The sequence below is a fragment of the Mustela putorius genome, unplaced genomic scaffold (genome assembly GCF_011764305.1).
Source record: "Mustela putorius furo isolate JIRA1106 unplaced genomic scaffold, ASM1176430v1.1 tig00003909_pilon_pilon_pilon, whole genome shotgun sequence".
Classification (NCBI taxonomy): Eukaryota; Metazoa; Chordata; class Mammalia; order Carnivora; family Mustelidae; genus Mustela; species Mustela putorius.
Genome location: NW_025422057.1, coordinates 13,955,956 through 14,100,134, shown reverse-complemented (window position 1 = coordinate 14,100,134; position 144,179 = coordinate 13,955,956). Strand labels below are relative to the sequence as shown.

General features: G+C 38.5%; 2 protein-coding genes and 2 pseudogenes across 2 annotated transcripts in view; 3 read left to right on the top strand and 1 right to left on the bottom strand.

Annotated features, from left to right (window-relative positions):
• The window catches only part of CCDC172 (coiled-coil domain containing 172), a 54,972-nt gene extending 9,610 nt beyond the window's left edge, over positions 1-45,362 (top strand). Inside the window, exons 4-9 of the mRNA XM_004751863.2 lie at positions 15,223-15,339; positions 16,506-16,671; positions 27,196-27,297; positions 27,644-27,746; positions 42,834-42,921; positions 43,760-45,362. Coding sequence (XP_004751920.1) covers positions 15,223-15,339; positions 16,506-16,671; positions 27,196-27,297; positions 27,644-27,746; positions 42,834-42,921; positions 43,760-43,795 — 612 coding nt within the window. The 3' untranslated portion in view covers positions 43,796-45,362. The remainder of the gene's footprint in view (positions 1-15,222; positions 15,340-16,505; positions 16,672-27,195; positions 27,298-27,643; positions 27,747-42,833; positions 42,922-43,759) is intronic.
• On the top strand, positions 27,019-27,123 carry LOC123388781 (annotated as a pseudogene).
• Positions 45,363-68,265: 22,903 nt separating the features above from the next.
• Positions 68,266-68,795, bottom strand: LOC106005687 (annotated as a pseudogene).
• A 20,572-nt stretch (positions 68,796-89,367) lies between these two features.
• On the top strand, positions 89,368-124,772 carry PNLIPRP3 (pancreatic lipase related protein 3). Its single transcript, XM_004751862.2, has 12 exons — positions 89,368-89,582; positions 99,685-99,839; positions 104,587-104,706; positions 105,385-105,516; positions 107,541-107,649; positions 111,102-111,221; positions 111,305-111,427; positions 114,631-114,749; positions 117,660-117,792; positions 119,877-119,988; positions 122,458-122,625; positions 123,113-124,772. Exons 1-12 carry the CDS (start codon positions 89,534-89,536, stop codon positions 123,174-123,176), a joined length of 1,404 nt encoding a protein of 467 aa, XP_004751919.1. The 5' UTR covers positions 89,368-89,533; the 3' UTR covers positions 123,177-124,772.
• Positions 124,773-144,179: the final 19,407 nt, after the last annotated feature.

The window sequence follows — 144,179 nt, the reverse complement described above, 5'->3', positions numbered from 1 at the left end:
GTTGGCCATTTGGCATATCTAGTCGTAGGATGAGCTGTTTGATTAATGGTTGTGTCCATGGTTCCAATTCTTTTATTGGGGGGCACTAGTCTCTGAGTAGTGATCGCTCTTCATACTGATAGAACTGAAATGATTACATTTCTAATTGAAGTGAAAAATATTACATGTAGCATTTATTGAACTCCTTTTTCTCAACTTTGTTTTCATGATCTTAAGAAAATTCGAAGAATATTTCATGGTAATAGCAGTTTAGAGCAAACTCCATAACAGTATGCCAGATAGCGTTTCTATTTGGAAGTTCCTATAAAATAAATCACAAAAGTTGCACACTTCCTGGCTTGGGTCCACAAAGTGGAAAATCTACTGCACTGTTTCTAATTGTATAAAATCTCCACCAGTGTGCCTATTTCTTTCTTCTCTTGTGTTTTCTTTCTTCTCGTTTCTCTTTTCTTTTCTCCTTCCTTTCCTTTTCCCTTCAAAGAGCTACTCTAAGTAAATTGTTTAGCCTGAAATGTTAGAAGTGTTCTCAACAGGAAAAAAACAAAAAACAAAAAACAATAAAACAACTTCCTTTCCAGGAACTGACAGAAGGGTTCTCTAAATAAAGAACAGTAGTAAGTTAGTGGCTCAGTGTGCAGAAGGCATGAGAGTACATTTAGTTTGCTAACCTCCTAAAACTACACAGCACAAAAGATTGCCCTTTCAAAAGTTGGCCTTTTTGCGTTTTGTGATTTCTTAGAAAATCAATTAACTGTGTTCCTCATTTCTAAATATCTCCAATCACACATTGGGTAATTATTCATTCAACAAACATTCATTAAGCAACTTCTGCATCACACCATGAATAACTGGAAATAAATTACATAATGATTCTCTACCTGAATTTGAGAGTTGGCATCAAACAGCTTCCATGTATAAACTTAACTGTAAACTCAAAATTCTTGATGTTCTCCTTTCTAAAAAAAAAGTTTGTAATAACTTTTGATGTTTTCTGTGTGGTTCTGTAAAGAAAACCTCTTCATATCTGTCACGAGTTATTGAAGCATAAAAATAGATGAGGGCACAAGATGTCCTTAGAGAACAGCACTGGGCATTTTTGTGGTGGTAGTCTGTTTTTCTAAGGGTGTTTGCCTTTGCAATGGGTTCTTTTATTCTGGAATCTGTAAACCATTCTTTGACTTCAGGGATTTTGCACTGCTGTCTCCTCTGCCTGCAATGCTTCTTCCCACAGCTAGGGGTGTCTTGTGACTACTCGCTTCTTTTAGGTCTCTTTCAGCAGGGTGGCCAACCATTCCACTTTGGAATGTGAGACTTTACGTCAAGACATGCAAATTTTGATAGCTCTTTACCTGAGGTTACAGTTGCCACTTGAGAGCTATGGTTTTTAAAGGAAACTCCCCCTTTTTTTTAAAAAAAAAAAGCATTTTTCTTTTTTTTAGATTTTTATTTATTATTTATTTGACAGGCAGAGATCACAAGTAGGCAGAGAGAGAGAGAGAGAGAGAGTGGTGGAAGCAGGCTCCCTGCTGAGCAGAGAGCCCAATGTGGGGCTCGATCCCAGGACCCTGGGATCATGACCTGAGCCGAAGGCAAAGGCTTTAACCCACTGAGCCACCCAGGCGCCCCAAGAGCTATGGTTTTTAAAGTGTACCTGCAACCTAGGCATCCCCAAGACTCCCTCAGGAGGTCTGTGAGGTCAAACTATTTTCTTAATGATGGGAAGGCATTATTTGCCATTTTCACCGCGATTGCGCACACATTGATGGTAAGTAAAGGCGATGATGGGTAAAACCGCTGGTGCTTAGCACAAATCAAGGCAGTGGCACCCAACTGCTCTAGTAGTCCTTGTCTTCTTCACTGCTGTAAGCTCACAGTAAAGAACAGAACCCACCAGTTTCACTACACACCTTGATTGCTTTGAAGTTGACCATTGGGTCTGTGAGTTTTTAATACCGTGTGTGATGAAATGGAAGTTCACATAAAGTACCTATATTCCAAAGTACAATGACTGTCTCAAGGGAGAGTACTTACATGTTTGAGTTACAAAATGAACTAACCTTATTTTTCTTTGTCCTCCCCTGGAACACCATTTTTACTTGAATAACTGACAGGCTATAGTTATTTGAACTTGAGTACTTGGCAAAATTTTCTCAAAAATGAAGTGACCCTGACATTTTGAGGCAAACAACTGATAGTAGTAGTAGTAGTATCTTGCCAATGATAATATTCAACCTTTCAAACAAAAGTCTGAATTTTCGAAGACTCTTATCTGTCACTATAAACTTGACAGTATTTTTCCCAATACTTAAAGATTTTTCTGATGGGTTTGTTAATGATATTAATAAATGTTATTTTTTAGTATCATATAATTAAATGTATTAACATTTGGAGGATCGGAATAATAGTTCAGTGAAGCAGTATTTCCCAAATGACCAGCACATGTCACAAAACCATACATGGATAAAATATCCTCTGAAAGCACAGGATAGACCAACAGGTTTTATTGTAATGGAAGGTGGAAAGTTCTCTAAAATGATTCCACACTGCAACTAACCTTTAAGGAACTTTCACTGGTTTAGTTCAGGTACAGTATCAAGCATACCCACTATCATTTGAAAAGGGTATTAAAATACATTGTGTGAGGCCAGATTTCCTGCATGTACTTCAACCAAAAAATGTATTGCAAAAGATTGAATAAAGAAGTAGATGTGAGAATTCAGTTGTCTTCTATTAAGGCAGACATTAAAAAGATTTGCAAAGAAATGTAAACCCATCTCTTCTTACTATTTTTTTTGGGGGGGGAATACTATTTTTTCTTAGGTATATATTTTTAAACATGCAATAAATTTACTGTTACATTAGTTCTTCATGAATTAATGAATTAAATTAATTTATTAAATTAATTAATGAATTAAATGTTTCTTAAAATTTCTGTTTTAATATCTGATACAGAAAATAATAATAGGTCTAGCTTATGAAAACAATCTAACAAAAATGTCTTCAGTAATTTTTTAAGACTATAAAGTCCTTAACACAGAAAGGTCATGAGACCAAAAAGTTTGGTAATGACTGCTGGAGAGGACCCTCTCTGACCTCCAGTATATCAAATGGTATCACCCAGTCCCATCTCTCCTTGTTCACAATCCTTTATTTTGTAACACTTACTGCCTCATGACATATTTTATATCGATCTGTTTATTACTTGTCTCCCCCCCAAAGGAATGTAAGCTCCACAAGGAATACAAATGTATCCAGTTTGTTCGCTACTGTTATTCCCAGTTCTAGAACAGTGTCCATGTGCTGGCTTCAATTGTAGAGGGTGTTAAATAAATATTACTGAGTGAATAAATTAAAACTTTTCTCATAGGATTCTGTTTTCTCTTCTCTTCTGTGAATTCTCCTTGTTTTAGCTGGTGGCTTTCTTATGTAATGGTGTATATTCTTATGAGCTTCAGATTTTTCTGTTGTGAACTTATCTTTAGCAGGGCTTATGTTTCCTAGGGTACCACATATTCCCTTGATAAAAAAGACATCCCTATGGAACAGTATCACCCTGGCTGCGAGGGGTGTACAAATATCACTTGTTCAGAACCAGTTTTTATGTTAATTTCTGAGCTTAGGATTTCTGCAGTACATGAGTGAGAGATACATAAATCTCATATCCATGAACCATTCAAGCTTGGGGTTGGAGCTTCTTGGAGATGACACCTTCCACTCATGGCTCAATGGTGGCAGCTCATTTATATGCTGCTTCTCTAAACCAATGAATGGAGTTTTGTTATTCCACTTGCACAGCTGGCATAGACATTGCTCAATTCCTGACTATCCAGTGAGCCCAGTTCCAGCTCCCTCTGGTCTTGACTTTTGGTCTTATGTAGGCATTTAAAACTCTAGCCCCTAACACCTGTACCCAATCTCAAGGATACCCCTTGGACTTAAATTCTAGCACACTATTTTTAACCTGAGTCACCTCTTTGTGTTTGGCATGACAATTTCCCATTCTTGCTTTCAATTTGACTATGTAAATGATATCTTATTTTAAATGTAGTTCTATTTTATATAGCATTCCTCTATATTTGAGCAGAAAGTGGGTCCTTCCCACATTTGCTTAGACTGCCATATTAACCAGAATTCTTAACTTTAATTTCTTAACTTTAAAATTTTTTAATGCTTCAACTTCCTCATTCTTGGATTTTTATTTCTTTTTCGTCTTCTGGTCAGTCTGTATAACTGTTCAAGTAATTTTTCAGGGACTATTATGCATGATGAATTTTCTAAGTCATTAAGATCTTAAATTTCTCTCTATTGTTTTCACACTTGAATGAAAATTTGTCTGTATACAGAATTCCTGGCTCATGCCTATTTATAGAAAATTACGTAGATCTAACACTACTGATTTTCTAAAAGTTTTTATTTAAATTCCAGTTAGTTAACATACAGTGTAATACTAGTTTCAGGAGTACAGTTTAGTGATTTGGTACTTCCATACAACATCCAGGGATTGTCACAAGAAGTGGCATTACTGATTTTTGAAATTTATTAATGCAGAAGAAAAATACTGAAATCAGCCTTTTTTTGGTTTTATTTATTTGAGATAAGAGTGTGCATGTACACGTGCTGGCAAGAGCAGGGGTGGGGTGGGAGGGTAGAAGAGGCAGATGGAGAGGGAGAAGCCGACTCCCTGCTGAGCAGGGAGCCAGATTTGGTACTTAATCCCAAGATCCTGAGATCATGACCTGACCCAAAGGCAGATGCTTAACGGACTGAGCCACCTAGGTGCACCTCAGGCTGCTTTATTAAAATCCTTTTCAGGTAAACTGTTTCCATTTTTTCTTCCCTGGTTGATTGTGCAGATTTTTTATTCTTATAATTCCAAATCTATTCACAGATGTACCTGTTAGTTTTTTCTAGACTATGGGTGTCCCCCATTTTAACCTCAACTATTACTTTTTAACCTCAACTATTTTAACCCAATTGTAACCTCCCATTTTAACCTCAACTCTCATTTTAACCTCAACTATTACTTGTGATTTCTTTTTTGTGTTCCCCTATTCCTTATAAGATTAGATCTTTGTTCTCTGAACCTGTGATCTTCTCAGCAGCCTTAGAGAACTCTTTATACTTTACATTACTGATTCTATCTTTTGCAGTGTTAGTTCTGTTATTTAATACTCTAAACTTAGAAGTTCTGTTGGGCTTTCTTTTTTAATATTTCTTTCATTTCCTGTCTTCCTTATTATCTCAGCTTTTTATTTTATTTTATTTTATATTACTCTCTTATGTCCTTACTTGCTCTTTTACTCTTGTTTTTTTGGGGGACATAACTTTGCCTTGTCTTGGTATTGACATAATTGATTAACAAAATTTATCTTTTTGTACCATGTAACAGTAATATCTTACAGAGACTTATAGTACTTTTTTTTTGATAAGCTTTTGGATAATTTTATTTTATTTTTTAATCTTTCATTACAGCATTTGGGGGGGGGGGTTCCTGCTGTTTCTATGTGAGAACTGTCCAGACTTACAGCTTGCCAACAGGTACAATATACACATTTCTTTGTCCCATTCTTGTTTGCTCCAGTTCTTAAAGAATGAACTGTCTTCCTAAAGCTAAAGCTGCTGGTTAACAAGTTGATGTGAATATGTGTCTCCCTTCCCCCATCCCCCCACCATTTCTTGTAGTGTACTTGACTGAGGTCGGATCTTTTCATGCTCATGTGCCAAGTTTTCTTATTATGAGGAGGAAAATGTCTGTTTTAAAGAATCTGTGACATTTTATAGTTCTTCCATTAAAAGCAGTACATGAAAAATCACTGCCTGCAGCATTCCATTGTTTTATATCCTGACAGAATAGGAAGATGTAGTGATAGGTAAGATAAGGTACTACCTCCTGCGTTGTCAAATAACACAGAAGTCACCTTATTTCAAAGTATCTCCCCAGTGAGTCTTTCAGATTAAGAAGTATCAGTACAAATGTTCTTGGCCTATCAGTATTTGTGCATTACTGCTCTTTCCCTAATCATATTAGTATCTAGCTGTATCAGCAGTGCTTTGGAAATGGGAGTTTTATTTGAGGAGAAGGGAAAGAGTAATTTTGGAGTATGGGGGTTATTTTGAGAAGGTTAGATTTGGGTTGGCTATGGATTTTGTAACACTAGACGGGTTCAAAAAAGGTGAATGAAAGAGGTCAAAAGCATACTGGCTACTTGCAGCTGTGCCTGTGATCTTGATGTTGCTGAGAAGAGTATCTCATACAGCCTTTGGTATTTATGTGGTTTTATGAATTGTTATTGCCTGAATTAATAGCTCAAGATAAGTTGAAAGGTTGCCTACCTCAGCTTCTTTGATTCAGTCTACTTTCATGACTTTAAACATAGTCCAGTTTTTCCTGGTTAAAATTATAATTAATTTCTCCCAAGAGAAGACAGAAAAGAGGAAGGAATGGGAGATATGTGATTGCCACTGTAGAAAAAATGGATTAAATGGTCTCTAAAGTGGTCTTTTTTTCTTTATTATGAGCTCCTCTTTGTCTCCATCTTTATTAGGAGCACTTGCTTATGTTGCTACTGGAAGAGTGGCTTATATTCTCAGGAAATATGAGGACCTCCTATCATTTTTGATGAACATGCAGCAGACATTTTTGTTTTCTGAATTGGACTAGTTTAATTGTTTTAATTCTTCATAAAAGTAGTATGTATTTATTGCAAATTATTCCAAAAATATAAATAGGTCAAACACAGAGTGAAGGCTATTCATAGTTCCACTCTATAGTTAATATTTTCATAGATCTTCTTTCAGAATTATTTATAAGTGCATGTATTTTTTTTCTGAAATGATTTGCTTTTTTTCCATTTACTGTATCCCACGTATCTCAGTAAATATATGTCTAAATAAGCAGTTTTTAATGAATGCATAGTATTCCACTCAATGGCTATATCATATTTGAGGTAACTGCTTTCATACTGATAAATACTATTATTAATAATAAATTACTATTATTACTATCACTGTGATGACAATCTTGCACATGCATCTAGGTGCACTTGTTTTTTTTAGGATCAAGTCCTATAAATCAAATTGCTCTATCAATAGTTATATACTGTTAAGGCTTTTGAGAATCTCCAAACTGTCATCCAAAAAAGTTGTTCCAGTTTATTTTCCCACATTTTCACTACTGGTATAATTGAAATTGTCAGTTGTTTTGGCAAATATAAGAAAACGTGGCATCTTTTTATAGTTTTAATTTGAACTTTTTGTTTACTTATATATTTTTTCATTGATTGCTAATGTTTACTATGTGTTTTGCTTATTCAAATCCTTTCCTTGTCTTTTTCTTATTGACATCTAACTTTTTATAAGTTACAGATATTGCCCTTTCTTTGTCATCCGTTGCAAATTTTATTATTTGTAGCTTGGCTTTTTATGACATATTTTATCTACTCAAAGTTTAGAATGTTTGTGTTGCTAGAATTTTTAATCTTTTAAAAGATTAAATTAAAAGATTAAATCTGAAATCCATCCCAGGCTTGGGAAAGCCTACCCCACTCCAAGATTTTTAAACAGTGTGTTTTTCCAGTACTTTTCCAGTTTTTTTTTCTTTAATAAATAAAAATGACTCTTTCTCCATTTTTCCCTGGGTAAATATCACATGATCTCCACTGACTAAAAGCACCATCTTTATGATACCGTAATGCATATATATTTGTTTTTAGATAGCCTATACCCTTCTATTAATCTGTTTGTTTCAGTGCCAGTAACATATTTACTTAATTACATTTGCTTCTAAGTATCTTTGTTTCTCTGGAAAGATAGTTTCTTTTTTAGAAGTTTCCTGATTCTTTTCAGGTTTTTTGTTTTTCTAGATAAAATTGAAATCATTTTGTCAAAATCTAACAAAATTATGGGGTTTTAATTAAGACTCTACTACAGTTATGTGATAATTCAGGAAGAATTGGTGTATTTCCATCTTTGCATCCAAGGACAAAGCCTATCATTTTATTTATTTGGATCTTTTATGTTCTTGAGTAGAGGGTTTTTTTTTTTTTCCATATAGGTCTCATATTTTTAAAGCTTATTTGTGTTTTCTTTATGTGGTTACTGTTATGAATGAAATCTTGTCCATGCTTTTTTCCTATTTATTGTTGGTAACTAGAAAAGATACTTTGTTTTTTATATTTATTTGTTACTAACTTTTTTACTGGATTCTTTTTTATTTCTAACAGTTTTCAATAGATTTATTTAGATTTATTGGGTATGTAACAGTAACATTTACCTAAACAAATGAAAGAGAGCTGTGTACCAGCTTTTTGATAATTGTATCTCTTATTCCCTTTTCTTGCCATATTGCATTAATGAGAACTTCCAGAACAAACTTAAATAGCAGTAGTCTTATCTGGCATCTTAATAACCACCAATAGAAAGATGAAAGATGAGCTAAGACTTGACTGAGGTAAAGAAATGAACCAGAAGGAATCTGGGAAAGAAGATTTTCAGGCAGAGAACAGTCAGTACAAAGGTCGTAATGAGGGAGTGCACCTGGTAAATCTGGGGAATGACAAGAAGGCCAGTGTGGCTGGAGAAAGTGAATGAAGAGGAGAGTAGTAGACGATAAGGTTGGACAGTAAATAAAGGAGCGCAGATCATGAAAAGTCTTATGAGCCATGTAAGGATTAATATTTCCTGATATTGAAACTTCCTACATTAGGATTCCTGTGTCATAGTGAGTTTTCCTTTAAGTACTGCATCTGGGTTTTATATACAACTGATAAATTGTTGAACACTACATTTGAGACTAATGATATATGTTGGCTAATTGAATTTAAATTTTTAAAAATAGATTTATAAAAAATAGATATTTTTCTTTTATAAAACCTTCATATCTGTTATTGATACAATATTCACTGATGTACCTCTAGCATTTAAAATGTCTTTTATTATAGTCAAAACACATTCTTCCCCCCAATTACTATGAGCTTACAAATGTGAAATCTACATAACTCTCTTAGGCAAAGTTGCCTTACACTGTGGGGTAGATCATTTGATCAGTAAAATGTCAGTTCCTAAAGTCTGAGAATATTTTAAACAACAGCAGCCACACAAAGAGTAGCTTTGTACTTTGCTTACTTGGACCTAAACATTAATTTAGAATTCTCAGTCATTTTCAGTTTTCGAGTTCTTCTGGTAGAAAAATACCTAAAGGCACCCAGGCAGCAAGAGTAGTGAAGAGTCACAAATCATGGCTATGCTGAAAGCTGACCTAGTTGACCAGATAAGTCAGCTTACTGGGAAAACTATAAGCTCTGTTGAAAAATCAAATATCCCAAGAGGAATAAAACAGGGAAAGAAAAAAGCCTTTATTGCTGAGGGAAGCAGAATTAACCTGAGTGTTGGCACTGCTATAAATTAAAATTCTCCAAAACAGCAATATTTTCTGACAAAGCTTGGCTATTTGATTCTAGAATATAACTTTAAGGCTGCATGCAAATATTTCTCTTCATTTGTAGTCAGAGGAAGAAGAGAGATGAGAAAGAGAAATTTGTATTACTGCTACTAGGAACCTTCTACCTTTTCTTCTTGTTGTTATAACCCCTTGACATTCCTGGGTAACTTAGGATACAGTGTTAGTAGTCTCTGAGGTGCTGATTTATGAAAGATGTCCAAGCTACCATGGATAGAAGATAGTGCCTCAACTCAAACTTTTCCCTGATTGGGAAAGATATGTACAAAAATATTTTGGAAAGTGGTTCAAGATGGTAGAACAGGCATATCTGAACTCATCTCCCACATACACACCAAATCTACAGCTACGTAAGGAAAAATTCCCTCTGAAAAAGACCTGAAAACTAGCTGAAAAGTTTCTCCGCAACAAAGGATAATAGATGGGGCCACACTGAGACGGGTGGGAGAGGCAGAAACGTGGTCTCACCAGAACCCTCTTCTACCTTGGCACACCAACCCGTTATCAGGAGGGAGATCACAAATATGGAGCTTATGCCTGAGAAGCACATCAGCATCAGGCTTACTAGCACTCGGGACTTAGATGGGAGAAATGAACCCTCAAAACATCTGGCTTTGAAAATCAGTGGTACTTATTACATCCGGGAGATCCAAAGGGTGTAGGAAATGAAGGTTCTGCTCTTAAAGGGCTCATGTATAGAATCATTTGCCCCAGAACTAGTGCAAAAGCAGCAGTTTGAAAAGCACCTAGACTATACATATGTGAAGGAGAAATTTATTTCCTAATCGTAAAGCATCTGTCAGAGGGACAGGGACCTACTGGGACTCTGTAAAGATGGAGGCACAGGTGGGCGCCATTTTCCTGCTCTTCCTCCACCTCATGCCATCTTGCTGATTTGCTAGCACCATTTTGCCCTCTCCCTTTATCCTGCTACTGCTGGCACCTGCACACAGTCACAGCACTCTCCAGCTGCCTTGCTAATGCCAGTGGATGTGCCCCACCCCTGCATTCTCCCACTGCCTTATTAAAGCTGGTGGACATGCACACACACACACACACACACAAAATAAAAATGGGTAGAGGATCTGCATAAATATTTTCCCAAAGACGACGTACAGATGGCTAACAGGCACATGGAAATGTATTCAACATTACTAATCATCAGGGAAATGCAAATCAGTACCACAATGAGATATCACCTCATATCTGTTAAGATCGTTTTTAATCAAAAAGACAATAACAAGTGTTGGCAAGGATGTGGTGAAAAGGGAACCCTCTTGCACTGTTGGTATGACTGTAAATGGTGCAACTACTATGGAAAATGGTATGGAGGTTCCTCAAAAAATTAAAAACAGAACTACTGTATGATCTAGCAATTCCACTTCTGGGTATTTACCCAAAGAAAACGGGAACACTAATTTGAAATGATATGTATACCCCTATGTTCACTGTAGCACTGTTTATGATAGTCAAGATATGGAAACAACCTAAGTATCCATCAATGGATGAATGGATAAAGAAGATGTAGCTAAATATATAATGGAATACCACTCAGCCATAAAAAAAAGAATGAAATCTTGCTATTTGCAACAACATTAATGGAATTGAGGGTATTATGCTAAGTGAAATAAATCAGATAGAGAAAGACAAATACCATATAATTTCACTTATTTGTGGAATCTGAAGAAACAAAACATACTAACAACAAAGGAAAACCAAACTAATAGATACAGAGAATAGATTGGTTAGTTACCAGTGGGGAGGAATTTGGTGGCGGCGGGGGGCAAAATAGGTGAAGAGGGTTGAAGGGTACAATCTTCCAGTTATAAATTAAGTAAGTGCTTAGGTCATAATACATGGTCATAATGCATGGTGACCATAGTCAGTGATACTGAAAGTTGCCAAGAGAATAAATCTTAAAAAAGTTGTCCTCAAAAGAAAAAAAAAAGATTTTTTACCTTTCGACACAAATGGTAACTATACTTGCTGTAGTGATCATTTGACAATGTATATAAATATCAAATCATTTTGTTGTACACTCAAAACTACTATAATGCTGTAAATCAATTATACCTTAGTTAAAATTATTTTTAAGTCTGTTTTACATTTCTTCTAGTACCTTTCCAATTCTCATCTGCACCCATCATTTTTACAATAAAAGAGATGTTTCTGATGATAATTTATTCTGTGAAATGACCTTGTCTTGTGTTCATAGCAATATGTTCCGGATTATATCTGGAACTGTTTACCTAGATTTTACATATCAGTAGGTCTGGTTTTCAAACACAAGAGTGTGAAAAATAGTTTAAGGAGTTGGTCATGATAACAGAAAGAACAAAAGGGATAATGAGAAACACATTCTGCAAATAGGTGGCCATGAAAAGCTATTTCCGTTTTTAAGAGTAACAGCTTACACTTGGCAGAGAGGAACTGGGAAGATCCACAAGTCTTTGTCCTTTCAGTTTCATTAAAATATGAAAGAACTCTATTAATAATAGACCCACGTGGCTTCTGGAACCTTAACTTATTGTTGTCTTCACCATGTGAATCATCATATTGTGGGCATCTGCTGTTACTGACTTGAGCTTTCCCTAACTCCTGCCTCTTTTTCTATTACGCTTTTTCCTTTACTTGCCAATTCCATTTTGTATTAAATGTTTTCATCACAGATGCTAAGTGAATTTAAAAATTAGTGTTACTATAAATATTCTGTACTTATTGACTCTGGAACTTTTAGGTTGATTTAAAGAGGAAAATGTGGAATTAAAAGATAAAGACAGAATATAAGATGGAAAGTGGGAATGATGAGGAGAAGCAGACCAATAATAATAAAAACAACAACAACAAAGAAGCTGAAAAGATCTCAAAATGATAATTCCCATAGAAGTTTGGGGGAAGAGGAAATGTATAGATATGCTTTTCTTATAAAGCTTTTGAATAGTTCTCTACTTTTCATTTGGGGTATATAGGTTTCATTTTTCAGATTATGGTAAAATATTCCAATTAAATGACAACTTGTCTAATAGCTCTCTTTAATATTTATTTTCTTTTTTAGGAAAGAGGACAGTGGTAGTTTTAGGTCTTAGTTGGTGATAGCTGGAATGGTACACCTTAATTTTTTATTTCTTACCATAAGGCTTTTATGAACCTGAATAATAAATTTGGTTATGACTTACTTAAAAATTTCTTAGCCTGATAAGTACTATTTTCTTCATTTTGGGGTTTCGACAAAGGTCTTTCACAACCGATCAGTGACGGAAACAATTAGAATTCCAGAATTTTGATTCATACATGACATACCTTATTGGATTAAACCAGAATTTTTCCAGCCCAATATCTGGTCTCAAAGCAATTTTGCAGGCATTCATGGTTACTGTCCAAAATAGCAGCTCTGAGAGTTAGGTATATACTACAAGCAACCTTCTCTCATTAAGTTCTGGTGGTTTTACTGTTTCTCAAACTTATACTTTCATCTGCTTTTATCAGAGACTAAAGTCCATCTTAGTTGCAGAAGTGTCTCTATTACTTTGAAAGAGTTCTAGTCCCAATTTAGGAGAAAGGAAATCAGAAGAGCTGGGTTTTAGTTGTGGGTTTGCCCATAATTAATTATATTACCTATGTTAAGAAATTTCACATTTTTGAAACTCATTTTATTCTCATATAATAAGTAAATAGTAAATAGCTCTGAAGTATTTTCTTATTCTAAAAGAATGTGATAGAATTCATGATCCTCCTTTTGTTTGCTGCTTCCATCTTCTATATGATTTTGTAAGGGCCTATTTAGCCAGAGCAGCCCCACCCGGGTTGAACTGCCATTTTGTTGTAAAAGTTAAACTGACTCTGCTCACGCCCCATCCCCAGCCCCAGGAACTTACTTAAAAACAAGTCCTGGAAACCAGCCCCAGGTAACAAAGCCCAAATCCAAGGGTGGGTCAGGCCAGGTGAAGATATCCAATCAGTGGGGGGGCGGGGGGGGCGCATACTGTCTCCTTACTTACCAAGGAGTGTGGGCCCTGCCTTTTGGGTGCCAATTCTGACCAAGGTGATAGGTTGGTTCAAATGTCTACTAGGGTAAATTGTAATTCAGTTGGTCACCTAGCATGACTGTGCAGCTTTCTCTGTGTGTTAAAACTTCATTGGCCACCTTTGCATGGTCAGGCCCAACCACATGGCCTTTGCTCTATAAAAGCTAGTCTGTGAAACAGAGAGGGGTCGCCCTCTCTGTAAAAGCCCCAAACGTTGGGTTTGATTCTTGATGCTTGGTGCGAAATAAAGCTTTGCTTGACCTTCGCTTTGTATCAGTCTTGCTCCTTTAATCACAGACCCATTATTGGGGGACCCCAACCATTTCATAGATCTGGCCATATGTTTCCTAATTTCTGTCTTCTTAGATAGTAAAATAACTAACTGCCACATTCTTCCTTCCGCCAACTTTAAAGGTATTTTCCGAGTTTCTTTGGTCATGAAAATTGCATTTCTTTCATCGTTCTCTATTGATGTCTTTCTTAAGATAGAATTGATGAGAACACAACAAGTATTGAAGGTGTGCGCAGATGTGCCAGGATATTATATATATGCAAGACCATATTTTCTGTTTTATTTCCATTACTTTTTTTTCTGTTACTTTTTAATGCCAGTATTTCCTGGACTTTTTAGCCATATCATTTCAAAATATCTTTCAGGCCAACCTTTTGCCTCTGGACTAGACTATTCTTAAGCTCTTCACTATTCAGTATCTTCTGGGACAGAGATTTCACACCCTGTCTCTCACCTTCAGGAAGTTCTGGTGGCTAACATAAATCTTGCTTTCTGCAATTTAAATTGAATTTATTTCCTGTTTCTTTTCACTGTGGAGATGGGAACAGCCCCAAACTAAAAGTGATGCTTTCTTATGAGGGCCAGTGCTGAATATAGAGAAAAGATTATTCCCAGTCTGGCATCAATTTTAGCTTTTATATATTAAAGCTTCCTGACTTTCATTTCAATATTCATGGTCTCAGGAGATGCTATTCTTTATAGCCCAAATGAAATAATAGTTACATATCCAATATTAATGTTTATTATGTCTTTTGCTAACTAGAACCCAAATGAGGTACTAAAATAAAAAATGAGTTCTCAAAAGCATGGAGGACTTTAGCAGATTTGTGTTTTTCTTGGTATAACTATAGTCGTGGGACTGGGTTTTTGCCTATGGTTTATAGATTTTATCTCATTTTATTAGTCTTACTGTATACATGTTTAATTCATCCATATCTTCCTCATAAGTGATGAGAATAGAAACTTGTTCTTTAACGTGGGCTGTCTTGAAGCAGAGTTTAATATGTGTAGTCAAAAAGCTTTTGATATCTAGGCTATTATAAAACTTGCAATGATAGAACCATTATAAAATAATATATGGTGGTATATATAAAATAAGATTTTGTGGTTTTTTTTTTAAGACTATTTATTTATTTATTTGACAGACAGAGATCACAGGTAGGCAGAGAGGCAGGCAGAGAGAGGAGGAAGCAGGCTCCCCGCTGGGCAGAGAGCCCGATGCCGGTTCAATCCCAGGACCCTGAGATCACAACCTGAGCAGAAGGCAGAGGCTTTAACCCACTGAGCCACCCAGGTGCCCCTAAAATAAGATGTTTAATGTAAATTTTATTTTGCATTTAAGATTAATACAGAAAATACCTTATAATATGCAGATTATTCTGTTAGCTAAGGCATCCTAAAATGTTTAACAATTATTTCATTCTGATTTCTGTTTTTTCACTTTAAAGGTTCAGCAGTTTTTGGAAAAAGCCTTCCTCTTACAGCTTTGGAAAATTCATGAAAGTGCCTTAGAAAGACAGTGTAGTGAAATTACAAACCAGAGGAATATGCTTCTTCAAACCTTTGTAAGTCTCCAGCTCCTTAGAAATATGTTTTTCCACTAACTGTATTGAAAAGTATTTAAATATACTTAGGTGTACTTTTAGAAAATTATACGTATGCATATTGGCAGATAGTCCTGTTCAGATATGGAAAAGTATTAAATGCTACTGAAAACTAGTTGGTAGAGTAATATAGTTTGAAAGAATTCTATTAGCAGATATGCAATATAGAAATTATTTGCAATTGTAATAAGCACAGAAAAACCCAGTGAAACTGACTTGAATTGCTCAAGCTTTCAGACCTTGGTTTTAATGCTTTTGAAAGGCAGAGAGGTTCACATTTTAGGCATATTTATGGATCTTGGTGAAGAGATAGATTTTCTTTATTTTTTTTTAATCTTAACTCAGAACCAGCAGACTCAGTTTTAAATGACAGAGCCAGTTTAAGAATGTGACTTACAATTAATTGACAGTTCAAAGAAAATACATTTAAAAATACTAAGAATATTTATTTGAAGTCAGAACCAACAAAGTTTGAGCTTATGCATAACATGGCTAGTTCCCCAATGTAGTTCACAATTGGTTGACATTTCTTAGAAAAAATAGAAAAATACAGTAATATTTAGATTCTGTCATGGCGCAGAGTTTTTGGAAATTCTTATTTCCTCTTCATGTTGATGTTTCATAAAACATAAACTACTTTGTAGAACTGAATTGGAAGTAAATATATAATTTTACTTTTTTTGTCTCTATCTTAAAAGGTTTCCTTGGATTTCCTTATTTGTTGTTTTTCTATAGCAGTAATTCCTTTGAGTGTAGATTTTCATTTTCCCGTTTGGACATTTGATTATTTTACCTAATTTCATATTGCAGTGACAAAATGGCACCTATGCTGCTAAGTTTAATACATAAACACAGATATAATGACAAGTTATAGGATTTCTATCTCAGTAATACTCCCAAAACATTAAGGATAAAACATTCATGTGGAAATTATTGGTTATTAATATGCAATAGCTTCACTTTTTTATTAATATTGCTTGAGGAATAAAGCATTTTTCTGATAACACCAGGAAGTATGATCTTATATTTTTGTTGTTAGTAATTCCAAATGATTGCATTTTAAATCACTATAGAAAAATAGTATTACAATTAACATCTATAGTTGATCTTTTGTTTCTGTTTTTTAGGGGGCTACAAAGAAAAAAGTGACCGAGGAAGAAGAAAAATTTATTAAGGAAATTGCAGACTTCAATAATGAGTATGAAGTAACAAAGAAAAGAAAGCTTTTCATGAAAGAAAATGTCAAGATTGAAATATCTGCCTTAGAAAACCAGGCAAACATTTTGAAGAGGGGTATGAGTATATAGTGCCACCTCTTTTATCTGCCATTAATGAAAATAACTTATTTTGAGCCAGTGAATTTTCCAGAAATTAACTTTTTCATAAGTAAATTGATTATTGCATAGCTATTCTTTTATCTTTATCTTATTTATCCTAATGGAAATGTATCTTACATTGTGAGTGGTCTCAAGTTCTTTAGAATTAGATGTGACATGAGCTTTTAGTCATTCACTCAATAAGCAATTATCTATTACTCTCTGTTATGTGATGGGCATTGTTGTGCGTTATGGTGATATAAAACTAAAATGTGGAAGAATCAAATATGAAGCAGATATTTATAGTACAATGTTATAGAAGCTATAATAGGGACAGGACTGATATGATGATCTTCATTTTACCATCAGTACAATTTAAATTAGGAAACAAGGTTACACAGTGGCATGGGGAGAATTTCATTTCAGAAACCCTAGCATGTAGGTTATTGCAATCTGTGATAAGATCCTGAACTAAAGACATTGCCACAGAGAAGAGAGGGTAAATTAAAGAGATATATAAGCATAATGATAGGACTTTATCACTGATTGAGGTGAACAAAAATAGACAGGGATGAATTATAGTTTTTATATATCAGAGATTGGGTAGAATAGGGTACCAGGAGGAAGAACAGAGGTAGAGAAGCATGTTGGAACTGTAGCCTATTCTGGACAAAATGACTGAGTTTTATTTCAGGTCTTTTTAGTTAGAGATGTATATGGAATATACCAGGGAAGATTCCCAGGTGGCAGGGGAAAATTTGGTTTTGAAGCTGGTAAGAAAGATTAGAGCTAGACCATTAGGTTTGGGACTGAATCCAGAGGAGTTGGTGACATTATTCAGAGAAAATATATAGAGGGAACATAGATAAGGAGTGAAGACTGAAGCCAGAAACTGGGAAAGGATTATATTTATGGAAAGAAAGAAAAAGAATGGGACAGAGTAGTCAAAGAAGGCAAGAGGAGACCCAGCAGAGAGTAATATTTTATTTTATTTTATTTTTTTAATCTTTTTTTTTTTTTAAGATTTTATTTATTTATTTGACAGAGAGAGATCACAGCAGGCAGAGAGGCAGGCAGAGAGAGGGGAAGGGAAGGAAGCAGGCCCCTGCTGAATAGAGAGCCCGACGTGGGACTCGATCCCAGGACCCTGAGATCATGACCTGAGCCGAAGGCAGCGGCTTAACCCACTGAGCCACCCAGGCACCCGAGAGTAATATTTTAGAAGCCAAAAGCAAGATATGTATTTCTCAAATTAGTGGAAAACAAAATAGGATATTAATTTGACAATCAGAAGATGTCAAGTGCAGTAGCATAAAGTAGAGCAGTAGAAAAAGACTGGTGGTAATAGATTGGAGTCAATGGGAGTTGAGGAAATAGAAAATGAAAATATAAATGATATTAAGTACAAAATTAGTTTTTAATGGAAGCCTCTCTAAAATATGTTGTTACTTTGACGCCTTTAGTAAATGGAGAATAATAAACACATTTAACTCTTTTTTTTTTTTAAAGATTTTATTTATTTATTTGACAGAGATCACAAGTAGGCAGAGAGGCAAGCAGAGAGAGAGAGAAGAGGAAGCAGGCTCCCTGCCGAGCGGAGAGCCCGATGTGGGACTCGATCCCAGGACCCTGGGATCATGACCTGAGCTGAAGGCAGAGGCTTTAACCCACTGAGACACCCAGGCGCCCCCACATTTAACTCTTTTACTGACTTGGAGCTCTCAGTATGAATAATGTATTGATTTGCTTTACATATGACAACTACTATTTTAAGTAATATTCGTCAAGCTTATACTATAAAGCAACCGCCATCCTGAAGACTATAAATGCTAATATCATGTTGATTTCATTTAAATCTTAATTTTACCATTTGATAGCTGTGTGATTTGGGGCAAGATGCCAAACTTCTCTTTGGTTCGGTTTCCCCATTTGTAAAGATGGGGGTTAGTAGTCATGACCTTAACAAAGGTTGTTGTGAGAATGCAATGAAATAATACTGAAACACATAGGATGCTGCCTGCCTTATAATTAAACCCGCAAAAAAATGTGAGGATTATACTTTTTAATCTGATTTTATAGATGAAGGAAATAAAGTTCTGAGAGAGAAATTATTTTGGGTAGAGAGTGTAGGACAGAGGCACACATCTGGAAAGCTTTAAAAAATATTAAATGTTTGAGTCTCATTCAAGACCTATTGAATCAGAATCTGTGGGAGAGGATAGGGAACATAACATTTTTTAAATCCGTGAGGTGATATTGATGTGTATTTTCAATAACAAGTCAGAATACAAAAGTCTATAGATGCATACTTTAAAACTAACTTTCTGCAAAAAGTCATGGGTATCACCATTTCTTTCGAACATATATTAGAAATTTTAGCCAAATCAATCAGGCAACAAAAAGAAATAAAACACGTCTACATTGGAAAGGAAAAAGTAGTCTTTGTGCCCAAATTATAATGCTCTTACATATAAAACACCTAAGGATACCACAAAAAAACAAAAAACTGCTGGAACTAATAAATAAATACAGCAAAGTTGCAGTATACAAAATCAACACACAAAAATAAGTTGCATTTCTGTGTATGAGCAATAAGTGACCTAAAAAGGAACAAAAATTTAAATTCCATTTATAATAGTGTCAAAAAGAATAAAATACTTAAAAATAAATTTAACCGAGGTGGTAAAAGACTTGTACATGGAAAACTATATAAAACATTGCTTAAAGAAATTAAAGAAGACCCAAATAAGTGGAAAGACTTCTCCTGTTCATGGATTGGAAAACTTAGTGTTGTTAAGATGACATTATTACCCAAAATGATGTATAGATTCAAAGTAATCTCTATCAAAATCCCAACAGTGTTTTTTTTTTAAGATTTTATTTATTTATTTGACAGAGATCACAAGCAGGCAGAGAGGCAGGCAGAGAGAGAGGAGGAAGCAGGCTCCCTGCTGAGCAGAGAGCCCGATGTGGGCCTCAATCCCAGGACCCTGGGATCATGACCTGAGCCGAAGGCAGAGGCTTCAACCTACCGAGCCACCCAGGTGCCCCCAACAGTGTTTTTTTCATGAATTGAAAAACCATCCTAAAATTCATATAAAATCCCAAAGGATCCCAAAGAGCCAAAACTATCCTGGAAAAAAAGAACAAAGTTGGAAGACTCATATTTCTGATTCCAAAACTTACTAAAATGCCACAGTAATCAAAACTGTGTGGTACTAGAATAAGGATAGACATATAGAAAATCAGGATATAATAGAGAGCTCAAATATAAACTCTCATGTATGTGGTCAAATGATTTTTTATAACAGTGCCAACACTATTCAATGGGAAAGGATAGTCTTTTGAAAAAATGGATCTGGGAAAACTGGATACCACCCTTACCTTACACAATATACAAAAATTAGCTAAAAATGGATAAAAGTCTTAAACTTAAGAAGTAAAACAAGAAAGCTCTTAGAAGAAATCATATAGGAAACACTTCGCACTTCATCATATTGGATTTAGAGATGATTTCTTGAATATCAAAAAAACAGGCAACAAAAGAAAAAATAGATAAATTGTATTTCATTAAGATTAAGATCTTTTGTATGTCAGAGGACACTATCAAGAGAGTAAAAGCGGAACTCTCAAAGAATGAGTTGTGTTTTTTTATGGAAGAAAATATTTGCAAATCATTTCTTTGATAAGGGATTAATATCCAGGATATTTTTTAAGTAGTTTCTGCACCCAGTTTAGGGCTTGAACTCACAACCCCAAACTCAAGAGTCATATGCTCTACTGATTCAGCCAGCCAAATGCTTCTAATGGCCAGAATATAGAAGAACTATAATTCAAAATCAAGAAAATAAGCAACTCAATTTAAAAAATGGGCAAAGGATTTGAATAAACATTTCTCCAAAGATATGGCCAATAACACACAAAAAGCTGCTGTACATCACTAGCCTTTAGAGAAATGGAAATCAAAACCACAAAGACACCCTACTTCATACCCATTAGAGTGGCTATTATGAAAAAAATCCAAAGTTTACACAGAATGATACTCACAATGTTTAGGATGCAATCCAAAATTACTTGACCTCTGAAGAATCAGTGAAATGTGACCTAGTATCAAAAGAAAACCCTAAGATGCCAAACCCACAGTGATCTAGATACTGGAATTATGAAATACTTTATAGCATTTATTATTGAGCTATGCTCAGTGAGTTAAGGAAGTTGCACTTGTCATATATGATAGGTAACTCGGTGGAGAAATAGAAAATGTGAAAAAAAATTAGAACTGAAAAATACATGATCTTAAATAAGAATGTCACTGAATAAGTTTAATAACAGAATGGAACTCATAGAAGAGCCAGTGAACATGAAGATAGATCAATAGAAATTGTCCAATCTGAAAAAGAGGGGAAAAAATTAAAACAAAATAAAATGAAACCAAAAAATTAGAAATTTAGGGACATGTAGGACAATTTTAAAAGGTCTAATATTCAAGTAATTGAAGTCTCTGAAGGAAAGGAAAGAGAATTGGCAGAAAATATATTTGAAGAGATCACAGCAGGAAATTTCCTAAATTTTCTAAAAGACATTAATTTGCAGTTTCAAGAAGTTCAGCAAATCCAAATATGATAAATTCAAAGAAATCCATGCCTAGCCATTTAATAATAGTCAAACTGTTAACAAGTCAAAGAGAAAGAAAAAATCTTGAAAACAGGGAACAATAACTCTAATGCTAAAGGAAGGCTTCCAAGTAGAAGCAAAAATAATACCAGAGAGAAACTTGGATCATGTTTAATGAATTAAAATAAACAGAAATGGCAAATATTTGGACAATTAAAATATCAGTTTTTTTCTCTTAACTTGAAAAGATACATATGATTGTTTAAAGCAAATAATATATTGTCTTATTGAATTTATAATGTATGCAGAGGCAGTTTGTATACATGCATACCATATGCATCTATGACAGCTATCTCATAAAGGACTGGAAAAGAGAACTGGTAAAGGGATCTATACAGCCCTACATAACTCCCAGAAAACCAGGAATAGAAGGAAACTTCCTCAACCAGTTAAAGAACCTTTTTGAAAAGCCTACAACTAATATTACACTTAATGATGAAATAGCAAATACCAATATCATTTGAAATGGTGACATATTAAATACTTTCCCCACAAAGATTGACAATAAGGCAAGAATGTCCATTCTTATCACTTCCATTCAATATGGCTGTGGATGTCCTAGCCATTTTAACTATTTCAATGAGACAAAGTTGTCTCTATTTATAGATTGCGATTGTTTACATAGAAAATTATAAGGAATTTATAAAATAATTACTAAAATTAATAAGTCAATATGGTAAGGTTACAGGATATAAGGTATATATTTAAAAATCAGTTGAGGGGCACCTGGATGGTCTAGATGTTAAGTGTCAGATTCTTGATTTGGGATCAGGTCATGATCTCAGGTCTGCCCAGCATGGAGCTTGCTTAAGATTCTCTCTTTCCCTCTCCCTATTTCTCTCCCTCCACCACTCTCTCTTTCTCTAAAGAAAAAAAAAATCAGTTGAATTCTTATATTCTAACAGCAAACAATAGAAAATGGAATAAAAATACCATTTAAACAGCATCTAAAAACAAAATAGAAACAAATTTAACAAGAGACATGAGGGACTTCTATACTATAAACTACAGAGCATTGCTGAGAGCAGTTAAGGAAGACCTAAGTAGATAGATTTATCATGTTCATGGATTAGAAAATTCAATTTTGTTAATAGGTCCATTCTCTTCTAATTGATCATAGGTTCAACAGAATTTTGGTAAAAATCCCATTAAGTTTTAGTAAGCCTTGACAAGCTAATTCTAATATTTATATAAAAATGTAAATCACTTAGAACAGCCAAAATTTTTTAAAAGAACAAAATTTGAGGATTTATACTCCCTGACTTCAAGTTTTGCTAAAAAGCTATAGTAATCAAGATAATGTGTCACTGCCTTAAAAATAGGCATATTGGTACCACGGGAAGGAAAGAGAAATAGCCTTATGCAGATAGGGTCAATTGATTGTTAACAAAAGTAGCAAGGCAGTTCAGTGGGGGAAAGGAAAATCTTTTCAGTAAATGGTGCTGGAACAATTGGACATCCATTGCAAAACAATGATTCTTAAATTTTACTTCATACCATATTAAACATTAACTCAGAACGAACCATACATCTAAACATAAAAGCTAACATCATGAAACTCCTAGAAGAATTCTTAGATGGGACACAGAAACATGAAAAAAAAAATACACTGGATTTCAAATAAATTTAAAAAAATACTATTAAGAAAAAGACAAACCAAAGACTTGAAGAAAATACTTGCAATACATATATCTGCTTGTGTACTGTTACCTAGAATATAATGAACTCTTACAACTTAATAATAAGAAGGCAACAAAACTGATTCTAAAAGGGGAAAAGGATTGAACTTCACAAAAGGGCATATACTGATGACCAATGAACAGATGAAAAGATACTCAGTATCTTTAGCTATCAGGAAAATACAAATTAAAACCACAGTGTATATCACTGTACCTACATTTAGTTAAAATTCGAAAGGCTGGTCATATCAAGTGTTGGCAAGTATGGGAAGCATCTGAAATTCATATGGTACTGATGAGAATGCAAAATAAATGGTACAACCACTTTGGAAATTGTTTTTCAGTTTCTTATCAAGTCTATCTATGAAAGACCCCCAGCAAATATCATCCTCAATGGGAAAAAGCTTGTGTCCTTCCCGTTGAGATGAGGAACACGACAAGTATGCCCACTCTCACCATTCTTGTTCAACATAGTATTAGAAGTCCTAGCAACAGCAATCAGACAACAAAGGAAAATAAAAGGTATCCAAATTGGTAATGAAGAAGTCAAACTCTCTCTCTTGGCAGATGACATGATTCTTTATATGGAAAACCCAAAAGACTCCACCCCCAAACTACTAGAACTCATATAGCAATTCAGCAACGTGGCAGGATACAAAGTCAATGTACAGAAATCAGTGGCTTTCTTATACACTAACAATGAAAATACAGAAAGGGAAATTAGAGAATCGATTCCATTTATTATAGCACCAAGAACCATAAGATACCTGGGAATAAACCTAACCAAAGAGGTAAAGGATCTGTACTCAAGGAACTACAGAACACTCATGAAAGAAATTGAAGAAGACACAAAAAGATGGAAGACCATTCCATGCTCTTGGATTGGAAGAATAAACATTGTTAAAATGTCTATACTGCCTAGAGCAATCTATACTTTTAATGCTATTTCGATCAAAATTCCACTGGTATTCTTCAAAGAGCTGGAGCAAATAATCCTAAAATTTGTATGGAATCAGAAGAGACCCCGAATCACTAAGGAAATGTCGAAAAACAAAAATAAAACTGAGGGCATCACGTTACCTGATTTCAAGCTTTACTACAAAGCTGTGATCACCAAGACAGCATGGTACTGGCATAAAAACAGACACATAGACCAGTGGAACAGAGTAGAGAGCCCAGATATGGACCCTCAACTCTATGGTCAAATAATCTTCGACAAAACAGGAAAAAATATACAGTGGAAAAAAGACAGTCTCTTCAATAAATGGTGCTGGGAAAACTGGGCAGCTATATGTAGAAGAATGAAACTCGACCATTCTCTTACATCGTACACAAAGATAAACTCAAAATGGATAAAAGTTTCTTAAACCATTAAACAAACATTTGCCATATGACCCAGCCATTCTACAACTAGATACACCAGAGAAGTGAAACTTAGCTCCACACTAAGTTTTTAGTAAATTTATTCACTGTAGCCAAAAACTGAACATAACTCAAATGTCCATTAAGAGGTAAATGGATAAACAAAATTTCTGTACCCATGCCATGGAATACTCAGAGATAAGAACAGATCTGCTCACAGACAACACAGATGCGTCTCAAAAGGATATGGTGACGGAAGGAAGCTGGGCACAGAAGAATACATACTAAATACAAGGCAAACTGTGTGGGACAACAAGCTGATCAGTGGTTGCCAGTGTCAGAATGAATAAATTGCAAAAGGGCAGAGGAAGCTTTTGGGATTGATAGAAACACAGTTTCTTGATTGTGGTGGTGTTTTCACGAGTGTATGTGAGAGCCAAAACTCTCAGAATTGTATGCTGTTAGGTGGATATACTTTATGTTAATTATTCCTCCAAAAATTGATAAAGAAAAAAGTCCTTGATACCACAAATACTGTGGGAGCCCTCTCTTTTGTGTCCTTCCTCCAGAAGTATGGGTTTATTTTAATAGATTTGCTTCCATAGTACCTGGTACTGTTGGTCTTTGTACTTGAACAAAACGCATCCGTCTCTATGTATATTTTAACATTTTTATATGAAACTTTAAACTCTGTAATAGCAGGACTTTGTTTAATGCTCTGTCTCTAATAGTATGAAAGAGATAATTATGAATTGATAACTGTTTCAAAAGAAGTATAAAATGAGGTGTGAATGTATAGTAAGGAAAGTTACCCTGGACCAGGAGTGAAGGAAGATCTACCGGAGCAAGTAACTTTCAGACTGAGGTCTGAAGGGTGATAGGAATTAGCCAAATGGCAGATCTGAGTCAATATCAGAAAGTTGGATATGTAAGTCAAGAGCTCCGAGGGAGATTTGAGCTGAAACTGGTATATGCAAACAATGAATCATGGGATGCTAGAGCAAAAAACTAATGATGTTCTGTATGGTGACTAAGATAACATAACATAAAAATTAATTAATAATTAATTCAGGAGTCATCCAGGAAAAATGTATTGAAAGTAAGTAATAGAAAACTGAGGAACACCAGGATATTCAAAGCAAGAAGAAGAAAAAGGCCAGTGATGAGTGTGTAAGGTAGGCAGGACACATTACTGTGTGAAATGGGAGATCACCTCAGGGAGAGAGAGTGTGTGAGGGAGCGATCAGCCCATGTTAAATGTTGCCAAATTGTCAACCATGAAGACCAAGAAGCAGCCATGGAAGGTCCCTTGTAATCTTTAGGGAAAGCAACAGATGGGGGTAGGAAGAGAGGAAGGGTAGAGGCCAAGTTGTAATGGGTTGAGCAGTGAGAACAGAGGAGATGGTGATCGTAAGCGCCCACAAGCCCTTGAAGCAAAGTTTCTCTGGATGAGAGAGTCCAGTAAACAGGGGCTTATGAGGTCAGGGGAGGGCTTCTAGTGGGTTATGTGTTGTCCATTTTTCATTTCTGTTGTTTGAGACAGGAGGTATTTGAACATATTAAATGATGATGGATCAGAGCCCATGGAGAAGTAGAGTTGAAAATTCAAGAGAGAAGTAAAGTTCCCAGAGAAGATAGGAAATGGTGCACAGGTGGAGGGATTGGTGGCGATTTCAGAAGAAAACAAAATAAAAGCAAAATCAGTAAACAACCTACATGACCATCAATAAGGGCCTCTAATTATCTGAGTATATATCTCCTTATACTTTTGTCACTAAATTTGTCTCGTAGAATCTACTAATGGAACCGCTAGGTCAGAGAAAAATATTAAGAGACTTAATGTCAAATCAGATTCCTTAAATCACCAAATTAATTAATTTTCCCACCAACTGTTTAGGAGAATGCCTGTTTTCTTGTATTATTATCCTATACCATTACCAATGTTGGCATTATCACTGACTTTAATCTTTGCCAATCTGACAAGCAAAAATATTATTTTTATTGTTGCTTTAATTCACATTTCTTTGATTTTGCATGATGTTGAATTTACCTCTCTGAATTTATTAGTCACTTAAATTTCTTTTTATTTTCCTGTGAACAATCTGTTCATACTCTTTGTTCATCTTTCTACATTTTTATTCTTACTGATTTATATGAGCTCTTTGTAAATTAAGGAAGTTAGCTAGTTGTGTGGTGTCATGTGTTTAAATTTTGTGTCCTAATTTATTGTTTACCTTTTGAAAAATTAGGAGATGAATCTTAAAGGATGAATTAGGAGTTTATTGTGGGGAGAAAAAGAGGAAAGCTATTCTAGGTAGAAGAAGCAATATTAGCAGTATTGTAGAAGTGTGTAGCCATATAGTGAGTACTATGCAATGTCATTTTAAATATGCTTTACTTATGAAGGATAGCGTTTTCTTATTATCTCATTGGGAAGCTTGTTTTACTTAGTGATGTTACATTGTTTTGAATTTTCTCCAGGTAGTCTAACCCTCAATTAACTAATTCTTTTGTACCTCATTGTTGCTTAATTAATTCTGGTCAGTTCATTAGAAACAGTTTCTAGACGGCCAAAGAAAGCTTGTTGGGGCTTGAAATTGACCATATGAATCATTTCTCAGCCTTTTGACTAAGATCAAATACAGTATCTGTTCTTATCAGTTTAAAAATTGACCATATACTACTTAAATTTTTAGTACACACACACACACGTTAATACTTGTTGACATATTCAACGCAAAGCTAAGTGGCTAAAATATGGCTTTTATTTGTCTATTTGTTTCTAGAAATAAAATCGATGGACCATGATAGTGGCCAGTTATGTGAACTTCAAAAACAAAAGAGTGAATTAGTACAAGAATTACTTACTGTGCAGAGAAAACTTAAAGGTATTATCTTTATGAGCTAGTTTATTTTGCTGATGAATATAGTTACATATGCATAACGGGTCATATTATTCTTTCCAAGTATACTCACCTATTGAGATACAGTGTTATTGGTATAAAGATGAAACAGGTAAAACGTTAAAAAAAAGTATTAGATCTGATATTTTTAATGTCATAAATTTTGTCAAGATCTTTTTTTATGCCTGTAATTGCTATATTAAAATAGAAAATTAAGAATCATGAGTGCATACGTTTTATATAAAGCACTAAAAATTAAGAGTATTGTTCTTAAGAATGAACTCTTCTGTTTATTTTTTTAAAGATTGTAAGCGTTTTCTTAATTGTTTAGTTTTTGAAGATAAAAAGATTGAAGCCATTTGTACTACCAAATACCTAGAGGCAGAAAAAGCAAAGATCAATGAAAAGCCTCAAAATGATGCTGAGTGCTTAAGGTAAGAATTCCCTATTATATTTTGATATAAAATCTGGTAACTTTTCAAGTTGTCAAAGAGATTTCAGCATAAAGCTAAATGTAGGCTTTTTTTTTTTTAAGTTCCAGATAAAGATATTAATTCCTTTTATGTGTATTGTGAAATATGCTAATGAGAAAAGGCTTCACTGGCTAAAAAGTGGTACATGTAAGTTTCACAGTGTATCGGGTTGATAATACTGAAATCAATTTTTTCTTTTACCTCATGGACTTAGTGTTACTCACATCCCAGCAGATTAAAACAAAGTTATTAGTTCCAAAACCTCCTTTCTATTATTCCTAACTTTTTTTTTTGAAGATTGATTGATTGATTAAAGAGAACAAGAGAGCACACAGAAGGAAAGGGAGAGGGAGAAGCAGACTGCCTGCAGACCAGTGAGCCTGATGTGGGGCTGGATCTCAGGACCCTGGAATCATGACCTGAGCCAAAGGCAGACACTTAACTGACTGAGCCACCCAGGCACCCCTTACTTTTTTTTTTTTAAATGATTGAAATTATTTTTTATCGTTTTAAATTTGAGGGGGAAAAATCACAACCTACTATTTTACTTGAAATTTATTACTATTTGTTTTATGGTGAAAGAATGAAATATATTTTCTGTATGGAATATTGAGCTACTTTTTATGTATTTGGATAATGAAAGAATGGCTGGTGTTTGAAACAGCAGAGTCATACACACAAGGAGAAAACCTTCAGTTTGTTAATTTTACTATTGTTTATTAATAATTCAATGTTATATTTGCCAGCCTAATTTCAAAGAAGTTCATTTACGTTCTGGGCTAAATATAAGGAAAGAAACCTCATTACTGAATCTATGAGAAGCAAATGAAGCCTTCTTTTACATAAATCATATAGAAATATGTCCACTAGAGCTGAACAAATGCTTCATATTAGCTGTGTATTGCCTTAGGCCATAATTTTAGTAGATTGTGAGAAAATATTTGCAATTTAATTTTATGTTAAGTTTTATAAGCATGAAATATCAATCTCTTGGGTGATATGTGTGATGCAGAATGAGTTTCTGTAATGACAATCTGCTCATTGATTTTTTTACATTTTCAAAAATGATAGGGCCCACTGGTGACATGATAGTTAGTATTATAAGGGCTTCTGACATGAACTCCAGTTTTGTGGGTTTATCAATCATAAAAATTTGCCCTGGGTTAAAATTAAACACACAGAGTCTGTTAGAGAGTGTTTTTTCCTTCACAGATGGTGACAGAAGAAATTTGAATAAAAAGAAGCATTAGTCTTTATGCATTGTCCATTTTTTGCATTTTAGCACTTATCAAATGAAATGGCAATATTCACCAGTTCCCACTTTAAATTACTTAATACGTGTAGTTCAGTTTGCTTACTGGTATGTTCCATAATAGTAATTTCAAGTATAAAGAACAAGTCAAAGTGTTGAATATAAAGATTTTAGGAAATAAGGCCATAAACCTTATAATTAGTGCAAAAACAAGAAGCTAATAATGGTGAGACATTTATTCAATATCATGAAGGCCAAAATTAAGTTGGTTTTATCCCTAAATTTTGGAATATTCTTTTCCATCTGTGTGTTCAAATGCATACTGAATTCTGTTGCCTTTTTCTTAAATTTTCAGGTTTAATTACTATTGGTATAGATGCCATTTTTATAACAGGGTTTCTCAAATTTGGCAGTGTTAACATTTGGGGCCGGGTTACTCTTGGTTGCAAGAGGACAGCCCTATGTAATTTAAGATGTTTAGCAGCATTTCTGGCCTCGACCCACTGGATGCCAGCAGCATCTCCCACCCTCAGCTCTGACAACCAAAACTGTCTCCAGACATTGACAAATGTCCCCTGGACAGAGGGGGGTGGGAAAAATTGTCCCCAGCTGAGAACCAGTTTTATTTTAAGGTTATTATAGTTGTACTTCTACTTTTATTAAACTTTAACCAGTTAAGAAAGCAATTATAAAATTAATATTAGCTTATGTATATGCATTTATTGTTTCTACTTTTAGTAATTAGAAAATTTTACACATCTTTTATACTGTCTATATCATTAGAATTCTTTCATAATGATTATTTTTTAAATTAATCTGCCATGTTCAGATTATTTGTTGGACTCTGTCTTGATGCCATCCTTTAGTATAAAGAACTAGTACTCTTATTCACAGTGGTTTCATGGTCTCTCCTTTAGGTAACCATTTCCCGTTTATAAATACCAAGATGCTTATTTATTTAAAAGATTCTATTCTGAAGAGTGTGGGATCATTAATTAAATATGTTAAGGCAGCTAACTTGTAGAATATTGCTATGATTAACACAAGTCGAAGGTTGGGTTAAATTCATAAGAAGCTCCTAGAAGACTGTATAACTATGACTGATCTAGTTCTTTCATATAGTTCAGAGAGGATAGAAGAGATAAACCTTGGTTCTAGAGAGGCAGTAAGCATGGAGGTTAAGATTACAATCCCGTTAAAATCCCAGCTCTGCTATTTACTAGGTTAGTAACCTTGGACAAACAATTTAACTTGTCTGTCCTCAGTCTCCACATCTATAAAATGAGGTTCATTATAGCACCTACCTCACAAGATTATAGTAAAAATTAAATGACTTAAAAACCCTTAGAACAGTGCTTAGAACATAGTAAATGCTCTAAAATTAGATACAATTATAATGATATAATTACTTATAATTACATTTTTATTTCATATTATCCATGAGGATTTTATTACTTTCAAGCTTTTTTCTCATTTTTTTTCTCTCAATTTCTCCCCATTGAGAATGATACTCACTGTGGGCTTTTTGTCAATAGCTTTTATGATATTGAGGTGTGTTCCCTTTATCCGTACACTGTGAAGAGTTTTAATCAAGAATTGGGATGTGTACTTTGTCAAATGCTTTTTTTGCATTAATTAGGAGGATCACGTGGTTCTTGTCCTTTCTTTTATTAATGTAGCATATCACATCGAGTGATTTGCTGATGTTGAACCACCCTTGCAGCCCTGGAATAAATCCTACTTGGACATGGTGAATAATTCTTTTAATGTACCGTTTTTCCTATTAGCTAGTATCCTGGTGAGAATTTTTGCATTCATGTTCATCAGGGATATTGATCTGAAATTCTCCTTTTTGGTGGGATCTTTGTCTGGTTTTGGGTTCAAGGTAATGCTAACCTCGTAGAAAGAGTTTGGAACTTTTCCTTCTTTTTTTTTTTTGAAACAACCTCAGAAGAATATGTATTAATTGTTCTTTAAATGTTTGATAGAATTCCTCTGGGAAGCCATCTGGCCATGGACTCTTGGTTATTGGGAGATTTTTTATTGCTGCTTCAATTTCCTTGCTGGTTATGGGTCTGCTCAGGTTTACTATTTCTTCCTGTTTCAGTTTTGATAATTTCTATGTCTCTAGGAATGCATCCATTTCTTCCAGATTGACCCATTTGTTGGCCTATAGTTATGCATAATATGTTTTTAAAATTGTTTGTATTTCTTCAATGTTTGTTGTGATCTCTCCTCTTTCATTCATAATTTTGTTTATCTGGTTCCTTTCTCTTTTCTTTTTGATAAGTCTGTTCAGGGGTTTAATGATCTTATTAATTCTTTCAAAGAATGAGCTCTTAGTTTCACTGATCTCTTCTACTGTTCTTTTGGTTTCTATTTCATTGACTTCTGCTCTTTTTTTTTTTTTTTAAAGATTTTATTTATTTATTTGACAGACAGAGATCACAGGTAGGCAGAGAGGCAGGCAGAGAGAGAGAGAGAGAGAGAGGGAAGCAGGCTTCCTGCGGAGCAGAGAGCCCGATGCGGGGCTCGATCCCAGGACCCTGAGATCATGACCTGAGCCGAAGGCAGCAGCCCAAACCACTGAGCCACCCAGGCACCCCGACTTCTGCTCTTTTTATTAATTCTCTTCTCATGCTGGATTTAGGCTTTATTTGGTATTCTTTTTCTAGCTCCTTTAGGTATAAAGTTAGGTTGTATATTTGAGACCTTTCTTGTTTCTTGAAAAAGTCTTTTATTACTATATACTTCCCTCTTAGGAGTGCCTTTGCTACATCCCAAAGGTTTTGAACAGTTGTGTTTTTATTTTCCTTTGTTTCCATGAATTATTTTAATTCTTCTTTAATTTCCTGGTTGACCATTTATTCTTAGTAGGATTCTCTTTAACCTCCATGTATTTGACATCTTTCCAAATTTCCTTTGTGATTGAGTTCAAATTTGAAAGCATTGCAGTCTGAAAATGTGTAGGGAATGATCCCAAACTTTTTGTGGTTTTTTTTTTGATCCCAAACTTTTGATACCAGTTGAGACCTGATTTGTGATCAGTATGTGATCTAATCTAGAGAATGTTCCATGTACCCTTGAGAAGAGTGTGTATTCTGTTGCCTTAGGATGGAATGTTCTGAATATATCTGTGAAGTCCTTGTAGTCCGGTGTGTCATTCAAAGACCTTGTTTCCTTGTTGATCTTCTGCTTAGATGATCTGTTCATTGCAGTGAGTGGGATGTTAAAGTCCCCTAATATTATTGTATTATTATCAATGTATTTGTTTAATTTTGTTATTAATTGGTTTATATAATTGGCTACTCCCATGTTAGGGACATAAATATTTACAGTGCGTAGATCTTCTTGTTGGATTATGATATAATACCTTTATTTATGATACAGTATCCTTTCTCATCTCTTATTTCAGTCTTTGGTTTGAAATCTAATTTCATCTTTCTTTTAATGTCCATGAGCATGATAAATTGTTTTCTACCCCCATCACTTCAGTCTGGAAGTGTCTTTGGGTCTAAAAGGAGTCTCTTGCAGACAGCATATCAATGGGTCTTGCTTTTTTATCCAGCCTCATACCCTGAGTCTTTTGATTGGGGCATTTAGCCCATTTACATTCAGAGTAACTGTTGAAAGAAAGAAACTTAGTGACATTGTATTACCTCTAAATTCACTGGTTCTATATATTGTCTCTGTTCCTTTCTGGTCTATGTTACTTTTGGGCTCTCTCTTTGCTTAAAGGATTCTCTTTAATATTACAGGGGTGATTTAATGATCACAAATTCTTTGTTTCTGTTTGTCCTGGAAGCTTTATATCTCTCCTTCTATTTTGAATGACAGCCTTGCTGGATAAAGTATTCTTGGCTGCATATTTTTCTCATTTAACACCCTAAATATATCATGTGAGTCCTTTCTGGCCTGCCAGGCCTCTGTGGACAGGTCTTCTGCCAGTCTATTGTTCCTACCCTTGTAAGTTATGGACCTCTTGTCCCAAGCTGCTTTTAGGATTTTCTCTAGGTCTTCCATGCTTTTTTCAAGCCCAGCTAGTATCTTTATATTCATTATTCTGAACTCTAGTTCTGACATCTTACTTATATCCATACTGATTAGATCCCTGACCAATAGTACTGCCTCTTGTTCTCTTTTATGAGGTGAGTTTTTCTCTCTTGTTATTCTGTCTAGAGAAGAATATATGAATGAGGGGGAAAAAATACTACTGATCCCAGAGAAATATACACTAAACAAATCAGAAGAGACTCAAAACTTAAAAACAAATTTAAAAAAAAAAAAGTATAATCAGGTCAACAGAATAGAGCAATACACTGGATCCTGTGTGTAGTTAGGTCTGTTTTTTTAGTAAACTAGATCCCAAAATTGTGAAGAAAGTAAAACTTACATATGTTCAAAGATAAAATAAAATGAAATAAAAGGGTAGGTTGTACCTGTAAAAATGAAAATTAAAAAAAGACTTGCTGAAAGTGGTTGCTTTTCTATTTGTAGAATTGCAGCAATTCTTTTCTTAGATCTCGTTGATTTTGTAAGTATTCAGAATGATTTGATAGCTATCTAGTTGAATTCCCAGGACCAGACAAATCTAAGGTCTCTTATTCCTTCACCATCTTGGACTCCTTCCACCTGTCTTTTAAATGCATGAGATCCCAAAAGGTTAATCACTGAATCTTCTTTCTTTATATTCTTTATGGGCTACCTCATATGCTCTAATGATTTTAGTTATCACAGATAGATAATTTCCAAATATTTTTCCTAAATCCCTCTTTCTTGAATTCCAGTCCTGAATTCCCAACAGTTTAATATAAACATAGATCTGAAGTGATGTTGTGCTGATTAAATAAGCAAAAAAAAAAAAAAAGCAAAAACAAAAGTCTTATCAGAGGTTCAAAGGTCTTATCTTGGGCAAACCACCCTGAACATGCCCAATCTGCCTAATCTCAAAAGCTAAGCAGGGTTGGGCCTGGTTAGTACTTGGATGGGAGAATTCAAAGGTCTTCATAATCTGGGTCCTTCCACTATCTTTTTTGCATTTTTATCACATACCCTAAACTACTAGTGCATCAGCATACTGTTTATGGAATTCTGAATATGACACAGGAACTCATACCTCTATCTTTTTTCCTTCTCCATGAGCTAAAATCTAACTTAGTCCTTAAGGCCCAGCTCACATGTCATTTTTTATGAGTTTTGCTCAAATCTAAAATGTAGCAGGCATTCTTGATGTATTTCTAATTCTCATCATTCTCACCCCACCCTAATCCATTATCAAGTTTTGTTGCTTTTACCTACAAAATGTTTCCTGAATCCTTCCAATTCTCTCTTCCCATTGCTAATGTTCTGGTTCTAGCCACCACTCTCTCTCACCTGGATCACAGTAATAATCTTCTGTTCCCCATTCTTCCATTTTTGCACCAGCCAATCCAATGAAATTGAATCATGTCATTGAAATCAGTCAAAGGCTTCATAACAAACATAATAAAACCTAACATCCTTAGTATGGTCCTATCACAATGTGGCCTCTGACCACCTCTCTTATGTTATTTTCAGCTGTGGTCCCCTCTTCATTCCCTTAAGCACTCCCAACTTTTTTCCACTTAAGGACCTCTTTTTCTGCCTTTCCTTGTCTTCAAATGATCTCTTAGCCCCTCTTCCTTTCTATCTCCTACCGATGTGGAACATACCCTGTCCTTTAGATTTCAATTGAAATTTTCCTCAGAGAAGCCCTCCCTTACCCTATGATCTAAATTTGTTTTTACTTTTTTTAATAACACCGTATATTTTTCCTTTATAGCACAGATTCTATTTTGTAATTATGTACTTACATGCTTTACTTTGTTAGTATCTGTGTCTGCCATGTGCTCCACAAGAAAAGAGATCTTGTCTACTTGGTTTACCATTGTGTATTCATGGGTACAGATATGGGTACAGAGCTTGGCATATAGTAGGCATTAAATAAATAAATGAATAAATGAGTGTAATAAGTTGTGAAAGCTTTCCTCTACTGTTCATTTCTCTGTGTTCATAGAGAGCATGCTTATAATTCTGTTATATCATTAATCATATTCTATAATAGGTATTTGTATCAATCTATCTCACTCAGTGGGGAATTCCGTTTACTTACTTTTCCTTTTTCTATCAGTCTCACATCTAGCACAGTCAAGGGCACATAGTGTTCAATAAATATTTGCTCCAGTGATTGAGTCTACATATAATTTTATTTTCAGTACAAAGAAGATACAAGTCCTTCACATATTTTCAATGTTATTTGCAAAGATGTGGTATATTCTCACCACTGGAATAGCCTGATGGAGTTCTTTTTCCACTCCTGATTTTTTCCTCCATATGGAAAAAGCTATATAGGTCTAATCCCTCCAGCCTTTCTCCAACACCTTCCTTTCTTTTTGGAAGGTGGGGAGGAGTGACTCAATCCGGCTGGTGAATTTGGAAGGGTGAACTGGAGCCTTGCCCCTTTTCTTTCCCTATTTCTTTGTAAGCTGGCCTGCCTCAGACAGTGTACGCTCCTCTCTGCTCCTCTGTCCCTTAAATTTTACAGTGCTAGGAGTACATAAGAGAGATTGTTGTATCCAATTGTGTCTGTAAAGATGTGCATTAGGTTAGTCAAATTCTGGGGTTCACTATTTAGTGAGCCCTTCGCTTGTAGATATAAGCCACATTCTCCAGTATTTGCTACATTTGTAGTAAATGTGATTGTTTTCTGCTTTCCTTATTTCTCAATTGGGCAGGAAAGAAGAATGTTATGTATTGGGCCCTTTCAAACTCCCAACACCTATTGTTTTTCTATTATTGCCCAACATCAGGGCCACCAAAATATAGCTCTTGATCATGACTTTTCATTTGCTCCAAATACTGACATACCAGACAACTTGAAACATTTCAGGAATTTTCCTTACCCATGAAACCTTTTTCTAGAATGCTTTTACATTTTCTGTAACCAGCATTTGTGCCTGTTTAATACATTGGGAAGTTTATTTCAGAAATGAAGCTGCAAAGTCAACAGCATGGGATTTTCCTTCTGAACTTTTGAAGATAGTGTGGTTTTGTGAAGAGATATTTACAATGGAAACTGCACGAAAGTTAATACTTACCTCCTACTGAGAGACTTTAAATGCATTTATATGAAGTAGTAAATAATCAGTGCTGTTGCCTTTTCAGTGAAAAGTCATCCAGTTAAGTTGGTTGTAGAGGTCACATTGATTGGTCCTTCAATTTATAAGAAGCCATAAATACATGATGGTATTCAAACACTCCCAACTTTTCTAAAAGATACCCAGATAAATATGTATATTTACACACATTTATTTTTTTTTATTTTACCAGATGGATATAGATGTTTTTAAATTATGAGACTAGGCTATGTAGACTGAATCCAAAATTCAAACACTGTGAAAATGTAAAACATCAAAGTCTCCTCTCTTATCACCTTATTCCAGAAATCCCCTGTGTAGCCATTGTGAAAAAGTTTGACATGTATCATTTCAGTTTATATCTGTGTGTGTGTGTGTGTGTGTGTGTGTGTGTGTACATACGTGCCATGTGTGTGCATTTAGCATAAAGTGGGATCAGAATTACTGGTCTGTAATTTGCTCTATTACTTAGCAAAATATTATAGATATTTCCCATATTAGTTTGCGCTGATCAGCTTCATTCTTCTTTAATGCCAGTATATGGAAATGCCATATTGATGTAGCCTTTCTACCACTGACAGATATGTAAGAGTTTCTACATTTTTGTAATTGAAGACTTTTTACACATGTATCTTTAAATACTTGTGTGAGTGTTTCTGTAACATTATTAGAATAAGCATTATTTAGTAGAGTAATAAGAATTATAATCCTAGCTGCCCAGAGGAAATAATGCACAGGTACCTTGCAGTGCTTTGTAATATCAACAAGAATGAACTCCAAGTTGGTAAGTGTAGTAAGATCTCAGCATTAAAGTTTCTGGAAAATACCAGTCAAATAATTATATACCTGTAGCCAATCCATTTCTCTCTTTTTTTAACATTTATAAAATATGAAAATCCCCATTTAATTCCAGGATTATTCTTAGCTATGTATTTTGTTGACTATTTCTGTTGACTCTGCATCTTTTCTAGTAAAACTTCATCATTTATTCACTAACAGAAGTGTCTCTACAGCATTGATTATGTAGCCTTCAAGCTAATAGAGATCTCCTGTTTTGTGAATTCTTGGCACATACTATAGTTACTAAAGCTTCTAAGTAAATACAAGGGAAATTTTGATGACAGAATCAATTGATTATTTTAAACATTATATTCCAATGTAAATGTGACTATTTGTAAATGTTTCTAAACTTTGAAATAATTTTGTTTATTGCAGAAGCCATGTATAAATGTTAAAGTAATCATTTTCAAAAATCACTCATGTCTTTAATAGAAAACAAATTTTTTCCATTTTCATATTTTTACCTTTATGAACTACCCCTTTTGGTAAGGGAGTAGGAAGATAAGAGGAAATATGTGGTTTAAAAAGAGGCCTAATTCAGCTCACCCAGGATTTGGAATAATGGAGATGCTGTTGGGACACATCCCCTGTTTACCTCCTTCTAAGCAGTTCTCTCTGGTTTGGCCTGACACACCTGTGAAGGCTGTGACCTGTCTGCTGGTGGCCTGGACTGGGGGAAGGCGTAATTAGAACACTGAAATTCTGGTTTCACACATTCAACTTTTAAACCTACTTTCAGAAATAAATTGTATATGAAAGAGGATGACCTGTATGTCTTCAAAAATAGTGTGTTTGTGTTTAAATTTCACTAAAATATTTTCATATGAATTAATACAGAGAAAGACTATTAGGAAAATCAAGCCATGGAAACACTAGCAAAAAGTAAAAAGAACTACTTAGTAAACGTCTGGTGTGATTAAGGAAACCAAAAAGGATAAAATTAATACACTTAATATATAAGATTTAAAATTCATGTGTCGAGGAAGTTCAGCATGGAATGGTGAACTGGGAGAAATTTATAGTAGTTACAACAAAGAATAACAGCATGCCAAGTAATCAACTGCGAAGAAGAAATAGTCAGAAAACACTAAAATCAACAGTTTTCATTCATGTATTTATCCAACAAACATGCATTGAATGCATACTTTGTGTCTAACGCTGTACAAGTTAGTAGGGATACCAAGACGAATAAGTGAGATGCAAATTAAAACCACTGAACATCATTTTTCTATCAAATTTTGAAAGACATTCTTAAGTGACCATACTGAAGTTGGCAAGGGTGCGGTACAGAGATAATTCTTACATTGCTGAGACAGTATACATTGCATATATTCCAAATGCAATTTGGTGTCCATAAATCACTGAAAGCATCTTAAAAATGTTTATGTAATTTAACCTAAAAATTACACTTACGAGTTCTATCCAAAGGAAAATAATTCTAAGTACAGAGGAAACTTTATGCACAAAGGTGTTCACAGAAATGTTATTTATGGTACAGAAAAAAACAGGAACAACTTAATTGCTATACCATAAATGAACAATTAAGTTAATTCTGGTGTCGCCACTTGGACTACTACATATTTCTCTTATATGGTATTAATTGGCATGTGTAATTAACTGAGAAAAATATAAGTGTTAACATTAGGCAAAAGAAAAAAAACTAGAAATAAAATTACATAATCACCATTATGTGGAAACAGAAGACCATGACGACATATACCTAAATTTCAATATCATTTGAGTTTGTGTTTTAGGACTTTGGGTGAAATTTTTCCTTCTTTCCACTGAGTACTTGTGTACAGTTCTGTAGCTAAAATGAGTATTCTTTTAGTAAGTTCTTTTAGTAAAATATACCTAAATTTTATTATCATTTGAGCCTGTGTACTAGGACTTTGGCTGAAATTTTCCCTTCATTCTACTTAAATAGTACTTGTGTACAGTTCTATAGCTAAAAAGAATGTTCTTTTAGTAAAGCCTTTTCTAGAATACTTAGCAGTAACTGAAAAAAAAACTGGAATTGGCAAAAAAAAAAAATCACAAAAATACACGAAACATAAGTCTTGCACAACTAACTATAGCAGTATTGGCCCATTCTTGTCATTATTTGATGATTCAGAGAAAGGTGACAATAACCAATGCAAACTGCCCTGAGTTATTGTGCAGCAGGTGAAGGAAGTCCTTCTTGACTCCTGTAGGCAATCAGTCTATGCACTGAAGCGTGAGATCTGCTTAGCATTATATAGCTTTGGCTAGCTGCAAATGTTTTAGTATTCATACCATTATTATCCAGCCTCTTTTAAAGCTGGCAACAGCAATTTTTTCTTTAAGTGCAGATCTAAATTCTACAGCCTGATTATATGCTGAATAGTGAAATACTTCCTATAATTCCCTCTAAATGCCCTCCTTAATTTCAGTAGTCTCTCATTCTCATGGTTAGCTAACTGAAAGGGAAAGTGGTCCACCGCCCAGCTCTGAGGGCATGAAACATCTCACGGAACCTGCAGTTCATTTAAACTGAAAAGGGGGAGGAGCGAGTGTGGATGGTGCAGTGGAAGAAAGATGGCTACCATTTTATTTGAAGAGATAAATATATTCAAATGAAGCCTGAAGTACATTGTATAGCTCTCCACAGTACATTCTAATTCTCCATTTAACCTTCCACTTACTCTTTAAAAATATTCATTACAAGTTTTTTTATGCTTATGTAAACATCTAATGCTCAAAATTAATAACTTGTTCTATCTTTCCTACTTGAGCATTCCTTCGGAATTCCTATTTACTACTAAATTCATCAAAGTTCAGGACACAATGAAGTTCACATGTATAGGGTATTATTTCCTCTTCCATCCCTACAATTATTATGTTTTTCTTCCCTATGTGTAAGTTGTAAAGTATAAAAATACAATGATGTACTTACTGTATGGTGACTAAACTAACACAATAAAAAACATTTTAAAAATACGGCATTGACTTTGTTTATATGTACCAGATCCATTTTCATTTTTTTGCACATGGATAATCAGTTGTCCCAGCAACATTTATTGAATGGTTTCCTCTTCCTCTAGTGATCTACAATGTGACATCTGGTATTAAAAAAAATAATAATAATAAATTTTTTAAAAAAAGAAAGATACTGGTCATTAAAAAATAAAAATAATAATTCTGTTTCATTGGTCAGTTCATTCCTTACTGCTCAGAACTGCCTTAATTACTACTAAATGCATACTATTCCATTTTAAATATTTAATTACTCTTAATTTATAATGAGTCATGATACAAAGTAGGATGCCTCCCTTTGTCTTTTTTTTTTTTTTATCTTCTCAAGGGTTTATTGTTTATATTTAGCTCTTTGCTTTTTATGTACATCTCTGAATCAATTTATCATATCCATGAAAATCTGTTGAGATTTGGTTACAATTGCACTTATCATTATAGTTACTTTTAAGAGACTTTCTATCTTTATGAAACTGAGACTTCCTGTCTATGAACTTAGGATATCTCAATTTGTCTTTAAAATATCTTTTAATAAAACTTTATAATTTTCTGTTTATTGATCTTTCACATCTTTGGTAAGTTTTAATTTTAGGTACCTTGTAGTTTAAGATGCTGTTGTAAATGGTATGTTTATTTTATGTGGTATGTTCTAATTGTTTATTGCTGGTACGTGAAAATATATACAGGTTTTTGTATGTTGACTTTATGGCCACTGTCTTTGCTAAACTGTTTCTTAAAATAATTATTACAGAAGATTTAAAACACATTCAAAGGTAAAAGAGAAAAATATAATGAATTGTATGTACTCATCACTCAACTTTAACAGTTCTCCCTTTACGGCCGATCTTGCTTCATCTCTCTCTACTTGTTTTTCTGCTTTATTACTTGAAGCAAATCATATATATCATATAATTCATAGGTGTCATTTTTTTTTGTTTGTCTGAATTTTGTTCAAATTAGGTCTACACATGATAATCAGTTGATAAGTCTTTTAAATCTCTTTTATCTTGAAGATCCCCCTTTTCTTTTTTAACTTGTAATTTATTTGTTGAGGAAATTAATTTTTTTATTATGTAGAGTTTCCCTTGATTTGGATATAGTTGATAATATTCCCTTTTGTAGGATTAAATCTGTTTGATGTATATGTGTGAGTTGGTAATTGGATCTAAAAACTTGATCACATTTAGGCTGAAATTTTTTTTTTTTCCTTTTTTGGCAAAGCTGTATCATAGGTGGTGGTATTTTTCCATCAGGAGGCCTAGTGCCTCTTGTTTTGGAGGTATTAGTGGCCACAAGTGCTCAGTTCTTGGTGACTATCTGATTATTTTTTATATTTTTTTCTGTGACCTAGACTAAATTATGCTTCAGAAGTAAACCGCTCTTACAATGAGTGTTTATTTCTGCTCACACTTCATACATGTTCATTGGGCATTAGCCACACTTCTGGATCTTTATTCTGTAACCAAGTGTGAAGGAGCAGCCTCTATGGCATATAGTCATATCCTTGTCAATACTTGGAATTCCTTGTTTTTCATTTTAGCTCTTCTGGTGGGTGTGTAATAGCATTTTATTGTGTTTTTCTTTTGTATTTCCTTGATAACTAACAACGTTGAGCACCTTTTCATGTTTTTGTTAGCCATTGTAGATCTTTTGTGAATGATAATCTGGTAGAGATTTGTGCCGGAGGGGAGGGCGAATGCCCCTTTTCCATTGTGTTTTCTTTTTCTTATTGACTTGTAGTTCTTCATGTATTATGGACACAATCTCTTGTCTCTGCTGACTTTTACCTATGGTGGCTCGCCTTCTTGAGTGCTTGGTGATCTTTGATTGTGAGCTCCTGGTTTTCTCTTAATCACTGGGAATCCTGTAGGTCTAAATATGTTAAACTTTCCTTCAGAGAGATTTTCTTTTGCTTCTGCGAATACACAGGGAATGCTACTGACCTAAAACCCTTTCAGACTTTCCTTAAGGGTTGGAGCTCAGCAGAGGTTCAAGTCTCTCTATTCACTTCACCTTGTGGCTGGCCCAGCCAGCGTAGGTTTGTGAGATCAGTGTTGCTCCCTTGGGGGCAGCCTCATCTGCCCCCTGCCCTGGCTTTCTGCCTCTCCAGTCGCAGTCCATGGCTTTTCTTTAAGTTTTTCTTTTTGGAAGGAATATTAGTCCTAATGCTAGAAATAGAGGACAATTTTTCACTATTTTTTTTACATTAAATATAGACATAAAATATTTGTTTAAATTTCCAAATATTCAAAGGATTAAAGACTTAATAGGAAGAAAGACATTGATATTGCTTTCTCGCTCTAAAATTAAAATATATTTTTAATTACATATGTGTACTATAAAGTTAATGTTTAATTTTAGTTCAAGAAGAAATCTCAGAGGTCATTTTTTCCTGTAATTAAAATTTTGCAGGTGAAGTTCAGAGAGGCTAAATGATTTAGCCAAGGTTTTTCAGCTTGTTAGTGGCCAGGACTCAAACAGCGCTCTTCAGACAGTACTATATTTTTCCCCACCAAAATGTGTTGCTCTTTTAATTAACCTAAAATTGTCTATTATTTGTTTAGTCTGCCTTATTTTCTTTATGGAGGTTTTTTTTTTTTTTAACTTCTTCACAATATTATATAGTCTTTCTAGAAGTATAGAGAATTGAAATTTCTTTCCAAATTCTTTAGTGTTAAAATTCTGATGGTAGAATGATGATGATAAAATTCTGACTACAGTTATAAATCTGCCTCTATCCATAGGATTAAAAAAATATTATAAAAGTTTATTGCTGAACTCATAGGGTGAATTTTTCCTTTAAAACAGACTTAAAAAAGAATTAGAACTTTATAAGGAAGATGACATGCAAAGTGCTTGGGAAGCTCTCCAAACAGAAATAGAAGTTTTGGAGTTGGTAAGCCACCACTGATTAACTTCTCTTCAGCATGCTTTTCCCTACTGGCAAGAGTAGGTTTGCTGGGATACATATCACTGAACTAGTGCTTTGCCATTCACAGGGATTTTCACTAGATACAAAAAAATAAAATAGCAACAAGAAGCAAAACTAAAGTCCGGATATAAATCTCTGAAGTGTTTTGAGTTCCTGGAGAGTTAGGTGCTACATAAAGCAAATTTATATTCAAAGATAATATGTACAATTTCAACCTAAGTTAAAAAAAAAATCCAAACCTGACCTTTCAACATTCTCTTGACTGAAACCGTTATTAGAGGATTAATGCACTGAAGGAGTTTTAACTATCATAATGCTTAAAAGCTTTTTGTTTTTGATAGGCATAAATTATACTTTTATTACATTTGATCCTAAAACTTTCTTATTACGATTTTTTATGATCTCAAGAACTTTGGATTCAATTATTGGAAACTTATTTTCGGATTGTGTGGGAGCACTTTAAATTGCTTTTAACCTCTTACTTTGGTTGTTTATAAAATGAATGTAGTATTTGCCACACTCCATTTTAATGGAAGACATATATAGCTACCTTTAAAATATGTTAAAATGTAATTTTAATTTAGTACATTACATATTGTTTCTTTATTTTCTGTAAACATTTCATGTTTAAAAATGTTCCAGTAGCTTATGTCAGGATTTATTTATATTTTTATAAAAACTTTCAAGAAGAAGATTTTAAAATGCCCAGTTATTGTTACGTTAAATTTACATGAACTTTATGGAATTCCATCATTAGGAATTTAATTTTCCTCATGAATAATTTCTGTATTTTTCTTTTCAGACATTGGCACAGAAGGATCTTCAGGAAAATAAATAACTTGTGGAGAGCTGACCAAAGCTATCCAAAGTTTGATGAAAGCATCTTAAAATCAAATCTTTGTGATAGATACACGAACAACACCCATTACAACAGATTTTTGTGGAAAACGTGAGGTTCAGAATGTTCAAAGTTGTTGCTACCTAGAATTGGTATATTAGCACTTTAAAAATGTAATTTTTTTGTCTTGTTATGTGCTGGAACTTTAAAGCTCTTTATAGGGTTTGATTTTGTTTCTAAAGGAAGAAAAAAGGACAGGTGGATACTGTGTTCTCCGGCTTCTTATCTCCCTTGACCCTTAAGCTGATATGTACTTTCTGATGTTCATTTTTTGTTGCAGTTTACCTTGGGTCCAATCACACACTGGGAGAGAGAAATGATCAGATTATTGACTCAATTTTGTCCCTGCCATTTCCACCAACAAAGATGTTCACTTTCATTTTAATCCTTCTCCCATTTTAAAATGTTTGTTGACAAAGGTCCTTGGTGGCCTTTCATGTGCAAAAGCCAGTTTTCTGCTCTTTTCTCTAGATGTGTCTGTGGAGTTAAGTTTGGGGCTCCTGCTGCCTTTGCCAGCTTCCTGCCTGGCAGTTTTCTTTCTGATGCCGGTGTTGGTAAAATGAAATAAGTCATCCACCTGGGAATGTACATAATCTCCTGAGGGGCCTCAGGATTCATTTTTGCTGAAACATGGCAACTAAAACTCATGTTTATATCAGACTTGGTATTTCCACCAAATTTGCAGCATCGTGTAGCTTTCTGTGATTTGCCCTCCTGTGTAGGAAGAAAGGTGTATTTTCCCTCGTCTCTAAAAAAGTGTATGGAAACTGTCCAACAAAGCCCTAAATTGTGGTCGGTGTGGGGAGGGAGACAAAATCTAGAGATATATTTCAAAGTACTCAGTGAAAAATGTTAGATCATTTTTTCTTTTGTGGTTATAGCTGAATGAGTTTAACATCAACTATGAAATGTTTGCAAATGTCTTCTCTCTACCGATGATAAGGTGGTCTAGTTTCAGAACAAGGCTTATTTTGGGATAACTTTCTGTATATGTTGTTTTATACTCTTATTTTTTAAAAATCGGTGAAGTTAAAACTCTCCTTTGAGATGTGTTGCAATTGCCATCTGTTTAAATAATTTTCATTTTCAGAAGTGATTTCTTATTTTGATTCCTTAAATATTTGATAGTAAATTACTTTTGCCTAAGAAGAAAACAGTTAATGGTACCAGGGAATTACATTCTATTTTATATATGCAAATATAGAGTAGAAAATGGTTATTGGGATTAGTCATGACTTTAGTTCTGTCTTATTTCATTCCATTTATCTAAATTCTTAGTCTCATGAATATCTACTTATTATATGTGTATTATATTATTAATATGCTGAGTTTACAGATAAAGCTTTTTCACTTACCAATAATTTTTGTTCACTATTGGTTTTGTAACTAAATATTAATGTGAACTATAGATCTGTCACATATTTGCATTACTAACACACAACGACATATATGCAGAATAAACTCTTTACTGATACAACTATCTTTTCATATGGTATCATGTAGGCTATCAGAATTAAATATTCAGTAATGGAATCAGGATTCATATGAACTGAGTTTGGGAAAAAAATGGAAGTTTCCTTATTTTAAAATTCCTATTTTAAGACTTAAACTAGTTTTTAAACAATCAAATGTGTGATTTTTTTTTTTTTTGCGCTATGTGGTGGAGTCATACAAAGCACTGCCCATGCGATACCAAGTCAGAATAACTAGGACCACCAGAATCAATGTAATCAAAGGAACAGGTTCACTGAACAAAGGAAGTACAACAATCAATAGAGAGCACTGGGTGTGGTGAAAAAATAATGAATACTGTTAATGCTGAAAATAAAAAATAAATAAATAAATAAATAATCTAGTGTACTAAACTAAACTGCACTGTCAGTGTAATAAACCAGCAGTAGATTTGGTCCATTTTTAGTTTTCTTAAGATAGTATTCATAAACCTCTTAAGTTGGAAAAATAACTAAAATTTCTGGGTAAAAAAGTGTGTCTCAGACTGACTATAATTATTTGGGAAGCAGGACTTTGGCTATTCAGAAAGGCAGTTTTTAAATGAATGCTCATTCGTTAAGCAAATAATTCACTAAATTTCCTTATGCTTAGTCATAGCCAAGGCTCAAACTAATCGGGAGTAAGAGTGCTCCACGCTTCTGGGCACAGCATTACAGTCCTTCACTGTGACAGAAGTTCTTCCAGAAGCAACTTTCTAATTCTCAGCTCTCCGCTGGGGATAATAGGAGGATGTATAGATAGTTCGCTGCATATTTTTCCCTGCTGATTAAGGGCACTATTTGGTTAGGGGAAAAACAGCAACAAAATTATAGGATGTGGAGTGTGACCACTGGACTAGAAATTCCTTTCTTCCTTCCCTACCTTGATTATGAAATGGAAGGAAAAAAATCAAAGAAAAGGAAAAGCTTTAAGGTGAATACAGTCAGTAAGATGTGTACATACTACTCATTGTTTTGTCAGTAGTAGTGTTTTCTCTTGTAAAAGAAACAAAAATGGAGGAGTCCTTCGCCTGCCTTTTTTCTCCTTGAACCCTGAGAAACCATGATGAGATGTTAAAAGCCTAAGATAAGGTCGAAGTCATAGAATTATAATGAATTGGAATCTAGAAATGTCTTAAAAGAGAGGCGGTTGAGATTGGTAATTTATCGTGGAGTGGAAACTATGCTGTGACAAATCTACTGAGTCTCTCACCAGAAGGGTAATTCAGCCGGCCGGCTGCAGATGGACCGGCTGATAGCTTGCACGGGACAGGCCCTGTTCTCAGCGTACACTCTGCACAAAGCCCTTTTCTATTTCATACCAATCAATCACACATAACTGTGTCACATTATTATGAATAAGTCGTTTATTTGCAGTCCAGTAAACAGTTGCAGTTCAGTGACATGATTAGAAATAAATATGATATGATTTTTTAAATCCTGGGTGTACAAGGGTAAGGTGTTCTGTCATTCAAATATTTATTTATAGCATAACATTTGAAATTTGAAGTTGTTCAGTGTTCTAAAAAATATTTTAATATTTGAAACAAATCTTTTTTAGGTCAACTCTGATGTTTCTTCTTGACTCTTCTCTCCTTTGTCATCCAGAAAAATTCAAGAGAAGCAAATACATTTGCCTTTCAGAGTCAAGTTCAGAACATTTTCTGTCAAGTGAAATTTTTTTTCAGGATGTGAACTAAAAAAAATGAAAAATATTTTTTGTCATTAGCCTGAAGCAGGGATTAAGTCTTGGAGTTTTGTGGCCCTTTTATCTTAAGACAACAGATTTTTTTTTTTTTTTAATGGAAGAACAGGGAAGGTGAAATTATCTTTGAAAATGTTAGAGGTAGGAATGTATAATTGGTTGCATTTATACTTTCTAAACATTATATTTTCAAGTTAGGTACGTTTTTGCTTGGCCTGCTAATAATCTAATCATCATGCCTGAAGAAGCTTTAGTTTTTTAATTTATTTTACTGACATTTGGCCAAAAGACAATATTGAGATAGCACTGACTAATATATGAAAGAAATAATGTAATCATTCTTCCTGTTCTGTAAGGGAGTATGGGGATTTCATTTGTTTATTTGTTGTTCATTATACTGATGGTCGCATTCCCTAAACATGAGGAAACATTTTGCAGGGTAATGCTAGTTGTAAGAGCATATTTACTTTGATTGGAGGGAAAAAAAGGAAGCATCACAAAGAAAGCCATGACTGATGGTAAAATGCTCTCCTAGCTGTTGCTATGAAAAGTATCAAGAGCAAAGCTGTCAGAACTGAAGGCTTATTTAAACAACTGCTTTTGATACATAGCACATTTATCTTTAAAAGACCTTTATGAAATTGACAGCACCAGAATTCAAATGTCTGGGAAAATAAAGAGTGAGTAAAAATGTGAAATTAATAACAATGACTGATATAAGTAGCTGTGCGAAACAAGGCCCGTAGAGGGGAGAGAAATGACTTTCTTTCTTTCTTACAACCAGAAAAGCTATACTACTCTATTAATTCTGAGTTAATTATTTTCATACTTGTAATAAATTGTCATCCTAATTTGTTGGTAAATAAAATCTTGTTAAAATAAAATCCTCTTAATCTACATTTAATAGATGCAAATACAATTACTAATGAATATTTCTGGATATGGCTTTCTGATTGCTGGAAGTATTTGCAAATTCAAATCATTAAATGGGGGTGGTTGTTGATATTTTTGTGGACCTCAGACAAGGAAGCTTCTGGTTGGGAATAGGTGACATGGGAGTAATCCTAAGGTCAGTGTGATGTCAGCTTTAAAATCTGTTGTCAATTAAAATTTGTAAAATATCAAGGTTATGTTTATAAAAACAATTTTGTCCAATAAAACCAAAGCTCTTTTTTGAGTTTCCATTTGGAGACTATGCATAGATCCCAGGGTTTGCAGGAAGAACTGAGATTTTGATTGATGATCATGATGTGTATGAGGTCACAGAGGGCAATGGGTCTCTTTATTTACAATTTAATTGCTTGGGCTTCAGTTCCAACAACTGTAAAAATATATTGCTTTTGAAAATTTGCTTATAATAAAATCTTACACATCAGGTAAATATTAGAAGATAAGAGAAATTTTAGAATCATCTGAATCACCCTTTTGGTATCAGAAAACATTGATTAATCAGAATAGTACATGTAAATCATTAAGAACATCTTTTACTCTCCATGAGGAGGAAAGGGCAAATCCATACAAAACAGACTCAACTCAAGTATTACTGAAAATTCACCTCCCGGGTATCTCTTGAAATTAATACCTATTCATCCCATTTCATTACACTTTGTATAGATGTTTTTTTTTTTTTTTTTTTTTTTTCAGTGTTACCTTGAAGGTCATCGATAATTTAAGGCGATAACCTAAGGTATGGCAACCTCTTAAAATATTAAATAATAAGAGTTATATTAATTTTTCAGTACTTGCTAAAGCAGGATTGTAAACTAATAGAAAACTTCCAGAAGGATCAACATATAAAAGAATCTCTGATTAACCTGAAATTAGTACTCTTGCTCATTTCTTTCTGTCCTCTTCTATTCCATGCCCTTCCAGCCAGCCAGCAGCCAGCCAGCCAGCAGCCAGCCAGCCAGCCAGCAGCCAGCCAGCCGTCTATCTTTCCATCCTGGCTCCTGGCTGCCTCTCAGAATTCCTATCACCGCGCTCTCCTCCTTGAAAATTCCTCTCCAGCCACACTGGTCTTTCTGCTTTCCACATAGTCCAGACTCACTCTGGACTTGGGATCATTTCAGGAACTGTTTCTTCTGCTCCTCCTCGTGATCTCTGTACGGCTGTCTGCTCTGTCATTCAAACCTCAACTGAAATACCACCTCCTCAGAGAAGCCCTCCTTTAAGCCATGGATCTGAAGTAGTCACTTGAGGTCGCCTGGGTGGCTTAGTCGGTTAAGTGTCTGCCTTAGGCTCTGGTCAGGATCCCAGGCTCCTGGGACCTAGTGGCACATCAGGGTCCCTGCTCAGCAGCGAGCCTGCTTCTCTCTCTCCCTTTACCCTTCCTCTTTCCTTGTGCTCTCCCTCTCTCAAATAAAATCTTTAAAAAAAAAAAATAAAGTAGTCACTTGGTCACATTATCACGCACTCGAGTTTAATGGTCTTCATACTACTTGTCATTTCTGGTATCTGTCTTATTTGTTTCCTTTTCTAGTCCTAACCGCTGACACACAAGTTCCATGAGAGCAGGGGTATTGCTTGTCTTATGCACCATTTTTTTCCTCAAAGCCTGGAACAGTGTTGGCATTTAGCAAGTGTTAAATAAACGTATGTTGAAATATGGCTTGAATTAACTTGTTCATTTAACCCATATTTATTAATGGAGAATTTAAGTATAAATTATTGATTCTCTGGTTAAAGAAACAGAGTTCATTTATTGCTGATTCTTTCTTGGTTGAATTACTGTATCCCCTCACTTTTTACTCTTTCTGAGACTGTGTTTACTTCGCTAAAAATTGGCAGTAATAATGTTTGCTAATTTCAGAACCTATCTTTGTAGAACAACTAATAAAAGCATTAAAAGGAAACTAGAAGAAAATAATGATCCCATATCCCATCGTGGAAAAAGTTTGTGGGTCTCTCAGTGTTTACTTACAGCTTTCTATTATCAAGCTTTTGATTGGCAGGTAATGGCTTTGAATGCTTACTTTCCACCAGCTACTAGAAAAGGAAGTGAAAATTGTAAGTTGCTTGCAAGCTATGAATGTGCTTAGAGTAACTTAAAAGCATTATTTCTCCATGGTAATAGAAAATTTTGAAATGCATTTGCTTTTGACTATGATTTATTCGGTCTTTCTGGTCTGAAATGCAAAGTTTAAGCAATCCTGTTTTTATTCAGCACCATATTTAGAAAAATGTGTGAGTGCCATCTGCTGGATTTCTTTGGTACCACCTTGAACAAGATCAGATAAAAATGGAGGAAGTTTCCAAATAAAAAATAAACAAATCCCAATAAAAAAATAAACAAGTGAGACTTCCTTCCCTTCTCCTTTCTTTCCTTCCCCATTTATGTAGATATAAATCCTAAATGTCTCTATATAGTTTCCAGTCGTCCCATACATAGTTTTCAAATATGATCCCAGTTTTCAAATTAGTATTACATGTATCCAAGAGAAAATATAAAATTTAAGGGATGGAAAAGTGAATTTTTGGTAATTACTGTTTCTACTTTGGCTAGCGTTGAAAGAACTTAATTGTTTCAAGACATTTTCTTTATTTTTGAGGTAAAAATTATAAATAAGACTTATGCTCTGAGACCGCATGAAAAATTGGTGTAAAATCAAATTGCTGATTATACAACTTCTGAGTTTGTTAACCTCGATTATTTAGTGTTTGTCTTTAGTCTTCAAAGGTTCACTCATTAATTGTTTGTCCATCAAATGAAGTGAAGTCATTCTACTTAAGATCTTTGATAATTGACCTGCCAAGCACCTTTATCACCAAATATGTGTTTTCTTTGAAGTTTTACTTTAAAATTTCTGTCTCTTTATCATGTGTCATCTACAGAATTCATGCTGGTTCATGAATTAAGTGATTGAAATATTTTCCAGCATAATTCTGTTGCTGAAGGGAAATTGGGGTGAATCTCTGTTGACTCCAAGAATATCCTAATACTTGAATACTTGGCAGTATTTCATGTGTCCCAACCCATCACCAGATCTTGTTGTTTTTCTGAGCTCTTGTCCTCACAGCATGGCTACACCTTGGCAGAGGGTCCCTGATACTTCCTGCCTTTCTTTTCTGCTTGATTTGTCTCTGAGCACTTATCCTATTATTTTTCTTTTTTATAAATTTTGTCACACTCACCACCTTTCAGCCTAGAATATAAGCTTCATGAAATCATCTCTCTCGCTGCTGTCTCCCTGGTACATAGGACAGTACCTGACACGTGGTGGGTACTCAGCTTATTTCTTAAGTGAATGGCTTTACTTGAGTAATTTTCCTCTTTCTCAAATAAAATATTTTATAAATTATTTAGTAGGGATATATTCTTGGTACTTCTGTCAACTCTAAATTACAATGTCTAAGTAGGTATAATCTCTGTCATTTACATGCATGCAGAGTGATTATATATCTTAAATTTCTTTAAAAAGATTTTATTTATTTATTTATTTGACAGAGAGAGAGATCACAAGTAGGCAGAGAGGCAGGCAGAGAGAGAAGGAAGCAGGCTCCCTGCTGAGCAGAGAGCCCGATGCGGGGCTCGATCCCAGGACCCTGAGATCATGACCTGAGCCAAAGGCAGTGGTTTAACCCAATGAGCCACCCAAGCGCCCTATATCTTAAATTTTAAAGCGAAAAATGAGCACCTACTAAACAAGAAATCATAATTGTGATATGGGACCAAAGGTGACTAAGATGTGGTCCTTTTGCCTACAGAATTTACACTTCGTTCTTAGGATTGTTAAGGGGTTGTGATGAATGACAAAACAGTTCAGACTCTGAGCTGCTGGATTTGTTCTTCCATGAACTAGGAGATGGGTTTCATTTTGTTGCATTTTGCTGATTTTTCTGAGGGGCAGCCATTAAACTTGGCAGTGATTCTCGAGGAGTTCACTGTTTTTCCTGATACATGAACACTTGACTTGTGTGGGTTTGGCATTAGAGTCTGAATTCAGAATTCTCATTTTTGATCTCTCGTGCTCGGTGCTTTTCATAAACCAACTCTAATCTTCACCACTCTCTTAAAAGACAGGAGTATTGGTTATTGTTTAATATCTAAGAAACCCGAGGCTGCAAACCTAAGCAAACTACCAAGTTAATGCAGTGACCATTTCCAAGCAGATTTGAACCCAGGAGTATGTAAATGCAGTTCTCTTTAGTAAATCCCATCTTTCCCAATTCAGAATACATGGGTGCTAATTTGCGTGCGTTTAGAGATGCAACAAAGAGACTTTTCTTTTTCCACAGATGGAGAGAGCGTTAACTAGGTACCAGGGATGCTTCAACTGCCTCTTCTCCAGCAGTGGCCACGGCCCCCTCTTTTCCAGCAAGTCTAATTGGAATAAGAATACTCCTTCCTTTCAGATACTGCACACGGGTTTCTTTCTCTGCCATGTGTCTCCTCGGACCACCAGGCAAATTGAGGATGCCATCCGTGCCCCCACGGAACCTTTACTAGATGTGCATTAGAGTATTATGCAGCAGTGGTGCAATTATTAGCTTCCTCTGGATTGTGAACTATACGAGGGCAAGAATTTTCACTTCTCTTTGCATTTCAAACTCATATCAAAGAGCCTTGCATGTTGCGGGTACCCAATAAATGTGGAAAACTTGATGTATATGATTAACTTCCACTTCACACACTTAATGGGTTGATTAAGTTTTATAGATTGGCCTGGAGCCCAATCACCTTCAGTAATCTTGGTGAGGGAAGGTGATTGCTAAGATTTAAACCACCTACTTCTCCTGAAACTAATATTACACTATATGTTAACTAACTGGGATTTAAATAAAAATGTGAAACAAATAAATAAACAACCTAATATTAACTTTTGAGCACTAGATACTTAACATTGATTTCTTTCTCAAATTCTTGTTCTGGTGATTCCCCCCCAACTTCAAAATTCAAATTTGCTCTCAGTACAAACAATTACTGTTTGCCATTCATGGTCACACCTTGATATTGTTAAAAGGGAAGTTGGGGATACTCATTAGCATGGGAACGTTTTAAAAGGAAGGGAGGAAGCATCTAGAAAAAAAAAAAAGCTGGTGATAGACCATCAGAATTAAAGAATTAATGTATACATACAAACCAGGAGAGAAAGATCTTAGGGAAGGACATTTGGCTCATCCATCCCGCGAGTGGAGAGAGCAGTCGAGTTGGCCACACTACAGCAGCATGATGCGATGATGATGATGTGCGAAACAGGCCACTTACACACGTTTAATTCAGTTCCGATTTCTGTTTTCATAAAACCTCATTAATTAAGCTTAACTGGGAATGCACTGATTTGAAACTGAAAAACGGAGTCCGTTTTTGTTCTAACAAAAAAAGGCGACCATTTCCTTTTTGCCAAGCACACTGTTAAATGAAGGTTGTCTGGCTGGCTTCAGAGAGTAAGATAAGACGAACGATGAGTTTACACACACGGGCGTGTCAGTTGTCTTGGTTTCCCATTGCTGCCATGACAAATTACCACAAATTGGGTGGCTTAAAACAACACACATGTGTTATCTTACAGTTCTGGAGATCAGAAGTGGGATATGGGTCTCACTGGACTGAAAGCAAGATGTCGTCAGAGCTGCCTTCCTTTCGGAGGCTCTAGGATAAAATCTGTAGATTCTTGCCTCTTCTAGCTTCCGGGGGCGGCTTCCATTCTTCGGCTTGTGGCCCCTTCCTCCATCTTCCTCCAGTCTGCCCATCTAGCCAGGTCACTCTCCTGCTGAGTCTCCCTGGTCTCCCTCTTCCACCCTCCTCTTCAACTTATAAGGACCTTGTAATTTTGAGGCCCGCCTGGACCATCCATGCTTATCTCCCTATCTCAAGGTCAGCTAATTAACAGACCACTCCGTCTACAACCTTAGTTTCTCTTTGCCACGTAACTTACATATTCACAGGTTCTGGAGATCAGGACGTGGACCTCTTTGGAAGGGGTTACTACTCTGCCCAGCACATCAAAGAAATATTTGTGCTCTCTACGACAGGCTCGGCCACCGTCCCAGTTGTGCAGCACACTTTGTGTTTGGTTTCCTAGCTAACTTGAATGAGCAATTTAGTATTAGTGACATTTTGCTTTTTATGAATCTGTAGCCCATCTCCTGGCCTGCAATAAAGTGAAAACATAATGTAGTTGAGTGATTTCTCCCCCTCCCAGCACAGTGAGTTCCCTAGTCCTATAACAAAGATGTTCCATGGGCAGTTCTAAGCAATTTTCTCTTCATCTCCTTCTCATCCTAAATGTTAGTATCTCTGCCTTTCCTTTCTGAGTTTCTTCCAAACACATTTTTATATTTTTTCCTCTTATTTTCCACCTCTACTCTTGTTGCCCAGTGTTCTCTTATTTATCTGTTTTACTGGGATCCTTTCACTATGGATAATAAAAGAAGTTCCATCTCCTTTTTTAGATTTTAAAATGTGATCATTAGGCCCCTCGCTGAATCTCTCTTTGCTGATAAAAATCTTCATTTGGAAGACTCCCCGAAGAGCATAAAACTTTACAGTGACCCAATTGAGGCTAAAATATCCGCCCTCAAAGTATCCTTCAGGAAAACCACTTTATTGGTTCAAATGTGTAGAATCTGCTTTTACTTAAAAAGACAGAAAATATTGCCAAGTAATGATAAGGAACAAAGTCTGTGTGTCTCTGAAGGGTTTTCTGTCCTGTTGATTTCCCTTGGCAGAAATCTGTCTAGTGACTTACCAGACATGTCTATAGTAATCTTGAATGGACTTGTTCTGTGTATTTCATAGAGCTATTAAATATATTATAACCATCTTCAATTTAATGGCTGTTTCTTAAAGTTTTGTTCTGGTGGGTGCTGTATGTGTCACACCCACACAAATTAGATGTGGTCCAAATCTAAAAAACAAAAACACAAAAAACCCAACTTAAATTCAAGTACACTGTGTTGCCTTATAAAATCAAAATGAGCTTGGGCTTTGTGTTCAAAATAAATATTTTTATTTGCTTTCAACTTACCCAATTTCAAAAATGGTCATGCGGTGGCTTTAGAATCCCATTCTGGCTCTGCCCTTCCTATTTGGCCTTGGGCGAGTTACGTAACTCTTTTGGAATTCAGTTGCCTAACCGGTAATAAAAGAGTAAAATAATATGCATTGTGTTGGGTTGTTGTAAAGATCCTATGAGACAGAGTATGAAAGGAACTAGCATGGTGCGTATGAATCCTTGTCATTTTAATTGTTGTTGGGCAGAAGACAGGATGGAACAGAGAATGTACCTTAACATGGTATTAATGTTTTTTAGTGTTGTTCTTTATATGCAAAGATGAACTTTCTGGTTCATATACTTGGATTTCTTGCTTTGAGTCACCAGAATTTCATATGGGTGGCTTGTATCCCAGACCCATGACACACTTGTGGGAGAGGTGCAGTCTGAAGCTGCGAAACAGATTGTCCTATGCAAACACAGTTGACATCTTTTGCCACGTCTGAAATAACTGCACTGACCGGTCTAGCAGAACTTTTGGGGATGGTTCAATTTGCTTTTGTTGTTTTATATTCTGAGATATCGTTAGTTTGGGAATATCATTTGTTAGATACTGAAAACTTTTCTAACTTTCAGTTGAGGGCGGCAGATTGAACACAAAATTTTACCTCTGGTTCTTCCCCCAAACGCAGCCAATATGATAGTAAAATGATTTTTTTTTTTTTAAAGCCTAAAGGACAAATAGAAAATGATGTAGAAGAGTTGATAGTAGTGTGATTTTGGAAGGTGGAAGTCGATGGATGATTGGGAGATGACTTAACAAACTTGAGAAAGTGGATCCCAAACTGGCAGAAAGGAAAGATGGTGAAAACCATCTTGACTTGCCCCTAAAGAATTCCCAAAACACTTGGAACCTGGCAGTACTATGTACCTCTGGGAAGCGGAAGTGAAGGTGGGATTGAACATAAAAGGTTTCGTTGGATGTGTGTTTAGGAAACACTGAGATCCTTGGGTCCTATTCCTCATTCAGTCTAGGAACAGCCCCCTTCCAGCTATGGCAGAAGATTTTAGGCTTATTTTCTGGAAACTATAAAACAGAAAGTCTCTGGACAGAAGGTACCAGGCATTCTTGAGGATAGAGTATAATTACTGAAAACAGAAGGATTAAGAAAGCTTACATTCTAACTGTTGTAAGCCTAACACTTTAAACTAGACCTTGATTTGGGCAAAGAAATTTATATCCTCTAGGCCAGCCACTATTCTCAATGTGTGGTCCCAGAACCAGCAGCATCCATATCATCTAGGAACTTGTTAGAAAGGCAAATTTTAGGGCTCTATCTCAGAAACTCTATAGGTGGAGCCCAGCAATCTCTTTAGATGTCCAGGTGATTCTGATATATACTCAAGTTTGAGAACCATACCACTCCAAACAAAAGATTGGAATATCCTTCTCTGAGGAATTTCACAAGTTCAACAGAAAAGACTTAAGGAAAAAATTGTCAATGCAACAGTCTACCAGATGACCTAGAGTGAAACTCACAGTTGACAAATACCACCCATGTGTCCAGAAATTTAATTTAATTTAATTTTTTTTTTTTTTTTGAGAGAGGGAGCACAGGTGCAAGTGAGCGTGGGGAAGGAACAGAGGGAAAAGGAGAGAAAGAATTCTAAGCAAGCTCCATGACCAGCACAAGGCCCAAAGCAAGCCTAGATCTCACAACTCTGAGATCATGACCTAAGCTGAAATCAAGAGACAGATGCTTAACTGACTGAGCCACCCAGGCACCCCAAAGAAATTTTAAAACATTTTACAGCCTCATTCTTAAATAGAGGCAGTCAATATCCATAAGACATTCCTTTTAAGAAGATGAGGGCCTATCCATATAGGGAAAAAACAACTTGGAAGAGATTATTCAGGGAGATGAAAGCTTTAAAAAAGTCACTGATATCCTTGGAGAGATATGAGAAGATATCTCCCATTTTAAGATACAAAATAAATTAAATTTAAAATGTTAGCAGGAGTTTTTGGGTTTGGGGGTTTGTTTGTTGTTGTTGTTGTTGTTTTCTTTTTAAGAGTGAAAAGATAAAGTTGAGGAAGTCTTCCAGAAACTAATGCATACACACACACATGCACATACACAAGGAAGACAAATAGGAAAGAAAGATAAGAGTCAAGAATCAGTTCATTTTGTTCAGTATCTGAATAATAGGAGTTTGGAAAGAGAGCAGAAAAAAACAGAAAATTTTCAAGAATTAAAGGACCTGAGTTTTTAGGTTGAAAGAACACATTAAGGGGCGTCATGGAATCATTAAACCTGCCGTCCAGCTGACATCATCACAGAATTTCAGAATATGAAGGACAAAGATAAGATCCTATGAAGGAGCAAAGTGAAAAATAGGTCACCTCTAAGGGATCAGGAGTCAGGATCGTAGCTGTGCACCAGGCCTGGAGAGTAACCAATCCAAATGAAAATAGCCTCCAGAGAGGTATTCCCCAAATGGAGTTGCTACAAAAACCTGATACGTTGGAAATATTGAGAGGAATTTTAAAACAATTTGGATAGAGTTTCAGTCAGTGATAAGTACATAGAAAACTAAGCAAATAAAGCAAACCACAAGAATATCATTAACTCCAGAGAAAACAAAACGTTGTGCAAGGAAGGATAAGTAATACTAATTATAATATTAGATAGCTCCGCTGTGGGTATTTTGATAATTGTATTAGTGTAAACACTATTGATCTAACAAAGTGTAACACAATGTTGGAAGGGTAGGAGTGGGAAGAAGTGTGTTTGTGATAATGTCAGGTGTTTTGTGAGAAAGGAGACTAAATTCATATCTTTCGTGTGGGAGCTAGTAGATAGTGCCAAAACTGAAAAAATAGGCAACAGCAGCATGTTAGTGACATGAAGGCACGTTAAAAAATAACCAGCCAAAAGAGTTCAAATTATTACTCGGGAGCACACGTGATGGGAAGAAAGGGGGAACAGGCATGGAGATATTGATAGTCCACATTAACACAAATAATTTTTGGAAAGTTTGTTTTGTTTATTGACCATAATTCTAAACATGACATGCAAAGTAGATCTTTAATATAAATCGTAAGTGCAGTGGAGTGCTAGTAAACCAGCTCACTGAGGGGTGGGAAGAGCCCTGATTTGTAATGTGTTGTAAAGTCTTCTACCATGGCTAATAGTTTAACAGCTGGCTCACAAAGTTCCTAAAATTTAATAATCAACTCATACAAGACAGTATAAATCAGCCTTTAATGACTTCAACCAAAGTACATGTTTTTGTTTTTCTTTTTAAAGGTTAAAAGTCCTCTCTGGCTTGCATAAAAGTATAGTGTTGATATGTAAAACATATTTTTCTTTGAAGTTATTTTTTCTTTAAATTTAAATCACTTTTTGAGATGTAATTCATAGGCAATAAAATGCACCGATTTTAAGTGGATTTTGATAAGTTTTGACAAAGGGAAATTACTACTCAATGCAAGGGATAAAACAATTTCATTTATAGTTATTGACTGGATGGAATCAGTAATTTTAATAATATTGGATATTGGGCCTTAATGGAAGGAATACAGAATCCAGGCTATAGTAATCCACTAAGGGATATCATTTATTTTTTTCCAGGCAAAAATTTAATAACTGGCAAAAATTGGGGGCTATTAAGTGGAGAAGCAGTGAGATGACCAACCCTTTATCACTTAGGTTTTATATAATAAGTTTCTGTCTTTGAAAGCTCTGTTTTAATGTACATTAGAGCAAATTAACTAATTTAACTGGGAATCCATGAGGTCTCCTCTATCAAGCCAGTTTATAAGTGCCAAAAACTTACTTTAATTTTCTTTCATTTTTAACTGTGATAGAGCATTCATGCCCAATATGGGCCATTTTAGGGAAATGGGTACTATGACTATAGGAAATTTAGGCAAGGCTACAGTTAAAGTGAGACATATATTTTTCCCTTATATTATATTTAGTTACCTTCTTAAGATTATAGGGAGCATGATGTTTACATTTGGTGGGATCTCCAGGTACAAATTTTGAGCCCTAGTATTAAACCTACAAACCCTTTTCAATTAGAGCATTTCACCAAATGCTGAAGTTAATTTAGAACCTAGGTTATAGGGATACAAAAGCCTATCGGTGCCCTATTAATATTTTTGTTATATAAATTGTTTAACATATAAATTTTGGATTTCCAATTAAGAAAAGGAAAAGTGTGCCAGATAGAAGACTGTCTAAAGCAGAGCTATGTTTGAGTTATGTTAGGAAACAAAAAAGGTTTCTTGTGTATACAAAAGTTGCAGTATTAAAATTACACAAGACAAGCTGAGAAGATCTGTTTCGGCAGATGTGTAATTTGATCGTGTAGGAAAGGTAGTGAAGTCACGTCGTCATAAGTTGGCAATGCTCTAGTCATAATGTATGTTGCTTGAATATACTACAGATTATGCAAATCTTCTGGTTATACATCAAGAATAGGAATTGTTTCCTGGTGCATGTCAGGTAGAATGACATCATAATGATTGGTTTAAGGATTGATTCTAATAGCTAAACACAGACATAATAAATGAGTTCTGTAACACTGCCTTGAATCTTTTTGTTCAGAACATGAACAAAACACATAACCTTCTTTGAAAAAAACTAGACAAATCATTCCTTTATTATGTACCATGATTCTTATGTATGACAATTTGAGAGGTGAAGAGAAGCCTTCAGATAGGTGCCTTAAGAAGCATGAAATACCTTGCATCTATAGGCTGCTAAGAACAGGAACATACATATATTCCCCCATTTTTAAGAAAAGTTAAATTAAGCTGTCTAAAACTTAATTTCCTCCTTCACTTAATGCTATTTGTTCCTTCGACCCGAAACCTTATCTTGTGTTTTCTGCCTATTACTTTTGTATACATTTTAGTAGTTATTTGTTGAGTGCTGAATTAGCTGGGACACTTCTACTTGTAAAAGATCAGATATCCAACCCAAAAAGCAAAGAAGGAGTGCACAGTCTTGTTTAAGTGGTTAAGTCCTGGAGTTCATATCGGCCTTTTGTACAGCTGATCCAAGGGCTTTAACAAAGTAATTAGGCCAGTCTCTTTCTCCACCGCTAGGTCCATTTTTCAGTCTTCCAAGGTCATCTTCTGGTAAACTCTACCTACATGGTATAAGACATGGCTCCTAGCAGCTTAGGCTTTTGTCATCATGAAGCTATCACCCATGGAGAGAGTGCTTCTCTTCTGTTCTGTCAGGTCTCCATACTGATTCTCACTGGCCTGAAAAGACAAGGTCCCTTCTGCCTCAGCCGCTCTCTTTGATTTCTAATTGGCAGGGCCGGGCTGAGGGGTGGGGCAAGGAATGAGGTCCGTCGAATGCAAACCACTGGGAAAAGAGAGGCCTATTTCTCCAGAAGAAAGTGGGGATATTGTTACTGCTAGGAGGAAGAATGAATCCTGGGCATTACCAGTCAGAGTACTTTCTCTAGTCCAAGCACTCTGAATGTCCACTTATTCCTCAGGGTTTGGTTCAGGCATCATTTTATCTAGAAAGCCTTTCTGAGCCCTTCCCAATATAGGCAACAATGACCAGTCCTTTAGCTCTCCTTCAACTCTTCCATATACCTACATATGAAACATAATTTTGGCTCAGTTATAACTGATCATTTTCTTTCTTTTTCCTCCAGGCTCTTTAAGGGCAGAGACTATATTTTATTTTTCCTTAAATTCCATTTATTCCTTTGGTTAGTCAGCAAATATTTATAGAGTACACCAAACACGACACTGAGACTAGCAGGATGGCAGAGTTCACTAGACACATTGTCCCTGCACTAAGAAAGCTTATTGTAATGGGGAAGAAAAAAATTACAAAGTGTGTGTTAAATTTTGTGATACAGGTGTAAAAAGCACCATGTTAATAGACATGGAGGGAATGAAGGCGTTAACATGATGAAGGGTGTTGTGGAGATGGCAGGTGACTATTTCAGAAATAAGGAAGGACCTGTGATAAGGCCTGGAGGTAAGACGATACTGTGAGTGTTCAAGGAATTGAATCTCATATAGTATAGAAACAGCATAGGCCAGATCTTGGAATGCATTATTAAGCTCTTTCAGCTGCTTGGATTTTACTTTAAGGACAACAGACGAAGAGTTTCAAGAAAGAGAAAAATATGACCTTATTTACATGGAGTCATTCTTTCCTACTACAGTATGGGGAAGAAATTGAAGAGGAACAAGACTGAAGGCAGGGAGATTGGAGAATGTTGTAGAAGGAAGAGGTAAAAATTGATAGCAGCTTAGACCAAAATCACTGTAGAGCAGAATGGGAGGAGGAGACAGATTTGGGGAAAGCTTAAGCCCTAGAATTTAAAGGACTTCATGACTGGTTGCATAGAACAAAGTAGAAAAAAATGGAAAAAGAGGACTCAGAAATGACTTCTAGGTTTCTAGCTTGAACACGAGGTTGCATGGGAGTGCTGTTTATTGAGATAGTGAGTTGTGGGGCAGAAGCACGTGGAAGGGAGGTTAAGGGTAAATGGGTTCCAGTTTGATGCCGATGAATATGAGGTATCTCTATGCTATCTAAGGGGAGGAACCCAGGGACAATCAGATGTATCATCTGTTACTCAAGAGAGAGACCTGAGTTTGAAATAAAGATTTGTTGTCCATTTACAAACAATAAGTGAAGTCTTGACGATGAATAAAATGACCCAGGGAGAGTGAGCCGACTCAGAAGAAGACCTATGACAGACTCTGGAGGAACTACCAAAAGTTAATGGACAAGTAGAAGAGGAACCATCAAAGAAGAGTGAGGACTTCCCAGAGAAGCAGGAGCAGAAGCAGGTGACTGTGACATTGAGGAAGTGTAGGAACAGAGCTTCAAGGAAGGAAGGAATGCGTAACTGTTTCGAATGCTGTCAAGAAGGGTAGGGATTTAAACATGTCCATACTGCCTAGCACAGCACCTGGTTTCATTCATTAATTTATTTGTCAAATAAATGTTTATTAAACATCAATGGTTGGGGCACCTGGGTGGCTCAGTTGGTTAAGACTCTGCCTTTGGCTTAGGTCATAATCCCAGGGTCCTGGGATGGAGGCCCACATCAGGCTCCCTGCTCAGTGTGGGGTCCACTTCTCCATTTCCCTCTTACCTTTCCCCTGCTGTGCACTTGCTTTCTCTCACTCTCTCTCTCTCTCTAATGAATAAATAAAAAATCTTTTTAAAAATTTGATTATGCCAGACTCAGTGCTAGGTACTAAAACTTACGAGAGTGGGAAAACACTTTTATTTATTTATTTATTTATTTATTTATTTATTTATTTATAAGGTTTTATTTATTTATTTGAGAGAGAGACATTGAGAGAGAGCATGAGAGGGGAGAAGGTCAGAGGGAGCATTCTCCCCATGGAGCAGGGAGCCTGATACGGGACTCGATCCCAGGACTCTGGGATCATGACCTGAGCTGAAGGCAGTCGCTTAACCAACTGAACCACCCAGGCGCCCCGGAAAACGCTTTTAATAGGTGGTTATTAGATGTTTGTTGAATAAATGGGTCATCAAATGAACTGTTTTTGTTAAAAATTTAGATGAGGTTGCTTGAAGATGGGATAAAATATTTAATGACACACATCATTGTAACGCTAATATTCAATCCAACTTTCTACTTTTCCTGGTGGATGAACGATCTCAGTGACAGAAAACTGGTTTGGGCTTAATTAATCTGGGCCAAAGGAAGATATCAATGTTAAGTAAAGGACTTCTTAGTAGAGTACAGCAGTAATTAGAGTCTCACTTGAAAAGCCTTATTTCCAAATGTAGTTAACTGTCAGTTCTCACACTCTCAATTTCCTCATGGAAACTACCACATTTTTCATCTAGGTTCACGTAGAGCCTCTGATTCTTTTTTAAAAGTGTCCATCTTATCTAATAACACCCGCAGAAATTGTTTGTATCACTGAAGCCTGTCCGATCAAGCTGAGCAAGATAGTCCACTAAAATCTTTTCCTGCGGCAGAAGGTGCACAGGGAATACAGAAAATTACATCAACATTTCTTCATTTCTTATCCAGGGTATGTTATTTCTCATCCAGGGAGCATGAGACCGAGACTACAAGGCTGACGACACCTGTCACACCTATGTTCCTCTGTCTGAGGACATTTTGTTCTCAAGGGTGAGTCATAAGAATTTAAATTATTTTCTGGTGCTTGTCATGCAAAATGGTATCAATGTTGCAGCGTGAGTTGGAGTATATTAATTAAAACTCAACTTCCTGTAGAAGTTTTAAATTTAGCTAGTTTGTTACAGAATGTGGGAATAGGAAAACAGTAGTTCTCCATGATTGTTCTGTGGGGGAGAAGTCTGATATAAGTCAGAAGTGTAGAGAAAATGAAGCATTTAGCTTCCTAATGGACTTTAGTAGCGCAGACAACAAGGTAGGCTCCTAGCATCAACCATTGACATGACAGCATTAATAACAATAGTTCTGTGCATTGGATGTCTGCTATTCCCTGTGCCAAACACTTTATAAACATTCATCTATTTCTGACTCTTAAAAAACACCCAACACACACATGCACAGACACATGCACACAGAAAACTGGGAGAATGAATTTACAACAGGTGATAAGTGGAGTGTTAACATGAATAATGCAGCGAGAACCTCAAAAAATTATTAAAAAGAGAAAAATGGGCAAAGGATATCAATAATTAATAGGAAAAGCTACAGAGTCCGCTATTCATACAAAAAGATGCTAAAACTCATTTATAATTAAATGCGAACAAAAACATGCTTAGCGAAATAAGTCAAGCAGAGAAAGACAACTATCATATGATCTCCCTGATATGAGGAAGTGGTGATGCAACATGGAGGCTTAAGTGGGTAGAAGAATAAATGAAACAAGATGGGATTGGGAGGGAGACAAACCATAAGTGACTCTTAATCTCACAAAACAAACTGAGGGTTGCCGGGGGGAGGGGGTTTGGGAGAAGGGGGTGGGATTATGGACATTGGGGAGGGTATGTGATTTGGTGAGTGCTGTGAAGTGTGTAAACCTGGTGATTCACAGACCTGTACCCCTGGGGATAAAAATATATGTTTATAAATATAAAAATAAAAAAAAATTAAAAATAAAAAAAAAAAAAAAAAAAAGATAGATTTCTTTAGAAAGTTGGCAAAAATTAAACAAAAAGATGATGCCAGTATTGGTGAAATTAGGTGGAAAAAGCATACTCTTATTACAATGTTTTTGGAGACTCTATCAACATTTTAATTTCATGATTTACAACCTAGCAGGTTCTACTAGGTACCAGCATGGGTTGTGTGATGTTTGTAGACAAAAATACAATATCGTTTGTAGTTTTGAAAAATTTGGAAATGACAAATATGGAATTAAGGCATGTTATGCAACCATTAAAAATTGAGGAATATTTATATTATTACTTTTGGAAAATGTCAATAATATATTGTTAAGCAAAGAAAGCAATCTAGACAACACAGTACAATAACATTTTAAAAACCTGTAATGTGATACTTTGAAAGACAAGTAGAATTGATGCACCCCAGCAAATGTAATCCAGAAAGAGAGGAAACACGAATTACTGATATCTGGAATATAAAAGGGGACCCCACTACAGATTTTGTAGACATTATAAGGATAATGTGAATACTACAAACTTCTGTATGCCAATCAATTTTGCAACATAAAATAGACAAATTTCTTAAAATACATAAATTACCAAAACTTACATAATAATAGAGCATCCAAATAGCCCCATATATATTAAATAAATTGAATTTGTAATTATAAATCTTCCTATAAAGAAAACTACACCCTAGATATCTTCATTAGCGAATTCTACCAAACATTGGAGGAAGAAATAAAACCAATCTACAAAAATTCTTTCATAAGGTGAAATAGAATAAATACTTCTTTTTTTTTTATTAAGATTTTTATTTATTTATTTGACAGAGATCACAAGTAGAAAGAGAGGCAGGCAGAGAGAGGAAAGGAAGCAGGCTCCCTGCTGGGCAGAGAACCTGACGACACAGGACTCGATCCCAGGACGCTGGGATCATGACCTGAGCTAAAGGTAGAGCTTTTAACCCACTGAGCCACCCAGGCACTTCAGAATACAATACTTTTTATTTCATTTTATTTTTTTTGTAGGATTTTATTTATTTGGCAGAGAGAGAGAGACAGTCAGAGAGGGAACAAAAGCAGGGGAAGCAGGAGAGGGAGAAACAAGTATCCAGCTGAGCAGGGATCCCCATCCGGGGCTCGATCCCAGGATTATGGGATCATGACCCGAGCTGAAGGCAGACACTTAATGACTGAGCCATCCAGGTGCCCCTCTTATTTTCATTTTATGAGACTAGAATAACCCTGAGACCTAATGATGATATTACAAGAAAAGTAAATTATAGATTAATAACTCTTATGAACATAACACAGAAACTGTAACCTGATAATATATAAAAGGACAATTTATCATGATGAAGTGAGTTTTTTTCCACAAATACAAGGTTGATTTAACACTTCAAAACCAAGCCAATGGAATATACGACTTAACAGAATAAAGGAAAAAACCCACAATAGATGCAGAAAAAGCATTTGGCAAAGTTTGATACTCCATCATGATGAAACCTCTCATCAAACCAGGATGGCAGTCTCCTCAGTTTGATAAAGGGCATTTCAAAACTGTCTATAGCTCACATCATACTTAATGGAGAGATGTTAAATCCTTTCCTCTGAGACTGGACACAAGTCAAGGATGTTTGCTTTCACCGTTTGTATTCAACAGTGTAGTAGAGGTTCTTGCTGGTGCATTGAGGCAAGAAAAGGAAACAAAAGACACGTGAACTGGGAAAAAGTAAAATCCTCATTATTCATAGAAAACATCAGTGTGTATTTAAAAAATTCTATGAACTCATCCAAAAGTATAGTAGAACTTACAAGTAAAATTAGCATGAACACAAGATACACAGGCAATATTCAATAATTTTATTCTGTATACAAGCAATGAGCAATTTAAAATTAAATTGCAAAAGACATTAAATATGAATGCATCAAAAACATCAAGTACTTTGAAAATACCTTATGGATATCTTACAAAAGATGTATAAGATTTCTACATTGAAAAGTATGAAATGTTACTTAGAGAAATTACAGAATGCCTAAATAAGTGGAGAGATACACTCATGGATTGAAAGGTTCATTAACATCTGGATGTCAGTTCTCTCCAAATAAGTCCATACACTCAATGAAATCCCTACTAAAATACCAGGAGGATTTTGTGAAGAAATACACAACCTGATTCTAAAATTTACATAGAAATACAAAGGACCCAGAATACCCAAAACTATCTTTAAAAAAAAAAGCACAATTGGTAAAATTACACTGCTTGATTTCAAGACTTATTCCTTGAAGCTTAGATCAAGACAGTGTGGTATTGGTATAATGATAAATATACAGATCTAGAGAACAGAATAGAAAGGCTAGAAGTTGCCATTCGTATATATGATCATTGATTTTTTTTTTTTTTTGTCACTGTACCAAGGCAATCCACTGGGGCAAAGGAAAGCCTTTTGAAACAAATATTGCTGGAAAAACTAGATGTTCATATGGAAAAAAATACACTTAAACTCCTCTCTCACTACACACACAACTTAATTTGAAATGAATTATAGACTGAAATGTAAAACCCAGAGTCTGGAACCTTGAAGAAAGAAAACATAGGTGAATATCTTAGCCACTTTGGGATAAGCAGAATATTTTGGATAGGCCACAAAAAGTGCTAACCATTTAAAAATATTTGGTTTTCATCAACATTAAAATTTAATCACTTAATTTATTATTTAATTAATCAAAATTTAATTATTTAAATATAAATATAATGTAATTTAAATAGAAATATAAATTTTTAATTATTTAATTAAAATAAAAATTTCTGTCATTAAAAGGTATTATTATTTTTTTTTGAAAGGTATTATTTAAAAAGTAAAAAGGCAAGCTACAGATTGGGAAAGATACTTTTAGCTCATAACACTGACAGAACTTGTATCCAGAATATAAAAAGAATTCCTGTAAATTAATATTAGAAATGAACCAAGAAAAAAATTGATAAGCTAGACTTCATTAAAATTACAAACTGCTCTGTGCAAGACAATGTCCAGAGAATGAGAAGACAAGCCACAGACTGTGAGGAAATATTTTCAAAAGAAACATCTATTAAATACATAAAATATACAAAGAACTCTTAAACCTCAACAAATAAAAAAAATAGGCCTTTCTTCACCTTAAAAGAAGACGACCTAAAAGAACACATACAGGTGGCAAGTAAGCATATAAAAAGATGCTTCACTCCATAGAAGAGTCAGTGTTTAAAGATTTATTTATTGGAGAAGAGGAGAGAGCGAGTGGTGGGGAAGGGCAGAGGGAAAGAAAGTCTTAAGCAGACTCCACACCGAGCACGGAGCCTGACGCAGGGCTCCATGCAGGGCTTGATCCCTGGACCCTGAGATCAGGGCCCTGAGATCACAGCCTGAGCGGAAACCAAGAGTTGGCTGCTCAGCTGACTGCAGCACCCAAGCACCCTTAGAGGAGTTAGGGTTTAGTGGGTACAGGGTTTTATTTGGGGGATATTGGGTACAGGGTTTTATTTGGGGGATATTGAGTTCTTTGGATGGTTGGGGGTGATGGATACACAACTGTGTGAATGTATTTAATGCCACCAAACTGTACTTGAAAATGATTAAAATGGTAAATTTGATGTTATTTACACTTCATCACAATAAGAAAAACTCATTGAATACCTAAGAGCTGTATATTTTATAGAATGTTAAATATACCTAATTTTATTTATTTTTTTATGATAGTTAATTTTACTTATTAAGGGCTCATATTGCCAACATTAAACCAAGTGTATCTTCGATTTTGTGAGTCCAGATTCACATATTTAGGGAGATAAAAGCAAACTGTGATCCACGTGTACGGATGAAAAACAGAAGGCTCGTGGTTAATCACGTTGTAGTTTTTTGTTTGTTTGTTTTTTAAAGATTTTATTTATTTGACAGAGAGAGAGAAATCACAAGTAGGCAGAGAGGCAGGCAGAGAGAGGGGAGAAAGCAGGTTCCCCGCGGAGCAGAGAGCCCAATGCGGGGGCTGATCCCAGGACCCTGGGATCATGACCCAAGCTGAAGGCAGAGGCCTCAACCCACTGAGCCACCCAGGCACCCCAATCACGTTGTAGTTTTAAATTTCTACAGCCTAGAAGCCAGAAGTCACAGGTGTTTTCGGTCTTTCTGGATGTCCCATTAGGTAACTCCTGAGCTGAGCAACCTCATTATCCTTCAGCTTCTGGTTGAGCACACACTGGTTAATCCCTGAGTGTTTGGGATATACAGAAGGCTTGGGAAGATTTCATTCTCGATGCCATGCAGTCCCTTCACCATCATTGACATTGGACGGATCCTGGGTAGATTTTTCAACAAGGAGTCCATGAGATCAGCCACACTCAATCCAGTAGCCCAGCTCTTGTATCCTTCTAGCTTGATGACTTTGTAGGCACTTTCAACCACCATCTTAGGCACTTCCTTCCAATTTTCACTGTCATTGTCTTCCCATTTCTGGATTCAGTTCTTGGAGAGAAATGTCTGCCACATTTGCTCCACTCTACAGCCACACTTGGGTTGCCATGTTCTCCCAAAATCCATCCGTGGCAGCTGCTGGGATGAATGCCTAGCTTGTCAGCCATAAGATAGCAAAATCTAACAGAATACATATTACACCCATTTCCAATCACATGAAACATGCCTCAATTTAAAATATTCTTAAAAGAGAGAAAAAGTGCTGAATAACAAAACAAATAAGCAAACCAAGTGATGCCAAGACTTTAAATCTCTTGGAATAATTCAGCTAAACTGAATAAGCAAGTAAGGCTGAGAAACACTTGAATGGTTCTGGTATCATTTACTTCTTTGGGGAAAACATTTTCCAGTTGGCTATTCCAGAGCTGTTGGCCCATAAGCACACTGTACTGTGTATTTCAAATTGGATTCTTCAATACCCATTGCAAAAAAACAACCCTGGGAACTCCACAGTTCTTTACAAAGACCGACTTGTTAAAAAAAAAAAATGACTTGTTAAAAAATGAAAGTTAGGAACAACAGGTAGAGCAGCCTTTAGGATTGTGTTGTGACTTCTCAGAGATCATTCGGAGACAGCTGAAGCCAGGTGGGGCACCATCCCCTTGTCCTCACTGGACAGGCTCTGATTTTTTTGTACGGAACACATGGTGTGAAACCCAGTGAGTCTTAATGGCAATCTTCCTCAGTGTGATAATCTTCGTTATCTACATCATTCTTTCCACCTGACCATTTGCTGGAGACAACCATGAGGGCAGTTCAAATAACCCCTTTGTTCACAGACTGCCTAATACTAACCAGCCAAACTGATTCATTCATTCAGACTCTGAGTCAGAAACTAACCCTATCTAGTGATCTGTCTATAGTTGCAAGTCACTATCATTGTGGCATCGAGGTCTGTTTTGTTGTTGGTGGCTCTGAGCCAAAGATAATTATTTTATTTTTTCTACCTTTGGAGCGTCCTTCTCTATAGGCTTTCGTGCAAACTGAAGATTTGTGGTGGGTTATACTGACATATTTCTGTTAGCTGGGTTTTACCCCCTGTAAATCTCCAGTGCTCTGTTCTCATACAGCCTTCCTGGACTCCTTTCTATTTGGAAAAACAAGCAAAAAACCCCAAATCATTGGATACTCTTCCGGCCACTTAGGGACATATCCCAGAGCCTGGGGGTTCTCTTCTGGATACCTCCTCCTCTCCAGCAAGGCACTGACACCTGACGCTGTGTGAATAAGGCTGAGATTCTCCTTGTGATTCCTGTCAGAAAGTTCAAGTCCTCTTTATCCAAACACCCATTTCCCACCCCCACCAGCCTTCTTCCTTGTAACCCAGAAAATAGCTTGTGATCCATGTAAATTATGTAGACATAATTGCAGACATAAATCTAGAACTTCTTGACTCTGAGATAGGATCAAGGGCTTCTTTTATTTGGAGGACATTGTCCCTTCAGAATGCTCATGCACTCCCTGAGCACCATCTGATTTCTTAATGTGAAGCCAAAGAAATTGTGGTGTGTGTTTGTTATGTTCCGGCACAAATTCAGAACTCGGTGCCTGCTTGATATTCCAGAAAGCATCTCTGTGCTGGTGAATTTAATATCACGGAACAACATTTTTCTAGTGGGTTATAAAAATAATTCTGCAGTAATTCACATTTATTAAACAAAAATATGGTAAAAGCTGAGTGCCTTGTAAGCACTACATATGGGTGCTTTGGTCCTTACTTGATGGATCATTGGCCTCTCAAAGTGTTCCTGTAGCTTTAGGTTTGAAACATCTTTGTAGGGACTTGAAATGGCCTACTGGGGTTGTCTCACTGTCTCCTTTTTTTCTTTAATTTAATTATATTTTGTTTATCCCTTTAAAACAAATGATACACATTTTAGGTTTTGGTTTTTGTTTTAGATTTTATTGATTTATTTGAGAGAGAGAAAAAGCATGCACCAGAGGGGAGAGGGGCAGAGGGAGACGGAGAAGCAGACCCCCTGCTGAGCAGAGAGCCTGATGCGGGACTCGATCCCAGGACCCTGAGATCATAACCTTTGGCTCCTTTGCTTAGAGGGAGGCAGGGTGAGCACCTGAGCCAAAGGCAGGTGCTTAGCCAACTGAACCACCCAGACACTCCCATATTTTAGTTTTTAAGTGAATTGGTGTATTATCTGTTTCCAGACAGAATTATATAGTTTCTTTCTATAAACTCCCAGATTATATTTTAGGAAATTGGTCAACAATTGAGACCATATTATCGGTTTACTGTGCCTGGATTTTTAATGGTGTGAATCACTTTTTTCCCAAGACATTTTTGTAAGCTGTTGCCCTATCTGGGGTGCTGTTGCGCTCTACTACACTGTGTCTAACTCTATCAGAAGCAGTGCTCATCAGTGCAACAGACCATGTGAGGATGTATTCACTGAGGATGTATTCACTGATGATCAACTCCCACGAACTACAATGGACATCACCAAGTCATGACCATTTCTAAAGGCTACTGCTCATGTTTCCCCGCCCCGAAGCCTAGGCCCCAGTAATGACTCTCTGAGTAAGAACCTCGAATAGCTGAGATCACATGAATATGCACATCCAGTTATAGAGACTTTATTATAACACTAGTAAGTCTTTATTAAGGTCAGGTTAACTTGAAGTTACACTTCCTGAGATGTATTCACTATGTCCTTGAATTTGTCAGAGAAAGCTTTAGATACTAGTCAAATCCAGATTTGGCTTATCTCCTTGCATTCTGACACATGCGTGCGGACACATGTATTTCCTGCATCTTGTTGACTCTGTGGGCAATAGCTTTCTACCTGGGTAATATGGACAACATTGGTATCAGGTTATGTTTCTTTACTCACTGTGGTGTTTGTTCTGTGGTCTCACTGGCTGGGGACTTTAACTGGGCAATGTTCAGTCAGAAATTAACTTGGGAGGATTTTATTGGTGATTCTACATTAGATTTTTGTCTTATGTTGTTCAAGAAATAAAAATTTTTTAATGGTGAGGTAGATATACCGGTCTTTGCTATAAGCAGCCTAGTTCTTGATTCTTCTTTTGAAGGGATAATCTCTGAGCAGTGTTGGATGTTGTGGCTGTAATAACCAGCAGTATTACTCTAAGTGAAGCAGTAATGACAGCAGGCCTTATTCGAATACAGGAGCAGATTCCACAGACTGCCCAGGGACATCCATTTCTTTTATGCAAAGGCAAACCATCAAGGAAATCTTGGGGCCTATACTGATCAAAGTCAAACTCACCAGCGTGTCCCCAAGTGTTCATTTTAAAACGAAAGATCCATTTGAGTAACAGGAAGGAGACCAGGAATATTGAGAATGAGTTAGTTAATTATGCTTTTTCTTATCCTGTTTCTTTTCAATAGAATCTCACCTTTGTCTCTAGAAAATAGAAGGTAAGCCAATTTTTCCATGTAGTTCTTTACTGGGTGAAAAGCAATTCTAACCCTGCCTCATTCTGAAATATTGTCAAAAGCAACACAGGAATTCAAAAGGAACAAAAATCCTATAATTGATTAAAATGGTCTTTGACATTAAAAACTTTTGTTAGTTTCTAATCCAATGGTATTTCTTTAATTCCTACTATCTTGTGATCAATCCTAAACCAACCTAACCTTTCAGATCTCAATAGATGAATGCAAATTTTTTTTTTTTTTTTTTTTTTAAGATTTTTATTTATTCAATAGACAGATCACAAGTAGGCAGAGAGGCAGGCAGAGAGAGAGGGGAAGCAGGCTCCCTGCAGAGCAGAGAACCCGATGTGGGGCTCGATCCCAGGACCCTGAGATCATGACCTGAGCCGAAGGCAGCGGCTTAACCCACTGAGCCACCCAGGCGCCCCGAATGCAAATTTTTGAGTGGCTTTCACTAATGATTTTCTATATTTAAAATAATAACAATGACTACTCTTACTCTTTAGTGGGGCTTACCCTACAGTCCTAGCCAATGAGATATTGTCTATATTTGTCTTTTAAAGGGAGTTATGGCTGTGGCTACACATAGAATCTTAACCACTGACCTTCCACCCACTCATCAATTCTTTCAGCACTCCTGCTAAACTCTTCCTGCATCTCTTGTATCGTGCATGGTAGGTGCTGGGGGTAAAAACATGAGTAAAATAGGGGTCTGTCTTTGAAGAACTCACACTGTAATGGGGAAGTTAAACTTGTGCACAACTTTGGCTTTTACCGATTAGGAGCTTACAACTGAGAGGTGGTCAGAACACATTATCTATTTTTTGAAAATTGGCTGGGCTTGGTTTAATTCCCTGCCTCCCTCTACTGCCCTTTTCCCCATATCATCCCCACAAGGGAAGAAAATGAGAGTAAAATCTCTTTTGAAAAAGTCCCTCAGTGGCAAGTGTGGAAAATGATATTATTTGCTAGAGTAATAGAGAAGGAGAAAGAATGCTCCATTCAAGTCCACTTGATTTTATACAGCCAAAGAGAGATAACCAGTGAGAGCAATCATAATTTATGTTAAAGCAACCAGATGTTTTCATCCTGTTCTTAATTGATGGAGGCACATTTGTCGGGAATTAGTATTTTATATTTACTCTCATATCTCATAAACAAATACGGACAGATTAACTGGATGATATGGACTAGAAACTCAAATTTTTCATTTGTCAGAATTGATTTTTCATTTGTGAGAATTGATGGTTTGAAATATAATGTGAATATTTAAAACAATTTAAAATCTAACCACTTCCATGGATCATTCTTTATTTAAAACAAAGACATGTCTGCGCAGATTTAGTTTTGTGTAGTTATGATAGCAGAAGTTAAGGTAAGATAAGGGGACCCCATAGGCTATGTAACATAATATTCTTTTTCAAGAAAAAGAGAAAAGAAAAGAATCTTAGCAACAGTAGCTATACAACACATTAAAGATGATTTTGAAGAAAAGAGACTTGTTCATTATTGTATGAAAGACTAAAAAATTTTAGGGTACTATTATTTAAGATCAGTATGTTATACATTGATAATACATTGCTGTTTTATTCATTTGATAGTTACTTTAACTGAAAGTCTCCAGGTTAATGAAAGAGAAAAGATTCCACTAGAATAAAATATCATTTTAAAAGCTGTTTAGAAAGATCCACATTTCTCTAGAGCATAGGATCCTAAAGGTGTAATTTTCATATTTTCTTGAGATTAGGCTGGCTGAGTTCTTTTATTTTTTTATATAATTAAGATGCAAATGTTGTCATTTTTCCTTTTCATGTATTAATAATTTGCAAACAGTTGAATACCAGATTCTCAGTTAAGAAAAATTATAGTATGAAGGTTTATTTTTATTTTAAGATGAGAAATTTCTTTACAATTATGGCCCCTTTAAAACAAATTTGCTTTGTTAAGCAGGCAGGATCACATTCGTCATAAACATTAATCATCATGAAAAATCCTAAAATCTTTACCAATAATGTGTTGAATTTTTTTAGGAATTTAGAAAAAAATCTATGTATCCCATATGTTACTCATTCATGTGGAACTTTCAAGAAAATGTATGGAGTTGGTTCCATATGTGATACTTGTCTCCATTTTATGTGTGAAAAAGATCAGTTCTTAAGCATGTGCCTGAGACCAATGACCTGTTGAGGATGTCTTGAATAGAACTGGGAGGTTTGTTCCCTGACCTGTAAGGTAGATTCCTCTAGTCCCCTGAATACTTTGATTGGTTTCAATATGCAAGTTTGGGGATAGTAGTTGTAAAGAGAAACATTGGTCTGCATAATAGAAGGAGCAAGAGTTGGGGCTCCTGGGACAATTCAGGAGGGAGGGTATAAAGAGAGGAGGAAAGGCCAAAGACGGGGGCCAGACAACTGGAAGAAGCAGTGACCTTCCTTGGGTTCCTTCAGTCTTTAATAATTTCTAGTAAGTTTCCAGAAGGTTTAGTGTTACTGTTTTTTGTGAAAACTGATTTTTTCCATAATCTTGATCTTCTTTAGTACTCATTTACCCACATTCAATATTTAGGGATATGTTGCTACTCGCGAGCACTGCCCCTGAGTGCTGGGGACACAATGATGATGAGGCCCCCTCCTTGCCCTTACGGACATTATGATCTACTCCAAGGTTAACAGGCCATAGCCTGCAGGCCAAATACGGCTCACAAGCTAAGAATGATTTTTAAGTGATTGAAAAAAATCAAATGAAGAGTAATGTTTCGTGACATGTGAAAATTATATGAAATTCACATTTCAGTGCCATTGATTAAGTTTTACTGTAACATAACTGGGCTTATTTGTTTACGGACTATTTATGGCTGATTTTTCTCAAAAAGACAGAGTTAAGTTACTAGTGACAGAGTACATCCGGCCCAGAATGTCTAAAATATTTACTATCTTCCTCTTCACAGATAAGGTTTTCCAAATCTAGCACATAAAATTGATGTTAAATAAGAGATTACAATTAAGTATAGTATATTATAATAGAGAATATTTAGGATTATATGGACCATATAGCTTGCCAAACAACTCAGACATAATGAATAATATTAGTTATCTGTACTAATCAGATGGAGTCGGGACTATTTGCTTGTTACAGAACCCATCCTGAACCAGCCTATGCCAAAATAAATATACTGGTTTATGTAACTAGAAAGACCAAGGAAAATTCTGGGTTTATTTATCTCTTTTCTTCATGTTTTTGGCTGTGATATCTTTCTCCATGTTAGCATCATTTTGAGGTAGACTCTTTTTGGGTTATGGCAAAAGTGACCATAAATAATTCTAGACACCATGTACTTTATGGCTCTGAGCCCCAAGAAGAGCGAGTAGGTCAACATTTAAATAAAAACCCAGAGAGGATTCTGACTGGACCGGTTGGGTCACAAGCCCATTCATAAACTCAGAACAGTGGCGAGGCTGCATCACACGACATCCTTTCGGTGACAGTGGATGACAGGGATACAGGTCCATGTGATCAACATCCCCACCAGCAGAAAGAACCTGCTGGGATAACGAAAATCAGAGATTCACACTATGAGTTGATATTTATAATTTTGTTTTTTAGAATGCGTGAGATGTTGGGAAATATATAGTGTTCCAATCATAGTGGTGGGTATAATCTCAGAAAAGTAAAATTTTATGAAAATATCTTAATACTTTATTACAGAAATTGCCTACTGATTGCCTATGGGACTGATTTGGCTTTCTGACCTCTTCTGTCTAGCCTGTTGACCTGTAATTTCCTTTCTTTTTTTTTTTTTTAATTGAGCCGATCATTTTCAGCTTTTCTTTTTAAAAAAAAAATCGATCTTGACAATACTAGATCTGCATTCTTACATGAAGATAATGAATTACTTTTTTTACATAGAGTAGCAGCTACTCTCCCCTTAGATGGAACATTTGGCCTTTAATTAGCCACAGTCACCCTCACTCCCTATTGTTTCTCTAATGTTAAAGCTGATTTCAGTTTCTGCTTGTGTTTGTGTCTTCTAAAATAAAGAAGTGTCTCTCTATATGCCTATCTCCACTGAATGTAGGAAAAAGATGCTTGATTAAGACTCAATGGAAAAGATCCTCTTTCTTTGATGAAGTGAAGAATAGTCTTCCATATATAATGTGCAAATAAAAGATGTCCGTATTGAAAGAACCACAACTTAAGAGGTTGTAAAATATGAAATAAACCATCATGAAACAAATCATAATGTTTATGACTGGTATATGGAGAAGATGAGAAATGAAAAACTTCACCTGAGACTAGGATTGAAATGTCAATGACTGTTTTTGAATATGAATAACATACCCGATACTCCTATAAGTGGGGTTATATATTAAGTGAAAGAATGACCCAGACAGCAAGAGCTTTTATAAAGGATGGCAAGTTTATAAAAGAGGATCATAGAGTACAGCAGAAATTATGTGTTCTGCACAGAAACAAGCATTTGTAAATGGGAATCTTACTGGAAGTACTGTTGACCAGAATATTGAAGTTATGTCTTAGCCCTTGCAGAAAAGTTGTATAAAAAAAGTTAAATTGGTTGCAGCATTTTGTTTTGTTTTGTTTTTTCCTGAAGATGAGGACAGCACAGGTTTAAATAATATCACATCATCAGTGACACTGAATTGGTGATATTGACAAAAATGCTCATGGGTCAGAAGATGACAGGCTGTGATTGGACCTGGCAAATGACTGATCTTTGTCTCCAAGAAAATTTGCAAAACACAGGGCCGTTGGTCAAAATCAGTCAGTGTGATTCAACTCTTACAATGGACAGTGTTAGTGTGAAAACTTAAATTTAGGAAGGAAACATTTCCCAAGACATAGAATTTAGGTCACCTGATTACATCATTTTCTAGGAATTGCTTTGTGCCAAAGAATTTAAAATGCAACATACCATGAATGTGCTGTAATTAATATTGTGGACTGGATAACGTTGCATAGCATAAAATCCAGATATCCAAGGGCTTCTTTTTATAAATTAGATGGATCCTATTGTGGCCTGTTGCAGTACATAGACTTATGTGGCCAACTGCTAATATTTTTGGATGCTTTAAAGTTATTTGCCACTCAATCTCTAACAATGAAAAGTGGATCAAAGTCTTGGCCTTTTGATGCAAGAACCCATCGATTTTGAATAGTTCTCTGCAAAGACATTCACCACATTCATCAGTTACACAAATGTATGATTCAATTTGCTCACTTGAAGTGAAATTGTGTCTTTAAGAAACTAATTGGGCAAGGAATAATCCGGCCCATCCTCCTGCACTGAAATCACGTTCCTGAAACGAAAGTCATGGCTTGAGCGATATCACCAAATCTGTGGAGTTGAAAATGGAATTCCAAAGAAGTTTTCTGATTTTAAACTTTATGAAAATAAAGTAACATTGAAACATCAGAAAGTTTACCTTTGTAATTTGGGATTGATAATATGAGAACAAGAGCTACAAACTGAAGCCATTGAGCTGCAAAGCAATAACTGAAAGTCAAGGGCAATGGTATCGGGATGCCAGAACCGCACAAAGACATCACCAGACCCAAGCACCGTGTAAAGAGAATCTGTATGTGTGAAAGAGCACCAGGGCTTCTCAGCTCCATTTTTGTGTATGAAACTGAGTAAATCAAATTATTGTACCCAACTGAAGGATTTGTGGTTTAGGTTTACATGGTCTGATGGTGATACCTTATGTTTCCATGATAAGTCCAGATGTAACGAATTATGAAAGAGACTTAAACAAGGAAATATTTCTATTTTCAAGGTTTTTTATTTTAAAATATCAAATATCTCTAAAAATGTCATACACACCTGTTCAGACTATATTCAGGAAAAATAAAGTAAATTTGGTTCTTTTCCAACACTTCTCTCACTTCTCATCAACCTCACTTGTTTCTGTTACTAGCTGGCCCTTGGGGGCATTTGAATGAGCCTCCCCTCCCCCCACCCCCACCGGCCCGCCACCATTTTACCTAAGCCTCTCTATGATGTTCAATCATCCTTTGATAGAAAGGTATAGTAAAGAAAATAACATTTATGGTATCTATAAACAGAGATTCCAAATAGCAAGAATTTGTCAGAGAGTGTCCAGCACTATCTGGGGGGAACATGGGGGCCTCAAAGACATTGTTACTGTGGAGATAGACCTCCAGTCTTTTTCTAGATAGATAACAGGCGCCATAAATATCATTCAGCTACCTATCCTTGATCAGATGTTGTGCTCACTAAGCAAGAGCCACATTATTGACCTGGCCTGTGGGAGAGAGCGAGGCACCAGAGTATCTTTTCTCTTCAAAAGTGAATTTTCCTCCAACACGTTAATAAATTTGCTCTCCAGTTTACATAGCAGCCTCTTGTCAGTTTGGGTAGCTCAATCAGTTGCTAGAGCCTTATCACCCTCGGGCATAAGAACAGAGTATGTGTATCTTGACCTATAAACAACACACCAGATCCTGCTACTTAATTATTTATAACTCAGTGCTCTAAAAATGGTTGGATCATATCCAGTACCATTCAACTGAATTTATGTATGAGGTTTTAGGAACGACAGTGAGAGTCTTCCCTACCACAACCATTTAGAAATCAAATTACTCTTCTACTAATGCTTTAAAAAAAAAATTTTTAATCTGATCCAGATCAAGCACCTTTACATTTTGAAAAATTCACCAGTAGGCGAGTTGAATATGAATTTACTGTTAACAGAAGTCACATTAAGGAACAGTAGGCTGAGCCTGCACAGCTCATACCCACCCCTGCAGCGGCTCACACTTCACTATGTGAGGCAAAGACAAAGTGGTTAATGGCCCTGATAGGCTTTTCCACAATAAATGAATTAATGTAGGTTTACATTCTTCTCAGAGGCAAATTGGCATTCTCTGACATGCAACCATTAATATAAGTTATGAGACAAAGTATTCTAATTATATATCATGCCACATAAGGCTTTATAACTTGTACCAAGTCTGTCAATATCGAAGTCAATAAAAGTTGAGTGACTGTGAAATAAGATTCTGAACAATTAATCTTAAAGCTAAAGTAGTATGAAGAGTGAATGGAAATTATAAATGTTTGTAAGATTATTATTTTAGTCCCATTTTTATGGTTTGTATTATATAAAACAATTAAGTTTCCCTTTTAAAAAATCCATCATGATTATATTAGAAAAAATGTATTTGCCTTTTAGAAACAGTTTTTAAAAATGTTTTTTAATTTAATTTTATTTTTTCAGTGTTCCAAGACTCATTGTTTATGCACCACACCCAGTGCTCCAGGTAATACGTGCCCTCCTTAATACCCACCACCAGGCTCACCCAACCCTCCACTCCCCTCCCCTCCAAAACCCTCAGGTCATTTCTCAGAGTCCACAGTCTCTCATGGTTCGTCTCCCCCTCCGATTTCCCCCAATTCACTTTTCCTTTCCTTCTCCTAATGTCCTCCATGTTATTCTTTATACTCCACAAGTAAGTGAAACCATGTGATAATTAGATAAAATGGAAATTAGTCTTAATTATTAGATAAAATAGAAATAGTTTTAAATATGCTCTATTGACTTTTTCAAACTAGTTGAATTGTCAGATATACTTAAAGTAAATTAATTAACAATGTTTGTTTTAATACTAATGTTGATAAAAGATACTATACAATAGAGATACCTACAAGAAAAACATCTGAGATGTGAGAACAGAAAATTAGACAATCCTGTTTAAAAAAAAAAAAAAAACTTACTATAGTGACAGTCTAATAAAACCACAAAGCATTTGTTGGAAAGGATCTTGAAGGTCATGTAGTTTAACTTCCTACCGGATGTATAAATCTCACTTACGTCACCCAAACAGTCATGCAGTCTCTCCTTGAACATTGCCACTGACATTGGATTTATTACCTTTCTACTCGGTTCATAAATTTTACCTTCTATCTAGTTTTAGGGTTTTTTATGTACATGTCAGATGATTTCTACTAGACTATAGTCTCCTTGAGGGCAGATTCAATATTTAAATCCCTAATACCCTGTTTATAACACGTGCTTTTCCTGCAATAAGGTTCTCAAATATATTATTGAAGTGACCAGTTAAGGAGTTCCTACTTGGGGACATTCTACTTATTAGAAAATTCCCACTTAAATTGAGCTCCTCTGTTCTGTTAGCTGGTTTCTTCTTTTGGAGACCCAGCACAAGAGTGGGGCTTCACCCTTCCTGTGGAGCTTAAAAGTACTTGGCTCCGTGTTCTGGCTTCCCTTATCCTCTTCCACAATGGAGGAAAAACTGATTTCAGTTCCTGTTCTTTTAAAATCCAGTGGTGTTATTTTTCCTTATGCCACTGGCAAGGTCTCAGGTTTGACTGAACCTAAATCAATTGTTTTATTCATCAAGACATCCTGAGTCTTTGTTTTTTTTTTTTAATTGAAATTCAAGTCATTCATTCTTTATTCCTAAAATTACTTAATGATATCCTACTCCAAGAGAGGAGTTTCTTTCTGGGTGGTGCCAAAAGTCACACCACCTGACAATGATAAACACTGAGTCAGCGTAGACGGCAAGAAATAATCACACTTTAGGATGGTTTTTATGGTCAAAGCATTACTGTGAGAGAGGAAGACAAATTTGTCAAGTTTCCCCTCCCCCGACCTCCACAAGATGAGCTTACTCAAGGATCTATGAATGTTCTCCTTAAAATTCAAAGCTTAGACCGCTTTAGAGCTGCAGAGGACCTTAGATCACAAATTCCTCATTTTATAGACAAGGGGATTAAACTCAGAAGGTGTCTATTGGCCTAGATCATAGCTACCTAGTGGTCATATCAGAAGTAGAGACCAAGACCCTTTGTTTCTATGTATCCCTCTGTGTCCAGAGAGCCTCCTCACACAACTTTCTTCATATGTCAAATTGCGTTGTCTTTTCTGTATCACATACTGTCATGGAAAGCTTAAATATAAAGTCTTCCAGAGGGGAATAAGTGCTTTGGCTAAAATGTGTTCTGTGATTTATCACATAAGAAGCTTAAGGGTATGTATTCAATAAACTTCAGATAGCTACATGCCATTCTGTCTATAACAGCCCCAATACTGGATTTCTTGTGAAAAGAGAAAACTCAATTGTCTTCAAGTTAACCCCAAGTCACCTTTTCCTCAGAAAATTTAAATTCATTAAGATGGCAACTAGACATTGTGGAAATATGGAAGCATAAATAATATTGAGCAATTTAATGAAATAGTCAAGATTTAGCCCAATTAAAGATAAATGATTATCAGTACCAAAGTTGAATTCTTGGAACTATCTGCTGTGGGAATATATATACATTTGTTGTGTTAGGATACATCTACCTGTTTTAGTATATCAGAGAGAACAATACATAACAGAGATCCTTGGATTTTGGAGGATGGAAACCAGATCTGCAATTGATTTTTTTTTTTAAGAGCCTACCTGTACTAGAAAACATGAAGAATGGAATGAATAAACTCATAGAGTTGCTTCCTTTCCAATAAGTTGTTGAAGGCTATAATAGAAATTTGGACCATGACAAGAATTCTATTTTTTTAGTATATATCACAAAATTAAGATGAGTCCATTCAATATTGATTTAGGTTACTTCTTTCCTTCCTTCCTTCCTTCATTCTTTCACTCATTTATTTACTCAAGTATCTGTTCTAGAAGTACTGACTGTTCAACAAGTGACAGGCCCCTTACCTGATACTGAGGAACACAAAGATAACTATGAGGCATTGATTTCCTTAATTTCAAGGAGGGATCAGGTGAGACAGTCCAACATGTCACTAATATAATGCAATAGCATCAGAATTAGAGATGTGTCTAAAGTATGGGGGAGTCCAGAATAAATAATAATTTCCAATTTAAAGGTTGAGGATGACTTCACAGAGTAAGTAATACCTAAGTTGGATCTGGATGAAAGATTATGATTTTACCCTGTAAAGGAGGGAAGGGAATAATGCTGCAGAAATAGCTCAGATGAAGGCACAGAGGCATAGGCACAATGAGCTTGAGTTTGTTCTAATGCTGTAAGTGGTTCTGTTTGATGGGCACTGAGTGAGGAGTGGTGGGACAAGCCCAAGGGGGTGATGTGAGGAAGGCCGTGCATCACATGCTGATGAGTTCAGACTTTATCTCATAGACAAAGCAGAAGAATAAAATGATCAGATTTGTGTTTTAGGAAAAAACTGCTCATCAGATACCATAACAAGCATACAAATATGTATCTTTGGCCTTGAATTAATACATTGCAATGTAGCTCATTACAATTTAATCGTGGGGGTGAAAAAATAAATGAGGTTTCGTAGGAGGGTAGGGTGTTGGGTGAGCCTGGTGGTTGGTATTATGGAGGGCATGTATTGCATGGAGTACTGGGTATGGTGCCTAAACAATGAATTTTGGAACACTGGAAAAAAATCAGATTAAATTAAATTTTAAAAAAGGTTATAAGAAGGATAAAAATGATAAAAATGTTTGTATTTTTTGCAGTAACCAAGATATGGAAACAACCTAATATCCATCACGGGATAAATGAATAGAGAAATCGTGTCATACACACCTGTGCGCACACACAAGGCATTACCGTTAAGCCAAAAAAAGAATGAAACCTTGCCATTTGCAGAACATGGACGGGCCATGGAGGCAATACGCTTAGTGAAATAAGTCAGAGAAAGAAATACTTTATGATCTCTTTTATATGGGGAATCAAGAAAAAAAAGAAAAAATCAAATTTGTGGATATAGAGAATAGACTGATGGTTGCCAGAAATGGAGGGTGGGGGATGGGAGAAATGGGTGAAGGGGGATCAAAAGTGAATAGACAAAAGAAAAAAAATTAAAAATGGAATAATAAAATTAAAAGTTATAAGAAGAATAAAAATAATACAAGTTAAGTGGGTATTCAGAAACAGGAAATCTTCAATGACTGAGGGGAATTGGGAGAAATATTCAGGAAAGAGACCCTCATACTTGAACTGGGCCTTGAATTATGAGGAGAGTTTAGCATGTAGAGAAGGGTGGGGAAGGGCCATTGAGGGGAAAGAACCAGAGGGAACCAAAAACCTCAGCAAGTCAACAAGAGCAATGGATATGAGGGTAAATTGAGGAAAGGACAAGGAGGTCCTTTATCCAAGTTAAATATTTGAGCTTCATTCAACAGAGACATTTGGGGAGAATGATCAGAGATATGGCTCAAGAGGGTCGGTCTATCAATAACGTCTAGGATACATGGCTGGAGAAAGAGGAGCAATATTTCAAGCAAGAGATGAAGTCCTGATCATGACAGTGACCATGGCAGTGAGTCTCACAGGAAATGAACAAAGGAGACACCAAGGAATCAATATTCTTGAGGGCCCCTGAGAGCTGCAGAGATGCTGTGGGCGTTTCCACTCATGACTCAAAGAGTAGAAGCTCCTACAATAGGAGCATGGAAGGCGTGAGGAAAGGCTCCCTAGAGAGAAGAGTTTCTTAGAATTTGAATGAGACAACTTCATGATTTCCTTAAAACACCCAGCTAGAAAGGTCCAGAAGACAGCTGGTCTTGCCAAACGCTTCAGAAAGAGGACGGAAGGAAGTTTCTCACCTAGAGACAAAAGGTGAAGTCATAGGAGGGAAGGCTCTTGCCATAAGTGGAAATATCTAGGAATCTACGGTGTAAGGAAGGGAGAAGAATGTTGGGGAATGATTGTTTTTGAAGAATAAGAAAAAAAAAAAATTGAAAAAGCCACCAGACATTGAACCCAAGAATCCATAAAAACAGGTTATTTCAGGGACCTAGAATATGGGATGTGTGTTTCCAGAGCCAGGAAGAAGGCAATACAGCAGAGGGCTCAGGGAGGACCCACCATTTAGGAGGCTACTGGGAGACGGTGCAAAGTTTAGAGGTTTTACTGCATTCAAATCGTAGTTCAATTTTCATAATTATCTTGGGGTTTACTTTTTTAACCTCTAACTTTCTTAACCTGCATAGAAACTGGAATAAAATATCAACCTTGTAGGGTACTCGTGAGAACAAAATGAGCTTGTATTACTTACCTCATGCATTTCTGGGAAAGTGGGACAGGCACCCATGATGGTTTAAAAACGACCAGAGACAGGACGCTGGCTTGGGGGTTTTAGGGAGCTTAGGAGGCGGGGTTGAGGCGAGGGCTCCCCCACGCATGCGCAGGGGATTCCCCGTTTGAACTCCCCCCCCCCCCCCTCAAAACGGAGGCCTCCAGCTTTCTTACCAGGTTAACAGACACTGGGCAGAAAGGAAGGAGGTTAGGGCGAGCCTTGAAAGCTGTCAACAGTCAAGCATCAAACAGCAGAGTCAGGCCCTTACAAAGTATTTCCCTGAATCTCCTTAGCTGGGCCCCAAAAGTGCCCACGGCCACTCCAGCACCACCCATGCCTGGGGAAGGTTGATGGAAGGGGAGCCAGAGTAGAAAGAGAGGTCGACACATGGGGTCTAAATACTTAGCAAGGCGAAACAGCTGTAACTCCCCCTGCCGGGACCCTGAGAGCACCTGTCCTACTCGCAGGGAGCCCAGAAACTCGGGGTAAATCCTTCACAGATGAGCCTTTGAGTTGTTTTAAAATGCGTTTGGCTGGATTAACACTAATCTACTTAAACTCTGGTTTTCCTTGTGCCGGGTGGAAGCATATGACAGAAGTGAGGAATGCTGTCGATCGTGGAAAGAGATTGTCCCAGGAGCACATTCAGTCCCTGCTGAAGCAAATCATGTCTCTTCCCTCTGCTCTCTAACCTGCAAGTCACCTTCCTCATCCCTGTCCTTGGGCATACTTGTTCCTCTTCCTGCCTTCGTCACTCAACAGTCATTCCTCTCCTCACGGTATCTAGCTCCTTCATCACGCCTCCTAATGAGCCTGTTTTCCATGACTCTCTCTCTCCCTGAGGTTCATTGCTGTTGGGCCCACAGTTCCTTCACAATTACACAAGCTGTCCCCATACAGATTTCCCTGTTGTCACTAGGCACCCACGGAAGGAAGACTTACCCGTGGATGACCCTCCCTTCCAGTCCTGCCTTTCTCCTGGGCTAGTTTGGACAAGTAGCATTTGTTACATACCACCATACCCAAAACGGGAGACTGGGTTGGACCCAAGAAGATAGTAATTGTTGTTACAGCTGCCATCGGCTCTGTGTGAACGTGTCGTGTAGGCCAAGTTGTTTATGCGTGTGGGCTCACTCCGTCTTCCCAACAGCACTCCAACATCCCTTGAGTCGGTAGTCATGCCACAATGTATGTACAGCAAATCATCACGCTGTACACTTTAAACATATATGGTTTTATTTGTCAATGATACGTTCATAAAACTGGTGGGGGCAGGAAAGGAAAAAAATGAATAGTTGGATAAAGAAAAGGCAAACTTACTAATATTCAAAATAAAATTGGTGCCGGTAAGCTCATGGGACTGAATCATTTAACCAATGTGCACAGGCAATCTGAGGCTCAGAGAGGTTAAGTTGCCAGCAATTGCACAGCTAAACAGGTCCTGGCTGGCCATGAACCCAGATCCAGCTCTGAAATCCAGACTCCAATTCACCGTGATGCTCTCTCCCTTTGGTGAGCGTCCGTTTCTAGAATCCAGGCCTTTTCAAACTGTGCTGAAGTCTCAGACATGAACTGCTAATATAAATCCTCGTACTTCTCCTTCCCTTGCCTCTTTGACAGTGATTTTTTTTTCTATATATTCCAGTTTCTTTCCTGAATGTGGAGAATTTTAATTTTAATTTTTCAAGTGTAATTTTAATACACATCCTAAGATAGTACATTACTATTATGAAAAGTGTACTACTTGGAGACTTCAAGTAGCTTTCCAGAATAACTTGTAATTATAGTGAATTGTGTTGATGCAATGTATATTTTTACTGTGTATAATTTAACAAGTATGTGATGACTATCTAATTACAGTCTATAGTTCGCAAAGTAATAGTTTACAATATTTACTTGGTAGAGGTTATTCTTTCACATGAGTTTTTTTTTTTTTTAAGATTTTATTTATTTACTTGAGAGACAGAGATCACAACTAGGCAGAGAAGCCGGCAGAGAGAGAGGAGGAAGCAGGCTCCCTGCCGAGCAGAGAGCCCCGATGCGGGGCTTGATCCCAGGACTCTGGAATCATGACCTGAGACAAAGGCAGAGGCTTTAACTCACTGAGCCACGAGGCACCCCATGAGGTGCTTGTTTTACGTCTGCCTGCAAGTGCTGTATTACTATAAAATGTACATACAAATAAAGTCTTACTACAGAGATAGACCCCAGAAGCATCATCTGTTTTAGAAGCACATTTCTAAAAATTTTCAGAAAAATTACATTCCTTAAACCAATCAAGCTAAACACATTCATTAAAATATTTTTTGTCCTTGCAAATATCATAAGAATTATTCTGATGATACTCATAAGAGAAAATCTGTTATTCAAGAATAGAGAAGGAGGGGGCACCTGGGTGGCTCTGTGGGTTAAGCTGCTGCCTTCGGCTCAGGTCATGATCTCGGGGTCCCGGGATCGAGTCCTGCATCGGGCTCTCTGCTCGGCAGGGAGCCTGCTTCCTCCTCTCTCTCTCTCTCTGCCTGCCTCTCTGCCTACTTGTGATCTCTCTCTGTCAAATTAAAAAAAAAAAAAAAAAGAATAGAGAAGGGGGAAAAAGGGAGTAGATCTGCAAAACACACTGAAGAACTTCCTTAACCATTGCATCCTTCCAGAACTAAGCCAAAGAATAGACATGGTAAGAAAGGGAACCCAATTGGCTCTACCTTCAGACTGGATCCTGAGTTGATCCATTGGCTCTACCTTCAGACTGGATCCTGAGTTGATCCACTTCCCACCACCTCCCTTGGCACCCTTTTGGTCCAAACCATCATCCTCCGTCACCTGGATTCCTGAAATAGCTTCCTAGCTGGGAGGCTGGCCCCACTCCCAAAGTGCAATATGGCCCCCAGCCTCTTCTGCCTACCCACACCCCCATGCTGCGACCTGTGTGTTTGTGCAGCTGTGTCTCCCTTTGTGCCAGCACCATTCCTGACCCACGCTCCACACAGACCCTCTAGGACAGGGAGCTCAGTGCAATAACCCCAGCCCCAGCCCCCACGCAGGAGGACCCGCCTCCCCCCAGCTCCCCCAAACCCCCACCAGCACCTCTAGAGAGTTTACTACAAAAATAAAAGAACAAGAACAGAAAGGACGGGGAAAAGGTGCTTCTACTTTTGCCCGACTTCAATCTCTTGGCAGGAGAGCAGCCAGAAAGACCCTGTTCTAAACATTGTCAGACCAGGTGTCCTCTGTTCAGAGCCCTCCAGTGGTTTCCATTTTCCTGAGAGGAAAATCTGAAGTTGTTACAATGACCAGTAAAGCCTTACCTACTCTGGCCCCTAAGTGTCTCTGTGACTTCATCCCCTACTCCTCTTCCTCTGCTCCTGCCATACTGACCTTTTTGCTCTTCCTCAAAGACAGGAGCGACCACCTGTCCCTCTCTCTGGAGAGTCACGTACTTACCTCCCTCACCTCTGCCAGTAGTCTTTGCCCAAACATCACCTTCTCAGTGAGACCTCCCTGGACCATTCAGACTTAATAGCAGCTCTCTCCTCTAACCAAATCCCAGATTGCCCGATCTGCTTTACTCTGCCCCCCCCCCCCATAGTACTCAAACCACCTTTCCCCATACTCTACAATTTACTTATTTACTGTGCTTATTGGCTGCCTTCCCCAATGTCCTATTCAAGAGGGCAAGGTCTTTATTGTCTTTTATTCATGGATGTATCACTGGAAACTCTAATTGTGCCGGGCATGTAGTAGCCACTCAAGTATTTGGTTTGCTGAGATTACTTCGGTGTTTGTCTTTGTACTTCACTCTTGCTTTGCCTCACCAACGAAACGGCCATGACGAAATCCTTGGCCTCCTTGAGATCTTGGATAATTTAAAATTCCATGCATAAAAAAGAGCCTAAAAAGTGATTTTTTAAAATTACAGCCATATTCTTTAGGGTTCTGACATTAATACTGAAATATCCGTCATGACATCTTTAAAGGCTCTCTGCCGTACTAAATCCTAAAAATAATTTTTCATATCAGGGACAAAATTAATTAAATTATTCTCTATTCTTGAATCAAGAACTCAACAGATTTGCTGTTTTTCCTCATTTTGGTGTGCTGACATCTATAAGTGGAACTTTGATTTCTTGATGAACTTTTAAGAGCTATTGTTAACTGCTCTATGCAACATTTTTTCAGGCAGAACAGCTGTGATTTCAGCAAGCAGCTATGGCGTCACCAATATCTGATGGTTGTCAAATATAATTGTTAAAGTGTAATGAGTCTTCCACTCTTGGAATCATATTCCCTCTAGAGTAAGAATTTCCTCAAAGGATGTGAGGTCAACGACATTTAATGCTACTTTTTTTTTCTATCAACAAATATCATATCATAATACAACAAGATTTGTATGGAAGGGCTGACTGCTTCATAAATACTTGAACATCTTAATGTTGTTTTGCTGAGAGGAGAAAAATTAAGAAAAAGCAAGAAATACTTTGAGCCATCATCTATGAGGATTTAAAAATGGAGAAACTGACTGAGGGTATCTGTGAACTCAATCACTTGAAGTGAATGTAGTCGCCAACAAGGCAGGTTTGCAGGACATTAAATGTCATTATGAAGCCTATGTACCATGACATCAGGGTGTATTTAGCTATATGTGGACATAAATTTGTTCTCATAACCATTAGCGTAGTGGAAAAATAACTAATAAAATTAACTCTTAATATAGTACTATCTACCAGGTGCTATTCATATAATAAGGAATTCGATCACCCCAGTGACCCATGATGATCCCCATTTTACAAGTATGGAAAGGTGCAGCTGAGGCTTACTAGCCCGAGGTCATCTCAAATAAGTAGCAGAGCCAGAATTTGGGCAACCCAGATGATTGGGCTCTAGATGACAATGCTACATTTTATTGCCCCATTATAATGGGCAGATTAGCCATTACTAGCTACGTTCATTGTTCAATTCATAATATTTTACGAGGGTCTATTTGTAGTAAGCCAATGTTTGCCCTCAGAAATGGGTTAGGGAAAGAATACTCAAAGTGCATAATCCTGACTTGGAAAAATTGTGCCTTTTAAATGTTATCCCAAAGCCTTAAAATAACTTTCAAGAGTGACTCAGTCTGTGCTTAATCAAAATATTGCTAATGATGAAACAGCAAAACCTCAGAAGTTTTAATTACCAATCACCTAATGGAAGGCACGCCCTGCTCATTAAATCTCTCAACGTGGAGCTAGGAGCGTAGGCTCTGGCACATTTCTCTGCAGGACACAGGGATTAAAGGTCGTGTGAGCTCCATGCGCTTCTGGACCTAGAACTTAAATGTTGAGAGGTATCACTTTGAAGAAAATTGCTTAATATTTTATAGTGAAGTGATTTTACCAGTAAAAACCTTCAAGAAGAGTTGATGTGATTCTTAAAATCAACTTAGATGCTCCCACTTTGGATTGCTGCCCTCTTACTCTTCGGCACATCCACAGGTAAGACTCCTCATTTATTAGTCCTTGAAAATGGGGATATCATCACATCCCAAATGTGGCTGACATGGGCTTTGAAATACTGGCTTTCTTTATATTTTGATTTACTTGTCATAAGGGAAATGCCTCAACTTAGTAATACTAAGTCTGATGAGTATGTAAGCATCTATTTCCAATAAGTTAAAAGTTGCTGGGCGGTCTCCTACTGGACTCCCAGCTCTGCACTTACCAGCCTTATGGACTTGGTCGAGTAACTTCTCTGTTAGTCTTAATTTCTTCACTTCTAAAATAGGTATAGAGCAGTAAATGAGAAAATACATTCATATTTTTAATTTCAGTACCTGATTCACTGTACATGCTGAATGAATGAATGAATGCATAATTAATGCTGATTAGAACTTCCAGGTTGATTTTTTTGTATTTGGATCATGTTTTTGGGAAGGGTTTTTGATCTGTGAACATTTCTTACACACTAATTCCACACTCATGTCTTGTGCTTTTTCTGTCCTTATGTATCTCCTATGTACTAGTTGGTTTTTCTCTGTTTTTACTTCCTTTTACTTTGTTTTGGATTTTTGTTTGTTTGTTTGTTTTAATTTTTTTTAAAAAGATTTTATTGTTTATTTGACAGACAGAGATCACAAGTAGGCAGAGAGAGAGGAGGAAGCAGGCTCTGCTCAGCAGGGAGCCTCACTCAGGGCTTGATCCCAGGACCCTGGGATCCTGACCTGAGCTGAAGGCAGAGGCTTTAACCCACTGAGCCACCCAAGCGCCTCCGTTTGTTTGTTTTTACCTCCTGAAGCACAACAAAAGTTAGCTGATATGTTTTAACCAAAATAGAATCAAAGAATTTCAATGTCTTCAGTCCCTGCCCTCCAGCTCTTTACTATGGGATGAAAGTGGATGGAGCTGTTGTTTGTTGTAGGATGTCCCAAGAAGGGGCAGGAAACAGGCCTGATTTGAATGTTGGAAGCCGTTAGACTGATGAGCTCCAAAGCAGAACTGAGCGAGAGGAGTCGGCCCTGGTCTCTTTTCCCTTCTCTGCCACCTCCTTTTCTCAAGTGGTGTCTCCTCCTTCCAGAGTTCACAGCCTCTTTGCCATCTCTACACACAGCCCACTCCTCAAAACCCTCCCCCAACAAGGATGCTCCTCTGTTTTATTTCAACCAACAAATACAATCACCTGCTGTGTGCCGGGTACTGAGTTCAGCTCCGGGCACGCAGCGGTGATTGACAAGGCTTCCCTATGTCAGAAATGTTTGCTTCTCAGCAGGGAGTGATTTCTGTTTGAAGGCTTTATCGAATTAATCACAAATTGTAAAATGGCAGCTGCCAGAGAGCTGCCCCCAAATGGACCTTGTTACAAATTTAATAGATGCCAGTATAGGTAGTAATACAGATGCGATGGAGAGTCAAATTTTAAATTATAGCACCTCTGTAATGAATGTATAGGTGCCATGGAAATAAATAAATATATGTGTATATATACACATACAATGTTTATATTAAATAATCTGAATTTCATATAATTACCTATTTTTTTTAAAAAATTGTTTGGCAGCTAACTCTCTCCTCAGTTCCCTCCTTACTTTGTTTAAATCCCATGGTCCATCACGATCACTTCTTCTCATGCACATTGGACTTCTCTCTGTTAACTTTTGCTTCACTTGGCTTAACCACAACCCTGGTTAAACCTGTTTTATTTTTGTTTTTTTTTAAAGATTTTTTTTTTATTTGTCAGAGGGAGTGAGCACAGGCAGACAAAGAGGCAGGCAGAGGCAGAGGGAGAAGCAGGCTCCGGGCTGAGCAAGGAGCCTGATGTGGGACTTGATCCCAGGACCTGAGCCAAAGGCAGCCGCTCAACCAACTGAGCCACCCAGACGTCCCCACAACCCTGGTTAAATCCAACACTTCATCTGCTTTGTGCAGCTGAATGTGCCGGGAGAAAAGCACATAGCCCGCTGCTTGTCTCGCTGCGAATTCGTGGGTACTGCGGAAGACCCTAAAGCCGCCAGGCCATCTCACTCCTCTTCTGTCGTCATTCATTTTGCTCCTGAGTGGTTTCATTCTTCCCCCCTCCACTCAAACCTCCAACACTTTCCTGCTCACCCCCACTCGGCTGATGGCCTGGATTCCTATTTCAGCAAGAAAATGGAAACAAAGAGGCCTTCCTGGAGCTCCCAGCACCAGCTACATGGGTACACCTGCCCATACTTTCTCCCCTTCTCTCTCTCACACAAGAGAGACGGTGTTTGGCTCCAACAAAGGCCAGCCCTTCCCCTATGTATGTTTTAGAGTCTATGTCCTCTCATGTGCTCAAGGATCCTACTCCGCGGTCTTCTGTCTCTCCTGTCTCACCAATGTTCTTCCTCCCTTCCGGGACATTCCCAACAGGACACAAACGTGTTGTTTCACCCATCTTTAAAACTCCCACTTCTGAGATGTGTACATAGGGTTTCTTATTTCTCCTCCCCTTATTTCTTGAACTCACTCCAGTCAGGCTCTCACCTCAGAAACTACAGCTTGTCATGGTCACCAGTCACTCCTGTGGTGACAAGCCCATGGTGAATTCTGCATCCTTATCTGTTTCGACCTGGCAGTATTTGGTATTTTTGATTGTCCCCTCCCCTGGTAACAGGGTTGCTTTTGTTTTGTGTGTGCGTGTGTGTGCATGTGTGCGTGTGTGTGTGTTTAAGTTTTTAAGTTGGCTTCTAGAATGCCACACTCTTCCAGATTTCCTCTATTTCTTCAATGACTTCTTGGCAGTCTTGTTTGCTCTTTGCCTCTCATCTTCCTGATGTTTTAATGATGGAGTGTCCTTGGATTCCATCCTGAGATCATCCCTCTCCTTTACCTGTCATCACTCCCTTGGGGATCTTATCCATATTCATGATGTCAAATACCAACTTTATGTTCAAGCCTTCCAAGTTCCTGTCTCCAGCTGAACTTCTCCCGGGAAGTCCCGTCTCACGTCCTCAGTCCTGCTGTTTCTGTGGCATCTCCACCATGTGTCTCATTCACATAAAAGCTACATATCCAGAGCGGAGCTCTTGATTCACTCTCAAAATCTGTCCCTTCTAGAGTTTTTCCTACGCAATTAATGACAACTCCAGTCTTCCAGGAACTTCATCTGAAAACCTCAACATCATCCTCCACTTTTCTATGACATGTCTCTGCTAATTAATCAGTGAGTTCCTTTGAATCCTCCTCACAATTTATCCAGAAGCTGACCCCTTCTCACCACCCACCCTGCTATCACCTTAACCTTCTGGACACCATTCTCTCTTGTCTAGTTGACTACAGTGGCCTCTCAGCTGGTCTCTCTGCCTCTCCCCTTCTGCTGCTTCAATCAGTTCTCAAAACAAGAGCCAGACTCAGTCAGTCTGCATCACTTTTCTGCTCAAGGCCCTCCAAAGGCTCTCCCCTTCACCTCGGAGGAAGCGCCAACATCCTTCCAATGATCTGCCAAGCACTGGATGCTGTAGTCCTCTGTAAGCTTTCTAAACACCCTCCCTGCTACTTCTCTACCATCCCTTATTCAACCCCCTGAGACTGCATGTGTTCCGGCACTCCAATTATATTTTATTTTAGAAAGAGACTGTGGTAAGTACACTGTAAAATACAAAACCTCAAGAGGAATTCCAGGGCAGCAACCTGTAAACAGCCATGCAGATATTTTTGTAGTAAAATCTATGAATACTTCTATTAAGTGGGATAGTGAATACACACACACACACACACACACACACACACACACAAGCACAGTTAGGTCAGTTTCTGTTGCCTAATGAATCTGCTGCAAATTGAAAAACAAATGAAAAAGTCAACACCCCACTTCTTTTCCCCAGAGATTTTTAGATTTTGAAACTGCAGAATCAGGGGTTGTGGACCTGTCTCTCTCTCCCCACTGACCCCTCATCTCTGGTCAGGGTGAACTCCTTGTAATTCCTCTGTCACACTGAGCATGCTCCTTCCCCCAGAGGCTGGTATGTTCCCTTCCCTCTGCCTAGAATGCTGCCCTCCACCAGAAATCCCCACAGTGTGCTCCTCATCCCCTTCAACTATGGATTCAAATGCCTCCCATTTTAGGGGCACCTGGGTGGCTCAGTTGTTAAGCATCTGACTCTTGATCTCAGCTCAGGTCTGGCACTCAGGGTCATGAGTTCAAGCCCCATGTTGAGCTCCACACTGGGCGTGGAGCTTACTTAAGAAAAGAAAAAAATGCCACCTACTTTAGTTAGATCTTCCCTGGCCACCCTATTTGAATAGAAACCCCTCCTCGCCTGAATATACATACACTTTCAGTTAATTTATGTGTTCTTATTCATTGTCCCCACAACCCCTCTAGCCTCTACTCCATGAAGATTAGGATTATTTCTTCCACTGTTGAATCCCCAGTGCTGAGAACAGTGTCGGGTGCATAATAGACACTCAAATAAATATTTCTTGAATAGATTAATGAATCAATTTTCAAGATTTTTTCGTCATTGGAAAAGGCTGCTCACAGTAAGATAGAGAAATGACTCATTTAGAAAAGTGGAAATTAAGAAAATATGAACTGATATGCCAACTTTATATGATTTCTTAACCAATTAAACCTAGCTTCCTGTATTATGCTATATTTCAAGTGCTCTTTTAAAGAACTTTTAGGTCAAAAAGGAAATAAAGCACTTCAATTGCAGAATATATCAAAATGTAATGACTTAAGAATTGAAGAAATTAGAAAAAGAACAAGTAATATTGAAGGAAGAATTTCATTAATTAAAATAAATGTAGAGGTTAATGCATTAGAAAAACAGGAGAAAGGCAGCAATATAATTGATAGATACGTATGGTGGTTGCTTAATAAAACTTAAGAAATAGAAAACCATGCTGACAGATTTAAATAAACAAAGGGAAATAACCACAGGTGTGAAAGAAATTAAAATGATTATACTATGTATAAATTCAGGCCAAGAGAAATGAAATTTTATATGAAAATCTTACTTTTTAGACCAAAATAAATCTCAGATCGGTGAACATTTAGAGTGAAACTGAAATAAGAAACATATAAAAGAAAACAGAGTGGAATTGTGAATTAACTTGAAGGAAGGAATACTTTTCTAAGTAAGGTGAAACCCCAAAACCGTAAAGGAAAAGATTACTCATTTTTTTGAATAAAATGTGAAACTTCTGTAAAACAAAAATACAAACAGCAAACTAGAATATCTTTTCTCAATATCTGACTGGAAAGCAGCAAATCGTATTTGAAGAGTTTTTACAAATAGGAAAAAAGCGAACGTTAGAAAAAGTGCATAGGACACAAAGATCTCACCCACAGATGTGCAAAGGGGCAGAAATGCACAAGATATTCAGGTGTGTGGGTAATTCAAGAAATGCACAATTAAATGACAAAAGGCTTTTCCTTCCGGTGTACCCAGTACCCTTCCATGGCAGACTGTATTATTGTCCCCCATTATTTACTCCCTGTCCCCGGAAGCGGACTCTGCAACCTCAGCCCCACCTTTGGCCACAGGATGTGCAAAGACAGTCCAAGTCTCAAAGCCTGTGTGAAGAGCCTTTACCCGCTTTCTCTCTGCCCCAAGAGCAGCATGTTCTGAACAAGTTGTCTCTTGAGCTTAGATCCTGGAGTGAAGAGGACCGTAATTCAGAGCCACAGCGAACCTAAAACTGTTGCAGCCAAAATGTAACGTAAATGAGAAATAAACCCTAATTTTGGTAAGACAAGGAGTTTTGGAGGCTCTTGCTTACCACAGGCAAAAGCTAATTAATTAATATTCCTCTGGGTTCTACTTAGTGATCGAATGAGCTGCCTGATGGTCCCTATTTTACCACTTAACAGCAGGGACTCATTGGGCAAGAGTGATTGCTTTTTCTAAGTGTCCACTTCCTCACCCACGTGACACTTAGGGCTCAGTCTGTTTTTGCTGTTTTAATTATTATTAGTAAGATAAAGAAGTCACACTGAACATCATTTGGAGAAGTAGTGCGCTTTTTTTTCTGTTATAATTTATTTTATTATTAAAGTAATCATTATTAATCATTGAAAACTGAAGACCATAGATAAGGATAAAGAAAATAAAAACTATGCGTTCTCATCACTGTTAATATTTTGAAGCACTTCCTTTAAATTTTATTTTCCCCCATGCATTTTAAATAAAACCATACATAGTTCTGCTACCTGCCTGCCTTCCCCCCCACCAGCCCTGTATTATTCTCACTTTCATTACTATCTGCATTACAGATTCTGTAAACATTTTCAATAGCTGCATATCTTCAAGGCTACCATTTTAAAACTATATTCCTTGTTTTATATTGGCCATTTAAGTTATTGGCCCAATACCAACTTACTGATTTTATAGAAAACATGTTATTTTTAAAGAACTATTAATCTTTCAATCTAAACGGCTTTAGTACCTTATGATGTTGACCAGTCTCCTTCATCACATGTAGTTTCTTCTAACTTTATGCTCTTTCAGTGGGCATTTCCTTATGAAAAAGGACATGGTGACCAATAACCTTGGTAAGTTACAAACATTGAAAATGGACAGTATTTATAACAACCTTCATTTCAAAATCCAGACTCACTTCCATAGATTGAATGATCTGGTAAAGAATTTGTGTGTGTGTGGGGGGGGCATGTAACCCAAAAAACAAGGCAGCTGGACATTCTAGGAAAAAAACAGAAGGTTCTATTAGAAAAGCATGATCTAGGGGCATCTGGGTGGCTAGGCCATCTGACTCTTGATTTCAGCTCAGGTCATGATCTCGGAGTCCTGAGATGGAGCCATGAGTCAGGTTTATGCTCAGCACAGAGACTGCTTGAGATTCTCTCTCTCCCTCTGCCCCTCCCCACCATGCGCTCTCTCTCAAATACATGTATCTTTAAAAAAAAAAAATACAGGGGCGCCTGGGTGGCTCAGTGGGTTAAGCCGCTGCCTTCGGCTCAGGTCATGATCTCAGGGTCCTGGGATCGAGTCCCGCATCGGGCTCTCTGCTCAGCGAGGAGCCTGCTTCCTCCTCTCTCTCTCTCTGCCTGCCTCTCTGCCTGCTTGTGATTTCTCTCTGTCAAATAAATAAATAAAATCTTTTAAAAAAAATACACAATCCAAATGTAAACTCATTGGTCCAAATCAGAACTGGATGTATGTATGATTCAACGGAAAAAACCAAAGTAGATTCCAGGCAGGAGAAATGTTGATTGAGGAGCTGTACTGTACTAGGGATATATGGAAGAGGGCACATGTTTACTCTTGCAACAAGAGAAAACAAAGGCAACCAGAGAATCCAGGAAAATGAGATGGCACAAGTAAAGCATAATCCAAATATGGAGGAAACTAAAATGACACTCATGTTGAGCAGTTCGTGTCTATGAAAAGATCATTCATTTGAATTTTCTCCTCTGAAGGGAATGGGTAACTGAATAATGAGGTGCAGACAAGGAAATGTAATTATAGCACACTAACTGGCTCTGAAAGGAAAAATATTTATCTAGTCATAATAATATGTTTCTGTTTATTGATATTCAATTTTTTGGAGCCAGCCTACAGATAAAACACGAAAGACTTAATTATGATTATAGAGCAAAGTCTGATTGTTATCAACTTTGACGGTATGAAAGTCAAAGTATGGCCGGCAGCCTTTGGAAGATGGAAGGGAAGAAGACAGGCAACATAGCTTAAACCTTGTCTTGCAAAGGTAGGGAGTCAGGTTATGAGGAGTAAGAGGTATGGATAAAAAAAAAAAAAGAAAGAAAAAGAATACTGGAGCATCTGGGGTGCCTCACTCGGTTAAGCATCTGACTCTTGATTTTGGCTCAGGTCATGATCTCAGGGTCATAAGATCGAGCCCAATGGTCTGCTTAAGATTCTCTCTCTCCCTCTCCCTCCGCCCCTCCAGCCCCCATGTTCTCTCTCTCTCTCTCTCAAAAAGAAAAAAGAAGAAGAAGAAGAAGAAGAAGAAGATGATGATGATGATTACTATTTAAGTTTATAGTGGAAACCGGGGCACCTGGTTGGCTCAGTGGGTTAAGCCTCTGCCTTTGGCTCAGGTCATGATCCCAGGGTCCTGGGATCGAGTCCCACATTGGGCTCTCTGCTCAGCGGGGAGCCTGTTTCTCCCCACCTCTCTCTCTCTGCTTACTTGTGATCTCTGTCTGTCAAATAAGTTTATAGTGGAAGCCATTAGATGAGCTAAAAACAATGTTACTGACTGTAGAGGAGGAGGACTTGAAACAATGTGGAGAGAATTGTCCTGTAGGAGCTCTTGCCCCCCAGCTTCATGTCAGCCCTTGCCCGGCCAGCACTGGGATGCTCAACCACAGTGCCCCTGTTCAGCCACTCCCAGAGAAGCACTGTCAGCAGGGACACTAGAGGGACGCTGAGGCTCCAGGATGAAAAAACGAGGTGCTCCTTCCTGTTGGCTCCTGGTTCCTGTCAGTGTTTTTCCAGCAATGACTTGTCACCTCTGCATGAACAATTGTCCAGTAGCAGCCAAAGGCTCTGGTTTGCAGCTGTTCTAAAACCCCTGGTGCATGGGGTACCAGGGTCACCTGGTGCCCACTCAAAGATGCCAGCACTATCCGGCTAGCACCCCTCTTCAGGGACTGAACCCCAGCTCTGGAGACAGCACCCTGGCCCGGGTCTAGCAGCCCTTCCTCCAAGTTTCCTCATTTGAATTAACAAACCTCTTCTGTGTCCCCCACCAGCCCCCTGCCAGTGGCTGCTCCCTGCAGTTGTCACCTGGGAGCTGCTATCTGGTCCCCTTTTTGCCTTTGGTTCGCCAATATCTGATTAATGACGATTCATTGTATTAAACTCTCACAGTTAAAAAATAAGCGGTGTGATTTGTTTCTTGCCCTGATCCTGGCTGATCCCAAGAATAGGTGGGTTAAATTCTCATTTATTACTGCAGCGAGTTAATAGATCATGTGTGACTAAAGTTAATATATCAAAACTTAGCGGGGTAAGCGTGTTATATAGAGAGATGGGGGTGACCACCAGAATAACTGTCGCCTCTGGGGTCAGGGCTGGGTTTGGGGGTGAGGAGTGGATTGTTGCTCACCTGTATAATTTCTTTTAAAAATTTTAATTCTCTATCCTCTCTCTTTATATTTATTGTGGAACCTCATTGGTAGGGAATGGAGAAAATGCAGTATCTCCTAAAATTTTAAAGTAAAATCTGGTGGACTTGAAAGTCAAAGTCTGATTTGCCATATTTTGGTAAATGGAAAAAATCCCTCAAATTCAAGTCTTCGAACAGCTCTAGTCACTAGTAACAAATAATCCTAAAATGAACAAATGAAAACCAATGTAATAAGTAATAATAAATTGAATACATAATTCATTAATAAGTTGAACAAATAATAACAATTATAATTGAATAAATTAAATTATTCCTCCATTAAACAACAGGACATGAAGTGGTTTTGCCTATTAAATGAAAAAGAAAAGCCTTGTTGAAAAGACAAAGGAAAGTCAGTGGATGGCAGAAATATTAAGACTCGGTTTCCCCAAAGATTCTCATTGTAGAGATGAGTGAGGAGAGCTCCAGACAGAAGAGACTTGGTTACAACTGAATGAAATTTTGCTGTCCCTGTGCTCTCAGGAGACCTATGCCGTCAGGTATAGTGTTAGGCTCTGGGGACTCCAAGGTCCCTTTCAGCAAAAACTTTCACTCTCATCAGAAGAGGCAGGAATTCAGGGAACACTCAGCATCCCTCTTATGTCCAGGCCCATTCACAAGGACTGTCCTGGGTGATGGGTAATCTTCCTCTCAAGGCTGTAAGATAAGTGGGATTAACTCTACTTTGAAGAGGAGGAAACCGAGACTCATAAAAGAAAAAAGAATGGTCCAAAGCCAGGAATGCCTGATTCCGAAGCCCCTATGCTCTCCCTTGTGGCACTGTGATCTACAAAGTCATGGTCATAAGTAACAGGAGGAGGGTGCCGACAGAAGGGGAGTGGAGAGCACTCTGTAAAGAGAGTCTCCCTGAGCTGAATTTGTTTGACTTGAAGCCCTATTTCAATGAACCATTGTGGTGGGAAACCCAGCCTCTCTCTGGGCCTGGCTCCTATAATACTAACACTCCATCTTTTTGCTGCAGGAAAAGAAGTTTGCTATGAAAGGGTGGGGTGCTTTAAAGACGGTTTACCATGGACTGGGACTTTGTCAAGACAGTTTGCAGGTTTGCCCTGGTCTCCAGAGGAGATAAACACTCGCTTTCTGCTCTACACTAGACGTAATCCCAAAGTCTATCAGGTAAGCTAATTTGCTGCCTTCACATATCAGTTATTCTACATCAGAAGATGTAGCTATAGATACAGAAGGCCTAGGTTCAGTAACTGACTCTGGCACAAACTACTGATTTCAAGGCCAATATTTCTTTTTAGTATTGTGAGCCAGATTTTCTTGTCATATTATTTGTTCTAGGACTTAAATATAAAGATTGTTCTGCATCTCTTGTTTCATATGAAATGAATTTGATACTCCATTTGATTAATATACTAATTGAGAACTTTCCACAGGTAAGAGTAGGGACAAGCAACAGTATCTATCATGTCTCAAATTGATTAAATAAGACAGTATCCTGTTTATTGTATTAGGGAAAATGGGGTATGTAAACAATTAACTTCTGTTGCAGAACCAATTATAATCTGTTACGTAAGATACAAAAAAAGGAATCTGGGGGCGTGGTGAGGAAAAGCTTACCTTCCCCTTGGGGGTGGGACAGGAACCAGGAAAGGCTTTGAGGAAGACACCTGTTTGAGGTGTGTCCCGCAGAATGGGCAGGGTTTGTGTAAGCAGAGACACACAGGGAAGTGACAAATGAAGTGGTGTGGACAAAAGAGAGCCTGCAGAGTATGTCTGATGTCATGTCGAGTTGAACGGAGGACAGAGAGGAAGTGCTAGCTAGAGTATGGAGTTAGTTAGAAAAGTAGTTTAGAGATGAATTCTAGGGGACTAGAATCTTCCTGGGGACTCTGGGTTTTATTCTGTGAGCCATGAGGCCCCAGTGGGAGTTTTTAATGAGGCTATAGGTTTTTTACTCTGGCTGCAGTGAACCTTCGTAGACTGGAGCTGGGAGAGCCTGCAGGTGATTGCCAGAGCGTGTAGTTCTGAGCCGCCCAACACACTAATCATGAGCTACATGGGTATTAAAACTAAATAAAATGAAAAATACCATTTTTCAGCTGCACCAGCCACATATCACGTGCTCAGTAGCCCTCTGTGTCTAGTGGCTACCATTTTGAACCATGCAAATGTAGGCTATTTCCACTATCTCAGAAAGTTCTATTTGAGAGTGCTAGAAAACCAGACTCAGGGAACTAGCCTGAGCCAGAGTAAGGGCACAAGTATGAGAACAGAAGACCGACATGATGAACATCCTAAACTGTCCTGAGATATCACATATGAGTCACAGGAAGAATAATGACCCTCTTGTCAAGAAAACTTGAATGGGGATGCTGGAGAATGAGTTACATTTTGGACCAGTGAGGTTTGGTCCAGCTATCGGGTATTTGCATCTTAGAGCTCAGTGGGCAGTCTGGAAAAAGAGATGCCAAAGTCTTTTACCCCGAGGTAAGAGTTGAAACCCAAAGAGTGATGTGATCTTAGGGGCAGAGAAAAAAAGCATGATACTAGACCTAAGTGGAACGAAGGCCAGAGAACAAGCACTCCACGGTGCAAGATAACTTCCCATCTCTACCCGCCCCTGTGTCTCCCTGAGCCTCCCTTTCCATCAGACCCAGCCAAGGCACCACACCAACAGAACCTGATGTGTAGCTCTCCACAGACCAGACGCACACGTACGTAGGGGCACACGGCTCTTCACTGAAATCTGCCCTTTGCTCTGTTGATGACAGCTTTATCCAAAACAAAGAGGAAAAGCCTTTATTTGGGTAGAGAGAAATTTACCAAGAAAGTGTACTCAAAAATGTGATTTCCGTAACTATCAAAAAACCAAGGGAGGGATGTTCCACAGCTTTAAAAAGAAATGGCATCGCAGTAGATGCCACAACATGGATGAACCTTCAAGACATTTTACAAACTTAAATAAGCAAAGACGCAAAAGGACAAGCATTGTCCGTTCCATGAAATTCCCCTTATGTGAAACCCCTAGAATAGCCAAATTCATAGAGATGGAAAAGTAGGATAATAGTTACCAGGGCCTGGGGGAGGGGACATTGGGGAGTTACTATTTCAGGGTACAGGATTTCAGTTTGGGATGATTAAAAATTCCTTGAGAGGGACAATACTGATAGTTACACAACAATGCTGATGACTTCGTGTTACTAAATTGTATACTTCAAAATGGTTAAGATGGTAATTTTTGTGTTCTATCTATTGTGAATCTGTTGAATATAAAAGTTTTGGAGCACCTTTGCTGTCTGGTTAGAACTTTAGGGTACATGTGTGTATTCAGGACTAACTGAACCCCTGGTCTTGTCCCTCAGTCCTCATAGGACTCATTGGTCCTTAGTCCCTCTACATAGTGGCCATGTACTTGAACTTCCACAGAGCACAGGCACCAAAACAGGTGATAAAGGTCAGTCTTTGGGAGAATGTGGACCCTAAAGGCAATGAAGAGGCTGTCAGACACTGAGTCCTCTCCTAATAAAGGGACCATAAAGGCAACATTCCTCATGTCTTTTCTACTCCCTTCCATTTGGAAAAAACCCTGTGACAAACCAGATCTGCACTTGAATTTCGCAGTGGATGGAAGCCTGAGGGTTTGGTGTTCAAGTGTTTTTACACCAACAGTCAGGATACAGGTTGGGTCAACGTCCAATACTAAAAACCTCAATGGCCCCAGGCTTGGCCCATATGCTACACTTGGTGTATGAGAAAGCAGAAGTTAACCGCGCAATGGTTTAATGTTCTCTTTTCCCAGAGGGAGGGCTTTTAAAGCTAACCGTGGTGCAATAACCTGGACTCTTTGGAGAGTCCCAGGTCTTCACAGCTACACTTCTGTAAGAATGAATCCAATCTGCCATCCCCCACAGTGGCTCATACAGTTAGTCACTGGTGGTGATGCACATTTTGCGCAATTACGGTGGTTTCTGGGCCTGCAGCTTTTCTCAAGGCTGGGACATGCCTAACTGGTGACTACTTTTGACTGACTGCAGATGAGATCACTGAGAGAGTAGCCATGCTCTGTGGAATGGGTCGATCTCATACCAGTCAGGCTCTGTGATTCTTCAACGATAAGAACGTTAAAAATAAAGGTCTGAGCTCCCAGCTCACCACAGAAACTTTACCTCGCCCTTTCTTGGGATAACCCCTTCTGTCTTGACACCCTTTTATGGCTCTGCCCTCACGGCAGCAGAAGCTGAGGTGTTCTCTTTGAGTTGATTCCATGGTGTTGTTTCCTGTTTTCTAGGTTAGTATGTCATTTCACAGGGGTGTGCCAGATTGAATACGAAGAGAACAAACGTGTTTTTCTACCTTTCCTACTTTATTGAATTCTTGAAGGCTTTTGTGACAGTAGAAGATGCTGGGGTCCCATAAGACTTGCCGCATGGACACTTTGAAGCTTTCACAAGGCCCCACATCCAGCCTCCAGCTCTTCTCATGACGTAGAAAGATTAAACAAACTTTTTCTACCAAATCCCCTTTCTCAAATAGGATTGGGATGTTTTTTCTTTTCTTTTCTTTTTTGACACAGAAATAAAAATATGGTTGGTTGTTTAAGGAGCTCCAGTTGGAGTTGGAATTAACATCTGGATTCTTTTAAATATGTAGATGGACAAATGTTTTTGTGTTTGGATTCCATGATTCAGTACAGCAGCACTTCCAAAAAAAAAAAAAAAAAAAAAAAAAAAGCCCAGATATGTTTGATTTTCTTATCTGTCTCAACAAATCCCACATCTGCTCTGGGCCGTATCAGTGAAGAACAGTATGATCAGACCCCAACTTGAGAAACTTGAGAGCTCAGTGGTAGAACATGTGACTTCGGGGAACAACCATGTGGGTTTCAACCCCTACATCAGGTCTTGTTAGCTGAAGGGCCTTTGGACAAGTGACTTGACTTCTCATTGTGCCCTTTCCTAATCTGTAAAGTTAGTACCTACCCCACAGTGTCATGGAGGGTGAATGAGCTACACTACAAAGTGCTTAGAACAATTCCTGACACATACGAGTGTAGCTATATTATAATGACTACGTAAGTTAATTTAGGATTCTCCTAACTGCTTGCTTACCATCCTGGAGAGATTTTAACTAGCCCGCAAGTTGTATGATCAACCTGCATGTTATTGTTAAACACAGGGCTAGGAATAGGCCCTTCCTTTGAAGGATCTTTGCTGTGGGATTTGCCATGGTCCAACTTGCAACTCGCTGATTAGAGGGCTCATCTTTTTTTTTCTCAAAATAGTATTTTGAGCATTTCTTAGAGTGTGCCTTTTCACGTTTCTTTTAAGAACGAAATCACTTCAGTGCCTAGTATCACTTAAATTGAGTTTGGTTGGTTATAAAAACAATCCAACAAAATACAAGAAATACGAAAGAACATTTAAGGTAATTACATAAGATGATCATTAATACGCTATTGTGCTGCATGTGGCGAGATCCTAAACTTTATTCCCTCCCCCATAAAGTGGGGTGAACAGTCTCTTTTGCCGCCTTGTCAGCATTTCCTAAGCCTCAAGCAGCACATGGCTCATGGATTCCACGGGCAGCAGAGAAGTAAGTGCTAGAAAAAGTGAGGCTGACAGGAGCCCTGAGTATAAGGGACCCAGCATCGTCTTACAAACCTTGCCCTAAAACCAAACGTTTTTCTTTCCCTTCCTTGTGATTACTTTTATATATTGTATTTGATAATGCATTAATAATTTCTTGGTACTTTGCCGTGTGTAGCAGTAACTATTTCTTTGGTAAAAATGTATTAAAGAAGATTGTTAAAAATCAAATGTAGTGGAAGACTTTTGAGCAGACTTGGAATAATTCTACTAAGTGTCAAATAATTTTGAATTGTTATTTTACCTTAATCTCTTTTCACTTGAAACAGGAGATCAGTGCAATTAATTATCTAACTATCCAAACCTCACACTTCGGAACAGACAAGATGACCCGTATTAACATCCCTGGATGGAAATCAGATGGAAAATGGCAGCAAGACATGTGCAATGTATGATATGAATAGACTCTTCTTTATACTGGTATAAAAGCTGTATGTTTAATGGGAATGTACTTTGCATATATTAATGCATATTCATGAAAAATCCTCCATTCAGTTACTCACATTGTCCCTGTCCCAAGGCCCCAAATGAATTATCCATTTCCCATTTATACCCACTTATTATGAATTGCATAGATTATAATGGGAGCATATTTCTTTGTAATTATTCTTTGATAAAGTCTCACTTTTGACAAAAGATTGAACGAGATGATAAATTTCTCACTTAAGGGAAAAAATTTTCCAGGTTCACTCTAAGAAATTAATTTTCCTCCCTTACACTCAAGATTAATAGACTGCTAACATCGTAAGCAATTAATTATTTATAAGGCCATATAGTATAGTAGAGTCAGGCTGCCTGAATTCATACCGTGGTTCTATGTACCACGATCATGGCTAAGTTTAATTAACTTGTCTGCGCTTTGGATTCTTTATCTGTAAAAGGGTTTAAATAAGATGATATATGCAAAAGGTTTAGGGCAGAACCTAATGTGTACTCTGTTCTCGATACCTGGTAGTGTTATTTCTCCCTCCTCCCCAGTGTTATTTCTTATTCTGGAATCCATTGCTCAGTCACTTTGGCTTTCTTTAATTCCTCTTTCTTACATACATAATAAATCTTTGTGCCAGGTGTTACTGAAAGCGGAAGACATGAATTGCATTAACATAGACTGGATTAACGGTTCGCTGGAATACATCGACGCCGTCAACAACCTGCGCGTTGTTGGGGCTGAGGTGGCGTATTTTATTGATGTTCTCACGGTAAGAAAAGTTGATTTTTTAAAATTGTGTTTAATTGGTTTTGCATCATAACACTGAGGATTTGCGTCGATTTTATGGCTTTTTTATTGCTTACACAACTTCTAAGCGCGTTGTGAGATACTAAGCATTCGGTATGGTGACCAGGAAAGGGAAGGGACTTCTTGGAAAAGAAGTGCCTGTGATTCTACAAAGTGCCACTTGGTGGCAGTGTCCCTTCACAGGCTCCTCATCCAAGGCTTCCCCACCCCTGACCCCACCCCCAAGGTCATGTCCTGGGTTGGCTTGTAAGACTGGCTCCTGCCAGTTAGTTTTTGTCCCATGGTAAACCTATCCTTAATGATTATAAACTATTCCCATCTTATGAATGCCATTTGTTGGGAATGTGAACTACATGGTCCCACAGAAACTGGGTTCTGTGGCAGTGAATTAGTCAGGTCTGTGGTCCAGCCCAGGCACAATAACACCTACATTTTCTAAAAGAATAAAATAGCCAAGTCTTTTGCTATATAGGAGGGTTACACCCTGAGACATTTATAAATCTCCATATGCCCTACCATTATAGAAAGTAATTTCCCAACATAAAATGCAGCTAAGTAAAATCTAAAGATTTATGACCCTTTCAGACTCTTAAGGTGGGTTCACTCATTCATTCAACAAATATTTTTCTCTGCGCCGCTGTGGGCTAGGCGCTGTTCTAGTCACTGAAGATACAGGGCGAGTGAGACAGTGTTTCTGGTCTCACAAAGCATGAGGACAGTACTATGAAGTCCAAGGCAGTGGGACGGAGAGATACTGGAGCAGAGGCTAACCTAGGTGGGCAGCCCAGGGAGGTGATGCTTGCACCTGAGCTCAATGAGGAACCTGCTGGAGGGGACTCATGGGGCCAAGTCCTCACCTCTGCCCCCACACGGCTTGTCCTCTCGTCTTGCCTTTGAGGGAGACCAGGGCACAAGGAGGTACTTAGAATGGGTCCTTGCATCCAAAAGATGAAATCCGGTTCATCTCTTCGGAGAAATACCTGTCCTAACCTTTTGTGAATTTCTTGTGGATCCTGGGACCTGCACTGTGGGCTCTTCTTGGTCCAGGAAATAAATGGCAGTGACTTGTCGGAGAGGAAATGTTTGCTGAGCGGAAGGGGAAAGCATTTGCTGTGGTCCATGTTCGGTGAATTGATGGGGACAGAGAAGGGGATGTCTGCAGGGGGAGGAGGGCTGATCCGATACCAGGCTGTAGAGGAAGACAGAGAGAAACCCGAGATTTGAAAGGGTGACCGCGGTGGAGGAAGGGGCCCCCTAATGATCAGGAGACATCCTTGGATGCACGTTCACATGCGACGGACGGAGAAAATACTTTTATAAGGCAGCACGTAATATTGTCATTACTGGTGGGTAAAAAGTGGAACATTTGATCAAATGACAAATTTATCCACATGAAGGCGATTGCTTGATTTTCACTGTTACCGTGAAGAGAACTTGAAGCTCAGATGAAACTGAAAGGGCTTGCTCCTTTGTTCCCTGTTGAGTGTGCATGTGTGTGTGGGTGTGTGTGTGTGTGTGTGGACTCTTAGGCATACAGTCACTTTGGGAATAGTCGTTAAAACTCCTCGTTGAAGACCAAACTCAGCACACACATTTGCTAGAGTGTCCTTCAGCGGGAGGAGACAGACTCAGGGAAGGTGTGTAACAGCCCCGGAATGACCGCGTTTGAGCCACGATGGGAGTGTGCTGGCAGGGTTGGGTCTCAGGGATGGGCCGGAAGCCATCACTGTGGCTGCTGGGCAGTTCTTTTCCCGAGGACCACGAGACCCCTTAGCACAGGGAAAAGAACCTGACCGAGGTCATTCCTGCAGGCCTGTCCTGTCCTTTCTTTTTCAGCCAGACAAGGAGGCAGGGGGTCACTTTGTCCTTTGACTAGTCGCCAGCCTGTGTGTGAGAGGGACAAATAAGATATGTCAGGCACAGGGAAGCCATTCTGCCTGGTCTCTTAAAAACCTGTGTTCTGTTTTCCTTTGAAAACCCAATCAGAAAAAATTTGGATACTCTCCTTCTAAAGTTCACTTGATTGGCCACAGCGTGGGAGCACATCTGGCTGGGGAAGCTGGGTCCAGGGTCCCAGGCCTGGGAAGGATAACAGGTAAGCCTGCCCTGGGGGTGGGCCTGGAATCTGCTTCCATGTTTGTCTACACACAAAATCAGTGTCTGAGACACCAACGGGAGTAGAGGAAGCAGATATAAGATAGGAGGGAACGGGGCTCAACTCACATGACAGCGCTTTCAAAGCAGGAGGGTGGAAGTCCACGTTCGAGAATGTTCCCTGGGGGTCACCTGCGGCGGCAAAGTATCGGGAGCTGCCCACCCAGCAGTCGAGGGTGGCTTATGAGTTACGACATGCGCCGTGCCACTCCGGAATGAGCCAGAGCCTCACTGACGGTTCTGGTAGGACGTCCGGGACACATCGGGGTCACAGCTCAGCGTGGACGCTGGCTGTGTGAACTGTGCCTACGCCGTTCCAGTTGCTAGAATGCTGACTCTTACCCCTGGACATACTGTCAAGTCTAAGAATAAGTTGCAGACTCGGGTATGCATACACGATGAATTAGCACGGTTTAGGATATACTGCGAATTAGATTTTCGAGGACGATCATCATCTCCCTTTCCGGCACTGCGACTTCCAAACTAATCGAGTCAGATGGAGGGAGATCAAAGTGTCAGCTCCAGTATCCACAAACTGGCCTGGCCTCTCTCTCCTCTGCATCCCCAAGCGACATTCAGGCAGCAGGTGCTGGTCTCCTCAGCTGCTTTGCGCGTCCTGGCCACTATCCCGGCTCAGACCCTCTACATCGCTCGCCTGGATTTGGCCACTTGTGACAGGTCCCCCAGCCCAGTCCCCCACAAGTGCTGCCAAGGCATCATGTTTCCAAATACGAGCTGCCGCTCGCTGCCAAAACTTTCTGTCGCCCAAAGCCTCTTAGCTTGCCACATAATGGTTCATGTATCATCGTGGCTTTTCATATTTTTGTGCTATTATCCTTTGCCCTAAATGGCCACTATTCACCTTTCAAGATTCATTTCAAGTGCGCCGTCCTGCAGCAGAGTTAATTCTCTCTACTTCCCAACTCCTTTCAAATACTCCTCTATTATATTCCAAAATGCAACTTCTGTGTTGCATGGTTCTATATATACACATATATAATTATTCATTCACCTGTTTATTTTGAGACACTCTTAACTACTAAGAAAGTCTCTCTTACCCCCGCCCCTCCCCAGGCCCAACATATAGTATGTGTACATTTCCTGTTGGTTAAAACAATAAACTATAGTTCTGTGTGTGTACATATATACACACACATACTTATGCTTTAAATTCAAACTTGAACTTTAAGTATCTTTTCCTAAAAATAGTTAAGAACTCCAGATTACGTGTATAGTGTATGGTCGCTGCAGCTTCCCGGTATAGCAGACTTTTCCTGCTGAAAACTTCCTCTTTCTTCCAGCTCCCAAATCCCAACACCAATGCCAACACCAGCCCATGGCCGCCTTTCTTCTTGGAGATAATAAAATTGTATTTTTATTCTGAAGTCGTCGTGTAGCAAAAATCCCCCTTTGCTCTAAGTTTTCAGGCCCGGGAGAGTGAAGAAGTGGGCAGAGTTTGTGAAGAGGGAACATCCTGGGGCCTACACAGCCTGTGGGCATTTCAGCCCTAAATCAGAGGGAGGAACTTCACTATTCACGTGTTTGCAATCACATGGGGTCACCATAGATTTGTGAAGATTTTGTTTTTCTCAATTTTGATTTCAAAAATCAGATACTATTTAACTCCTAATTCTTCCTGCCAAGTGAATTATCCCGTTGAGTAAGTAGAAACTAATACATTTTTAAAAGCTCTCTGAAAATCCGAAAATTGCTATAATTTAGATGTTGGAATCTATAGTCCTTGCAAGTGGTTAGTTTGGGAACAATCGTGTTCCTTGTGTAACAAAAGAACCAAAACGTCAAGAAAGATAGGAACTTTACCATAAAACCAGTTCAAAGCAGAATTAAGTGACAGATTTTAAGACATGTATAAGTTGAACCTTCTGCTGTCTTTCCCCGAGACCTCCTGGAACCCCCCAAATGCAGGTTCCCGGCTCCCCTGCTACTTGCCTGTTCTCTGATCCGCAGAGTCTGATGGGCGCCTCCTATTTTTGGAGGCATCTCTGCAGAGTTCTTGACTTCATCAGAAGTTTGCCGCTGTTCGGTGATCGCACACAAAATAATCAAACAAACTTCCTAGAGTTGAAGATCGATCCTGAGCCTGTTGTGTCTTACAGGCGTGGGGCCCAAACATTTACTGCTCACTCCTGCCGTATTTCCACGGGTCAGCTGCAGCTCCACTCCAAGTCCTCTCCACTCCGGGACCCAGTGTCCACTTTACCGCAGAGACTTTTGCTAAAATGTAAATCTCCCCTTTGGCAGACCTGTAAGAGCTTCCCATTGCCAACCAGATGGTGCCCCAACCCTTTTGCGTGGTTCAGACTACACCTGGCCCCTGCTTACAATGTTAGCTTTGTCTTTCACCCAGTTCAAAAATTTTGTACCCCAGCCCTCAAAAACCGGTTATAGTTTCCCAAATGTGTTAACTGTTTCACCTGCAGGCCATGAAGAGTCTCTTTCTTACCCCTGGGGTGCGGCTGTCCTCTCTTGACCCTGGCCGAGTGTCCTGGTCCCTCAGATCTCTGCTTGTATTTCCATGTCCCGCAGAAGCGTGTCCCAACTTCCCAAGTCTGGTTTGTGTGTCCCTTCCCTGTGCTCGCATAAAACCTAGGCTCCCCTCGGTCTCTGGACTGAGAGCTCTGGATGGAGGTGTCTTCCCCGTCCAACAGAAAGCTCCTTGAGGACAAAGCCAGGCCTCATTCCTTGTACTCAAGTGCTGAACCTAGCTCCTGGCCCATAGTAAGTGCTTGATAATAAGTGTCAAATGTGTAAATGAATAGATCCGTGAATGGTCATAACATCGTAGAGACCTCTACATAGCTTACCTTTATCCCTCCTAGATACTTGAACAGGACACAGTGGGCTGAGGGTCTAGACACTTGGGCTCTTCGTCCGTTTTGCCTCCAGTGTATGATGACTTTGTTGAATCACTTCATGTCACCGAATGTCAGGCTTTTCATTTGTAATATAATGAGGTGGAAATAATGAGCCACAGCTGAAAACTAAGCTGAAGCATGTTGCTTTATAGATTCATGTTTAGAGTGAAGAGCTCTTATCTTTTCTTTTTATCTGTATTTTTGCATACAGATGTTGCTTTTGAGGTCATCTGCGATCCATAACCTTAGTTACATAGATGGTAATCCCTGTACAGACCCTAGCATTTGATTCTTCCGACTTTGTTGCTTGGCATTGTCTGGACACAGCCTTGCTTGTGCATAGGAATCTGACATTGTATAGAGACCTGCATGTATGTACTCAATTTAGGGATCAGTACTTTGTCTTGGGCGGTGTTCGACCTGTGTAAATCTATCCCTCCAAAATAACAACAACACTATTAATGTGCTCTTGGAGAGAACGTGTGTTGGTCTAATGGCCTTTCGTGCTTTTCCACAGGGTTGGACCCAGCCGGGCCATATTTCCACAACACTCCAAACGAGGTTAGGCTGGACCCCTCGGATGCTGACTTTGTCGACGTCATCCATACAAACGGAGTTCGCTTGCTCTTTGAGTTTGGTAAGTTTTTGATACAAACAGAAACTACACTGAAGCATGGAAAAGAATCTTAGAAGCATTTATCCTGCTTTTATCGATCTCAGGTGCTGGAACTATTAATGCTTGTGGTCACCTTGACTTTTACCCAAATGGAGGGAAGCACATGCCAGGATGTGAAGACTTAATTACACCTTTATTTACCTTTGACTTCAACATTTACAAGGAAGGTAAATACTTCTTAAAATATGAAGCTAGCTATTATACATTCACTCAGCTCCCTCCTTGGACAGGATGCACACCCTTTTGCACATAACATAATATGAAAATATACTTTGGCCCAAAACACAGTCACATGTATGAAGCTCCTACTAGCTGTGAGATCCACAAGGTCAGGGTCCGTGTCTTAGTTATCTTTGTATCCCCAGGGCCTATCAGAATGTCTAGCATATTGTAGTCACTCCGTGTAAACAGGAGAATAAGTTTATTCATTCAGCAGGATGTACTGAGTGTCCCCTACGTGCCAGGCATTATTCTAGGAACAGCAGATGTAGGAAGGAATGCAAAAGACTAAAACCCCTCCGTGATGGAGCTAATATTCTAATTTGCTAGAAAAACAGTAATAGAGTAAGGAGACAAAATAAAGCATAGAATTAAATATGAGGTGTTGGTGTTGGTGGGGGCCGAGTGGGGAAAGGAGATTTTTGATAGGGTGGCCAGAGACGACCTAAAGGACTTAGCCATGAGGATATCTGGGAGAAAGAAAGGCAACCCAAGCCAGTGGGTGGGAGGCAGCCAGTGTAAAGGGCCTGGGGCAGGAACCTGCCTGGGAAGTTCATGGCAGTGAGGAGCCTACTGTGGTTAGAAGGAATTGAAAGATGAGAGTAGTGGACATGAAGTTAGAGAAGGGACAGAGGGAGAGAATACTGGGCTTCTGGACCATTGCAAAGATTTCAGCTCTTACTCCAGTGAATTGGGAGATATGGGAGGATTTGGAGCAGGAGATAGGATTGGGCTCACTTATTAACAGAATCACTATGGATCACACATCAATCACAAATTAAACAAATAGTATTTAACCCTTTATAGTAGTTTCCAATAAGAATAGTATCCATAGAGCGTCTGGTAATAAGGCACCAAAAGCTATTATTTGGGAATTTTATTATTCTCTGGATCTACCTATCATCATCATGTAAATAATGAAATGTATCATACATAATATATAAAATACATAATAATATAATGTATGATGATATGATAATAAATGATGACTAAATATCTCACCATCGGATTTCACATGGTCAGAATATCTCAATGATCTAATTTTTTTTCCCGATGATCTAATTATTTGATCTTCCAATTGGCTACTGGAGTGGAAAGATACACAGATCATGACATTGAGAGTAGCCGGAGTGTCCTCCTCTCTAGAGACAAATTGCAAAGTTTTAATATCTGTTCTGAAGAGTAAATGTGATTAGAAGTGTCTATTTGCAATGCCTACTGAAGAAAAGAAACAAAAACTGGTGAGTTACAGACACTCAGTGAGAAAGCCAATTCCAACAAGAAAAGATAAGCAAAATTCATTCAAATAAGGCCTATTATAAAACTTTTTTCTCTTCTTATTTTCCATATTATGACTTAAAATCCCTTCTATTAGGATAAAATAAAATATAGATCATAATATTTCTTTATACAACTGTATATATACACAGAACTTTTGAAATTCTGTAAAGAATTAATTCAAGTAAAACACATTTATTACAAGCGACCATTTTAAGATGTTATAAAATTCCCTACAACTTTATTTAAAGTTGTATCCTTCATGGTATGATTTAGAAAAGTTTGAAAACATGAAAATATTTGATTTTACATTATATTTATTACTTAAAAAATCACTTATTTTAAAATTTATATTTCCCAAATGCTAATGAACGGTCTTGTCTACATCACAATTAATTGTGAATATAAATCTGAATATAAAAGACCTGATGTAAGAGACATCCTTGTTTAAAAAAAAAAAAAAAAGATGATGCCCATTATTGATCTCGGCTTTCTGAAGTTACCCTGTCTCAGCTAACTATTGCATGACAAACCAGAATGGCTTAAAAGAACAATGGTTTTGTTGCCCATTTTTCTGAGGGTCAAGATTCAGGCAGAGTTAGGCAGAGACTTTGATTTGCGGTGAGTCACATGATTGCATCTGGTTGGGGGCTGCACTGGGTTAAGCTAGGTGGGAAGGTTCAACATGGTCTTCCATGTCTGGGGTCTTGGTACTGGTTCTGCGCAGCAGAGAGCCTGATGTGGGACTCGATCCCAGGACCCTGAGATCATGACCTGAGCTGAAGGCAGAGGCTTAACCCACTGAGCCACCCAGGTGCCCCTGGTCTGTTCCTCTTAAGGGATTTCTTAACAGAAAAGCTGGGTTCTAAGAAAGCAAGAGTAGGTACTAGAACTTTTTTAAGACTGAGGACCTGAATTTGTACGGGGTCAATTCCTCCACGTTCTGCTGGTCAAAGCAAGTCAGAGGACTAGCTTACAATCCAGGGTGGGGTGGGGAAAGTGGGGGGAAAAAAGATAAACTCCTTGCTCTTGAAGGGAAGAATGGTAATCTGTTGTTCCAAAGAGGTGAGGACCTAAAAAATAGTGACTCACTGGAGGCCACTATTGAAGTATAACGATCTATCACATATACTATAACTAAATCTAGTTTCTCAGAGATCAACCAAGTTGTGCAGATCATTGGAAGAATAGTCCATGGCAGATGCTAGAGATGTTGCTGTAAGTTAGAGAGCATAAAGGACTAGAATGCTAACTTCAGAATGCACGAATGTATTTAGATCTATCTTACTTATTATTGAAATAATAATAAATATTAGGGGCCATAATGTCATGCCTGACAATGACAAAACTAAGTTGTCTTTAGCATTCATTATAACACCTCTCACTTATCATATCTCAATGTTCAGTTGAAGGTGTGCACTGATTCACATTGCTGGCTGTTTTGTGATTGAGTAAGAGGGAGTTGAGCCTTCCTGCAAACAGGCAGGCAGAGAAGGAATTGATCTAACGTGGGGAATGCTGTACGCACAAGTTTACTGAAAGCTCTAGGTGCTTTAAAGCTCTAAGTCCAAGATTCAGAAAGTATTGAAGATAACAGAACACAGAGTCATTTGCATTTGCATTTGCATTGTTTATTTACCCTGCTTGAATGTCCCTTGAGGGTCACACAAAGAATTCTTTGATACAAAGAAAATGGTATGTGCTATTGAGATAAAGCTTGTGCTGTATCCAGCCTACATACAAGGTCTGGCTGTCTGGATCTCCCACATCAAGCACATGTTTTTTAAAGTTACTTTTCTAAGAAATGGTTCGTACTATTAGTTCTCAGTTAATCCATTTATTGCTATCTATTAATTATAAATTGTCTTCGCAGAAGTGGCTTCCTTCTTTGAATGCAACCACGCCCGCAGTCATCGCTTCTACATGGAGAGCGTTCTCAATCCGGATGCATTTATTGCTTATCCCTGTAGATCCTACAACTCTTTTAAAGCGGTAAGTTAAGTATTTTGCAGTGGAGTTGAATTAGCAAGTCATTTTTTGAACCGTGATCAGCCAACGAAAAATTAGTGCTTTGAGTATGTGGCAAACAATGCATCTGCCATTTTGGGAAGTAATAGATTTCTTTCTCTGGGCAGAGTACTGAACGGTAGCAGGATTGCTGAAGGGCTTAAATAACTAAACCAACTATTTGTATTCTGGTTGTTTCAGCTCTTTTGAAGATTATATCCAATTTTGCGTTTGGGGCCATTTGTTATGCAGTAATTAGATGCTACTGTGTAACGGGCTTAAGTCCAGGGCAAACGTTTTTCTGTGTATATATTTTAAATGTCATCTTCAAAGATGCCCCGAGAAGGCTGAACCAATCAATAGCTACAACCGAACATATTACTATTTACTTGGAACGTGAAAATTATTTTATTAAAATTTAATTATTTATACAGAGCTGAACTAAGGCACAGATATCTCACAGGAGCTCCACACAGATCAATAAAATCAATCTGATTTTGCTTGAGTCATAAAGCGCATGGTGCCAGATCTGAACTAAATGTATTTTTCATTTGGTTATCACTATGAAAAGGAGAAAGAAAATCTATTTTGTAGTGGGAAGTGGAAAGATTTTCCTTCTTATGCTTCAGAGACCGAATTCCCTGTTTGATCAGGGTAGAAAATGTGGGGTTTCCAGCTGGAGTTTATTGTAAGTAATAGCACTTTGAGACTAAGTGCTGTTGGGATAGGAATAAGCCGTTTCTGTCTTTTTAACCAGAGCAAGGTGACTGGATACCCTGCGGCCACCTTCCTCATCTCCGGAGCCAACTGCTCTTACCCATGGCACGCCCTGGTGAACTGCTCAGGAAGCTTGCCAGCCAAACCTGGCATTTCCCCAGTAACCTTCTTCTGCTCTGCCTCCTCTTTCTTCTGGCCCCAGATGCTGCTCTGAGTAGCTAAAGGGATCTTGGCACTTACTATACTGAAGGCAGGTAGAAGCCCTCAGAGTCACAGGATGGTCAGATAGAATGGACTACAATTTGCAAGATGGGAGAAACTTAGATTCCTGGGCCACATGGATGCTAATTATGGCTATAAACTGGAGGACACGGAGTCAATTTCCTTGACATGTTTTATTGTGCTTCTACCCAAACAGTCGTAAAAAGGAAGTGGAATGAAACAAATAGAACAGAACAGAATGAAATAGAATAAAATGAGATGAAATGAAATAAAATAAAATAAAATGAAGGAGGAGTTCAAGTACTGGGCTGTCGGGTTCACACCCTTGCTCCCTCACTTACTAGACATGCATCATTGGACATATTCTCTGCACTTTGGTTTCTGCATCTGTTCGATAGGGAGGCTGAAAACACTGTAATAATAAAGAGGCTTATCAGTACTAATTAGTTAAACACATACAACATGCTTAAAAAGTGCCTGGGACATGGTAAGCACCTAATAAATATGAGCCCTTTTATTATTGTGATACGTTTTATTTATTAAAAATAGAGTTTTACATGGGATGTTTACTATAATCCTAGCCTAAATGTCCATGGTTTATATATCCGTAAGTTCAAGACCTCAAATAACAAATATTAAAACACTGCTACCCAGATTTTTTTTAAGTTAACATTTTGTTGTTGTTGTTGTTTTAAGATTTATTTATTTATTTGAGAGAGAGAGAATGAGAGAGAGAGAGAGAGAGAGCGCGCATGAAAAAGTGGGAGGGTCAGAGGGAGCAGCAGACTCGTTGCCAAGCAGGGAGCCTGATGCGGGACTCGATCCCGGGACTCCAGGATCATGACCTGTGCTGAAGGCAGTTGCTTAATCAACTGAGCCACCTAGGCATCCCCATTTTGTTAGTTTTGCTTTAGATCTTAAAATGCACAGACAAAATTTAATTCCCTTTCATTCCCTTCACGCCCTCCCCTGAAGCAGGGTTTGAGGTGAATCCCATATGTATGAGATTAATAGCATCACACTGTATCTTTCTCGATTTGCTTTTTTGTTGTTGTTAAATTTTAGAATTGAGATCTACATTGATATAGAGAGATCTGATGTATTTATTTTCTAGGAATCAGTCACAATTTATTTCTTCACTCCCCTACCAGCAGGCATGTTGGTGGCTTCCAGGGTTCGCTATTAAAAGCAGTTCTGCAGTAAACACTTCCGTAGGTGTGCTAGTGTGCTAGTGCACACAGTGGAAGCTTCCTTATGGGGTGTAATACAAGTGAAATTGTCAAAGCATATGTACATTTCTGTCTTGTTTAAAAGATCTTATTTATCTATTTGAGAGAGAGAGAATGAGCAAGCAGGGGAATGAGCAGAGGGAGAAGGGCAAGCAGAGCCCCACAAGGGGCTTGATGCCCCCCACCCCAGATCATGACCTGAGCTGAAATCAGGAGGCAGACACCCAACGGAGCCACCCAGGCACCCCACATTTCTGTCTCTATTAGACATGTCCAAATTGCTGTCTGCAACGTCTGTCCATTTACATTCTCATCAGGACCAAGCGAGAGTTCCACACATGTCTTCACCACTACTTGGTGTTGCACATTGTTTTAATTTCTGCAGTTCTGCTGAGTAGGAAATTGTATATTGTTTTCATTAGTGCATCACTGACAACCAGCAAGATTGAGCAGCTTTTTACATAGTTATCCTCTTCTGGGGGTTATCTATTCATAGCATTTACTCATTTTTCTAAGAGGCCATTTTTCCTCCCCTCGGTTGTTTTTGTTTTATTTTGTTTTGTTTTTGGAAGACAGGGTAGCCTTTTGGGCAACTTAGTCATTTTTAAATGCATATGCTTTATTTAAATTTCAAAGATTTATTATAGTTTAATAACATATATAGAGTTTATGGAAGGCCAACATTTCTAATTACATTTCTAACCTACCTCTTCTTTTCTGTCCCCAGGGAGATTGCTTCCATTGTCCCAAAGAAGGTTGCCCCACAATGGGTCATTTTGCTGATAGATTTCACCTCAAAAATATGCAGCCTAATATATCATATTATTTTTTAAACACTGGGTCTCTTTCCCCATTTGCCCGTAAGTATCGTAGCTCAGGTTTTTTTATTGTAATGCTTTAAGGTACTTATCGTTAAAAATTCAACAGTTTTTACTGAGTGTCTACTAAATCACTGGGCACCGGGCCAGAAGCTGAGGCTGTGTGAGGCAGCAAAACAGTGAGGACAGACTAGTGCGGAGTTTTAATCCTGGGTAATAAGCGTTCTAATAAGAGACGTGCAAAGGAGGGACGTCCATAACCAAATCAACAGAGCTTTCTGAGGGAAGGTGATTTCCAAGCGGATTCCCGAGAGAGGAGTCAGAGGGAGTAGGAAGTGGGAACATCCAAGCAGAAGGAACAGCATGGGTCAATGTTTGGAGGTGAAAGAGAGTGAGAGAAAGAAGAAGCCCCATGGAGACCCCGAGGAGAGTAATACGAGATGAGGCAGGAGACGTAAATTAAGTCAAATGATGAAACATGTGCCATATAGGGAGATTGGACTTGATCCATAGCTCCTGGAAGGCCACCAAAGGGTGTTAAGATGATCAGACTGGTTTCTTAAAAAGTCATTCTAGTTGCTGCATGGATTAGAGGGAGACAAGACGGAGGCAGAATAACCTGTTAGGACACGTGTTGCCTCACCGCCATGGAAGGTGATGGATGGAAACTAACTTCGTGTGCTAATCATTTCACAATACATCATTAAGTGTGTATCGCGGTCGCGGTGTGCATATCCGCAATGTTTATATCTCAGTAAAGCTGGACAGAAAGGTAGGAGATGGGGAAAGAGTATGGAGACGGGAGGTAGAAACCAAAGGAACCTGTGAGTGGATGTGAGGGATACAGAGAGTCGAGAGGTCAAGGATGCTTCTGGCTCGCTGGATGTTCTATTCGCTGAGCTTGATGGCACATGAAGAAAAACTGGCTTAAAGGTGTTAATGGGCCCAGTTTCTAACTCACCAGGTTTTGAGATGTCTTGGGATGGCGGGGGAGGATGTGCCCACAAGGCAGCCAGAGATACGGGCGACTGATGTGATCTCCAGAGACTTGAGAGGTACCCCTGGGTGTAGACAGCCATCAGAGCTGTGGAGGCGGGTGATAGGATTACCCAAGGAAAGTGTGTCAGATGAGAGAAAGAGAGCAGGGAAAGAGACTGAGAAAGGTCTCAGGCTCTTTCAGAGAGGGAAGGTAAACCGATGCGGAGAACAGTACAAGGAGCCAGAGAAAGACGGACAATGAGGAAGGGAGCATGGATCCACGGCACAAAACATGCTAACAGGCCGGATGAGACGGTCCCAAGGGCTCATGGGTTGAAGTGCCGATGCCGTCCCTGGGAGCCTGGGGAGGGGGGTTTCCATGTGGAGGTGGCAGGGGGGTGGGCTGAGGAGGGAAGAAATCTGGCAACAATTAACTCAGGAATTGAAAATTCTCTCTGGAGATGTTTCTCCTTTGAGACCTTTTTCAAACAATTTTAGGAAGAATTGCATTTTCCCCCAATGTGTTCTGAAACATACAATTTCAGAATTCACAATGAACGATGTGTTTCATTCCAGGTTTTGTAAAAGTGACCCTTGGCCACTTTCAAGGGATTCGTCCTGGGGGCAGGCTTTGTGCTGCCCCCGACCTGGGCTAACTGAACATTCCGAGTGCAGAGCCTGGTGGGACAGGAAGAGACAACTCACTTCACCTCCCAAGACCCTCTCGCTCGCTAGGTTCTCTAGATTTATTCTGGATGAGTTGTCAAACCGTGGCCAATCAAAACGCAGCTCTGCAGAGTGCACATGCTAAAGAATACAAGTGTAGCAGACCAAAGAAAGCTCATGCTTCCATTTTTTAAAGTCCTAAAAATGCCCGGAAGATTAAAGGATTTTATTTAAAGAACATCATGATACTATTTGCTTTCATAAAATGAAAACAAGTACATGTATATGTCTTTTTAAATGTAGCTTTTCACCAAAGTCACTCAAGCTATATAAAGTTGTGCTTTTTTGTCAGCAAGAACAGCCACGTTCAAGGCTGAGAGTTGCATCGACATCCGAGTGCCCGGGAGGTCATGCTTTTTGTGTGTTTTCACCTCTTTATTGTCACTCTTTTTTTTTTTTTTTTTTTTTTTTTTAATTTCCAGGTTGGAGGCACAAATTGTCTGTCAAACTTGATGGAAACAACGTCACTCAAGGGACCCTGTTTCTCCGTGTAGGCGGAACAACGGGGAACGTGGAGGAGTTCGTGATGACCAGGTAGGCAAGGGCCACGGACGAGGAAGCAGCAGGTGGCACCGTGCTGGGCACTCGCTCAGACTGGCTCAGTCAGCAGCTCACTCTTTTCCGACAGCGGAATGGGACTAGCATGGGCTGTCCTGACACATTTGACTTTTCTTTTCACTTCCAGCTTTCCAGATATAAAAATAGAAATCATAGGCACTTTTCTCCGCAGTTCCACCTACAAACAGAAGAGGTTGGAAAACAATAGCATAAAATCTAGATAATAGAGTAACTGGACAACAAACAGGAGTTATTATCCAGTCCATTAACATTATACAAATTGGAGCATGCGTTTTGATTGTATAGATTCAAATCACTTATAGAATAAGACATTTGTATAAATGGCCAGATTCCTAATAAGCTGTCTGAGTAGCACCCACAGATAGAGGACAAGTGTTGAAATAGTCCAAAGTGGGAATAATGCAGCGGAGACATTCCCTGAGCCTTTACCTTTGGCTAAAGTCCCCTTTTATCTTGAGTTTTCTTTCATCTTTTCTTTGGTCAGCCTTAGCATTTTTGTGCTAGAGATTTCACTTAACGTTGTTTAATTCTGCAATCTGTTTCAGAATTAAGGTTATGCACACTAATTAGATGCTACCTTTTTGCAAACTAATGAACGGATTAGATTTTTGCCTCTTTACTTGCCATTATCTTCAAAGAATGGGCAGAGAGGCATGAAAAACAAGAGGTTTCTGTGGTTATTTTATCTGTCGAAGGATGCAGTAGATTAATCATTCTGGTCCTTTGGGCACACCCTCTTGCCTCAGCAGCCCTGCCTGCAGCTATGGGTTCAGTCGGGGACCCTCTGGCCCCTGGTGAATGCACAGGCTCCAGTCCACCTTTCCATGCCCGTCTCCCGCTGTCTGGTGTCTGGTTCGTTGGTCTTCAACTCAATCAGGTTACCCTGACTGCAGTACTTAGCGTTGACTAGATCCACCTTTTCCTCTCCTTCTGACTTCACTCATGCTGTTCCTCTGTTTCAAATACCCTTCCCTATCCTATTTCATTTTCCATGTTCTTCATGTCTCCATGAAGCTAGTTCTCTGGAAGCCGTTCAGTACGATCTATTGTGTGCCTGCGGCTCTGAGGCCCACAGGCCCACAGCAAGGCTGGGTAGTTTGAGCCCTGCACAAAGGCGTCTGACCTGGGATGGGGCAGTTCCCAATCACCCAAAAATTTGCAAAAATATTTTGGGACACCTGGGTGGCTCCATTCGTTGAGCATCTGACTCTCGGTTTTGGCTCAGATCATGATCTCAGGGTCACGAGACAGAGCCCCACGTGGGGTTCTGTGCTCAGCGGGAGTCTGCTTGAGATTCTCTCCCTCTGCCCCTAGTGCCTGTGAGCACTCTTTCTCTCTCAAATAAATAAAATATTTTTTAAAAATTGTAAGACTATTTTGACATCTCTGCATTTCTTTTGCAAATATCTAAAGAAGGAATTTGCCATCTGGTTGCACAGTCACCCAATCTTCTTTTAAGAATAATTCTTAAATTATTGTAAACCCTGTGGCTTCTACGTTAGTCCTGTGGGCTTCTAATGGCACTGCTATGAAGGTGCTCACAGTAGGTCCACGGAGCGAAGTCAGTGCAAAGAGCAACAGGGAAATTATCCCTAAGAAGCTGGAAGGAAAGCTGCCTTCTGGTAATTAAAGCAATTAATTCTATATAAAATAGAGGAAGACAGGCCCTAGGAATAGCAACAGTCATTCATTTGCTTAACAAACATTTCAATGCCCACTGTGTGCCGGGAATTGTTCTGATTGCTGAGAATACAGCCACAGGTCCTGTCCTTGTGGGGCTTATCTTCCAGGGAGAGGAGACAATACGTCAACAATGGAAGAACAAAACAGCGGGAATAGGGAAATCACATCTGGTCTAATTTGGGCTAGGGTAAGATGTGCCTTATGCCTCAAGAGAATCCACTTCCCTCTGCTCTGTTGCCATGCTCACGAAAACACCTTTGGATGACTAGCTTGGTCACGTGATTCTTTTCATCCAGATAAAGAAGTTACTAGGGAGAGAGTTGGAGGACATTTTGATTAATAAAAAGAAAGCATTTCCCCATTGGGAACAGGGAGATCCGTTTCCTGTGAATTCAGCTCCTCGTTGACCGCGTGACCATTTCCCGGTGTCCATAAAATCTGTTTTCTGAGACTCTAAAGCCAACACCAGACCTTTCATTGCGGAGATCCCATCAAGGTAATGCCTCTCTAGGCATTCCCCAACATCGACCAGTCAAGCTTCCCATTTCCCCCGCCCTTCCTTTCAAGCTTCAGAACGCTGGTATTCCAAGACGCCGATCGACGTGAGCAAAAAGAATAAATCTCTGTGAGCAGAAGCCAGCCGCCACGACTTTCTCTTTCATCGTACACACAGATGCGGCTCCACTTGAACATTGAGGGTACCCCGGGGCAAGCTTATGGGTCTTATCTTTCTGTTTACAGTGGGACACTGAAGCCAGGCATGACTTACACAAAATTAATTGATGCAGACGTTAATGTTGGAAATGTTACAAATATTGAGTTCATTTGGAAGGAACATTTGTTTGGGCGTTCTCAGAATAAGTTGGGAGCAGAGATGGTGAAAGATATATCTGGAAAATATGGATATGAGTAAGTATTACCTTTTCCCTTGAATTTTCAGACAAAGTTTAAATTTTTTTTTAAAGATTTTTTATTTATTTATTTGACACAGAGAGAGATCACAAGTAGGCAGAGAGGCAGGCAAAGAGAGAGGAGGAAGCAGGCCCCCTGCTGAGCAGAGAGCCCTATGTGGGGCTCGATCCCAGGACCCTGGGATCATTACCTGAGCCAAAGGCAGAGGCTTTAACCCACTGAGCTACCCAGGTGCCCCAAAGTCTACATTTGTAATGGTATTTAAAACCTCCATAGAATTTGAAATTTGCAACTTGTGTAAAAATTTGTACATCTTAACATTTTATAATTAAAGGAAACTTATTTAAGAAATAAACATTATATTTGCAAAAGTGTTTACAAAATAATAGTTACTCATTCAATTAGCTCTACCATGTGTCTTTTTTTTTTTTTTACCCCATAGAGTCATTTTAATATCCTTTTTTTTCCCTTGAAAATTTTTCAGATCTACCTTCTGCAGCCAGGATATCATGGGACCCAATATTGCCCAGATCCTGAAACCATGCTAAATTCAGATACAGTCTTGATGGATTTATTTAATGGAAGTGATGAAAGAAAGAATCTTCTTCTGGTTGGTATCTGAACCAAAGTAGACCATCATGAATGAGGTAGAAAAGTACAATTGTTGCTGTTTTCTACATAGAATGTTTTTCTCCTTGACAAGCTTTGTAAGGGCCTTGAAAACAGACTGAGTCCTAGGACAGAGTATAGTCTGGTCATATTCAGGAACCCGGGTATCAGTGCCAAAATAAAGCTGTGTTGGAATTTCCCTGAATTAGATAACTTGATGCCAAAGTATCACGGTATAAATTCACTGGGCAAAAGTGAGACACTGTCTGCTGAGTACTAGAGGTACATTTTGAGTATTTCCAGGTAGAATAAGCATTATTCTAGAATGATTTAAAGAATATTTATTATGTTGCTAATCTTGCTCAAAGTATGGCTATAGTTCATGCTATGTAGATGACAGACAACCCTGTGGGCTGGTATGTCTATGTATTAATAATGAAAACCGATGAGAGTACATGAGTATTTCCAAGGTGTTCTTGTCTTCAGGTGTGTGTGAAGTAAAAGAAATTTGGGGGCTGATCTGTGCTATGTCCAACACTTTGCAATAGTCCCTGAGAATCACCAGCCCCTTCTCTGGAGGCCTCCTGCGCAGAGAGAATGACTCCTCCTCTCTGGGCCTTCAAAGCCCCATTGCAAGTTTGCATTTGGCCTAAAGGCAGCGTTTCATTTGTAATGCCCCGACTGTCCCTTTGTGTTTGTAATAATAATCCTGTAATATTTAAGTGTGTCCATTTTTTTAAAGCTTTGCTTCAGTTTTTTGTAATTCAATTGTCTGTATCCAGTGCAAATCAAAGACGACTGTTTTTATCTGCTCTGTTTTCTAATGGGCTTCGTGTTTAGCCCACTGCACTGTACTGTAAATGTTGTTGAAAGGAAATGCTATAAGAGCCTCAGCAGGAGTTTTCTTGATTCTCCTTGGTGCCTCGCTGCCAAGTGGACCTCAAGAAGAGGCCCCTGGATGTACTTCAACTTGTGTTGGGGCAGAAATCAGAGAACCAAGTGCGGTGTCTCTTTCCCATCGTGCAAGTGGGAGATGGAAGACTGATTGGAGCACGAGACTCAGTGAAGGAGGAAAGGAGATGCAGACACGCTTGGCATGAACCGGCTGGTTGTCTACTCTCTGGTGGGTGTGTCCACCCAAGGCCTAGGCCAGCCCGGGAGCAGGGTGGCCACGAGCAGCCCAGCGGGAGGGTCCGAGTCTCTGAGTCCTACTAACAGTGTGGCAGGCCAAATCCCTCGGCAGCCTGGCAGTGGAGAGGGCCCCATCTCTCTGGGGGCAGGACACCTTCCTGTGCCAGCAGCTGTCCTGACCCTGCATTGTTCTCTGCCCAGCCTTTCTCTGTTTTTTTTTTTTTTTGAGAAGGGCTTGGCCACCAGCAGGAAGCTCCACCAGCAGCCCCGGGCTCTGTGAGTCCTGGCCTGCCTCCTCGCCCAAGAGGCCTCTTGGCTGGCTCTTCCTAAGCTTGGAGAGACAAATGGGAGTCAGTTACCTTCTGGCAACCTATTTTAATAAAACACAAACTTTTTATTCCATAGGTCTTACTGTCCTTTTTTTTTCCCCCACATTGTAAGAATGTCGTGAGGATGAAAAAGTGTGCATGGCCTATCTAAGCAGAGGGATTCCGAAAGTATAGAATGACGACGTTGTTTTCCGTGTGTTTGTTCCCTGGGAAAGCACTGAAAAATGATGCCCCTTCTCTCTCCGTGCCCTGCATTATGGTCACTTGGTATCTTGAACCAGCAGATGTTGGGGCAAGTCCTGCTCCTTGCCTGGACCGCCATTAGTGCTGATGAGTGACTTCCAACCCAGGGGGCTGTTGACTTCCTCCACCCCTCACTGCCACTGATTCACCCACATCTTGTCATCCTGTCACCCCAAATGCTCTCCTCCAAACCTGTTTGGTTTTACCATACTCCTTCCCAGTTATACTTCAAATTGTTGAACATACGTACAGTATCCGCTGTGCAAAGATGAACAATAATCATTTTCTTAAGTAGGTTCCATGCCCAGCGTGGAGCCCAACTCAGGGCCTGAACTCACGACCCTGAGATCAAGGCCTGAGCTGAGATCAACAGTCAGACACTTCACTGACTGAGCGACCCCAGGCGCCTCCAACAATAATCATGTTTAAATGAACTTAAGATCTACTAAAAAAAATTAACAATAATTCCTCAATATTCTCTTATATTGAGGTAGTTTTGAAATTTCCAAGATCGCCTGAACAATGTCTTTTGGCGGTGAGTTTTTTTAAAGTGGGAGCCAAGCAATATCCCTACCGGGCCTCTGACTGACTCGTCTCTCAGTCTCTTTTCACCTGTGACAACTCCTCTGCTCCTTCCTGCACACCAGCTATTAGGTAAACCCGCTCACTCGTCCTGGAAATTTCCTCACATGCAACTGCTGGAACCCTCTTGGTCTCACGTCACACATTTCTCCATCCTGTGCATTTCCTGTAAACCAGTTCTTTGGTGGAGAGACGTGACGAGACCCGGGTTCCTCCGTGCTGAGCATTGGGAACTGAGCCCCTTGTAGGTCTCTCGAGCTCACTCACGCTCTCTTTCTACTTAAAGAGTAGTTGGAAGGGCTATACCAATGAGAGTTGTGAGTAGAAGAGAACGTTGGATGGCTCGGAATCTGGTTAACGCGTCAGGCTAAGAAGAGAAAGTGCCCACAGAAGAGTTTGCTGGCAAGAGTTTGTGCTCTAGGGAGAACGGACAAGAGAGCCAATGGCGTGTGAATATCCATTATGGAAAAGCCATTGAACTCTGCGTTCTGTCTGGAGCTAGAGAGGGTAGACAATAAAGGGTCCTGCAAAGCTGAGGAAGACTCAGATCCCCGGCTGAGAGGTGTGACTCTCCCCAGGCTCCTCTCAGATCGGAGTGGATAATAGGAATTACCCCACTTCCTAGAGCTCCCGGGTTTTGTTGACTCTACAACCGTCCAGAGTAAGCCCAGGGCCTCAGGAACAGAAACATATGCCGAGTTATTGTTTCCCAGTCTCTTAAAACCTCAGCTCATGTTTAATAAACATAAAAATCTCATGTTTCTCCTGGGGCCTTTTCTACTCCACTTGGGAAAAATCAATCTTTTTTCATATACTTTCTGACTAAAAATATTTTGTAAATCTTTACTTTCTGTAGATCATGTAATAAAAATGATAGGCATGCTTTGTTTGTGTTATGCTTTTCTTCCCCCTCCAAATACGTACTTATAACACCAGATGGGCTTCTTTAGTTTACATGTGCGGCTCTAAAAGTTCTGCTGTGAATGATTTAAGTCTTAGGAGAGTGGAGTTTCTACTAGATTTCATGCCAATATGAGAGGCTGCATACCTGGGTCGACTGAGCCAAAGACTGGAGGCCAATGTTTTCTTCCTTGGGCAGCCTATTTTCTATATTTGCATTTTGCAAACATTTAGTCTAGACTCAGTCGCATATTTTTTCTTTCTTTTCGTAGGATTGTTTGATTCAGTTATTTTTGTAGGATTGATTCTTTTCGTAGGATGTTCTTTCATTCATTCATTGAACACATATTCACTGAATTATCCTCCTGTTTTCCTCCTGTGCTGGGCATTGTGTGGAGTAATGAGGTTTTACCTGCTACCCCTGCTCCCGCACTCTGCACAGCACCGAGCAGGAAAAAAAGGCAGGGAAGGAAATCCTTGTTGAGAATCTATCCGGGCAAGCGCTGTGATCGAAGCAGGCACAGAGAGAGAAAAGCAAAGAAAATACTGCTCTTCACACCTTCTTCGCTCTCTGCTAACTGATCTCGTTGGAAAGTGATACTAGCAGACAGAATTCAGGCAGTTTTCATTTCTGAAATCTGTGGTTGGGGCGCCTGGGTGGCTCAGTGGGTTAAAGCCTCTGCCTTCGGCTCAGGTCATGACCCCAGGGTCCTGGGATAGAGCCCCACATCGGGCTCTCTGCTCAGCGGGGAGCCTGCTTCTCCTCTGTCTCTGCCTGGTGCTCTGCCTACTTGTGATCTCTGTCTGTCAAATAAAAAAAAAAAAAAAACATCTTTGAAATCTGTGGTTACCACATACATTCTTTTAAGTGATTCCATTTTGGAATTCGGATCTGTTGACTGTGTGCTATGGCCAGAGGAGCAGTCATTTTTTGGAGGGTCCCAGACAGAGGGAGCAGAGGCCAAGCCCAGTGGATATAAGATGACACCACCCAGAGCGTGACCAACACGCTCACCTCAGGCTCATCTGTGACGCACTCCAGTGGCCCTGAATCAACGGCAGAACGATGCCCGTTGGTCATGAAAACAGATGGAATAACCAAGCTTCAGCCCATCGTTTCTCAACAACCACAGGAAACCTCACACTTCAAAGAATTTAATATTAGAAATATGTGAGTATGTGGCAAAGAGATTATCACTTGAACACTCATCGCACAAACAGCAGTAGGCTACGCTTTGCACACCGTGCATTGACGTAAGACTTTCAGGCTCTTTGTTTAAGTAAAAGCTCCCTCCAAATCATTATTCCACATGCAAGTGTAAGAAAAGGGAAATTTAGTGACTCCCTTCTGGCCTAAAAATGCAAAGACGTGTGCATTTATTGCTTCTGGAGAAAAGAAAGGAATTTCAATTTTGTTCGCACAACAAAACGTATTTAAAGTCAACCAGCTAGAATGAGACCTTTTTCAAAGAGGGTTACTTTCCCAGGTGTTTCGCTTACAATGTTTTTACTGTGCACAGTGCCATTTGCTTTCTCTGTAAAGCTGAAGGAAAATGCAACATTATCTGTCTTATTGACACGTGTTTCTTTTACCGACACTGACAAAGGCCGGTGGATTTTGGGACCAGAAACTGGTTATCACAGAGAAGAGACAGGCCCAAGGAGTCCAAAACACACAGCATGGAAAAGGCAAAATGCAGAAGACACATGGAACATGGGACACACTATTTCATACCAGTAGTGCAAGATGATGATTTCTGAAATCTCAGAAACACGGTGTTATTCTTTTTTGAACTTCTGCAATATTTTAAAATTTAACATGGAGAATAGAGCATGGAAATATGAATGAGGATCTCAGGTCTCAGCCTGATCACAGAATCCATTAATGATGTGGGTGAATCCATCAATAAAAAAATAAAATTTGGATTTTCTTGTGTGCTCATAATTCTCTCCAACCATATAAAGCCCTAATTAGGTATTTTTAGGCTTTGGTGATGTACACAATAAATTCATGTTTTCCTGAAGTTTGATTTGTCTTTTTATTGTGGAAAGCCTTGCTTGCTTGGTTTCATATATTTGTCAGGGGGCCCTCTAGTGGCAGAGCGAGCACACTGTGTCATCCTGCGCCTCCTTAATGATTGACAAACCACAGGACTGTCTGCATTTCTAACGGATCAAACCTCCACCTAGTTGCAGAGAAACTTTCAGTTCTCAAGATCTTACTATCTTATTCTGGCTAAAATTCTGGTTTGGAGCCAATCTTGAAATTTAAGAATAACAGTATGTGAAAAGGTAGAATATTGTTAAGAACAAAACAAAAATGATTGTTGCTCTCAGAGTAATAACAGTGTATATTGGACTCTATAAAACACAGAGCACATTTCACTGTGTTCATCAAGTGTATGACTTGCAATCAGTAAGGCCAGAAAAGCTGGAGGGCCTGCACTTGGCCAGCGAACTGAGAATTGTCCCTAGCCCGTGTTTTGGGTGGGACAAGGACCACACCTGTGGAACAAGGCATGTGAACGAACACTAAGCATAATAGAGACCCTCGGACTTCACAGAATGTCTAGGGCGTGTGAGCAGAAAGGGTACAGGTTGCGTGTGTTCTTCAGCATCTGTCATAAGGTTATATAAGAACCGAAAGGTCTTACCCACTAGCCTCTGCTTCGATGTAATTGCTCTTGGTGTAGTAATCAATAAAGATATTTCTCTCCAGAGACCGAACTTTCCCCTTGATTGAACAGCAGCCACCAGAGTGTGAGGAAAGCATTTAAGCTTTGTCGACAAACCAATTTAACACAATTAACTGGTAGGTTTTGTTTTTTTTAAAGTGACAAGAGTGTTTTAGTCAAGCAGCCAAGTTTATTTTTTAACAGAATTTCACCAGCTATTGATTTCAATTTCATACGGTATCAATACACCAGTTCATCTGAAATATCACGTTGCTCAAGTGTATAAACAGTGTTACAGAGTAAATAAAAAGCTAGGAAAAGGTACGGCAACTTGAATGTCGGGGGTTAAAGAAATCAGTATTTTATCAGGCAACATGAGTTTCTAGAACTGTTCTTCATTTTAATTTAGGTCACCCCTCACAGCAAAAGGACAAGAGGTTGCTCCGCGGCAGCTGATTTAAAGTTAGGTGCATTTCCATTTTTATGTGACTACGGAAAAATTCTATGACTAGTGGATCTTTGGGGTGCTGATACTTCGCATTGAATCGGGCAAAACCCTGCCGTTTCTTTGTAGATCTTGTCATCTAAGTAAGCCCCATTTGCAGAGCTCTTTCCTCAATGCTGACACATGCTCTCTCCGACGGTTGTTCACTCCATGGGCAGAGGCTGGGCTCCCACACTGCTGGGGAGGCTTAGAAAGAGGGTAACTAGGGCCAGTGGGTGAATTCCAGACTGGAAAAGAGAGCAAATGCTAGAAATCGATGCTGAATGTTCACAGTATAACCCAGGCGCCAGAGAGGAAGGAAGCCCCTAGCACAGAGCAGCCACATCTTGCTTTCATTTGAACTTTTTATTGAAGTATAACAATGTATCCAAGAAAGGGCATAAATCATAAAGGTGCAGCTCATTGTGTTTCAGCAACATAGACTCTTTTTTTTTTTAAAGATTTTATTTATTTATTTGACAGAGAGAGATCACAAGTAGGCAGAGAAGCAGGCAGAAAGAGAGGAGGAAGCAGGCTCCCTGCTGAGCAGAGAGCCCGATGCGGGACAGGATCCCAGGACCCTGAGATCATGACCTGAGCCGAAGGCAGCGGCTTAACCCACTGAGCCACCCAGGCGCCCAGCAACATAAACTCTTTCAAAAAGAAACCTGATGGAGGGCACACCTGGGTGGCTCAGCGGGTTAAAGCCTCTGCCTGCAGCTCAGGTCATGATCTCAGGGTCCTGGGATGGAGCCCAGCATAGGGCTCTCTGCTCAACAGGAAGCCTGCTTCCACCTCTCTCCCTGCCTGTCTCTCTGACTACTTCTGATATCTGTCTAGATATCTTCTGATATCTATCTATCTTTTTTTTTTTAAAAAAAAAGAATCCTAATGACATCATAGAAGTCTCCTTTCTATCCCTCCCAGTCATGACTCACCCAAAGTAACCACCATTTTAATTTTTCTTACCATAGGCTGTTTTGGTGTGTTGTTTAAACTGGACACGAGTACGGTATGTGTTCATTCTTGGCTTGTCCAACATTATGCCTGTAGATTCAATTTATTTATCCATCCTATAGTTGATAGACACTTGTTTCTGGTGTGAGGCTATTACAAATAATGCTTTTATGAATATTTTTGTATGTATAAATATTTTTGAACATGTATTTTGTATGCACTTATTTTGAGTACAAACCTAGGACTGGAATTGCAGACTGATGGAGTAGGCATATATTCAACTTTAATGGATGCTGACTTCCAAGGTACCGATTTCATTTCCTTTGGGTATCCAAGCATACCCAGAAGAGGGGTTGTTCAATTATATGGTAGTTCTATTTTTAGATTTTTGAGGAACTTCCATCCTGTTTTCCAGAGTGACTGTCCAACAGTCACCACCAACAGTGCACCTGGGTTTTCTTTCCTCCATATCCTCACTAACACTTTGTATCTCTTCTCTCTTTGATAATGGCCGTTCTAATAGGCGTAAAGTATCTCATTGAGGTTTTGTTTTGTATTTCCATGAAGAGTAATGATGTTGAGCACCACTGTCATGCACCTATTGGCTGTTGGTTAGCCATCTTTGGAAAATGTCTATTCAGGTTCCTTTGTCCACCTTTTAGTCAGACTATTTGGGGTTTTGGGAGGACACAGATTGGTTTGATTTGGTTTGGTTTTGCCATTGAGTTTTATGAGTTCCATATATAATTTGTCTATTAACCCCTAATTAGAAATATGATTTGCAAATATCTTCTTCCAATCTGTAGGTTGCCTTTTCATTTTGTTAATGGCTTCCTTTGCGGTGCAAAAGCTTTTTAGTTTGATGTTGTCCCATTCGTTCATTTCTGCTTTTCTTGCTTTTTGTGTCATATCCAAAAACTCATCACCATGACCGATGCCAAGCAACTTACTGCCTATACTTTCTTCTAGGAGTTTTACAGTTTCAGGTCTTTAAGTCTTTAATCTATTTTGAGTTGGTTTGCTTATGGCATAAGAATCCAACTTCATTCTTTCGCAGGTGGATATCCAGTTTCCCAGCACCATTTACTGAAAAGACTGTCCTTGCCCCATCCTATATTCTCGACATCCTTGTCCAAATTAGTTGATCATTTACACTTGGACTTATTTCTGGACTCTTTCTTCTGGTCCATTGGTCTATTTGTTTTTATGACAGTACCACACTGTTTGGATGACTATGTTTTATAATATAATTTGAGATCAGGAAGTGTGATATCTCTAACTCCGTTCTTCTTTTTTAAATACTTTGGCTATTTAGGGTCTTTGACCAGTTTTGAAAAATTCTCAGCCAGTACCTTTTCTAATGTTGCTTTTTCCTCATTCTTTCTTTCCTCTCCTCTGTGAAATCACACACACACATGTATTAGATTTTGTCTTTGTGTACTGTATGTGGTTTATGGCCTTTTTGATATTTACCAGGTTTTTTTCTCTGTGCTTTAATCTGGATACTTCTTACTGTTCTTTCTTCCAATATACTAATTTTCTCTTCTGTTCTTTCTGACATGCTAGTAAACCCAACCACTGGACTCAATTTTAGTTATCTCCTCTTTGTTCTACATGTTTCTACTTGGTTCCTCTTTACAAATTCCAGTTTCCTGGTGAAATACCCCATCTCTTTATTCCATTCTCTCAAAAGTTTTAATATAATTACTATTAAAGTCTCATCTAATCACCCAATGTACTAAAAATATGTTGTTATGTGACTAACCAGTTTTAGCCCATTTTAGGCAAACTTCTCTTTTAAACTGAATTAACCTGAGAGCAGTTTTATCTGAAATTTGTATAAACCTGCATGATTAGAGACATAACTGTGGTATCTATACAAATAAAAAAAAGAATTGTCTCATATCTAGTCTAGAATCTTTAAGTGTAATATTGAAAATAAAATATCAAACACGTGTTTTTCAGGTATTTTTTAATTCAAGCTTGGCAATATGGTCATATAAGAATTAAATTACTGAGTTATATGTTAAGTGGGAGAAATTGATCAAATCATTTGCACTATAGGAGGGAAAACTGTTGGGCTTAATTAGTAGAAGTAAAATAAATTACTTTAGGGAATTTACAGAAGATTAAACAGGTTGACATGATCTCTTACAGGAACAATCTAAATCAGGAAGAGATCAGCAGAATAATAATAAAAACTAAAATCCAGTGGGCACCCATTGTCTGCCAACTATAATTCCAAGGGCTTTGTACATTTTCTCATTCAATTTTCAGGACAACCCTATGAGATAGGTACTTATGCAGATGGGGCATATAAGCACAGAGAGGTTAAGCAACTGGCCAAAGATTACACAGCCAGTAAATGGCAGAGACAGGAAGCAGACTCAGGAAATCTGGCTCCAAAGTCAGTCAGCAGTATTGCAAAAAGGTGAATGTCTTAAATGTTTTAGACCATAGGAGCAATGGAAACCAAAAAGATGTTTGGAACTTAATCAATAGAGCATACAGGCCTACTGAACCCTGAAATGAGGGTTCATATTTCTAGTTGCCTTGGCAATGAACCAGTTTGATGACTACGAAGGGAAAAAAATGCAAATTACTTACTTACTTAATAGTTAAATCAGCAGAGAAACAGGGGGTGTAGATGGCGTTGAAGGCAAGATATGTGGAGGCATTTGGGGAAGATTGTGCCGTGAATGTGATCTGTTGTTTCTCCCACTGATTTGATCAACAAAGAGCCAGTAAATCAAAAAGTAAAAACTGGGGCATTTGGGTGGCTCAGTCAGTAAAGCATCAGACTCTCAGTTTGGGCTCCAGTCGTGATGTCAGGGTCGTGAGATCAAGCCTTGTATCAGGCTCCAGGCTGGGTGTGGAGATTGCTTGAGATTCTCTCTCTTCCAATGCTCCACCCCCTCTGCTTTCTCTCGCTCTAAAAAAAGAGAGAGACAGAGAGAAAGAAAAAAGACAAAAAGTAAAAATCTATAGTGTCTTATTTTTTTCTACGTATCATTGCTGGAAGGATAATTGAAAAACTTATCCCGCAAACAGCCTGTGCCAACTGGAGGTGGGAGCCGTGAGCTCGCAGCTTGGGATGCCTCTCCCACAGACGGCTGTGTGCTCTTGCTACCAACTGGCAAATATTTTCTGAAAAGAAGCTGATTCTTTAAACATATATTTTGTCTTAAGAAATGCCTCTTATATTTCAGTTGAGGGGTTAATGTTTCTAAAAACATTATTGATAAGAAAGGGGGGGATACAGATATATATCTACTTGACTGCATTTAAAAAAATAAAAGGATTGACTTTTTAAAAAATTAAATGATTACCAGTGGCAAGAAGAGAAATCGGGTGAAGAAGACAGAAACAAAACTTGACTTTTCTCAGTGAACTGAGTTGGTATATTTGGTTCTGGAATCATGTAAGTGTTTTCCATGATTACATAACAAAATAAACTAATAGAAAAGCAATCCCTAAATATCGAAAGCAAAATCAAATAAATGAACTTGAGTGTGTATCTGGTTGATTTTCATAATCACATCAAGAAAAACCACTCCAAGTGATTTTATAACAGTTAATTGATTCATATCCCAGTGGGATAACCCTAAGAACATAAAGAACTTAAAACAAAACAAAATAAAACAAAACAAAACAAAACAAAATAAAACTAACGAAAACAGAAAATCATGTAGGGGCTCCTGGGTGGCTCAGTCAGTTAAGCACCTGCCTTTGACTCAAGTCATGATCCCAGAGTCCTGGGATCAAGCCCCAAATCAGGCTCCCTGCTCAGTGGGGAGTCTGCTTGAGATTCTCTCTCTCCTTCTCCCTCTGCCCCACCTCACCTCACTCTCTCTCTCTTTCTCTCAATAAAAAAATAATAATAAATAAATCTTTATTTTTAAAAAATAACAATCTTTTTAAAAAACATGAAAACTATTTCGGTGTTCTCCTGTTATGGGTAATGGTGATGTTGTCATTTGGAAGGAGGCATGTGAGCACGGCAGAATAAAGTGGAGGAAAACTTGGCTTGGTGTCATCAACAACCGAGAGTTGGGGCATGAAGGAAAAATATGTATACACAGACACATAATTAAAGAAATTGAGTAAAATCCTAAAATTTTGAATTTAAATTGGGAGTTCCAAGGTGAACTCATCTTCCATTTTATCTTTTTAAAAAAGATTTTTTCAAATCAGTTTTTAAAAGGTCAAGAAAAGGGGCATCTGGGTGGGTCAATGGGTTAAAGCCTCTGCCTTCAGCTCAGGTCATGATCCCACAGTGCTGGGATTGAGCCCGGTATTGGGCTCTCTGCTCCACAGGGAGCCTGCTTCCCCTTCTCTTTCTGTCTGCCTCTCTGCCTACTTGTGATCTCTGTCAAATAAATAAATAAAATCTTAAAAAAAAAAAAGTCAAGAAACAATGACCAACTCAGTTGTGATGAGTACCCCTATAACCCAGATTGTGACCTCATGATGCCATTTTCAACCAAAAAGAAACAAGGCTCCTTGGAGCAATGGTTGATTCTAGGTAAAACAAGAAGCTAGAACCTCTTGTCAGACCAAAAAGCAAGGAAATTGTCAGAGGCTACTAGAGTCATGTCAAAAAAATTAAGGAGCCATGGACCTAAAGATGTTCCCACTGGTTGCCAAGAGAATGATGTGATGAGCGTGAGTAAACAATAGGTATATGTCACTGCACCGAAATACTTTACATACGGTTTTAGCTACGAGCCCAAAATGATACTAAGAAACAAGGCAAAAATTTCATTGTTTACCTTGGAGGATGCTAAATTCATTACTTTGAAAACGGACATATAAATGGAAACATCGATCATTTATCTTGCCTTTCCTATATGAACTGTAACTTGGGGGTAATTAACAGTTACTAAAGAGGCAAGTAATAGAAACAAAGAACTAAAGATCTCTTTACAGAAACAGCCCAGCTGAAATACGAAAAAGGAATGATATAATTAGAATACTATTATTTTCAAACCCTAATGAATTAAAGGATCAAGGCAGTGATTTTCAATGACTACCAACACCCCCAAAAGAGAGACAATCAGATATCTGGACATTAAAGTCTAGAAATACACGACCTCCCCTCACATTGCTGTGTAAAATCCTCGAGCAGCAGGTTTGACAAACAGCTTCCTAGGCCTCCTGCTGGCAAGAAGTCAGATTTCAGTTCCCCCTAGCAGATTTTTATCACTGTTTCCCAAACTTGTGTGCAGCTGAGTCAACAGAAGATTTTTTTTTTTTTAATACAGAGCCCTGAGAATATGATCTTAGAGTCTTCAGTTAAGTAACTGATTTTTATAAACTTCCATGGGTATTCCAGGTGCTCAGACAAGTATGAGAACCCCTGCTTTGTGTCACTGATTGTCCCCAAAACCTCACCTGCTATCCTTCGTGGAGCAGGCTGAAGGCAGGTAAAGCCTTGGGATTTTTGGAGAATCCATCAGAAGGCTAACCTCCTCAATCCTTCCTTCAACTCATTGCGGGCACCTTAAATTCCACCATCAACACCTCAAGCGTTTCGTTTTCTGCTGTCAAAATAATGAAGTTAAAGACAGGAACAGAAATACATGGCCAGGGTGGTGTCATTTTTCACTCTCAGCCCATTACCGCATGACTAATTGATCACCAGCCCCTTTCCCACTGCAATCAGATGGACCTCAAATCCCTCCCACCTCAGTGCACAGGCAGTCCCTACCAGTTAATTACTGTTGACACACAAATCAGAAACAATTTGTCATTCCAGGCTCCAGGTGTGACTGTTAGCCCTCAAGCACTTTAAGTAGACAGAAAAATAGAATTTGCTTGCATCTGCTGCCTAACATGCCTGAGGGTCTAAGAGTAGAGACGATGACATAGGAGAAATCCTGAACGCTTCCCGGGGCTCATGGCGGAGGAAATGCTCGCTTCTTCGAGAGCATCTACAGAACTGAGGGTGCCCAGCTCCCAGGCTGGCCAGGAGGGCTTCAAAGGGGGAAATCTGGACATGGTCCTGTTAGCGGGGAACTGCTTGTCCCACATTTCTCAGAGGGTGACCTGTCCAGGGGTTAGCAGTGGTTTGGAGGTTTCAGAAGAATAAGGTTGAAACGATTTTGTTTTCAAAATATGACACATAGGAAATGGAACATTGGCTATGATTTCCACAAAAATCTTGCTTTCTTCCTAATAGTAGCATGCACCAGGAGGAGAGATCCTGTCCCTGGGTTTCAGCAAACATTGCAACTGTGAGAACGTTCTTCTCAGTCTCACATCCTCTGTGGGTCCACTTTTCAACCGAACTTGTTAATTTGCATGATTTGCTCTTCCTTCTGTATTTGTTAGGACACAATTTCACTAAAAAGGATCAATGGCTCAAAAGCCGTTCATTGAGATGGAAAATCAGAGATGACAACAGGCACAAATACCATAGCACAGAATAATACAATAAACTTAAAACGAGCTCTGGGTCCAGTGACTCTGGAAGGATGCGTGAGGGAAGCGTGTGATGACCTCGTCCTGCGAGGCTGAAAGCTGGCGCTGCAGGAGGAACGACTTCCATCCAGCTGGACGAGTGGCTCATGAGCTGTCAGATAAGCCAGAGAAGGTGTGCGGGGACCACGACAGACAGCACCAGCTGTGTTCGCAGCAGAGAGGCTGACAAGTGTGGCACCGGGATGCCAGGGAAGGCCTGGCCAAATTTGCAGAGAATAGCTGGTCAGCTTTCAAGTGCTGTCTGATCCTGACACGGCGCGGGACAAGGGGTGGCATTTTGACTGGGACAGTCTTGAGGCTATGGGATGCACACCAAGGACACCGTGTGAACTGAGCTTAAGTTCTGAGGGAAAGTGTATTCCTGTGAAGGAGACAAAAGCCTCTTCAATAGCCCTGATGTCACCTGTTTCGTGGCTTCAAGGGAGGTACCTTAGCAATATGATCATTTTCTGCAATCGCCTGAACCTCTCACTTCTTGGATAAAATACAAATTTTAATGCTGACAATAAAATTTTGCTCTCCAAGATTTTACTCTTTCCCGTCACTTGCTAATCTCCACCGCCCTCTGGGCCCCGACTCCTGCCATCAAACGGACGCATTTTTAAGAATAAGGAAGAAACTTCTTTTACGTCCTCTACTCAACCTTAGTGAGAATGGCTGGATTCCCAGATATTCCGCATTCTCTCTGTAAAACACACCAAGTGATGTCGACAGCAGAGTGGCCCAATATGTCCCTGCAGTTCTGTGTGATCCCCAAGATATCTGCCAATTGTATTTGTTAATAGAGATAAGTGATTTAATTAAACACGATGCCAAAATCATTGTAAATGATGATAACATATCATTTTAATTGCTGATATAAAAGTAGAGACCAGAATCTCAAGTGGGGAACTTTAAAAAGCCCAACATCCAGGCCACCCTCCTGCCCAATTACACCAGCCTCACTGGGGGTGGGTCCCAGACATCAATACTTTCTTCAAGGATCCCCAAGTGATTGCTATGGGCAGCCAAGGTTGGGAAACGAAGCTTGATCCCAAGGCTATCTTAGGGAGGGGACCAAAGAAATAGTTTGGCACAAATTATTAGCTAGTTTAGATTTCTTTTTCCTCTTTTTCTTCCTCCTCCGCTTCCCCTTCCCCTTCCCCGGCTCCTCCATCCTCCCGCCCCCCCTCTTGCCCCCTCCTCCTCCTCTTCCTCCTCCTCCTCATCCTTCTTCTTCTTCATAACTCATAACAACCAAGTTACCTTCACTGAATCAGAGGAACTTGACCTCTTTCCTTTTTGATCCTTTCTGCTACCTAGTGACATCTGCGAAGTCTTGTGACCACCATTCTCGGATGCTTGGATGGACCAGCTTCATCGAAGTGCAGCTGACCTTTGAGATCTGCCTGCCCCCCACCCCAGCCCTAGGGAGTCCTGAGTGTGCCAGGATGTTAGACTCCTTAAATAGCCAGCTAAACGGTCAGAGGAAACTTTAAAGAGGTCTGTGGGGAGCAATAGCATGGGTGGGGGTGGGGTGAGCGTGCTGGGCTGGAGGAACATCCAGGGAAAATTCTGTGCCCAGAATAGTTACTGTACAGAAGCCACTGTCTGCCAACGTCACCTTGTGAGGCCCTGACACCGGAGGCTCCCGGGTGCTGCCAGGCCTACAGGAGGTAAGACGTGATGCTTCTGCTGGAACAACGTGTGTCCACACGGCCCTGGGAGATTTCCACCGCTCGGCCGAGCACCCGTGGCAACATCCTCACCGCACCTTCCTGGCGGCCACAGGGAAAGACACGGGAAGAGTTGTTGGGTTTTCTTCTGTATGACCTCGTTTGTAAGACTTTTAGACTCAGGCTTGTTTATTCATTCAATAAATATTTGCCTGAGGCAGCGGCCTGCATGACGGGTTTGGAGGACAGCAAAGGATCTAGTGTGATCAGAGCCAGAGCGGAAGCAAAAAGTGAGAGGACATGTCAGGGAGCAGAGACCTGCCCTAAAAGACATGGAGAAGACCTGGGAAATCGTTCCAAGCACGCTGAGAAACCAGTGGAAGATTCTGAGCATCTCCCGTAAGTTAGTTGCCTAACAGAATAACTTTACTTCACGTTTGCAGAGCTGTTGGCTCAAGATGTCCCAAGTTTTGTGAATGGGCTTGCCATTAACGGATGCGAGCTTCGTAATCTTGCGTGGGTTTTTTTCCCATTAAATTCCTATTGGGTGTTTTATTTATTCTCCTTCTGAAGAATGACTTCGTGGAACTTCTTTCCTTTCCTAAACACTTTGGTTCTGAGTCATTTTTTCCCACGCAACCCACAGGCCTCAGTAGGATCCCTGCGTTCAGTGAGGAGAACCATCTTCCCCCCCCCCCGCCCCCGCCCCCCGCCATCAGCAACTGTGGCTGGCAGGGACCTGAGCTGGGCAAGGGTGACATGGCCGGGCAATCCCGAGGCGTGATGTGCCACAGAAGGACAGGTTTTGCTGCAAGACCAAGCCGCCCACCTGTGGCGTCCAAGTGCCTCTGTGGGCTGGCCCATGGGAGCTTCAGTGCCACAGAAACGGTTTCCAGGGAGGCGGGCAGCACAGGGCAAATCTGCACTGGGAGCTGGGGTTTTGCTTGACCTCAGGCTGCCTGGGAATCCCAATTTCCTTAGCCATGATAAATAATGACAGTCCTATTCAAGGGCTGTACCAAATGATGAATTCCAGGCAAGTCAGGGACAGCAAATGGAAAATAATTTTCTTTCCTAATATAGAATAGCTCCTTTCAAGATACTAGGGTTATGTACAAATATTATTTCCTCAGAAATATTCACAGCTATTGCCTGAAACATTAGAGATGTTTGTAGCCCAGTACGAGATTTTTTTTTAACTTGAACTTTTTTAATGGACTTTAAGGGGAAATCAGTGAATAATGAAATACTGAAATACTCAAACTACTTTTCTACTGGGAAATAAATCGCACTCGAGAGGCCTGAATAAATCATTACAGCTAATAAAATTTCCTGATATTGCCTCTAGTGGATTTGCACCAGGAATATTGAATTTGTACAGATTTATACAGTCAAATAAGGTCAGTCTATATAAAAGAATGCTGTTTAGCCAGCATTGGGGCAACATAAATTTAGACTATTCATTATGTAACCGCATCTGCGGTGAGTGCCCTTTGTAGCTTTCCGATGAGAGTGGAGAGGAGAAAGCTTATATTGCTAGTAATACTTAACGCTGACGGTAAGGGAAGGCACGGCAGGATTCATTTCCAGGCGATGGGACTCAAGACTCTGCCTTCAGAGTCTGAGGGCTTTCATATTTTTTCTTGTCAAAATGATATTTCATTTGAATTTGCATTTGTCATTATCCTATTTTATCATTACATTTTATATGTTTTGCATTATATAGATAATTTTCATTATTGTATTTTATATATGCTTTAACTTCTGAGTATCCTGTTTGTGTGCTTTGCCTGTTTTATCTGTATGGGCTGACATTTCCTTATTGGTTTGTAAAAACTCTTTGTATATCAGGGGTAGTAATGTTTTGGTCTGACAAATGTAGTGCAGATATTTTCCCCAGGTTGCGGTTTGCATTTTGTCTTTTCTGTATACGGTGGGCATGCTTTTAATTTTCATGCATTCTCAGACTTGGTACGAGAAATGAGGTTAGAATTAGCTTTCCCTTTGTTCCTCAAATCATTCACTATCTAAAATTCATCATTTTCCATTGCTTTAATGACACCGTTATATTCAATTATATTTCAATAGATACCAAGATTTATGCTACATTCCCTACTCTGTTCTATTTGTTTGTCTGTTTTCGTTTCTCAGACTTGGCACCTTTGACATCTTGGGGGCCAGAGTACTGCTGGGGGTGGGAGGAATATGGCATTCTGTACATTGTGGGAATGTTTCATGACATCCGCGCCCTCCACAGGTGACAGTGACAATTCATCCCTCAATTATAACAATCAAAAATGTCCCCATACATTGTCAAAGGTCTCTGAGGGGCAAAATTGCCCCAGATAGAGAATGCTGCTCTATTTCTATCCCGGTACTTCATTATTTTAATGACCAGAGCTTTATAATATATTTTAGTCTCAGCTAAAGCAAATTCTCCCCCACTTTTTTTTTTTTTAAGAATTTCTGTGTTTAGACTGCAGAAATTAGAATCGCTTCATGAATTAACAGAAAAATCCTGCTGTGAAAAATTAATTATGTATCAATAAGTTTGTTGCCTAAAAACAAAATTCTGGCAGGATCTTCACTGGGTGTGATTTTAACTCCAGTGTGACCGGGTAAGAATGGCCATCCTTCACGACACGCTGCCATCCTCTTCCAGACTTATCTCTACTGAGCTGGGTGTTTTATGAATCCTTAGTAGAGTCCTATGGTTTTCTTTGGAAAGGCAGAACCTTGCCTAACAGTTAATATCCTGATTCTGCCATATTCTGTGAATGACCTTGGGAAACTATGGAACCTTCCTGAAGCTCAGTGTTTTCCATCACATGATGGCTATAACAACAGCAACAACAATGCCTACTTGTATTTTGTTTTGAGGAAAAGTCCCCCACCCTCAGCCGGCCTTTGTTCTTAGATATATTGGGATTCCTAGATACGTTGTATCTTACTGATTTGGTGAGCAAAATCTCTTCTTTCATGATATTGTTTCCATTAAAAAGAATTTGTTGCCTTTGGATGTAAATTCCAACCGACCACCTTACATTCTCTTGCCGTTTTCGGTGATTTTTCATAACTATAGTGATAGCATCTGGAAATAAAAGAATATTGCTCCTCTCCTTCCCAACTGGCATCCTGCTTGTTATTAGATTTTTGCATTATTTAGCACTTTTAAAACAATATAAATTATAATAAATAATGAACAGACTTGTCTTATCTAGTACAAATGAGAATATCTGTAGCCCTTCACCATTAAAGCATGGGCTCCTGAGAAGTGTCCCTGGTACATTAAAGAAGTAGCTTTCTATTCGTACTTTCTAAAGTGTTTTTAATTGGGTATTGTTAATCAAAAGGTATAAAGTTTCACTTATGCAAAATGAGTGAGTTCTAGAGATCTGCTGTACAACTTTGTGCCTACAGATAAGCATCTGTATTGTACACTTAGATCTCATATAAAGTGTTCTTGCCACAATAAAATAAAAATTAAAGTAATAGAACAAATATGGGGGGGAGGCGTGCTTGGGTCTGCCTTTGGCTTACTTAGGTCATGATCCCAGAGTCCTGGGATCAAGCCTCATGTGGGGCTCCCCGCACAGTGGGAAGACTGAAATAAATAAAATCTTTAAAAAGAGAGATAGAACAAATTCTGAGTGAAAGGAAAGACAAAGAAACCAAGAGAACAAAAGGCAGAGACCCATACAAATATGAACACTGCAGATGCAGACCAGTGGGAACAGATTGAATTTTTCAACAAATAGGACACACCTGAAGTTAGCTTCATACCATAGTTTCAAAAAAATTCAATTCTAGGTGGATTAAACACTTAAATGTAAAAAGAAGTACTATAAAACAAAAGACAGTATCAAATATTTTTATAACTTCTGAATTTAAAAGGATTTCTTTGAAAAAATATAAAAATAAGTACTCCATAAAGGAAAATACATATATATATTCAATTACACTAAAATAGAAAGAATTTCCTATTCATGAAAAAGAAAACATAAAGAAAATAAAAAGCCCATAATCTCATGACTAGGGGAATATATTGCAACATGTAAAACTGACAAGTTATTTCTATCCAGAGTATATAAGGGAAGTTTGCAAATAAAAAGAGAAAAATAACCCAATAAAAACAGTCAAGAGAGACTTTACAGAAGAAGAAGCTCAAACACAAGGAAAAAAAAAAAGCTCAATGTCATTGATAATTGAGTAAATGCTTATTGAAACCACTGGGCTGTTTTACTGCCAACGGATTGGCGACAATGTAAAAATCTGATAACCTCCGATTACAGGAGGATGTTGAACAACCAGAACAGTTAACCGTAGCCTGCAGGAAATGTACATTGCAGCAACTGCTTTGGAAATAATTAACACTAGCTAAGAAGATTAAGGACAAAAGATCTTACAACCTATCAAGTCCACTCCTAGATAGGAAATCTGAAAGAATTTGCATAATTGCATAGGTTTGTAGCGACAATTTTCGTAATACCAAAACTAGATACAATCCAGATATCAATAAAGAGCAAGATGGATAAATTAATTGTGGTGAAATCATGTTACAGAATATCATACAGGGTGCCCGGGTGGCTCAGTCGTTAAGCCTTTGCCTTAGGTCAGGATCCCAGGATCCCAGGATGGAGTCCCACATCGGGCTCCCCGCTCAGTGGGGAGCCTGCTTCTCCCTCTGGCCCTCCCCTCCTCTCACTCTCTCTCCCCTTCCCTCTCTCACAAAAATGGATGAATGAAATCCTTAAAAAAAAAAAAAAAAAAAAGACTATCATACGATGATGAAAACTCAATCAAAGGTATACGAAACACGGACAAATTTTTGAAACATGATGTTGGGTAAGAAAAACCACATTGCTGAAGAGTGCCTATAGTATGATCACCCTTTACAGGAAGTCAAGACGATGCAACACTATAAAGCGAATCTTTGGGAGACAAACACAGACTACGTTTCAAATACACAAGGCTTAAAGCAAAGCAGGGGAGGGATGCGTTTAGATGTGTGGCCACCTCTGCTCGGGGAGGGAGGAAGACAGAATAGAGGGGGGTCATGCAGGGGACTCGTCCTAGGCCTTCCATTGCCTGGTAGATACAAGCATGTTGACTCACACACACATTCAACAAATATTTCTTTGAAGTCCTCTGTGCATCACAGAGACGGCAGTGAACAAAGTAGACATTTTGTCCTTTGGATTTCTGATGCTTGGAGATGGGCAATGACTGTGATTAATAAATAACATATGTTATATAGTGATAAATGCTAAGGGATTTTTTAAATGGAGCACAGAGGAAGTGTTGCCTCGGGTAGATGTTGAAATTGTATGCAGGCTGGCCAGGGACGGGCTCCCTGTGGAGGGGGCATCTGGGTGAAGCCTGGAAGGAAATTGGGCCCAGCCCTGTGGTCCTGTGGCCCTGTGGGAAGGTGAGTGGCAGGCAGAAGGGGACAGAGGTCGGAGAGGGAGCAGTCAGCGGGCAGCTGGGGTGGCGGGAGCCCAGG

Excerpts from the sequence above, each read along its gene's own strand:
- PNLIPRP3 (XM_004751862.2), top strand. The coding sequence starts at position 89,534 with ATGCTCCCACTTTGGATTGCTGCCCTCTTACTCTTCGGCACATCCACA. Across the intron at positions 111,222-111,304 it reads TCGCTTGCTCTTTGAGTTTG|GTGCTGGAACTATTAATGCT; the intron begins GTAAGTTTTTGA and ends TATCGATCTCAG. Across the intron at positions 111,428-114,630 it reads CTTCAACATTTACAAGGAAG|AAGTGGCTTCCTTCTTTGAA; the intron begins GTAAATACTTCT and ends TTGTCTTCGCAG.